The following is a 144,179-nucleotide window of genomic DNA, read 5'->3' as shown; positions in this document are numbered from 1 at the left end:
CTCTCGCTGCCGCGATGCGGAAGTCGACTGCATACTCAGCGGCGCTCCTGCGCCCCTGTCGGATTGACAGTAGCACATTTGACGCAGTTTCGCCTCGGTAGGGATGATCAGACACCTGTCTGAACTCATGAATAAACCCAGTGTATGTCACTAGGAGCCGTGAATTCTGTTCCCAAAGCGCTGTAGCCCAGGCGCGTGCCTCGCCTTGAAGCAAATTTATAACATAAGCCACCCGGCTCTGGTCTGACGCGTACATCACGGGGCGTTGTGCAAAGACGAGCGAGCACTGCATTAAGAAGTCCGCGCACGTCTCGACACAACCCCCGTACGGTTCCGGTGGGCTAATGTATGCTTCAGGGGATGGGGGGGGGTCCGTTGAACAACCACTGGGAGGTCTCTGTTCTGTGACAGGTCCGCAGGAGGAGGAGCTGCAGCCGCGCCCTGTCCGCGCGCATCCACCTGAGCGGTGAGAGCCTCCATCCTACGATTGAGCAGTATATTCTGCTCGGTCACTAAATCCAGCCGAGCAGTGAGGGTGGTTAGAATCTGCTGCAAGTCACCCAACACGCCTTCTGCTGGAGCCTGCACACCTTGCATCTCCATTGGTTGTTCAACCGGTGGTACGTGCCCCTCGGAATCCATGACGTGGCCGAGTTATCCTGTTGGGGAAAGTGAAATGCACGGACCCACACCAGGGGGCATAAATGAACGGCCAATAGAGAATCCAATAAATACAATTTATTACTGCGAATGTGCACAACAGGTCAAAATATGCTTTTTAGTCTGTCAATATCAGTCTACCAAAAGGTGACGCGTGGGCAGGCCCGAGGATAGGAGATGCCTAACCAGAGAAGAGCCGGGACCCACGATGTTCCACCGCCAACGGAGACCTGCAACACACCGGAGCCGCCAAGCCCTGAGTCCACAGGTGGCCACCGCTTCCAGCTGTCAGATCCGGTACTGCTGGCAGGAAAAGAGACAGGTTACGCGGTGGGTGTGTGTGGGTGTCGTTTTTCCCCACTCGCGACACACCCGCCGAGGATCAAACTCTGGTTATTGGCGACTCTGTTTTGAGAAATGTGAAGTTAGCGACACCAGCAACCATAGTCAATTGTCTTCCGGGGGCCAGAGCAGGCGACATTGAAGGAAATTTGAAACTGCTGGCTAAGGCTAAGCGTAAATTTGGTAAGATTGTAATTCACGTCGGCAGTAATGACACCCGGTTACGCCAATCGGAGGTCACTAAAATTAACATTAAATCGGTGTGTAACTTTGCAAAAACAATGTCGGACTCTGTAGTTTTCTCTGGGCCCCTCCCCAATCGGACCGGGAGTGACATGTTTAGCCGCATGTTCTCCTTGAATTGCTGTCTGTCTGAGTGGTGTCCAAAAAATGAGGTGGGCTTCATAGATAATTGGCAAAGCTTCTGGGGAAAACCTGGTCTTGTTAGGAGAGACGGCATCCATCCCACTTTGGATGGAGCAGCTCTCATTTCTAGAAATCTGGCCAATTTTCTTAAATCCTCCAAACCGTGACTATCCAGGGTTGGGACCAGGAAGCAGAGTTGTAGTCTTACACACCTCTCTGCAGCTTCTCTCCCCTTGCCATCCCCTCATTACCCCATCCCCGTAGAGACGGTGCCTGCTCCCAGACTACCAATAACCAGCAAAAATCTATTTAAGCATAAAAATTCAAAAAGAAAAAATAATATAGCACCTTCAACTGCACCACAGACTAAAACAGTTAAATGTGGTCTATTAAACATTAGGTCTCTCTCTTCTAAGTCCCTGTTGGTAAATGATATAATAATTGATCAACATATTGATTTATTCTGCCTAACAGAAACCTGGTTACAGCAGGATGAATATGTTAGTTTAAATGAGTCAACACCTCCGAGTCACACTAACTGTCAGAATGCTCGTAGCACGGGCCGTGGCGGAGGATTAGCAGCAATCTTCCATTCCAGCTTATTAATTAATCAAAAACCCAGACAGAGCTTTAATTCATTTGAAAGCTTGTCTCTTAGTCTTGTCCATCCAAATTGGAAGTCCCAAAACCAGTTTTATTTGTTATTATCTATCGTCCACCTGGTCGTTACTGTGAGTTTCTCTGTGAATTTCAGACCTTTTGTCTGACTTAGTGCTTAGCTCAGATAAGATAATTATAGTGGGCGATTTTAACATCCACACAGATGCTGAGAATGACAGCCTCAACACTGCGTTTAATCTATTATTAGACTCTATTGGCTTTGCTCAAAAAGTAAATGAGTCCACCCACCACTTTAATCATATCTTAGATCTTGTTCTGACTTATGGTATGGAAATAGAAGACTTAACAGTATTCCCTGAAAACTCCCTTCTGTCTGATCATTTCTTAATAACATTTACATTTACTCTGATGGACTACCCAGCAGTAGGGAATAAGTTTCATTACACTAGAAGTCTTTCAGAAAGCGCTGTAACTAGGTTTAAGGATATGATTCCTTCTTTATGTTCTCTAATGCCATATAACAACACAGTGCAGAGTAGCTACCTAAACTCTGTAAGGGAGATAGAGTATCTCGTCAATAGTTTTACATCCTCATTGAAGACAACTTTGGATGCTGTAGCTCCTCTGAAAAAGAGAGCTTTAATCAGAAGTGTCTGACTCCGTGGTATAACTCACAAACTCGTAGCTTAAAGCAGATAACCCGTAAGTTGGAGAGGAAATGGCGTCTCACTAATTTAGAAGATCTTCACTTAGCCTGGAAAAAGAGTCTGTTGCTCTATAAAAAAGCCCTCCGTAAAGCTAGGACATCTTTCTACTCATCACTAATTGAAGAAAATAAGAACAACCCCAGGTTTCTTTTCAGCACTGTAGCCAGGCTGACAAAGAGTCAGAGCTCTATTGAGCTGAGTATTCCATTAACTTTAACTAGTAATGACTTCATGACTTTCTTTGCTAACAAAATTTTAACTATTAGAGAAAAAATTACTCATAACCATCCCAAAGACGTATCGTTATCTTTGGCTGCTTTCAGTGATGCCGGTATTTGGTTAGACTCTTTCTCTCCGATTGTTCTGTCTGAGTTATTTTCATTAGTTACTTCATCCAAACCATCAACATGTTTATTAGACCCCATTCCTACCAGGCTGCTCAAGGAAGCCCTACCATTATTTAATGCTTCGATCTTAAATATGATCAATCTATCTTTGTTAGTTGGCTATGTACCACAGGCTTTTAAGGTGGCAGTAATTAAACCATTACTTAAAAAGCCATCACTTGACCCAGCTATCTTAGCTAATTATAGGCCAATCTCCAACCTTCCTTTTCTCTCAAAAATTCTTGAAAGGGTAGTTGTAAAACAGCTAACTGATCATCTGCAGAGGAATGGTCTATTTGAAGAGTTTCAGTCAGGTTTTAGAATTCATCATAGTACAGAAACAGCATTAGTGAAGGTTACAAATGATCTTCTTATGGCCTCGGACAGTGGACTCATCTCTGTGCTTGTTCTGTTAGACCTCAGTGCTGCTTTTGATACTGTTGACCATAAAATTTTATTACAGAGATTAGAGCATGCCATAGGTATTAAAGGCACTGCGCTGCGGTGGTTTGAATCATATTTGTCTAATAGATTACAATGTGTTCATGTAACTGGGGAATCTTCTTCACAGACTAAAGTTAATTATGGAGTTCCACAAGGTTCTGTGCTAGGACCAATTTTATTCACTTTATATATGCTTCCCTTAGGCAGTATTATTAGACGGTATTGCTTAAATTTTCATTGTTACGCAGATGATACCCAGCTTTATCTATCCATGAAGCCAGAGGACACACACCAATTAGCTAAACTGCAGGATTGTCTTACAGACATAAAGACATGGATGACCTCTAATTTCCTGCTTTTAAACTCAGATAAAACTGAAGTTATTGTACTTGGCCCCACAAATCTTAGAAACATGGTGTCTAACCAGATCCTTACTCTGGATGGCATTACCCTGACCTCTAGTAATACTGTGAGAAATCTTGGAGTCATTTTTGATCAGGATATGTCATTCAAAGTGCATATTAAACAAATATGTAGGACTGCTTTTTTTGCATTTACGCAATATCTCTAAAATTAGAAAGGTCTTGTCTCAGAGTGATGCTGAAAAACTAATTCATGCATTTATTTCCTCTAGGCTGGACTATTGTAATTCATTATTATCAGGTTGTCCTAAAAGTTCCCTAAAAAGCCTTCAGTTAATTCAAAATGCTGCAGCTAGAGTACTGACGGGGACTGGAAGGAGAGAGCATATCTCACCCATATTGGCCTCTCTTCATTGGCTTCCTGTTAATTCTAGAATAGAATTTAAAATTCTTCTTCTTACTTATAAGGTTTTGAATAATCAGGTCCCATCTTATCTTAGGGACCTCGTAGTACCATATCACCCCAATAGAGCGCTTCGCTCTCAGACTGCAGGCTTACTTGTAGTTCCTAGGGTTGTAAGAGTAGAATGGGAGGCAGAGCCTTCAGCTTTCAGGCTCCTCTCCTGTGGAACCAGCTCCCAATTCAGATCAGGGAGACAGACACCCTCTCTACTTTTAAGATTAGGCTTAAAACTTTCCTTTTTGCTAAAGCTTATAGTTAGGGCTGGATCAGGTGACCCTGAACCATCCCTTAGTTATGCTGCTATAGACGTAGACTGCTGGGGGGTTCCCATGATGCACTGTTTCTTTCTCTTTTTGCTCTGTATGCACCACTCTGCATTTAATCATTAGTGATCGATCTCTGCTCCCCTCCACAGCATGTCTTTTTCCTGGTTCTCTCCCTCAGCCCCAACCAGTCCCAGCAGAAGACTGCCCCTCCCTGAGCCTGGTTCTGCTGGAGGTTTCTTCCTGTTAAAAGGGAGTTTTTCCTTCCCACTGTAGCCAAGTGCTTGCTCACAGGGGGTCGTTTTGACCGTTGGGGTTTTACATAATTATTGTATGGCCTTGCCTTACAATATAAAGCGCCTTGGGGCAACTGTTTGTTGTGATTTGGCGCTATATAAAAAAAATTGATTGATTGATTGATTGATTACCCTGATCTCTAGTAATACTGTGAGAAATCTTGGAGTCATTTTTGATCAGGATATGTCATTCAATGCGCATATTAAACAAATATGTAGGACTGCTTTTTTGCATTTGCGCAATATCTCTAAAATTAGAAAGGTCTTGTCTCAGAGTGATGCTGAAAAACTAATTCATGCATTTATTTCCTCTAGGCTGGACTATTGTAATTCATTATTATCAGGTTGTCCTAAAAGTTCCCTGAAAAGCCTTCAGTTACTTCAAAATGCTGCAGCTAGAGTACTGACAGGGACTAGAAGGAGAGAGCATATCTCACCCATATTGGCCTCTCTTCATTGGCTTCCTGTTAATTCTAGAATACAATTTAAAATTCTTCTTCTTACTTATAAGGTTTTGAATAATCAGGTCCCATCTTATCTTAGGGATCTCATAGTACCATATCACCCCAATAGAACGCTTCGCTCTCAGACTGCAGGCTTACTTATAGTTCCTAGGGTTTGTAAGAGTAGAATGGGAGGCAGAGCCTTCAGCTTTCAGGCTCCTCTCTTCTGGAACCAGCTCCCAATTCAGATCAGGGAGACAGACACCCTCTCCACTCTGCATTTAACTCTGCTCCCCTCCACAGCATGTCTTTTTCCTGATTCTCTCCCTCAGCCCCAATCAGTCCCAGCAGAAGACTGCCCCTCCCTGAGCCTGGTTCTGCTGGAGGTTTCTTCCTGTTAAAAGGGAGTTTTTCCTTCCCACTGTCGCCAAGTGCTTGCTCACAGGGGGTCGTTTTGACCGTTGGGGGTTTTCCGTAATTATTGCATAGCCTTGCCTTACAATATAAAGCGCCTTGGGGCAGCTGTTTGTTGTGATTTGGCGCTATATAAATAAAATTGATTTTGATTTGATTTGATATCGTAGTCAGTAGGTTTGACACTGAAATGGTCTTTTGGCTTTATCAATCATTAATTAAAACAGTGTCAAAATCCTGCTGCAATATCAATGATGAGTGAAATTGTCATCTTATTTAAGGTTGTGCTCATGGTTGCTTAATTTGTTAGGTGCTGTTAATGCACAATAAGCGGCTCGTATATATATATATATATATATATATATACGAGGTCTGTTAGAAAAGTATCCAACCTTTTTACTTTTTCAAAAACCTAATGGATTTGAATCACGTGTGCTTGCATGAGCCAACCTTGAACCTTCGTGCGCATGCTTGATTTTTTTCACGCCTGTCGGTTGCGTCATTTGCTTGTAAGCAGCCTTTGTGTGAGGATATGTGCTTTGCGCTCGGTGGATTTTCATTTCAAGGAAAATGGCGGAACAACTGGAGCAGCATGACTGCATCAAATTTTGCCACAAACTGGGCAATAGCCAGGTGGAAACCATTTGGATTATTCAGATGGCTTTCGGTGATGATCCTCTGGGCATCACACAGATTAAGGAGCGGTACAACCGGTTTAAAGACGGCCGCACAACAGTGGAGGGTGTGCCGCGCTCTGATCGGCATCAACACGCTGAAATGACCGGATCATTTCCAAAGTGAACGCTGTGGTGATGTGGGACCGTCGTGTGATTATCCGAGAAATTGCAGAAGAGGTGGACATCAGCACTTTTTCGGCACATTCCACTGTGAAAGAAGATTTTGCCATGAAAAGAGTGGCGGTGAAATTCATCGGCACGAAGCTGATGGCGCAGCAACAGCGCCTCCGTGTTTAAGTCTCACAGGACATGTTGTAATATGCCCAGCTCGTCAACCATTCAGAAGATTCAGACGACTTTCGGTGGCTTTTCAGTCGTGTGACTATCCGAGAAATTGTGAACAAGCTGGACATGTCAGGGCATGTTACAACATGTTCTGTGAGGGTTCATCATGGAGGCGCTGTTGCTGTGCCATCAGCTTCGTGCCGATGAATTTCGCCGCCACTCTTTTCATGGCAAAATCTTCTTTCACAGTGGAATGTGCCAAAAAAGTGCTAATGTCCACCTCTTCCGCAGTTTCTCTGACAAATCTGTCTAAATCTGTTAGTGAGCATGTCTTCTCTACTGAGATAAACTATCCCACCTCACAGGTGTGGCATATCAAGATGCTGAATAGACAGCATGATGATTGCGCAGGTGTGCCTTAGGCTGGCCACAATAGAAGGCCACTCTGAAATGTGATCAGGTTGTATTTACACTTGATGATTAGCTACAGCTAACACTGTGATAATTGATTAATCAGGTTATTTTCTCCATTACTTGTGAGGTCCATAAAATAAGAAAAAAACAAACCAAAACTGTTTTACAAGGCCCAAAAGATGACTCTTTCAAATGTCTTGTTTTGTGCACAACCCAAGATATTCTGTTTATTGACAGATAGGAGTAAAGCAGCTGGCAAAATAAACCAGAAAACATTCACATTTAAGAAGGTGGCAAGGTGGAAGACAGGGTGAGGGGAGTGGAGAGACACGGGGGGAGGGGGAGTAATAGGGATGGAGGGAGGGAGACATGCGTCGTGTGAAGATGAGTTAAATTTCTGTCAATTTCTGTCCGTGTGTGTGTGTCAAGTCTGATGTTGATAGGCAACAGCAGGCTGGGGGGAGCCGAATTCCTTCACCAAGGCCGTAGATCCTTCTGGGGGAAGAGCAGGAAATTTGGCCTTCAGGAGCCAATAAGGCTGCCATGTTGATGTTTGGCAGAGAGATACAGAATTCCATTTACTGCACCTCTGACCATCTAGAGTCCAAATTTATGAAGAATATTCTCCGGTCCTCAGCAGTACATTCCTTTGCAATGCAGCAATTTGCTCTGAAATAGTATCCATTTTGCCTTTGAATTCAATAGTTCACGCAGTCTGAGATTACACAGCATTGCCCAACTCATTAATCCTGACAGACTGATGAGGGCACGAAATTCTGGAAGCAGCCATGTTACTAATATTCCTGTGGGTCAGGGCAGCGCACAAACCAATCAGCACCAAACCTCCCACCATGAAAGCGAAAAGGAATGAATCCTCAACGTCTTTCACAGAGAATGGAGCCACATGTCACACTCCATTGTCTCAGGCGTCGAGAGCGTAGCCCGCTAGGAAGGTTCCATCAGGGCATGCAGCGTCCCCCAACCCTGATCAACTTTTAAATAAAAAAGGTGTCAATAGCGTTGAGAGACCAGCTGATCAATTCCATAGTTAATCCAAATCTTAATTTGAAGAATTCACAGTCTGGTGAAGCTGGGACTTTGAAGGTCAGAGCAGAGATAGAGAGCAGAAAGGAATAGAGGAGAGGGGAGGAATGCAACCGTCCTTGCCGGAGTCCCAAGCTGTAGACCATAATGCAATGTTGCCATTGCATGGTCTGGGGCTCGTCACTGTGTTGGTTTTGCAGTCTGAGCAACTTTTGCTGTGGTCATCCAGATGCTTGTAGTTCTGGTTCAACTTTTTTCAATAGTGTTAAAGTATGTGTTTAATTCTGTGGGTATCTGGGTGATGACATATACGAGGTCTGTCCGTAAAGTATCGTACCTTTTTATTTTTTTCAAAAACTATATGGATTTCATTCATATGTTTTTACGTCAGACATGCTTGAACCCTCGTGCGCATGCATGAGTTTTTCCACGCCTGTCGGTGACGTCATTCGCCTGTGAGCACGCCTTGTGGAAGGAGTGGTCCCGCCCCCTCGTCGGATTTTCATTGTCTGGAAATGGCGGAATGAAAAGGACTTTTTTTCCATCAGAATTTTTTCAGAAGCTGTTAGAGACTGGCACCTGGAAACCATTCAAAAAATTTATCTGGCTTTCAGTGAAAATTTTACGGGCTTCACAGAGAATAAGGACTTTAACTACAGGTTTAAGGACCCCTTTAAAGGACGGTCGGTGCGCCGCGCTGCGAGCTGCGACGACGCGGCACAAACCACTGGATCATTTCTGAGCTGATGGCTCTGTGGATACGAGACCGTCGTGTGCTCTTTCTCTGGTTATCACAAGACCTGGACATCAGCCATTTTCCGGCAGATTTCACTTTTAACAAGAGATTTTGTCATGGAAAGCTGCGCGGAGGCTTCGCGCGTCACGACCGATTCGCTGATGAAGCGAGACAAAGGAACACCTCTGTTTCGGCGTGTTAGAGGACAAGTTGGGACATGTCCAGCTCTCCACAAGTTCTTTTATACTCACTCGACTGGTAAGCACTGAAAGCCAAGATAGACATGTCCCAACTTGTCCTCTAACACGCCGAAACGGAGGTGTTCCTTTGTCTCGCTTCATCAGCGAATCGGTCGTGACGCGCGAAGCCTCCGCGCAGCTTTCCATGACAAAATCTCTTGTTAAAAGTGAAATCTGCCGGAAAATGGCTGATGTCCAGGTCTTGTGATAACCAGAGAAAGAGCACACGACGGTCTCGTATCCACAGAGCCATCAGCTCAGAAATGATCCAGTGGTTTGTGCCGCGTCGTCGCAGCTCGCAGCGCGGCGCACCGACCGTCCTTTAAAGGGGTCCTTAAACCTGTAGTTAAAGTCCTTATTCTCTGTGAAGCCCGTAAAATTTTCACTGAAAGCCAGATAAATTTTTTGAATGGTTTCCAGGTGCCAGTCTCTAACAGCTTCTGAAAAAATTCTGATGGAAAAAAAGTCCTTTTCAATCCGCCATTTCCAGACAATGAAAATCCGACGAGGGGGCGGGACCACTCCTTCCACAAGGCGTGCTCACAGGCGAATGACGTCACCGACAGGCGTGGAAAAACTCACGCATGTGCACGAGGGTTCAAGCATGTCTGACGTAAAAACATATGAATGAAATCCATATAGTTTTTGAAAAAAATAAAAAGGTACGATACTTTACGGACAGACCTCGTGTATATATATATATATATATATATATATATATATATATATATATATATATATATATATATATATATATATATAGTGTGGTGCCGAAAAACAGACTTCAACTTTTTCAAGGCGCTTCTTCATTTGTTCGTTCCTTTAGAGGAAAAAATAAATTGGGTGAAATTTCATGAGATTTGAAAATGACTAACCAATCTCGTCTGGCCCTTGTTTTTTCTGAGTGACATTTTGAGTTATGGAATGGATACATTAGTGGCCGATTTTGTTACACCTGGCTCAGGTCGCATTTTTGAGGCATTCAACGTCAACATAGACTTCCTCATCAAGGACCCCTCAGAGTGGGAGGATGACCCGTCATTCTAGTCGTCACCGCAGGTCCTGGATAATGATTTTGCTGAGCGAGGAGTTGCACTTATCCAGGATTACAATCAGATCCTAATGAAGGATGAATAGCAGCGCCAATACCTGCTGCAAGTTCAGTGGCATCGATGTTAGTTCCCAGAGGTGACGAAAATTGGAACCAAACACCACTCCCCATGACTGTTTGTTTTCAGCAAATAGGTGGACAGGGACATGTAATACTTTTTTCTCTCTCTCCTGTAAGGTCAGTTAAAGGAGAAAGGATTGTTCTTTCAATTTGTATTTAATTTGTGAACAGGTACATTACTATTGCTAGTTTACGCAAATATGCTCAACTATTGCAATTTCCACCCCCACGGGTCATGCAGCAGTTGTTACAGTCAAAATAAAATTTTGCACAAAACATTCACTCACTCACTCATCTTCAACCGCTTAGTCCAGTTAAGGGTTGCAGGGAGCTGGAGCCTATCCCAGCAGTCATAGAGTGTGAGGCGGGGGACACCCTGGACAGGACACCAGTCTGTCGCACAAAACATTTTGTCATCAAAATGAACAATTTTGTCAGGAAGCACCTTAAGAAAGTCATTTTTATTTTTGACATACTGTAGAGGACCACCCTAATATATATATATACATACAAACACACACACAGCGGGTAAAATAAGTATTGAACACATCACCATTTTTCCTCATTAAATATATTTTTAAAGGTTCTATTGACATGAAATTTTCACCAGATGTCTGTAAAATATCTGTCACATCTTGATTTAGCCAGTGTATTCCGAGCATATTAAAAATGCTGGCATACGCTGGCTTATGTCTAATAAGTTATGGGTAAGTTTTGTATAAGTTAAGTGCACGTTGAAGCACGCTGATATACGTCATAGCACGGCGAGGTGGTCGAAAAAGTTTGGGCATGCACAAAATTCCTGATGTATGCCAGCCTATAGCTCATATGTCTCGCATATAGTGGACATAAATTGTAGGTAAGTTATGCACACGCCCACACGCATTACTTGTAACAATCAGCGCTTCAAATAGTGACATGATGGCAAGTTTGACTTTGTGGTCAGCCTAGTCATCACACAGGATCTGGGTATGGGTTTTGACTGAACCCAGCCCCTCGTGATGCCCAGGCTGTTCACAAATGCCAAACTTGTGGATTACAGAGCGGAGAGGTATGGCAGGGTTTGAGGCATGACACATGAAAGACCGGATGAATCCGCAGTGAAGCTGGCAGCTGCAGCTTCACTGCGGCTGGATTGAGGACTTTAGTGATGGTGAAGGGTCCTAGTTAGTTTTTGGGATTCCACTTGCAGGGGGATGTCCTTTGTAGATAGCCAAACCGCCTGCCCGGGCTGATACGTAGGGGCTGGGGCACACCGGCGGTCTGAGTGGGCCTTAGCCCTCAAAACCGAGGAACTGCTGTAGTTTCCTACGGTTTGTTAGTTGGCGCCAATCTCTCACCGCCGCAACCTTGGCCAGATCAGGGGCGACGGAGTTGGAGGAGATAATAAACCCCAGGAAGGACAAAGAAGTACGGTGGAACTCGCACTTCTCGCCCTTCACAAACAGCCGGTTCTCCAACAACTGCTGCAGGACCTGACGTACATGCGTAACATGAGTCTCGGGATCTGGGGAAAAGATGAGTATATCGTCTAGATATACGAAGACAAAACGATGCAGGAAGTCCCGCAAGATGTCATTAACCAAAGCCTGGAACATCACGGGCGCATTGGTGAGGTCGAACGGCATGACCAGGTACTCAAAGTGACCTAACGGGGTGTTAAATGCTGTCTTCCACTCATCTCCCTTCCGGATCCCAACCAGGTGGTACGCATTCCTAAGATCCAGTTTTGTGAAAATTTGGGCTCCATGCAGAGGCGTGAACACTGAATCCAACAGAGGCAAAGGGTATCGATTGCGAACCGTGATCTCGTTCAGCCCTCTGTAATCAATGCATGGACGGAGTCCGCCGTCTTTCTTGCCCACAAAAAAGAAACCTGCACCCATCGGGGAGGTGGAGTTACGGATCAGCCCGGCAGCTAATGAGTCCCGGATGTAGGTCTCCATTGATTCTCGCTCAGGACGTGAGAGGTTGTACAGCCTCCTGGACGGGTACTCAACGCCCGGGATGAAATCAATGGCACAATCGTACGGTCAGTGCGGGGGAAGAGTGAGTGCCAGATCTTTGCTGAAGATGTCAGCAAGAGCATGGTACTCCTCCGGCACTGCCGTCAGATTGGGGGGAATCTTGACCTCCTCACTAGCCGTCACACCAGGCGGAACTGAGGATCCGAGACATTCCCGGTGGCAGGTTTCGCTCCACTGAGCCACAACCCCAGACGGCCAGTCAATCCGGGGATTGTGCTTTATCATCCAAGGATAACCCAAAATCACACGGGAGGTAGAAGGTGTTACATAAAACACAATCTCCTCCCTGTGATTACCAGACACCACCAATGTCACTGGCTGTGTCTGGTGTGTGATTAGTGGATGAAGGGTGCCATCTAGTGCCCCTACCTTCAAAGGTGAAGGTAGAGCCACTAGAGGGAGCCCGACCTCCATTGCCCATCTGCTGTCCAGCAGATTCCCTTCCGAGCCCGTGTCTACCAGTGCTGGGGCGTGAAGGGTCAGATCCCCACTCAGGATCGTAACTGGGATGCGTGCTGATTTACGGGGTTTCCCCACATGCGTGTTATGGCCCACCCTTAGCCCAGTTTCTAAGGGTGGGCGTTGTCGTTTAACCGCTTGGGGCAGTTCCTCTGTAGATGCTCACTCGAGCCACAGAAAAAACACTCCCCGCGGGCCAGCCTCCGTTGTCTGTTATTTGCTTTAACTTTGGCCCTGCTCGTGTCCATATCTTCGTCAGCAGGGGGAGCTGTTGCCACACGGGAGTCACGGGCTGTGGGGCATGGGGAAGGCGGCACACTTTCGGACCCGGAAGGAAGAGGGACGGCTTGTGCCCGGCCACGCCCCCCGCCCTGCTCCTGACAGTGTTCCTCTAATCGGTTATCTAATCGTATAACCAGATCAACAAGCCCATCGAAATCCCGCAGTTCGTCCTTAGCCAGTAGATGCTCCTTCAGGACCGGAGACAGTCCATTTACGAAGGCGGCGCGAAGCGCAACGTTGTCCCAGCCGGACCTCGCTGCCGCGATGCGGAAGTCGACTGCGTACTCCGCTGCACTCCGACGCCCCTGTCTGATTGACAGCAGCAAGTTTGATGCAGATTCGCCTCTATGGGGGTGATCAAAAACCTGTTTGAACTCCCTCACAAACCCAGTGTACGTCGTTAGGAGCCGTGAATTCTGCTCCCAGAGCGCCGTAGCCCAGGCGCGTGCCTCTCCTCAAAGCAAATTTATTACGTAAGCCACCCGGCTGGCGTCTGACTTGTACATTACGGGACGCTGTGAAAAGACGAGCGAGCACTGCATTAAGAAGTCCGCGCATGTCTCGACACAGCCTCCGTACGGCTCCGGAGGGCTTATGTAAGCTTCAGGGGATGGTGGGGGGGGACGTTGAACGACCAGCGGAATGTCTGTTTCAGGCCTCCGGTCAGCAGGAGGAGGTGCTGCAGCAGCGCCCTGAGCATGTGCTTCCACCTGGGCGGTGAGAGCCTCTAGCCTCCGATTGAGAATAACACTTTGCTCGGTGACTAAGTCTAACCGAGCAGTGAAAGTGGTTAGGATTTGCTGCAGCTCACCTAACACGCCTCCTGCTGACGCCTGTTCACCTCGCTCTTCCATTGGCTGTTCAAGCGATGGTTGACGCCCCTCGGGATCCATGACGCTGGCCAAGAAATCCTGTTGGAAAAGTGTAGTGACACGGACCCACAACAGGGGGCGTTAATGAACGGACAATGGATAAGCCAAAAAGTAACAATTTAATGTTGTGAATTGCACAACAGAATACAGACAATAACAATAGAGGAGTTCAGTCAATCATATACAAGGTGACGTGTGGGCAGGCTCGAGGATAGAAGACGTCTGTCCAGAGAAGAGCCGGATCCCACACGGCTTCCACCGCCAGCGGATCTGAAGAACACCGGAGCCGCCAAGTCCCGAGTCCCAGGTGGCCACCGTCTCCAGCTGTCAGACCAGGTACTGCTGGCAGGAACAGAAACAATTAATGGTGGGTGTGTGAAGACACTCCCAGTAATCTTTCCTTGATCAGTTCCTCTGGGAGGGAGAACCTCCACCTCCAGAAACAGATTCACCCGTGCAGCTCCTGTCAGTCACTTCCCTGGAAGGAGTGAGAGGCGAAGACGTTGCGCTCACACTATCCGCCAATCCAGCTTCAGACTGTAGCCACAGGAAAATGGCTGCACACAGAACAATATTCAGTCTCAGAAACATCACAGCAGAGAAGGTTACCTTGAGTGGTAGCTGATTTCTCGGCGAGGAGGTGGAGTTGCAGTCCGGCCTTTATGGTGATGAGTTGGATGAGTGACAGCTGGTGCTGATAAGTGACAGCTGTCACTCCCAGCGGCTCTGATGCCCTCTCGTGCTTGAAGCCCACACTCCAAGCAGGGCGCCATCTGGTGGTGGTGGGCCAGCAGTACCTCCTCTTCAGCGGCCCACACAACACCAGTGACAATATGGTCAAATTAATATATATATCAATCAGTCAATCAATTTTTTTATATAGCGCCAAATCACAAGAAACAGTTGCCCCAAGGCGCTTTATATTGTAAGGCAAGGCCATACAATAATTATGTAAAACCCCAACGATCAAAACGACCCCCTGTGAGCAAGCACTTGGCTACAGTGGGAAGGAAAAACTCCCTTTTAACAGGAAGAAACCTCCAGCAGAACCAGGCTCAGGGAGGGGCAGTCTTCTGCTGGGACTGGTTGGGGCTGAGGGAGAGAACCAGGAAAAAGACATGCTGTGGAGGGGAGCAGAGATCGATCACTAATGATTAAATGCAGAGTGGTGCATACAGAGCAAAAAGAGAAAGAAACAGTGCATCATGGGAACCCCCCAGCAGTCTACGTCTATAGCAGCATAACTAAGGGATGGTTCAGGGCCACCTGATCCAGCCCTAACTATAAGCTTTAGCAAAAAGGAAAGTTTTAAGCCTAATCTTAAAAGTAGAGAGGGTGTCTGTCTCCCTGATCTGAATTGGGAGCTGGTTCCACAGGAGAGGAGCCTGAAAGCTGAAGGCTCTGCCTCCCATTCTACTCTTACAAACCCTAGGAACTACAAGTAAGCCTGCAGTCTGAGAGCGAAGCGCTCTATTGGGGTGATATGGTACTACGAGGTCCCTAAGATAAGATCAATCAATCAATCAATCAATTTTTTTATATAGCGCCAAATCACAACAAACAGTTGCCCCAAGGCGCTTTATATTGTAAGGCAAGGCCATACAATAATTATGTAAAACCCCAACGGTCAAAATGACCCCCTGTGAGCAAGCACTTGGCTACAGTGGAAGGAAAAACTCCCTTTTAACAGGAAGAAACCTCCAGCAGAACCAGGCTCAGGGAGGGGCAGTCTTCTGCTGGGACTGGTTGGGGCTGAGGGAGAGAACCAGGAAAAAGACATGCTGTGGAGGGGAGCAGAGATCGATCACTAATGATTAAATGCAGAGTGGTGCATACAGAGCAAAAAGAGAAAGAAACAGTGCATCATGGGAACCCCCCAGCAGTCTACGTCTATAGCAGCATAACTAAGGGATGGTTCAGGGTCACCTGATCCAGCCCTAACTATAAGCTTTAGCAAAAAGGAAAGTTTTAAGCCTAATCTTAAAAGTAGAGAGGGTGTCTGTCTCCCTGATCTGAATTGGGAGCTGGTTCCACAGGAGAGGAGCCTGAAAGCTGAAGGCTCTGCCTCCCATTCTACTCGTACAAACCCTAGGAACTACAAGTAAGCCTGCAGTCTGAGAGCGAAGCGCTCTATTGGGGTGATATGGTACTATGAGGTCCCTAAGATAAGATGGGACCTGATTATTCAAAACCTTAGAAGTAAGAAGAAGAATTTTAAATTCTATTCTAGAATTAACAGGAAGCCAATGAAGAGAGGCCAATATGGGTGAGATATGCTCTCTCCTTCTAGTCCCCGTCAGTACTCTAGCTGCAGCATTTTGAATTAACTGAAGGCTTTTAGGGAACTTTTAGGACAACCTGATATAATGAATTACAATAGTCCAGCCTAGAGGAAATAAATGCATGAATTAGTTTTTCAGCATCACTCTGAGACAAGACCTTTCTGATTTTAGAGATATTGCGTAAATGCAAAAAAGCAGTCCTACATATTTGTTTAATATGCACTTTGAATGACATATCCTGATCAAAAATGACTCCAAGATTTCTCACAGTATTACTAGAGGTCAGGGTAATGCCATCCAGAGTAAGGATCTGGTTAGACACCATGTTTCTAAGATTTGTGGGGCCAAGTACAATAACTTCAGTTTTATCTGAGTTTAAAAGCAGGAAATTAGAGGTCATCCATGTCTTTATGTCTGTAAGACAATCCTGCAGTTTAGCTAATTGGTGTGGGTCCTCTGGCTTCATGGATAGATAAGCTGGGTATCATCTGCGTAACAATGAAAATTTAAGCAATACCGTCTAATAATACTACCTAAGGGAAGCATGTATAAAGTGAATAAAATTGGTCCTAGCACAGAACCTTGTGGAACTCCATAATTAACTTTAGTCTGTGAAGAAGATTCCCCATTTACATGAACAAATTGTAATCTATTAGACAAATATGATTCAAACCACCGCAGCGCAGTGCCTTTAATACCTATGGCATGCTCTAATCTCTGTAATAAAATTTTATGGTCAACAGTATCAAAAGCAGCACTGAGGTCTAACAGAACAAGCACAGAGATGAGTCCACTGTCCGAGGCCATAAGAAGATCATTTTTAACCTTCACTAATGCTGTTTCTGTACTATGATGAATTCTAAAACCTGACTGAAACTCTTCAAATAGACCATTCCTCTGCAGATGATCAGTTAGCTGTTTTACAACTACCCTTTCAAGAATTTTTGAGAGAAAAGGAAGGTTGGAGATTGGCCTATAATTAGCTAAGATAGCTGGGTCAAGTGATGGCTTTTTAAGTAATGGTTTAATTACTGCCACCTTAAAAGCCTGTGGTACATAGCCAACTAACAAAGATAGATTGATCATATTTAAGATCGAACCATTAAATAATGGTAGGGCTTCCTTGAGCAACCTGGTAGGAATGGGGTCTAATAGACATGTTGATGGTTTGGATGAAGTAACTAATGAAAATAACTCAGACAGAACAATCGGAGAGAAAGAGTCTAACCAAATACCGGCATCACTGAAAGCAGCCAAAGATAACGATACGTCTTGGGATGGTTATGAGTAATTTTTTCTCTAATAGTTAAAATTTTGTTAGCAAAGAAAGTCATGAAGTCATTACTAGTTAAAGTTAATGGAAATACTCAGCTCAATAGAGCTCTGACTCTTTGTCAGCCTGGCTACAGTGCTGAAAAGAAACCTGGGGTTGTTCTATTTTCTTCAATTAGTGATGAGTAGAAAGATGTCCTAGCTTTACGGAGGGCTTTTTTATAGAGCAACAGACTCTTTTTCCAGGCTAAGTGAAGATCTTCTAAATTAGTGAGACGCCATTTCCTCTCCAACTTACGGGTTATCTGCTTTAAGCTACGAGTTTGTGAGTTATACCACGGAGTCAGGCACTTCTGATTTAAAGCTCTCTTTTCAGAGGAGCTACAGCATCCAAAGTTGTCTTCATGAGGATGTAAAACTATTGACGAGATACTCTATCTCACTTACAGAGTTTAGGTAGCTACTCTGCACTGTGTTGGTATATGGCATTAGAGAACATAAAGAAGGAATCATATCCTTAAACCTAGTTACAGCGTTTTCTGAAAGACTTCTAGTGTAATGAAACTTATTCCCCACTGCTGGGTAGTCCATCAGAGTAAATGTAAATGTTATTAAGAAATGATCAGACAGAAGGGAGTTTTCAGGGAATACTGTTAAGTCTTCTATTTCCATACCATAAGTCAGAACAAGATCTAAGATATGATTAAAGTGGTGGGTGGACTCATTTACTTTTTGAGCAAAGCCAATAGAGTCTAATAATAGATTAAATGCAGTGTTGAGGCTGTCATTCTAAGCATCTGTGTGGATGTTAAAATCGCCCACTATAATTATCTTATCTGAGCTAAACACTAAGTCAGACAAAAGGTCTGAAAATTCACAGAGAAACTCACAGTAACGACCAGGTGGACGATAGATAATAACAAATAAAACTGGTTTTTGGGACTTCCAATTTGGATGGACAAGACTAAGAGTCAAGCTTTCAAATGAATTAAAGCTCTGTCTGGGTTTTTGATTAATTAATAAGCTGGAATGGAATCCTAATCCTCCGCCCCGGCCCGTGCTACGAGCATTCTGACAGTTAGTGTCACTCGGGGGTGTTGACTCATTTAAACTAACATATTCATCCTGCTGTAACCAGGTTTCTGTAAGGCAGAATAAATCAATATGTTGATCAATTATTATATCATTTACCAACAGGGACTTAGAAGAGAGAGACCTAATGTTTAATAGACCACATTTAACTGTTTTAGTCTGTGGTGCAGTGAAGGTGCTATATTATTTTTTCTTTTTGAATTTTTATGCTTAAATAGATTTTGCTGGTTATTGGTAGTCTGGGAGCAGGCACCGTCTCTACGGGGATGGGGTAATGAGGGGATGGCAGGGGGAGAGAAGCTGCAGAGAGGTGTGTAAGACTACAACTCTGCTTCCTGGTCCCAACCCTGATAGTCATGGTTTGGAGGATTTAAGAAAATTGGCCAGATTTCTAGAAATGAGAGCTGCTCCATCCAAAGTGGGATGGATGCCGTCTCTCCTAACAAGACCAGGTTTTCCCCAAAAGCTTTGCCAATTATCTATGAAGCCCACCTCATTTTTTGGACACCACTCAGACAGCCAGCAATTCAAGGAGAACATGCGGCTAAACATGTCACTCCCGGTCTGATTGGGGAGGGGCCCAGAGAAAACTACAGAGTCCGACATTGTTTTTGCAAAGTTACACACCGATTTAATGTTAATTTTAGTGACCTCCGATTGGCGTAACCGGGTGTCATTACTGCCGACGTGAATTACAATCTTACCAAATTTACGCTTAGCCTTAGCCAGCAGTTTCAAATTTCCCTCAGTCTCGCCTGCTCTGGCCCCCGGAAGACAATTGACTATGGTTGCTGGTGTCGCTAACTTCACATTTCTCAAAACAGAGTCGCCAATAACCAGAGTTTGATCCTCGGCGGGTGTGTCGTCGAGTGGGGAAAAACGGTTAGAAATGTGAACGGGTTGGCGGTGTACACGGGGCTTCTGTTTAGGACTACGCTTCCTCCTCACAGTCACCCAGTCGGCCTGCTTTCCCGGCTGCTCGGGATCTGCCAGGGGGTAACTAACGGCGGCTAAGCTACCTTGGTCCGCACCGACTACAGGGGCCTGGCTAGCTGTAGAATTTTCCACGGTGCGGAGCCGAGTCTCCAATTCGCCCAGCCTGGCCTCCAAAGCTATGAATAAGGTACACTTATTACAAGTACCGTTACTGCTAAAGGAGGCCGAGGAATAACTAAACATTTCACACCCAGAGCAGAAAAGTGCGGGAGAGACAGGAGAAGCCGCCATGCTAAACCGGCTAAGAGCTAGTAGCTACGCTAAGCTAGCGGATTCCTAAAAACACGCAAAGTGAATAATGTGTAAATAATTTAGAGGTGATTCAGCAGAAGGAGTGCTTTAGTTAAGGCACGTAAAGATTACACTGGGAAACAAATCGTAATCTAGATAACTAGATCAATCTAACTGTGCAGATTAAACAGCTAATAGATACAGAAAAACACCGCTGTGGTCCGGAACAAGAAGTGATACAATACCGCAGTGAGAGCCAACCACCATATATATATATATATATATATATATATATATATATTTTTTTTTTTTTTTTTTTTTTTACTTCATGACTTTGATTTTCTTTAAAAAAAAAAAAAATCAAATAAATACTTTTCTGCCCTGACACAAAACAAAATGACTGTTTCAAAATATCTGGGAAACATCTGTCAAATATTGTCCTAAAACATTCTGTTGTAAAACATCTCAATGAAGCATTCTGAAAACATTTTGTTAAGATGTTTCATCAAATGTTTTCAAAATATATTTTGTAGACAAAATCTTTCTAAAACCAAAGTAAAACATTTTGGATATGTTTTGTGGTTCCTGGGTATCCAACTGACCGTGTCGCTCTACTACATGATATAAATTAAATCTAAAATATAAAAACCATACTAACAGATTTCACAATTTTTGGCAGCCTTTAATATAACATTTCGAACATTGATCTGCAGTCTGCACCAAAAAGAAGACACTGTGTGCTGTGCTAAATGGGTCCTCGTGACACCACCAATTGATTTGTGCCCTCTGGTGTTGAAACAAAAGAAAACACGAGTGAGTGACCTAGGATTGTTGTGTTTTCACTCATAAATAGGGAACATGGTGGCTTAGTTTTTTGCGCTCTTACCTCACAGTCCATCTCCTGCAGACAGGTGAAATGTGGGCATCCCCTTGGCCTTGTGCAACTACTGGGGACTTCATTCACTTGGTGGAATTGGTGGTGACAAAGAAACCTGAAACCCTCTTTGTCCTTTCTGGATTCAGGTTGACACCTATGATATGCATGTGATCCTCCTGGACTGAGTCTCTCTAAGTCCAGGAGGTTCATTTGAAATCATTCCAGCTGTTTTCCCCCGATATCTAAAAAAGAGGAACATGCACCTCATTTTTACAACAACATATCCTGTGCATGAAAGTGAGCATCAATAGACTTGTTATTTAAAAAATAGTGTCCAAAGACAAAAACCTGCAAGCCCAAACTAATGCAAATACAAAAGTTTTGTTCGACATTGCAGAAGCAAAACAATAGATAATTTTTGGAACCCTTGCTGAGGGTTCCAATTATATTTTTGTTGAGCTCAACAAAAATATAAACGCAACACTTTTGGTTTTGCTCCCATTTTGTATGAGATGAACTCAAAGATCTAAAACTTTTTCCACATACACAATATCACCATTTCCCTCAAATATTGTTCACAAACCAGTCTAAATCTGTGATAGTGAGCACTTCTCCTTTGCTGAGATAATCCATCCCACCTCACAGGTGTGCCATATCAAGATGCTGATTAGACACTTTCATTAGTGCACAGGTGTGCCTTAGACTGCCCACAATAAAAGGCCACTCTGAAAGGTGCAGTTTTATCACACAGCACAATGCCACAGATGTCGCAAGATTTGAGGGAGCGTGCAATTGGCATGCTGACAGTAGGAATGTCAACCAGAGCTGTTGCTCGTGTATTGAATCTTCATTTGTCTACCATAAGCCGTCTCCAAAGGCGTTTCAGAGAATTTGGCAGTACATCCAACCAGCCTCACAACCGCAGACCACGTGTAACCACACCAGCCCAGGACCTCCACATCCAGCATGTTCACCTCCAAGATCGTCTGAGACCAGCCACTCGGACAGCTGCTGAAACAATCGGTTTGCATAACCAAAGAATTTCTGCACAAACGGTCAGAAACCGTCTCAGGGAAGCTTATCTGCATGCTCGTCGTCCTCATCGGGGTCTCGACCTGACTCCAGTTCGTCATCGTAACCGACTTGAGTGGGCAAATGCTCACATTCGCTGGCGTTTGGCATGTTGGAGAGGTGTTCTATTCACGGATGAATCCCGGTTCACACTGTTCAGGGCAGATGGCAGACAGCGTGTGTGGCGTCGTGTGGGTGAGCGGTTATCTGATGTCAATGTTGTGGATCGAGTGACCCATGGTGGCGGTGGGGTTATGGTATGGGCAGGCGTCTGTTATGGACGAAGAACACAGGTGCATTTTATTGATGGCATTTTGAATGCACAGAGATGCCGTGACGAGATCCTGAAGCCCATTGTTGTGCCATCCAAGAACATCACCTCATGTTGCAGCAGGATAATGCACGGCCCCATGTTGCAAGGATCTGTACACAATTCTTGGAAGCTGAAAATGTCCCAGTTCTTGCATGGCCGGCATACTCACCGGACATGTCACCCATTGAGCATGTTTGGGATGCTCTGGACCGGCGTATACGACAGCGTGTACCAGTTCCTGCCAATATCCACCAACTTCGCACAGCCATTGAAGAGGAGAGAGAATACTGAGAGACCTTATGTCAAAAAGTGATTAATGGCCCTGTCAGCCAATCAGAATCGACTACGTCACTAAGCCCTGCCCCTAATCCCGCCCCTTATGATGTCACAGCCAATCAGAATCGATTACGTCACTATGTCCCGCCCCTAAGCCCCGCCCCTCCCCTTTTCTGTTTTTTAATTCTTAAATTAAAGAAGGGTTAAAAATAACCGTCTCTCGGCTGCAACGGCTGTCTTTGCAGCAAGACGGTCATATACCACGCATAGAGCTCCTCACGGAAACATGGACCCCACGGCTGTAATACCTGTTGCAGACGCTAGCTGTGTGTTTCGGAGGTGTGTGTGTGTGTGTGTGTGTGTGTGTGTGTGTGTGTGTGTGTGTGTGTGTGTGTGTGTGTGTGTGTGACCTGCGGAGCGGGGGTGTCACGCCGGATGGTCTTTTATAACATAGTAGAGAAGCTTGAATCTTTGGTTGAAACTTGAATGTTTTATTACATCCGATTTCCTGATGACGGGGTCGTTCGCTGGGCTTGTTTGAAGACGGAAAAGCAAAGTCCCTTCTCAGTCACGCCAGATGCAGTTTCTTTTAAGATATTACCTGATCGATCAGGGGTTGCAGGACACCCGCTGATCGGAGATGCCGCCCTGAGGTGATGAAGCCGGAAAAAAACAAAGTTCCTTCTCACTCACGCCAGATGCAGTTTCTTTTAAGATATTACCCGATCGATCAGGGGCTGCGGGACACCCGCTGATCGTAGATGCCGCCCCGAGGTGATGAAGCCGGAAAAAAACAAAGTTTCTTCTCAGTCACGTCCGTGGGAAGGAGTCACCGCTCATTTCCACTACAACCGGTGAAGAGTGAAGGCGCCTGGACCCCGCGATGGGTATAAAATAGAATTAATTTGCGGAAAAAAAAAAAAATCCTGAAAAACCATGTTGTTTAATTAAGTTTTCTTGTCTTCGAGCAGAGTGCGAAAACCGCATCAGCTTTCAGGGTAAGTGATTTAAGTAATCTTTTTTGATAGAAATGACTGTTTTTAAATGATGCACGCCGTCTGAAACTGTGTCTTTTTTAGACAAAACCACGCAGACGGTCCAGAGTGCGTTCGGACCCGGCCTCGGTAATATATTTGAAATATTACAGAATATCTGCTTGCGAGGGTGCTGCTTTTTATTTATTTATTTATGTTAATTCTAGAAATCAAGTCAGAGCCCCCTGAAGAAGTTCGAAGGCTGGAAGCCCCGACTTCATCACACAGATGTAAGTACACCGACCGAAATTAAATCACGGTTAAAACTCTGGAATAACCTGATTTTTTCTGTCACAGCCCGTGGAGAAGCGGGTCAGCGGAAGAGAACCGTAAAACGATCCACGGATTTACACGGTAAAGAGTCGGAGTTTATGTATTTATTTATTTTAAATATTAATAACTAACGATTTTCTCTTTTTCAGCACGCGGTGGAGGGAGACCGTCTATTTTCCACTGAGACGCAAGGATTTTGAAGAGGTATATTAATTGATTTGAAGAGGTATATTAATTGATTTTCTTGAGGTAGATTCATCCTGGTACGGCTTTTAAAAGATGGAAGGAGAGAATTCAGGTCGGGAAAATAACTTCGGACGTGTATTGGATTTAAATGCTTCAATAATCGACTCAGCGGGGAGCGCTCCTGGAACAGATGGTCCATTACCCGAGGCGTTAAATTCACCGCCTCGAAATAACATCGAGTCCGGAGAGAGACTTTTAAGCTGTGTTCGTTTAACACCGCTAAATGACAACAATTTGGCGGCTGAACGAGAATCGGAAGAAATTAACCCCTACATCATTTCTGCGATTAACGCTATAAATTCGACGGTCCAGTCTGATACTGAAGAGCCCCCTGACCCCCCGCACACCCCGCCTCCAGACGAGTCCGGTCCCGTGGCATTGAACCAGGTGCGTCTGACTCCTCTAAATAACGCCGTAAACCTCCTTGCGTGTGAAGTTAATCCTCACGTCCAATCCGCGGTGGATGAATTAAATCAAATGCCTAACGACGCGCGCGTTTTTTCACCTTTAAGAAGTCCCTCCCCGCACAATGCGCACGGAGAAGAGATTTTAAACAGAGCTCGTTTAACCCCGATAAACGCGGCAATCTCTGTTTTGATGGAAGGCGGGGATGATGCACGACCAGGGTCCAGCCGACACTCTCCCATGACGGGCAGTGGGGCTGCTAACGTCATCAGGAGACCTGCTTTTAACAATATCGAAATCAGGCAGCCTCTAAATTTCCAGCGCGTTGACGAAATTCCCGACTACGCGGAATTTTATCGTAACGTCGTAGGGACTCTTCAGAACTCGGTCGAAAAGGCTTTAACACACGCCAGGGCCGGGGACTTTATCCAAATGGAGATTCGTGGGGACTCAGTCTACAACGAGGCCGCTTTGATCAGCTCATATAACGATGCGGGCGATGTGACAGGCTTCGAGAATCTGCTAGAACGATTGATACAATCGAATTCCAACGTTTTATCTGACGAGTCTCTGGAATTAGTGGTCCAAGTCATCCGCAACCAGAACGGCGCGGGGAAGCGCAGAATAGATGACCTCCTCCATCACGAGGTTCTGAGGAAAAAATCCAAATGCCTTAATATTGTGTATAATCCTGACAACAGTTTATGTTTCGCGATAAACCTTGTTCAGTTATTGAATCCTCATCTGACTACGCACGAGGCGGTGCAGCGCGGGCTGGCATTACAAATTAGCGTCGGATTATCGGCTGCTACGCCGGTATCTTTAGAGCAGGTGGGAAAATTTGAAAACGTTCTGGGTTGTAAAATTGTGGTGTTTTTCAGAGCTGAAGGGGAGAGAAAGCTGACAAAATTCCAGACAGGAATACCGGCGCTGCAGAAAACTCTTTTCGTTTTTCTGTTTAATAATCATTTTTACGGAATCACCGATTTAAAGAGATTTTTGGGTGTGAAATATGTATGTGAGTTTTGCTTTGAGGGGTACAATAACCCCGCCTCCCATAATTGTCCGTCATATTGTAAAATTTGTGAATCCACGCAGTGTTACGAGAAAAATAACCCTGTATTCTGCAGCGAATGTAACAAGAAGTGTCACTCGCCCGCCTGTTACAGCCTGCATAAACAGCCGAAGTATCGTCCTTCCGCTGGTAAGTTCGTTAATGTGTGTGATAACAGAAAAAAATGCTCTCGATGTAAACGCGAGTATTACATAGCGTTTTCTAAAAACAGCGCTCCGCACGTGTGTAAGCAGAAGAGGTGTCATATATGCGGCGAGGCTCTCCAGGAGCTGAGCGAGGGTCACCTCTGCTATATGACGCCGCTCAAAGCTGAAGAGACGCATTCAGAGAAATATGTTTTTTATGACTTTGAAACGTATGTCGATAATAACGGGGAACACGTACCGTTTTACGCCAGCGCTGTAACAAAGACAGGTGATTTTTGGAGTGCATGGGGGACAGACTGCGTAGCCCGCTTCTTTAAACATTTTAGAACGAGTAAATTCAAGGAATACGTGTTCATCGCTCACAACTCAAAAGGTTTTGACGGCTATTTGCTTCTAAAGTATTTAGTCCAGCAGGGCGTAACCCCCGCTGTGATTATGACCGGGAGTAAACTATTACTCATGACAGACGCCGCCTTTAAACAGAAATATATAGATTCGTTATCTTTCCTTACAGTGCGCTTATCTCAGATGCCTAAAGCCCTGGGAATCCGGCTGAAAGACGAAATCGTCCGCAAAGGTTACTTTCCGCACCTGTTCAGTTCAGAAAAAAATCTGAACTATGTCGGGCCGTACCCTGACTCTGCGGCTTACGGGGTCGCAAATATGTCAGAGGAAGAAAGAGAGGAATTTAACGCGTGGTACGTGTGCAAAAAAAACGCAATTTTCGATTTTAAAGCCGAGGCCGTTATGTATTGTGATAACGATACAAAAATTCTGGCTGCAGCCTGCTCCAAATTTATGTCTGAATTCATCGCTGAAACACGCGTGGATCCTTTTACCTGCGTTACAATCGCCTCGGCGTGTATGAAAGTCTTCCAAACTAACTTTCTTGCTCCAAAAACGCTGGCGATCCCCTCCGCCGACAATTATAGAACAAAGCATAAAAAATATTCGGACGTGGCCGTGCAGTGGTTACAATGGGTTGCTGAGACGCAAAACATTATCATCGATCACGCTCTAAACAGGGGCGAGAAAAAAATAGGAGGTTATTATGTTGATGGGTATGCTCAGATTGACGGGCGGATAAAAGTGTGGGAGTTTCTCGGGTGTTTTTACCACGGGTGTGCAACGTGTTTTACACAGCACGAAATAAACCCTCTCACAAACACCTCATTTGGAGAGCTCCACGCAGCGTGTCAGAAAAAAATAGCCTTTCTGCGGGCTATGCCAGGCGTCACCCTCAGCGTAATTTGGGAACATCAGTGGCTTGAAATGAGGCTGAGGGATGAGAGCGTTCGGCGTTTCCTCGCCCGCAGGGGGTTACCGCCGCCCCTCGAACCTTGCGACGCTTTATACGGCGGTCGGACTTGCGCGTCCCATCTGAGGTACACGGCTAAGCAAGATGAGAGGGTCTATTACGTCGACGTGACCTCGCTGTATCCTTACGTTAACGTAAATTTCACATATCCCACGGGGCATCCGGAAATTATCTAGAGAAATTTTTTATTTCGGGCTCATCAAAGCCGTCGTGTATCCACCCCGGGGGCTAAAATTCCCCGTCCTCCCACACAGAACTCCTCACGGTAAACTGGTGTTTACTCTGTGTTGCACCTGCGCTGATGAAAATAATCAAGCTGGAGCGTGCACACACAGTCAGCAGCAGAGAGCTCTGTCTGGGACTTGGACGACCCCGGAATTCCACAAAGCTCTGGATACAGGCTATGTTGTAGCTAAGATTTTTGAAGTCTGGCATTTTGAGGAAAAAAGTGATAAAATCTTTGAGGGGTACATAAATACCTTCTTAAAACACAAGCAGGAAGCCTCTGGTTTCCCTCCCGAATTTGATAAAGACCCCGAGAGCAGAGAAAAATATATCACGGACTACTGGCTGAATCAGAAGATTCGTTTAGACCCAGAAAAAATCAGTCACAATCCGGCAAAACAACAGATGGCTAAGATCTGCCTCAACTCCTCCTGGGGGAAATTCGCCCAGAGGTCAAATCTGACGCAGACCGCGCTCGTTAAAAACGCAGACGATCTGTTCAGGTATCTGAAGAGTACGAGGTCACATATCTAACATTCCTCAGCCGTCAGGCGGCTATGGTTCAGTGGAGGTACGGCCCGCGGTACATCAGCCGACCGGGTAAAGCCGTCAATATTTTCATTGCAGCGTTTACAACGGCGTACGCGCGTTTGACCTTGTACGGTTTTATGGAGGCTGTGGCAAATCCTGACAGGATTCTGTATTATGATACTGATAGCCTGATTTACGTTTGTAGGTGGGGTGAAACCCCGCTGCCTACCGGTAATTATCTGGGGCAGCTCACCGACGAGTTGAACGGCGACGTCATCACAGAGTTTGCAGCAGCAGGGCCTAAAAGTTACGCATATAAAACTGTACGAGGTAAAATGGTCATGCGTGTGAAGGGGATCACTCAAACCCACGAGAGCTGTCAGAAAATAAACTTTGACAGCGTCAAAGATCTGGTCGAGGGTTATATAAAAGACCCCGCCCTCGCTGCATCTATCAAAACACCGCAGCAGGGAATTAAACGTCATAAAAGCAGTTTCAGTTTGACAAACGTGTCATTTCAAAAATCCTTCAGGGTGGTGTATGACAAGCGGCGTCTTTTAAAGGACGGGGAAACCGAACCGTTCGGATTTTGAAACATGTCTCACTCGGGAAATACGGTGGAGACTGACCCCAGACTTCAGCCCCCATTCTCCTGTCTCATCGTTGGACCGAGTGGTTCGGGAAAGACTGTGTTTGTGAAAACATTGCTGGAAAATTGTAGCCACGCTATGAGATATGTGCCTGACAACATTGTATGGCTGTATACGTCTGAACAACCTCTGTATTCTGAACTGAAGAATAAAATATTAAATTTGTAAGAGGAACTCCCTGACTCATTTCTGGACGACAGCCTTTTCCCTGAAGGTCAGAGCCATCTGGTTATTTTGGACGATCTCATCTTTCAAGCAACGGATCATCCTGAAGTTGTAAGAATTTTCACCCAGTACAGACATCACCGGAATATGCGTTGAGGGCTGGGGTGTTTGGCTGGCTTGGTTTTTGTTTTCTGTTTCTCCCACCAGGTGGTATGCATTCAGGACTGAGTGGCTGAGCATCAGGACCTCACCCTGAACACCTGAGGCTTGTTATCACGTGCAGGTCATCAGGACTCACAGCTGTGGTGTATTTTGTCATAATCAGAGATTGCTGCATTTAAACCTTGAATGCACAGTGTGTGATTGCCAGAGACTCGACCTTGTGAGCAGACGTGTGAGATCGACGTCAGGAGAACAATCTCACCATCACGGACGCAGAGACCGCTCCAGGTTTGACGCCACAGTCTGTGAAGGAGGATTGGGTGAGGTCTCACGCTCTTCAGCACACTTCCTGAGGTAATTTGGTTTTGGTGACTTTTATGAAGTAATGACAGTGGATTTGGTGTCCCTCACACCTTGTGTTATTGAGCTGTCACGTTATGCTAATTGTCTAATCAGCTTCTGCTGCAGTGGAGATTTGAACTGAGTTGTTCCGTGCCTGCAGGGTGAGAAGCTGATATATAGATTTAAGCCAGGAAGTGTTTGCTGATTGCGTGCACCTTTGAGTTGTGTCTCTCTGTGTGGAGTTGGACTCACCTCATGTTTTCTTTCTTCACAGACTCGGTTTGTCGCGGCCACCTGGGGGGTGTCGGCGGGGTCCCTGGGTCTGAACTGCTGTGGCTCCGGACCGTTTGCGCTGCTGATAGCGCGCCAAGTTTTCACCTCACCAGACCGCGGACTGTTTAGTTGTTTAGCACTGTATCACTCACTGTTATGTTTATTAAATTCTGTTATCTTTTGAACCGTGCTCTGCTTATTTCATGCTTGGTCCTTCAAACGCTGGGTCGGTTCTCCGCCCGCGTCCGACACATAACAATATGAGCGTCATCATGATCACACAGAACGTGTTTCATAAAGGGAAATACAGTCGAACCATCAGTTTGAATTGTAATTATATGGTGCTGTTTAAAAACCCCAGAGACAAGTTACAGATGAACATTCTGGCTCAGCAAATGTTTCCCGGCAGAAAACAATTTTTTTTGGAGTCTCTTGATGATGCTACGAGCGTACTTTACAGGTATTTATTACTGGATTGCACGCAGGAGCAGGGGCGTAGGTTTGCATATGGACCATAGGGACAAGTCACAACCAATATTTTGGGATGGCAAAATAGTCCCTACCAATATTTAGCGTTTTTTTTATATAACAAAATCATTCACTATTTTTTTGCTAACTTGATACTATAATTTTAGTCGTCACGTTTTGTGTTTTCGACGTGCCAGAGTGACAGGGTTACCCATGTTGCAATTTCATTGGCTCACGTTCTTCTCACATGGACGTAAACAAAGCGCATCTCGTGGCAGGCAGTGCTTCATTTGTAAAGTGGGAGGTCCAGGAGCACAGAGGATGGGTGGCTCCGGTGCAGTGTTGCCAGATGTACGATAATTATATTTGTACGATAGTTTTGCCCTCTTTATGATGTACGATCAATAATGGGAAAAAATCCAATATGTACGATAATTTCAGTTGGTTGCCCAAACACGCATCTCTCTCTGACACCCAAGAATAATTTTGCAGGCGTTGCACTCAGGCGGCATCAAAGACACAACACACACAGGGCTGCTGCTGGCTTTGGCCGCCCGGGACAAAGTCATTTGAAAGCCCGCCCCCTCTCTATACAAAGTAATGAGTTCCCATCCAATCTCTGCCGTGACAGGAAGATTCCCCAACCATCTTTTTTTTTTTCGAAACTTTATTTCAACAAATGCAATAACAAACGAACAAAACACAAGAGCAAAGAGATATACAAGAAGAATAAAAAAAGTTCAAGTTCTTTATGGAGGTGTCAACATTTTTTCTGTGTTCAACAAAATCTGCACAAGTGGCCATGGCATCGAATGACGACAGCGACCTCGAGGTTGAATTCGATTCTTTCTAGTCTGGTAATTAACACGTTTGTGTCCCTTCACAGAAAAAAAAATTTTCTAGTCTGGTAGTGCATTTGCTTGTGCATTTGCGTTCTTTTTGTGCCATAGTTTCCCCATTACTATAATTACTGTTTAAAAATGTGACAAAATTCTTTGTAAATTAAAAAAAAAACACGCTAAAATAGCTACGTTGTATGCATTTTGTTTGTGTACGATAATTTCTCCCAAAATACGATAATTTTGAGGTTTTGGTACGATAGTTTCATATTTCATATCTGGCAACACTGCTCCAGTGCAGAAAAACAAGAAGGGCGGGGGGAGGGGTTGCGAACAATGCTGTGCGCCACACTTAAAATAAACTGCACAGTGCACAGTGCACACCCACACAAACACGCACACACACACCTTGTGAAGGTGTGTGTGTGTGTGTTTATACATCTTAGTGTTGGTGTCATTTGTGAATCACAAATGACACTAACACCCTGCCTTTTCCTCAAAAATTACTACATTTATGTTTGCTGTCTGTCTCTGTACTTTTCTGTCACTTTTGTGCTCTTTTTCATACTTTCCCTCATTTCAAAAGTCACCGAACGCACTTTACAGTAATATATGCAACATACAGCATACTATTTATTGGAAAGCATGGGTTCTTGGCTTGCTGTCAGTGTTGAAATTTTACGTTTACCGTAATACACCATATATCATTGGAAAGCCCCTTTTTTTTTCTTTTTTTTTTGGCAAATTAGGTTGCCAGATGCCTACAACTGCATTATTGAAGAGAATAGATTATACATCTTGGTTGCAAAAACTTTTTTTTTTTTTTTTTTTGTTAGCTCCACAAGTATTTTTTTTTTTGTTGTCTTGTTCTCTCAGGTGTAGGCCTATAGAATAGATTCGTGATTTTGGATGCAATTTTGTTATTTAAGCTATTTGTTTGTTTGCCTACACACTTAATAATGTAAATAAAGTGTTAAATTATTCAGCATTATGTCGCCATATGTTATGTATTATGCTGTACTTGTGCGTCTAATGGTATGAGTGGGTTAGGGGGTGGTGGTGGTGGGCAGGGGGGCCGGGGGGGGGGGGGGGGTGGTATTGTCCCTACCAAAGCTGAGACCAAACCTATGCCCTTGCGCAGGAGTGTCCAGATCAGTTCAGACTGAGATCGGGATTACTCCCGCACGAGTGGCCCACAGTTTATTTACAGAAAAATAAACGGATATGAGCTCTCTTTTAAAAAGGAACGCCCCCGCTCTTAAAGCGCTAATCAGAGCCGGGGCGAGGGAGCGTCACCACAGCCTGAAGACCTGCAGGCCGGAGCTTCTGAAAACTTTATCCGAGATCGCTTTGAATATATTAAAGGGGAATATCGCCTTGAGCGACTCTCAATTCCGTGCCTTGAAAAAACGAAAAAGAGTTTTACGTCTTCTGGCCGATAGAAAAAACAGTTACAAAAGGAAGCGGGGAGCGCTGATTCAGACGGGCGGCTTTCTCCTGCCTCTGCTCGCCGCGGCCCTGCCCGTTATAACGAGTCTAATAGTACCCAGAGGATAATGGCGTTGAAAGCGGCGCAAAAGATGTTTTTACCGACTCCTCAACAGATGCTTCAACTCGGACATTCCGTTCCGCCGAGCGGAAATAACATCAGACAAACGGCGGAAAATGATTTAGACTCGCGAATGCGGGCCGTGCTGGAGGAACGTACTCACTCCCCTTATGAAAAAATTAAAAAGTATGAGGCTCTGCTGCAGCGCTATTTAACCCTGATCAAACAGGGGGAACTCGAATCACGCGTTTCACCCCCGCAAGAGACTCGCGTCGCTAAGCAACCTGAGGAGGAGGTGGTGGAGGAGGAGGAGGAGCTGGATGAGACTGTCACAGAGGTCCTGAAGAATATCCCCTCCAGAGAGTGTAGAAATGCTGAATATATTATGAGGAAATTGTCGATGGGTGATACGCGCTGGAGTCCGTCGGGGGAATTTATTTACAAGGGGAAAGTCGTGAGGGGGTCTTATGCCATAGATCTTATGAAACATGTCGGATCCTCGTTCAAGAAATCGAGCCCCCCTACAGGCTGGGTGAAGTTCCTCAATATTTTACAGGAGCGGAACATCCCGGTGGCGTGCGTATCAAACCCGCAAGCCCGCGAGCAGTTTCAGAAGCTTAAAAAAGGACGGAGCAGCTCGCCGGATGAATCCCTTCTTTTAACCGATTCGCCGGCCAGGAAGAAACTTAAGAAAAAAAAGACTTCCAACGCTGGGAAGGTTTCTCACCATAAAAGGAGGGTGTCGAATTAAAAACTGACTGGATATTATGATCAAGATTTTTTTAAAATACATCGCAGTCAGACACGTTTTTGTATATTGTTTCTAATAAAACACCGACTGAAACTCATCTCCGGCCTTCATCACTTTTATTCGGCATATGGTTTAAAAAACAACTTTCAACACTTCTCTACTTAATAACAACTATGCAAAAAACGAACAACATTAAAGGTATGATTGGGAGTGCATTTTCTACACATCTGGAACATTTTTCACAAAAAAAAAAACCATAAAAAAATCAATGATCAAAGCTTCTTTCTACGCTTAATAACGGGGGTTTAAAGGCTGCAAACGCGATAAAACTTTAAAGGTATGGGAGGCCGCTCTTACATATCCATCCCGTTTTCAGGCGAAAAAACACACATAAAAAAAAATCAAAGGTCAAAGGTCAATGTTTCTTTCTACGCTTAATAACGGGGTTTAAATTATGCAAACGCGATAAAACTTTAAAGGTGTGATCGGGAGGCCGCTCTTACATATCCATCCCGTTTTCAGGCGAAAAAACACACATAAAAAAAAATCAAAGGTCAAAGGTCAATGTTTCTTTCTACGCTTAATAACGGGGTTTAAATTATGCAAACGCGATAAAACTTTAAAGGTGTGATCGGGAGACCGCTCTCACACATCCATCCCGTTTTCAGGCGAAAAAACACACATAAAAAAAATCAAAGGTCAAAGGTCAACGTTTCTTTCTACGCTTAATAACGGGGGTTTAAATTATGCAAACGCGATAAAACTTTAAAGGTGTGATCGGGAGACCGCTCTCACACCTCCATCCTGTTTTCAGGCGAAAAAACACACATAAAAAAAATCAAAGGTCAAAGGTCAACGTTTCTTTCTACGCTTAATAACGGGGGTTTAAATTATGCAAACGCGATAAAACTTTAAAGGTATGATCGGGAGACTGCTCTCACACGTCCATCCCGTTTTCAGGCGAAAAAACACATAAAAAAAATCAAAGGTCAACGTTTCTTTCTACGCTTAATAACGGGGGTTTAAATTATGCAAACGCGATAAAACTTTAAAGGTATGATCGGGAGACCGCTCTCACACATCCATCCCGTTTTCAGGCGAAAAAAACATTAAAAAAATCAAAGGTCAAAGGTCAACGCATCTTTGTACGCTTAATAACGGGGGTTTAAAGCGTGCAAACGCGATAAAACTTTAAAGGTATGATCGGAAGAGCGTTCTAAGACGGGGGTTACATTTTCACACGGAAAAACATAAAATAATAGGAACGCCTTTTAACACAAGCCGTGACAATATTTAAACTCATGCAAAGGCCCTGCTAGCTGGTTACAGGAGGTATTGCAGCTTTTCTTAAGGCAATAACGATATCTTTTCACAAAATCAGAAACCAAATCATCGTTCGCGATAGTATTTTCGCTGTATAAAGACATATAAAGACATCCTGGTACGACTTCCCAGTGGCTCTGTTATACAGATAATACACGCAGTGTTGTCCACATACGTCCGATAACTCGTGCTGAAGCTGTTTGTTGTGATACAGAATGTTTTTACATCTGGGAGATTCTCCAGATATCGCAGGATGCTTTTAGGGTAGTATTCAAAGTCCGGGCTGAGGCCGAACGAGTCAAAAAATGTGGCTCGACCATTTTTTTCAACGGTGAGCGGTAACCAGTGTTCCCCCGGTAAATGTCTAGGGTGGGTGTTTACAATGAAATATACGGGAGGGTCCGGCTTGATCCGGAATAACTCGTCAGACGCAAAAACACCGGCGAACAGGTCTCCTATTAAGCCCCTCATAACAGCGTCCAATTCCAGGCTGTTCATCAGTAAAAATCCACAAGGACCTGTCGCTTGGAATTAATCTCCAGGAGAGAATCGTAACACGCGTACACTATCAGCGTGGTGCTATGCGGAGTCGCGACTCTGAATCTCATCTCAAGTCGCAGGGTCCCTGTGGAGACGGGGCTCAGAGCGCCGCTGTCCTCCTCTGGGTTTAAATTGAAGACGTACAGCGCATAGCCGAGCGCAAAATCCTCCCGGTCTATACAGAGAGGCAGGTCCTTGAGGTGTCGCCCGGTTGCCGTGTAGAGATTGTAAAACTCCCTGACAGAGAGTCCGTTGTTAAATTCAGGCTGGAAAGCTTTAGCCGGCAGCTGTCTCCCGTTTTGACTGAGTGCGAGGTACTCCAGGTCATAGTGTGCAAATTCAAACGGGGACAGATCTCTTCTCCCTCTGAATGCGTTGTGATTCACCATACCCAGAACCACATATTTGGGCATGGTTCCTAAAAACAGGTTCTCCTGGTTGCATATCCTGGAATGGCTGGGGATCACGTAAGTCTTAACGTTGATTCGTGATAACGGGTACACGGCGTTCCCTTTCATGAGAGCTGCGGAGTGACCCAATCTCACTGCAGGGGATACAGTGACTTTCTTAACGAATAGGGACGCGGCCAGAATTTTCAGCTTGAAAGTGGAGGCCACCAGCCCCATCAGGCAGAAAGCATCGCTGGCTCGAATTAATTTAACTCTTAGATCAACGTTATTCAGAAGAAGTCTCTCGCAGAAAAATATGTCCGCGTGCAGCGGGCCCTGAACTTGAAATTCACGCGATTTGGCACTAAAGCGCGCTCTGCTCACGAGGCCTTTATTCGGGCCCGTGTCCTCCACAGCGGTCGAATTGTGCTGACCCGGGGTGTCCTTGTAAAACAAACCGCCCGTGAACTGTGATTTCAATGAAGCGGGCGAAAAGTTCAGCAGCGTCTCAATCATCGCCCTGTACGGGTGCGTCGCGCTGGACTGGGAAATCAGCCGGTCACCCAGAGTCACGTCGACTTGCGAGAAAATCGTATTGAGAGGGTAATTTATTACGCCCACGCGGGCGTCATTAGCCAGGTCAGTCCCGTCGGCGTTTGTAATTTTCAATCGCAGATAAAGCAGCGTATTATTGAGGTCTAAATACCTCTCACCGTCTCCGGAGATAAAAAACTCGATAGGGCCCATGTCCGTCAGGGCTGATAACGGGCTGACTTCAACGTATTGGCATTGCTCGATGGACAGCTGGGTCCTGGGGACGGCGAATAAATCCAATTCGCTCATGGTGCATTTGGGGGAATTATTTCGCAAAAGAGACATTGTTTAAGAGAAAATATCCCCGGACAACCGCCTCTTCTTATGCTTCCTTCGAACTGTTCTGCTTTTTCCGGGGGTCTTTTGCTTTTTAACCGTTTTGACCCGTTTCCCCGGGGGGCGTTTCCGGGGCCTTCTTGAGAGCACCATGATCCCCGCTGCTGCTCGGGTTCCTGACTCCGTCCGGCCCGCTCAACAACGCGGCTCACTACGTCGGAAGCGATGCTTCGAGCGGCGTTTTTCAGGTGAGGTTTGGCGATCGTGTATCCTTGTTTAATCAGCGGCGACACAAATTTGAACAGTTTCGAAAATATGATCCCGAGCCCGCGCTCGTACATAACAGGAGCGCCGTGGAAGCCGTGAAGGCCGTTCCCGACTTGATTTTCATAGTAAGGCACAAATCTATAAATGTCGGCTTTGTGCGCTGCCCCGGCCATTTTTTTTTTTTTATCCCGCCGGTTTAAAATGTAATGTCACAACCACTTTACCGTATCTGAAATCCACCGGTCGATCTTGATCGCTTTTGATTTCGATGCATATCATCTCAATATGTCTTTTGGAGACCGGGATGTAATAAGCGGGGTTGAATTTCTTTGTAATTATTTCCCCGAAATGACCTCCAATTTCGAACGCTCGGAGGAGAGGAGCAAAAGCGTCGCCCACCGCCTGAGGCTATACAACGTCTGTATAACAGAACAGGTGATATTGCCTTGCCTCTACTGGTGGTTGGCTCTCACTGCGGTATTGTATCACTTCCTGTTCCGGAGCACAGCGGTGTTTTTCTGTATCTGTTAGCTGTTTAATCTGCGCAGTTAGATTGATCTAGTTATCTAGATTACGATTTGTTTCCCAGTGTAATCTTTACGTGCCTTAACTAAAGCACTCCTTCTGCTGAATCACCTCTAAATTATTTACACATTATTCACTTTGCGTGTTTTTAGGAATCCGCTAGCTTAGCGTAGCTACTAGCTCTTAGCCGATTTAGCATGGCGGCTTCTCCTGTCTCTCCCGCACTTTTCTGCTCTGGGTGTGAAATGTTTAGTTATTCCTCGGCCTCCTTTAGCAGTAATGGTACTTGTAATAAGTGTAGCTTATTCGTAGCTTTGGAGGCCAGGCTGGGCGAATTGGAGACTCAGCTCCGCACCGTGGAAAATTCTACAGCTAGCCAGGCCCCTGTAGTCGGTGCGGACCAAGGTAGCTTAGCCGCCGTTAGTTACCCCCTGGCAGATCCCGAGCAGCCGGGAAAGCAGGCCGACTGGGTGACTGTGAGGAGGAAGCGTAGCCCTAAACAGAAGCCCCGTGTACACCGCCAACCCGTTCACATTTCCAACCATTTTTCCCCACTCGACGACACACCCGCCGAGGATCAAACTCTGGTTATTGGCGACTCTGTTTTGAGAAATGTGAAGTTAGCGACACCAGCAACCATAGTCAATTGTCTTCCGGGGGCCAGAGCAGGCGACATTGAAGGAAATTTGAAACTGCTGGCTAAGGCTAAGTGTAAATTTGGTAAGATTGTAATTCACGTCGGCAGTAATGACACCCGGTTACGCCAATCGGAGGTCACTAAAATTAACATTAAATCGGTGTGTAACTTTGCAAAAACAATGTCGGACTCTGTAGTTTTCTCTGGGCCCCTCCCCAATCGGACCGGGAGTGACATGTTTAGCCGCATGTTCTCCTTGAATTGCTGGCTGTCTGAGTGGTGTCCAAAAAATGAGGTGGGCTTCATAGATAATTGGCAAAGCTTCTGGGGAAAACCTGGTCTTGTTAGGAGAGACGGCATCCATCCCACTTTGGATGGAGCAGCTCTCATTTCTAGAAATCTGGCCAATTTTCTTAAATCCTCCAAACCGTGACTATCCAGGGTTGGGACCAGGAAGCAGAGTTGTAGTCTTACACACCTCTCTGCAGCTTCTCTCCCCCTGCCATCCCCTCATTACCCCATCCCCGTAGAGACGGTGCCTGCTCCCAGACCACCAATAACCAGCAAAAATCTATTTAAGCATAAAAATTCAAAAAGAAAAAATAATATAGCACCTTCAACTGCACCACAGACTAAAACAGTTAAATGTGGTCTATTAAACATTAGGTCTCTCTCTTCTAAGTCCCTGTTGGTAAATGACATAATAATTAATCAACATATTGATTTATTCTGCCTAACAGAAACCTGGTTACAGCAGGATGAATATGTTAGTTTAAATGAGTCAACACCCCCGAGTCACACTAACTGTCAGAATGCTCGTAGCACGGGCCGGGGCGGAGGATTAGCAGCAATCTTCCATCCCAGCTTATTAATTAATCAAAAACCCAGACAGAGCTTTAATTCATTTGAAAGCTTGTCTCTTAGTCTTGTCCATCCAAATTGGAAGTCCCAAAAACCAGTTTTATTTGTTATTATCTATCGTCCACCTGGTCGTTACTGTGAGTTTCTCTGTGAATTTTCAGACCTTTTGTCTGACTTAGTGCTTAGCTCAGATAAGATAATTATAGTGGGCGATTTTAACATCCACACAGATGCTGAGAATGACAGCCTCAACACTGCATTTAATCTATTATTAGACTCTATTGGCTTTGCTCAAAAAGTAAATGAGTCCACCCACCACTTTAATCATATCTTAGATCTTGTTCTGACTTATGGTATGGAAATAGAAGACTTAACAGTATTCCCTGAAAACTCCCTTCTGTCTGATCATTTCTTAATAACATTTACATTTACTCTGATGGACTACCCAGCAGTGGGGAATAAGTTTCATTACACTAGAAGTCTTTCAGAAAGCGCTGTAACTAGGTTTAAGGATATGATTCCTTCTTTATGTTCTCTAATGCCATATACCAACACAGTGCAGAGTAGCTACCTAAACTCTGTAAGGGAGATAGAGTATCTCGTCAATAGTTTTACATCCTCTTTGAAGACAACTTTGGATGCTGTAGCTCCTCTGAAAAAGAGAGCTTTAAATCAGAAGTGTCTGACTCCATGGTATAACTCACAAACTCGTAGCTTAAAGCAGATAACCCGTAAGTTGGAGAGGAAATGGCGTCTCACTAATTTAGAAGATCTTCACTTAGCCTGGAAAAAGAGTCTGTTGCTCTATAAAAAAGCCCTCCATAAAGCTAGGACATCTTTCTACTCATCACTAATTGAAGAAAATAAGAACAACCCCAGGTTTCTTTTCAGCACTGTAGCCAGGCTGACAAAGAGTCAGAGCTCTATTGAGCTGAGTATTCCATTAACTTTAACTAGTAATGACTTCATGACTTTCTTTGCTAACAAAATTTTAACTATTAGAGAAAAAATTACTCATAACCATCCCAAAGACGTATCGTTATCTTTAGCTGCTTTCAGTGATGCCGGTATTTGGTTAGACTCTTTCTCTCCGATTGTTCTGTCTGAGTTATTTTCATTAGTTACTTCATCCAAACCATCAACATGTTTATTAGACCCCATTCCTACTAGGCTGCTCAAGGAAGCCCTACCATTATTTAATGCTTCGATCTTAAATATGATCAATCTATCTTTGTTAGTTGGCTATGTACCACAGGCTTTTAAGGTGGCAGTAATTAAACCATTACTTAAAAAGCCATCACTTGACCCAGCTATCTTAGCTAATTATAGGCCAATCTAAAACCTTCCTTTTCTCTCAAAAATTCTTGAAAGGGTAGTTGTAAAACAGCTAACTGATCATCTGCAGAGGAATGGTCTATTTGAAGAGTTTCAGTCAGGTTTTAGAATTCATCATAGTATAGAAACAGCATTAGTGAAGGTTACAAATGATCTTCTTATGGCCTCGGACAGTGGACTCATCTCTGTGCTTGTTCTGTTAGACCTCAGTGCTGCTTTTGATACTGTTGACCATAAAATTTTATTACAGAGATTAGAGCATGCCATAGGTATTAAAGGCACTGCGCTGCGGTGGTTTGAATCATATTTGTCTAATAGATTACAATTTGTTCATGTAAATGGGGAATCTTCTTCACAGACTAAAGTTAATTATGGAGTTCCACAAGGTTCTGTGCTAGGACCAATTTTATTCACTTTATACATGCTTCCCTTAGGCAGTATTATTAGACGGTATTGCTTAAATTTTCATTGTTACGCAGATGATACCCAGCTTTATCTATCCATGAAGCCAGAGGACACACACCAATTAGCTAAACTGCAGGATTGTCTTACAGACATAAAGACATGGATGACCTCTAATTTCCTGCTTTTAAACTCAGATAAAACTGAAGTTATTGTACTTGGCCCCACAAATCTTAGAAACATGGTGTCTAACCAGATCCTTACTCTGGATGGCATTACCCTGACCTCTAGTAATACTGTGAGAAATCTTGGAGTCATTTTTGATCAGGATATGTCATTCAAAGCGCATATTAAACAAATATGTAGGACTGCTTTTTTGCATTTACGCAATATCTCTAAAATCAGAAAGGTCTTGTCTCAGAGTGATGCTGAAAAACTAATTCATGCATTTATTTCCTCTAGGCTGGACTATTGTAATTCATTATTATCAGGTTGTCCTAAAAGTTCCCTAAAAAGCCTTCAGTTAATTCAAAATGCTGCAGCTAGAGTACTGACGGGGACTAGAAGGAGAGAGCATATCTCACCCATATTGGCCTCTCTTCATTGGCTTCCTGTTAATTCTAGAATAGAATTTAAAATTCTTCTTCTTACTTATAAGGTTTTGAATAATCAGGTCCCATCTTATCTTAGGGACCTCGTAGTACCATATCACCCCAATAGAGCGCTTCGCTCTCAGACTGCAGGCTTACTTGTAGTTCCTAGGGTTTGTAAGAGTAGAATGGGAGGCAGAGCCTTCAGCTTTCAGGCTCCTCTCCTGTGGAACCAGCTCCCAATTCAGATCAGGGAGACAGACACCCTCTCTACTTTTAAGATTAGGCTTAAAACTTTCCTTTTTGCTAAAGCTTATAGTTAGGGCTGGATCAGGTGACCCTGAACCATCCCTTAGTTATGCTGCTATAGACGTAGACTGCTGGGGGGTTCCCATGATGCACTGAGTGTTTCTTTCTCTTTTTGCTCTGTATGCACCACTCTGCATTTAATCATTAGTGATCGATCTCTGCTCCCCTCCACAGCATGTCTTTTTCCTGGTTCTCTCCCTCAGCCCCAACCAGTCCCAGCAGAAGACTGCCCCTCCCTGAGCCTGGTTCTGCTGGAGGTTTCTTCCTGTTAAAAGGGAGTTTTTCCTTCCCACTGTAGCCAAGTGCTTGCTCACAGGGGGTCGTTTTGACCGTTGGGGTTTTACATAATTATTGTATGGCCTTGCCTTACAATATAAAGCGCCTTGGGGCAACTGTTTGTTGTGATTTGGCGCTATATAAAAAAAATTGATTGATTGATTGATTGATTTTTATATGTTTTAGCGACCATAAATATTAGTCTTTTGTTTTAAATAGGCGCTCTTGGAAACGTTAAATTGAACTCTTATTCAGCACCGCGGAGAGCGCTCACAGAACAGCCTCGACCTTTTAATAAGGCCGTGTTAAAACCCCGCATTAATTCATACGAGAACCTTTTTTCCACCAAAACCTCGTTTGTATGACTCTGTCTTGCAATATGAAGCACCTTTGGGCAATTGTTTTGTTGTGGTTTTGGCGCTATATAAATTTGATTTGTAAAACATTTCACCCTTTTTTTCAACAATATTATTGGAAAGAACACTGACCGTCTGAGTTTTACAATGTATGCTTTATTACATTCATTAAAGTCACACACAGAGAAAAAACAATTGTTCATGTTTATTAAACACAACATACGTGGAGGAAAAAAGTATACGTTCATGTTTATTAAACACAACATACATGAAGGAAAAAGTATACGTTCACGTACAAAACTGGAAAACTCTCAGTAATACATCTCCCCCGCATTTACGGTTTATTTCAGTATTCAGCTGTAAAAGTGTAGGAACAATCTCCTCTCTGGGCAGTCCCATCTGTTTCACCCGGCACGCCATCACATCCACAAACAGAGTGTATAATGTAAGCAGGTGCAGCGGATTACACCGTGTAAAATCGTCGGTGGTCAAAACAGAGATTTTCAGTAATACGTTGTACAGAGATTTTTCAGATGAATGGAGAGCAGCGTTGTAGATATTGTCGTGGCTCGTCTTTAGTCTTCTCAGGATGTCGTCTTTTAGATAACACAAACTAATTGCAAGTGATATGCTAGAAAAGGACACAACACTTTAGAATAATTCAGCCTTAAGCAAGATAAAATGCACAGAGTTTTTAAGTTTATTTAAGCCTTCGACACAGAGCTTAGACAAACTGAGTCCTCTAGAGAGACTGAACATATGACAACCGCGCTCATCTATTTATTGGAGACCCGCGGGCATCGCTCCTCCTTCGACTTTTTTATTTATTTCATTCCCAAGACATGGTTTTCTATTGGAAGCGTCCTCTAGTGAACCCTAAGCAGGTGTTAGGCCATTATTTCAATGTGACAAACGCTCCCATTAAAACGTGAAGGATTTACAACTGATTTTTTTAAAAGACCTTCAGCCACAGGTGCAGCTGGCCTGAGGCCCCCCCGCACGTGGCCTCAGTCACACGTGCAGCTGGCCTGAGGCCCCTGCACGTGGCCTGCGGGAAAGCACCTAAAAGGCCTTGGAAAGCCCCTGACAGACTGAATGACTAATAGAGCCCTTTTTTTGGGGGTTGAACACCTGCTAGTTCAACCAGAGGACATACAGTTCGGATCAGGACACTTGATAGTTCATCACAGTTCAAATATGGACCTAAAAATTCTTCTACAGTCCCTCCTCTGGGACTCGTAAGAGTCCCATTACATCAACTATACTCTTGGGTTGTTTACTGACAAGACATCTTCATTTGTGCATTGCAATAAAAAAGAAAAACACATCACTCGACTTACTGATAACTCTGGTGCGGATATGAATATCAGTGATACTTCACACGGTAAATATATTGACGTGCAGGTGAACCTACATACTAAGGCACAAGGTGATCAATTAGCTGGATTATATCAACGCAAGGTGACATTCAAACATTGAGTTTTGGTGTAATTCAAGGCACTTAAAATGGCCACATAAAACAAGTTACAGCAACCTCTTAATCATGGCAAAGTAAAGACTTTACATTGACATCAGTGCAACCAATCATCTTCTGGCATCTATTGTCTCACTCAACCAGAGGCTCCAACCCATTATACTTGGTTCTACATATTATTTTGTTAAAGAGTCACACATTTATTACTTAAATGCATCAAATAACCCCTACGTTACCACTATTTAGTCAACCAATCAAGAAACTATTCTAAGGTTAGCGCAGCTATGTCTAGTTAAATGGTAAACACAATAAATGGTTTCCCTTCATGTCCGTCCTTAAGTCATTTACCTTAGTCAATCATATAATGGTTTTCATTATAGGCCATTTCTAAACATTCTCCACTTTGTTTTTCTTCTTTTTCAGCTTGTTTTCTAATGCCCTTTTTGGCCAGACGCCAAATTTAGGCGATGCATGTCTCTTGAGGCATGCTATAATTTAAGAAAAAGGGGTCCCTATGGTGCATCTTTACTACTAAATCTCCAAACACGCCGTGTAAGGGTCCCCTTTTTATAACTTTGCAATGTGATATCTATGTGTATGCATTTAGCTTTATCTGTGTTACGCAGATGATGGTAAGGACAGACATTTACCCGACCTTCGTTACTAACATATATCCTTCTTTGTTTTTTTTGTTTTTTTTATTTACACTCAGATTTCTGAAACCAGTCCGTAATTCAAACTCAAGAACCAAGGTCATCGTCCGTTTTCAGTGCCATTACGTCAGTCCGCGCTCCTCAGCATTTACTCAGCATCTGAAGTTTTGGGAGAAGTTGGGGAATATGGGGAGGTTGGCCTTTCAGGGGTAGTGGGGGAAGGATCAGGAATTCTGGCTTTCAGACAGTCGTGCAGTTCTCTGATGGATCTTTCCAGCTCCTTGTGCTGCTTGGCCAGGTTGTACAGGGCCCCCAGAGAATTCTTGCCCACATTCAGGGTGGTGGTGGCCAGCCCTAGCTGTTCCCTTTCCATATGCTCCATCATGCTGGCTAGCATGTCCATACTAGACTGAAGACCACACAGTTGAGTATGGAGGCCCTCCTGAGCACAAGAGATGTTGGCATTGTCACGGTGTATCCTTAACAGGTATGCAGCTGTCTGACTCAGTTGTGGCATGATTTCCTCAAATAGCTCATGGGGAATGTGATTTGTGAGGGGCAGGAGCTGCTCCAAGGTTTTTGGAACAGACTCTTGTGGAAGACGAAGCTCTCGAACCAAGATTGCCATGTCCAGTGGGGTGACCATGACCAGATTAAGGTTGTGCAGTCCAGGGGACAGGAAGTACAAGGGGGAAGGCATTTCGTGTGTGGGGGGAGTATTGTTGATGTCGCTCAGGCAAGTGGTTGGGACACTCTGGGCATTTAGCAGCCTGTACAAAGCTCCCCTCTGTCCTGGTCGGTGAGTTCGGCTAAGGTCTACCCCAGCTGATCCTCCTCCAGAGGCACTGGGCTGATCGGAATATCTCTCCTGCCTTGGGGGTGGAAAGCTGGGGACAGGTCCTAGCAGTGAATTGGGTCTAGGATGCACTCGGGCGGTTGCTGCATATGGCCGACCTTGGCTGCCTCCCCTGGAGGGTATCGTTGCCACTGGCACATGTGACTGTCTCCATGGCATCTGCGGAAGGGGTGTGTTCCTGAGTCCAAAGGGTCCTTCATATGATGGTGGAGTCCTCGGGCCGACTCTTGCTGCAGGCAGATTCTGTGAAGCCGTCATCGCCAGGTGCTGGAACGATGAAGATCCTTCTGTTGCCAACTGGTTTAGCTGCTGGATGGAAGGCGGCTGTGGCGACCAATCATGTCTCGACCATCCCTCCTGTATATCCTCTTCTCCAAACAGTTCTGAGAGTCCAATCAGACTTGATAGAGGCAGATCAGGCATAGGTCCCTGATCAGGGGAGTCTGGTCTCTCAGCCATACTCCTGTGTCCTAGTAATATACATATACGTTCATTATTACAGCTCCATGTCATTCTTTCAGATATTGTCTATCCTATCCCTCATTTTTGTGGGTGCATGTGTGTGAATGTAAATGTGCGTGCATGTCTTCTTCCTCGTCTACAATATCACCAAGCACGGTCCATCCCAGTCCTCCCTATCTGGGGTATACGCCACAATATTAGGGAGCTGGGGGCTGTCGGGGAGGATAATTGGTATTTCATCCATTTCCATATATTCTGGTTCTCTGTCTGTTTCGTTTGTGCTTTCTTCTAGGGCTCGGATGGCTAACAGTGGGAGCTGTCCTACTGTGGATGAAATCAATTTATTGACCAGAAATTTTATCAAGGGAATACCACAACATATTACCAGCAAGACCGCCACCCGTTAGTGCCAAGACTACACCTATCTGGTATAACCAGTCTTTCCATGATATCCACCCTCTCCTTAGAGTCCCAAACAGTGAAAATAGTGGGCCAATATTCATTCCATTCCCTACAATGTATCCAGAATCGTCAGTTTCATTTCTCCCTCCTATGGAGTTACTTAACAGTTCCTGTTGCATCTCTTCAAGTGTGATTAAGAGCTCTGTCAAATTTCCGTCTTCCCCTGTACGCATGGGAATAGCTGTGCAACATTCGGTGGCTTTGATCATAATACAAACTCCTTGTTCATCAGCCATCATCATCTCGATAGCTAATCTATTTTGCATTGTCATTAGCGAGGTGGCGTGCAGTTGTTCGGTTAAGGCTCCTACTGCTGCCAATGTCCAGTTCAGGTATCTTTGCTGATTATACCACAAGTAATTAATCCACTGCACCTCCTGGAACCTAGAACGGATTTTTGGAGTAACCCCGAACAGAGCCAATGCCCATCCCCATTTATCCGCGTCTTCATCTGCTTTAACTCTGCTACTGTCTATGGCTTCTAACTGTCGGGGTATCCCTTCTGGTATCCCGTTTCTTACTGTGATGTTGTAGTCTGTTTTAAACGTCATTATTCCTCTTTTCTTACGAAGTTTCTGTGGCATGGGTTGTATTGAATTTGGCATTTCAATTACTGTTATAGCTCCTGTGAGCATCACAGGAGCACAAAGGCCTTTCCAATTAGGGGACAGCGATGACAGGAGTTTCCTTCTTTGTCCGCATATCCAAAAGATGTCAGCTAAGGGTACCGTTCCCTTAGCTAAATTTGGAGTAGATACCCATGAAGCATGGGTGAGATTCAGTCCAATTACAGACCCCCCTGTGGCCGGTACTATTTGTTCACACTGTATGCCTGCTGCTGGCAGGGTGTGACAGACGGTAATGTTCCATGCTGTTTTGGCCGGTTTGTATTCTTGCTGCTTTTGCATACACTGTATGTGGTGTTTTGGCTGGGTCGTCCCTACCTGCCAATCGCTTATGTATTGTGCTACTAAGCCTTTAGCTATACAGAATGGGTGTATCATCCCTTTCTCTATTTTAATCATAGGTGGAACGGTTCCTTCTGTACTTAGAGGCACTGGACAAAGTTTACTGTCGGCAGCATATTTTTCATCACCTACTGCCATTTTCATAACAAATTGTGTATAGCATTCTGCTTGGTCTGAGTTATGTTGGGGACTCCTATAACAGTTGTTGATATCAGGTAGGGGTTTAGCCTGAGGTATCACACCTTTCCGGTGACAGGCTATGCAAGGCTTTTCACTGATCTGCCTAGCCGAAAATTTCAACCATTGGTAAAATAGATTTGTCTTCAACCCTTGTGTACGGGCTAGGTCTGTACTGGGATCCCATCTCCCTAAGTGACTGCTTGTTTCTAGGCTTCTAATTGTCCTCTTTTTCCTTGGTTTGATTTTTACCCATTTTGTGGCTTCATGTACTGTAACAGTTACGTCTTGCTTGGTTTCCCTGCATCCTCTTTTATCACAAATTACCTCTATGTTGAGTGTTCCCTCCTCTTCACATTTGATGCTAATGGCTTCGCCTAATATGTAATCCCCCAGCTTTCCCTGTATTCCTATGTTCTTGTAGGCTTTTGATTTAATGTATACCAAATTATATGTTTTTCCTGTGTTTAGAATGCCTTGTTTAGCTGCTATTGCGGCCATGGCCACGGCACAGTCCGTTGTATGTTTTGGATGTCTATTTTCTCCCATACTGACCACCAGTAGTATTGTCAATCCCTTGAACAATTCCTTAATCATTGCTCTGATGACTGTTGAGATGTGCTACTAGCTGTGCTACTGAGTGAGCCGTCACTAGATGAGCTGTCACTAGGGATGTGTGGTGTATCTGTGCTTTGTCTGGGTTGTACTTCCTGTGGTTCTTCTGTCGGTAAATCTACTGAGTTGCTGTCCGAGTCTGATGTCTCCTGTGGCCTGTCTATCTGTCGGTCTGTATTTCTGTCTGTTGGCCTGCGTCTCCAGTTGTTTCTGAGTCTGCATCTGAGTCTGTCGCTGCTCTATCTGGCAGGGATCCACTACTCTCTGAAGCTGTGCGTCGTCTTTGTTCAATCAGTCTCTGTGAGCGCCTTGGCCGGTGTTCGCCTGGCTGCAGGGAGGCGTGGCCTTCCCTCGGTGCTTCTTCTGGCTGCAGGGAGGCGTGGCCGTCCCTCGGTGCTGCTGTAGGGTCTCTGGCTTCTCTTGCTTCCCCCCTTGGCCCGGCGGCTCTGCCAAGACGAGCTTGCCGAGGCCGCAGGGGCGCTGGGCCACCAACCCTACAGCAGTGGTTTAAATGAAACCAAGTGTCCTTACCGTCTACTTTGACTGCTGTACGTGAGGCAAGAATAACTTTAAAAGGACCTTCTCGGCGGGGCCTGTCCCACTTCTTTTTGAACACTTTGACGTAAACCAGATCACCAGGCTGGATGCTCTGATTTTCGAGTGGAATCTCTGCTTCTCTGTCTTCTGTAGCACCTTTGACCTGCAAAAAGATAGTTTTGTGTATTTGGGTTAACTGTCTCAGATAATTATGCCATTCGTCTTGTAGCTGCTCCAGCGATGGTCCTTCGTAGGGTCCTCTCAGGTATGGAATAGGCATCGGCCGACCTGTAAGAGCTTCAAATGGTGTCAAATGGGTTAGTCGGTTAGTTTGTGAGCGCATTGACAATAAAGCAAGCGGCAACGCATCCAGCCAGGTTAGTTTGCCATTGCTGTCTGCTATGATTTTTGCTAGTTTGTTCTTTAAAATGCCATTAGCCCGTTCCACCGCCCCATTTGATTGGGGGTGATAAACACACCCAAATTTCTGTTTGATACCCAATTGTTTGAATGTTTCTTGTGTAACCTTGGCTACAAAAGCCCTACCGTTGTCAGATGAGATAGTATCTGGAATGCCAAATCTTGGAAAGACATCTCGGCACAAGAATTTGGCTACCGTTTTATGGTCTTGATTTGCAGAGGCTACTGCCTCAATCCATCGGCTGAATCTGCATATCACTACCAAAACATATCTCATTCATTTAACTCGATTTTCAGCTCCCATGTCTATGAAATCCATCATAAGATGTCTGAATGGCCCATCAGGGACCGGAATGTGGGCTAAAGGGGCTGTGAATGATTTCCGGACATTGTACTGTGCACATACCTCACACTCATTCAACAAACGGTCCACTGTTGCTGCCATATATGGTGACCACCAGACAGCTTTTAGTTTGTTCATAATTTGGACTCGCGAACAATGATCAGGTCCGTGGGCCCAAATGATTGCATGTCGTAATAAATTGGTGGGTAACACAAAATGTCCATGACTACTGCGCCACAGCTTGTCCGCTGGCCCCTGACTGCGTGTCTCAATAGCGCCTCGTTTAACCCACATTCGTTTTTCTTCTCCACTGGCCCTACTTTGAGCCACTATCAGTGCGTCAAGTGAAACCAGTGGGGCACAATCTTGGATGGTTAGCAGGGGAAACATATTTTCTCCTTGTGCTCCTTTGCGAGCTGCATCATCTGCTAGGTTGTTACCTTGAGCTATGATGTTATTATTCTTTTGATGACCTGCACATTTAATGATGGCTACCTCAGACGGTAATTGGAGAGCTTGTAACAGTTGGGAAATCGCTTCTCCATGAGTGACAGGGGTGCCATCTGCTCTCAGGAATCCCCTTTGTTTCCAAATGTTTGCATGTACATGACATACGCCATAAGCGTAGGCTGAGTCTGTGTAGATATTAACACGTTGATCTTTAGCTATCTGGCAAGCCATAGTTAAGGCTTTGATTTCTGCCAGTTGGGCTGAACAAGGCTGATCAATTCCTTGGGACTCCAGTAATTCAAAGGTTTCGCCATCCGTGTTTAGTTTAACAATCCCCATACCCGCATGCAATCCCGCTGCATCCCGAAAGCATGAGCCGTCCACGAACAGGGTTAGATCTGCATCTATGGCGTGATTATACAAATGTTCTCTGGCTCTCAAAAATTTCTCTGTCTCTGCCACACAGTTATGTGGAGTACCATCTAACGGTGTGGTCAATTTGGTGGCGGGATTCACCGTGTGACAACGTTGTATTGTTATTTCTGGAGCGGACAACACAACTTCATATCCAGTGCGTCTAGCTTGTGTTAAGACAAAACGTTGACTGGTTAGCAGGGCATGTAACTGATGCGACGTGTACAACGTTACTGCATGTCCCATGATTATGGATGATGCTTTTTGAAATGCAAAGGCAGCTGCTGCTAGACCCTGATAGCATGGTGGCAATCCTGTTTCAATGTTGTCAAGCTTTGTACTATAATAGGCCAATGGTTGTTTTCCTTCATTTGTTTCCTGCATTAGTACAGCACAAGCATAACCAGCTTTTTCAGTAACATACAAATGGAAAGGTTTCCCATAATCTGGGTTACCTAATGCGGGAGCAGATTGCATGTCTGTTTTTAGGGCCTCAAAAGCTCCCGTTGCCTCATCTGTCCAGACGAGGAGAGCTGCATTGCTTGTTTGCCCCACTGCTCTAATCATGGCACGCAAAGGTACAGTTTTTATAGCATAATCACAAATCCACGGCCGACTGTACCCTGCCATCCCAAGGAATGAAAGCATCTGTCCCACTGTTTGGGGTTTGGGAGCCTTGATTATAGCCTCCACTTGGCTTGGGGCTATACATCGCGTGGTCCCACACAACTGTCTTCCCAAGTATTCTACTTGTTGTTTGCAGAACTGCAATTTGTCCTTACTTACTTTATGACCTCCATCTGCCAATGCATGCAATACAATTAATGAATCTTTTTCACACTGTTCTTGAGTCTCTGATGCAATAAGGAGATCATCCATATATTGCACCAATGTACTGGGTATATCAAGGTGTTGTAAATCTTCAGCCAGGACTTTGTTAAAGATGGCTGGGGACAGGTTCAGTCCCTGAGGTAGCCGTGTATACGTTAGCTGTTGTCCCAGAAATGTGAATGCAAACAAATGTTGTGAGTCTGGGTGCACAGGCACACTGAAATAGGCTGAACACAGATCGATTACTGTGTACCATTTTGCTCCAGCAGGGATGCTTGATAGTATAGTATGCGGATCAATCAATCAATCAACTTTTTTCTTCTATAGCGCCAAATCACAACAAACAGTTGCCCCAAGGCGCTCCATATTGTAAGGCAAGGCCATACAATAATTATGAAAAACCCCAATGGTCAAAACGACCCCCTATGAGCAAGCACTTGGCAACAGTGGGAAGGAAAAACTCCCTTTTAACAGGAAGAAACCTCCAGCAGAACCAGGCTCAGGGAGGGGCAGTCTTCTGCTGAGACTGGTTGGGGCTGAGGGAAAAAACCAGGAAAAAGACATGCCGTGAAGGGGGGCAGAGATCGATCACTAATGATTATTTGCAGAGTGATGCATACGGAGCAAAAAGAGAAAGAAACAGTGCATCATGGGAACCCCCCCACAATCTACGTCTAAAGCAGCATAACCAAGGGATGGTCCAGGGTCACCCGATCCAGCCCTAACTATAAGCCTTAGCGAAAAGGAAAGTTTTAAGCCTAATCTTAAAAGTAGAGAGGGTATCTGTCTCCCTGATCTGAATTGGGAGCTGGTTCCACAGGAGAGGAGCCTGAAAGCTGAAGGCTCTGCCTCCCATTCTACTCTTACAAACCCTAGGAACTACAAGTAAGCCCGCAGTCTGAGAGCGAAGCGCTCTAATGGGGTAATATGGTACTACGAGGTCCCTAAGATAAGATGGGACCTGATTATTCAAAACCTTATAAGTAAGAAGAAGAATTTTAAATTCTATTCTAGAATTAACAGGAAGCCAATGAAGAGAGGCCAACACGGGTGAGATATGCTCTCTCCTGCTAGTCCCCGTCAGTACTCTAGCTGCAGCATTCTGAACCAACTGAAGGCTTTTTAGGGAACTTTTAGGACAACCTGATAATAATGAATTACAATAGTCCAGCCTAGAGGAAATAAATGCATGAATTAGTTTTTCAGCATCACTCTGAGACAAGACCTTTCTGATTTTAGAGATATTGCGTAAATGCAAAAAGGCAGTCCTACATATTTGTTTAATATGCGCTTTGAATGACATATCCTGATCAAAAATGACTCCAAGATTTCTCACAGTATTACTAGAGATCAGGGAAATGCCATCCAGAGTAACGATCTGGTTAGACACCATGCTTCTAAGATTTGTGGGGCCAAGTACAATAACTTCAGTTTTATCTGAGTTTAAAAGCAGGAAATTAGAGGTCATCCATGTCTTTATGTCTGTAAGACAATCCTGCAGTTTAGCTAATTGGTGTGTATCCTCTGGCTTCATGGATAGATAAAGCTGGGTATCATCTGCGTAACAATGAAAATTTAAGCAATACCGTCTAATAATACTGCCTAAGGGAAGCATGTATAAAGTGAATAAAATTGGTCCTAGCACAGAACCTTGTGGAACTCCATAATTAACTTTAGTCTGTGAAAAAGATTCCCCATTTACATGAACAAACTGTAATCTATTAGACAAATATGATTCAAACCACCGCAGCGCAGTGCCTTTAATACCTATGACATGCTCTAATCTCTGTAATAAAATTTTATGGTCAACAGTATCAAAAGCAGCACTGAGGTCCAACAGAACAAGCACAGAGATAAGTCCACTGTCCGAAGCCATAAGAAGATCATTTGTAACCTTCACTAATGCTGTTTCTGTACTATGATGAATTCTAAAACCTGACTGAAACTCTTCAAATAGACCATTCCTCTGCAGGTGATCAGTTAACTGTTTTACAACTACCCTCTCAAGAATCTTTGAGAGAAAAGGAAGGTTGGAAATTGGCCTATAATTAGCTAAGATAGCTGGGTCAAGTGATGGCTTTTTAAGTAATGGTTTAATTACTGCCACCTTAAAGGCCTGTGGTACATAACCAACTAACAAAGATAGATTGATCATATTTAAGATTGAAGCATTAAATAATGGTAGGACTTCCTTGAGCAGCCTGGCAGGAATGGGGTCCAATAAACATGCCGATGGTTTGGACGAAGCAACCAATGAAAATAACTCAGACAGAACAACCGGAGAGAAAGAGTCTAACCAAATACCGGCATCACTGAAAGCAGCCAAAGATAACGATACATCTTTGGGATGGTTATGAATAATTTTTTCTCTAATAGTCAAATTTTGTTAGCAAAGAAAGTCATGAAGTCATTACTAGTTAAAGTTAATGGAATACTCAGCTCAATAGAGCTCTGACTCTTTGTCAGCCTAGCTACAGTGCTGAAAAGAAGCCTGAGGTTATTCTTATTTTCTTCAATTAGTGATGAGTAGAAAGATGTCCTAGCTTTACGGAGGGCTTTTTTATAGAGCAACAAACTCTTTTTCCAGGCTAAGTGAAGATCTTCTAAGTTAGTGAGATGCCATTTCCTCTCCAACTTACGGGTTATCTGCTTTAAGCTACGAGTTTGTGAGTTATACCATGGAGTCAGACACTTCTGATTTAAAGCTCTCTTTTTCAGAGGAGCTACAGCATCCAAAGTTGTCTTCAAAGAGGATGTAAAACTATTGACGAGATACTCTATCTCCCTTACAGAGTTTAGGTAGCTACTCTGCTCTGTGTTGGTATATGACATTAGAGAACATAACGAAGGAATCATATCCTTAAACCTAGTTACAGCGCTTTCTGAAAGACTTCTAGTGTAATGAAACTTATTCCCCACTGCAGGGTAGTCCATCAGGGTAAATGTAAATGTTATTAAAAAATGATCAGACAGAAGGGAGTTTTCAGGGAATACTGTTAAATCTTCTATTTCCATACCATAAGTCAGAACAAGATCTAAGATATGATTAAAGTGGTGGGTGGACTCATTTACTTTTTGAGCAAAGCCGATGGAGTCTAATAATAGATTAAATGCAGTGTTGAGGCTGTCATTCTCAGCATCTGTGTGGATATTAAAATCGCCCACTATAATTATCTTATCTGAGCTAAGCACTAAGTCAGACAAAAGGTCTGAAAATTCACAGAGAAACTCACAGTAACGACCAGGTGGACGATAGATAATAACAAATAAAACTGGTTTTTGGGACTTCCAATTTGGATGGACAAGACTAAGAGACAAGCTTTCAAATGAATTAAAGCTCTGTCTAGGTTTTTGATTAATTAATAAACTGGAATGGAAGATTGCTGCTAATCCTCCGCCACGGCCCGTGCTACGAGCATTCTGACAGTTAGTGTGACTCGGGGGTGTTGACTCATTTAAACTAACATATTCATCCTGCTGTAACCAGGTTTCTGTTAGGCAGAATAAATCAATACGTTGATCAATTATTATATCATTTACCAACAGGGACTTAGAAGAGAGAGACCTAATGTTTAATAGACCACATTTAACTGTTTTAGTCTGTGGTGCAGTTGAAGGTGCTATATTATTTTTTCTTTTTGAATTTTTATGCTTAAATAGATTTTTGCTGGTTATTGGTGGTCTGGGAGCAGGCACCGTCTCTACGGGGATGGGGTAATGAGGGGATGGCAGGGGGAGAGAAGCTGCAGAGAGGTGTATAAGACCACAGCTCTGCCTCCTGGTCCCAACGCTGGACAGTCACAGTTTGGAGGATCCAAGAAAATTGGCCAGATTTCTAGAAATGAGAACTGCTCCATCTAAAGTGGGATGGATGCCGTCTCTCCTAACAAGACCAGGTTTTCCCCAGAAGCTTTGCCAATTATCAATGAAGCCCACCTCATTTTTTGGACACCACTCAGACAGCCAGCAATTCAAGGAGAACATGCGGCTAAACATGTCACTCCCGGTCCGATTGGGGAGGGGCCCAGAGAAAACAACAGAGTCCGACATTGTTTTTGCAAAGTTACACACCGATTTAATGTTAATTTTAGTGACCTCCGATTGGCGTAACCGAGTGTCATTACTGCCGACGTGAATTACAATCTTACCAAATTTACGCTTAGGCTTAGCCAGCAATTTCAAATGTCCTTCGATGTCGCCTGCTCTGGCCCCCGGAAGACAATTGACAATGGTTGCTGGTGTCGCTAACTTCACATTTCTCAAAACAGAGTCGCCAATAACCAGAGTTTGATCCTCGGCGAGTGTATCGTCGAGTGGGGAAAAACAGTTAGAGATGTGAACGGGTTGACGGTGTACACGGGGCTTCTGTTTAGTGCTACGTTTCCTCCTCACAGTCACCCAGTCAGCCTGCTTTCCCGACTGCCCGGGATCTGCCAGGGGGGAACTAGCGGCGGCTAAGCTACCTTGGTCCGCACCGACTACAGGGGCCAGGCTAGCTGTAGAATTTTCCACGGTGCGGAGCCGAGTCTCCAATTCACCCAGCCTGGCCTCCAAAGCTACGAATAAGCTACACTTATTACAAGTACCGTTACTGCTAAAGGAGGCCGAGGAATAACTAAACATTTCACACCCAGAGCAGAAAAGTGCGGGAGAGACAGGAGAAGCCGCCATGCTAAATCGGCTAAGAGCTAGTAGCTATGCCACCTAGCGGATTCCTAAAAACACACAAAGTGAATAATGTGTAAATAATTTAAAGGTGATTCAGCAGAAGGAGTGCCCCAATCAAGGCACCAAACAGGCCATGAAGCAGCACAGGCAACGCACGACAACAGTGCTAAAAGAGAAAAATAAAAAAAAATAAAAAACGAAAGCGTTAGCAAGCTAGTTAGCTTGCCAACGCTGATGAAAGTTAGCAGATAAAAGTGGTCCGTCGCGATGTTTCGACCGTTAGAGGTCTTCCTTAGGCGTTGGAGCACAGTAAAAAAGTTAAAAAAAAAAAAAAAGTAAAAAGGTAAAAAAGTAAAAAAGTCTTGAAAAAGACTGTTAATTCAAGTCCAAAGCAGCAGGTAGCAGTCTCAGTGTAAACAGTCCCAACTACAGAAACTCCTTTCAGGCCTTACGTTCGGCACAGAAACAACGGCTGAGAGAATTACCTGAGTGGTAAACTGATATCTCGGATCAGGTACTATAGGTGCATCCATTTCTATAATTGCATTGATAGGACGCAGATCATGTACCAGCCGATACTCTTTGGTATTGTTTTTAGGGATAGGGTAGATAGGAGTATTGCATGGGCTTGCAGTTTTTATTAAAACTCCAGCTGCCATTAGTCCCTTAATTACTGGTTTTATGCCTTCAATAGCCTGAGGTTTTAATGGATACTGCCTTTGGTGAGGCAGTTTTGCTCCCAGTTTTACTTTTATTTTTACTGGTAAGGCTGTTTTTACTAGTCCTACATCTGTTTTGCTTTTGGACCACACCACTGGTGGTATTTGCTCTAACAATTTCTCTTGTTGGGCCGATAACACCATCTGTCCCTCTGGTCTAGGATTGAGCTCCACTTTTTGAGCTATAGCCTCATCATTTACTTTTAAATTAATTCGTATAAACTGCTGGTCTTTTGACAGATGTACTTGTGGACTTTCCATGTTTTGCCATTCTTCAACTTCTGAGGCCATCTTTACCATTGGACCTAGGTCATGGGATTCGTACTTTTCAGAGACTAAAAGGGTCACATGAGGCGTGGCATTCGGCACTTGATACCATTGTTGTTCAGCTTATTTTGGGGGCCTAAATAAATTTCTGTGGTGGTTATGTGAAACAGCCGTTGATTCATCAATGCATCCCAGCAGCATGCATAGTCAGTCTGTTCTTGTTTGGCATTGAACATCAGGGTGACATGTAAAGGTAAACTAGGTGTATATACTGCTGCATAGTGTTGTTCTGCCCAGGGCTTCCATTTTTCCCATTCCAGTTGGAGATTTGAATTTTCTGGTTGTAACTTCAGCCAGTATACCATGGGTTGCACTGGTCGGACCTTGTTTTCCATGTCCATAAGCACCATAATGTTAGCGAGTGCTTCGTCAGGAAAGTGTATTTGCAGTCCTTGATGGGTACACACTATCTGGGTTTGTAGCTTACATAAAATGTCTCTTCCCAGCAAATTCACAGGTGTATTTTGTGAGTATAACAGGGGTGCTTCAATTGTTTTTCCTGCAATCATTACAGGAAGTGGGTGTGTAAAAGGTATTATTTGAGTTTTCCCAGAGAAGCTGATGGTCTTAATTACAGACCCAGAGAGGGGGAGATGAGCGCCCATTTTCCCTATGCAAGAGTATGTTGCCCCTGTATCCACCATGAAAGGGAAATCTCTGTTTTGTATATTAACGGTGACGGTTGGCTCTTCCTTAGGTATCATCGAAATAGCAAATGCCACCATTTCCCCCTCTGTCTTCTCTAGGCCTCCCTATTGCCAATAGGCAGAGGGTCCAACCCAAGGTCGGGCCGGACAATTTCTCATTCGATGTCCAGGTTGTCCACAGCTCCAACACTCATTAGAGGGTTGATCCCCTATTGGGGGTGTTGGTCCCATAGGCGGTCCCGCTTGACTGTTCCTGGGAGCTGAGTTCTGGAATCTGCTTCCAAATGAAGGTTGGCGAGATCCTCTTCGCCACCCTCCTCTTTGACCTGGAAAGTTCCATGACTCTCCTCTCCACCCATGACTGTAGGTGGGTCCATTTCCGGGTGTGCCAGTGCTATGGTAGTGATAGTGATGCTCCACTGGTGCCGAGACTTCTCCTGCAGCAGTGCTCCCTGCTGCTCCCTGGGGGCTCTGTGTGGCTGTTACCACAGGTGCCTGTATGGTGGCAGCAGTGTTTGCCGTAGGGCCTAGGCTTGCCGGCTCAGAAGGAACAGGGGTCATCACTGGTGCCTGGGTCTTTGTTTTTTCTTTCTTGACTTTGGTTAGCTCTCCCAACTGCATCTGCACCAATTTTTTCGTCAGGGATTTTGCTGCATCTTCTTCTTTTTGTTTTTCTTTCTTGTAGATTTCAAGATGGTGACAAATATGCTCAGAGTATAAAGCCCAATTCAGTTTTGATAGTCCCACGACTCCATCTAGGGCTTTCTGAACCTCATCTGGTAGAGCCTTTTTTACAGTTATTTTAAACAGGATTTCAGTTGCTGGAGAATGGTTCCATGCATTTCCTGTTTCCTCCGCCCATCTTTTCTGGAATCGGTGCAGGAACTTCTTTGGGCACTCTTCAGGTGTCCACTCCTCATCATCCAATTTAGAGGGATCCAAGACCTCAGGGTACTTTCTTCTCAGTCCTTCCCACATGGAGTTTCTATAGCGATTAAAGGGGACTTCATCATGTTGATTAGTGCCCATCATTTGTGTTAGTCCAACCTTTCCTGCTAATTCTTCAGTGTCATGTTTTCCCATGACATGCATTAGCAAGGCTTTTATGTCACCTAAAGACAAGGTTACCCCTGCAGTGCCTTCTTCTAAGGCAGTTATCCATCTCCCAGCTCCTTGGGTGATGTCTGGCAGCCTGTTGGCCAGCCCCACCATGTCTGTCCAGCTCCATGGGGTATACACATGATGACCATTTCTAACCACCAATGGGCATATGAGGTCTTCGTCCTCCTCTTCTTCTGTGGGGGCTCCATACTGTCTTCCAGATCGAGTGCGACTGACTGGTTCCAGGCAGTCCATCCAGTTGGTTATATTCTGTTCTAAAGCCGCTATGTCTTTGGCTACACATTGTTGTCTTTGCCTGAGTCGGGCCTCTTTTGCACTCTCAATGATGATCTCACCAGAAATCTTTCGGGTGGGTGGCTCTATAATGTGATTCCCTTGATTGGGCGTCGATTGTTGTAATATTCTTCTTTCCTCGGCGTCCCTATGTCTTTGTATTCTTTCCTTCACTAGCCGAAGCTGCTCAGCTAGTTCTTCATTATCTCTTCTGGCCAGATCCAGTGTGTCACAGAAGCTCTTGTGCCACTCTTCGGAGCCTCTATAGCCTGTGAAGGTCCAGTCGGCTGACTTATGGTGGGAGGGGACGGTTTTCAGTGGACCTCGATGTGCAGGCGGAGCCTTCAGGTCTCTCTCTTTATCCTCGTCTGCCTCCGTGTCACTGTTATTTGTGGCCCCCCCTGCTGGTCATGGTGAGCGACCACCTACTTTCGGACTTGGAGACCTTGTATGATCCATTTGACAGACTGAAGACCTGTCTCCTTGTGGCTCTCGAGCTTTTAGTGTCAGTGTGAATTTGCCCTCCACATCCATGCCTTGGTCCTCTTCACGAGTTCCTAATACAAATTGTCCAGCTGTCTTTCCCATATCATGACGTTTATATGGGGGTGGCTCTGCTTCCCAGCTCGGTGCACTGGCTTTAGTGTCTTTGGATCTTTCCTCTGTCATTTTTTCTCTTTTCTGCTGTAGCCTCTGTGCTTCCTGCTTGAACAAGGCCAAAACTTCTTTTTCTTCAGTGCGTTTTTCGTTGTTATTTACGTTCTTCTGCTGATCTTTAATTTCTTTTTTCTGTATTTCTACCGCAACTGCTTCACACATCACCGGATCAAATGATCCCACCAAAGGCCATTGCCTGCCCCCATGTGACCTTTTGTGCCACTTTCTCATACATTGGTTGGCCTTAGTGCGTTTTCCTGGATATTTTCTTAGTACTAAGTCTAGCGGGGTACTTTCCCGACCTTGACCTTGAGAGTTACCCATGTAACCCTGACAAACGCTATGTGAGGTGTTTCTGTGGTGTTCTGGTAGTCCCTCAGGGGCTGTCCTGATCCAGACCAATAACTTGCTGGCTGTAACACCTGTTTTGTATTTTAAACCCTTAAAAGGATTAAATTTCCAACTGTTATGCCCGTCTTCTTTTTCTTTAACTAAACACGAAAATTTACCTGTTTCCCACCGAACCTTCCTTGGGACCACAGTCAGAGTCAACCTAGGAAACAGTTCTTCACCTGGATCGGTTGGCAGTGTTGTTAAATGATTTAATGGTATGCTAATTTCTTTATTAGGATCAGCACAAAGCAGCTCCAGCCACGGGGTTAAACCCTGATGCCACAGACGTCTTATCAGCAGCTCCCAATTAATTAGAGGGAATTGTTCTTTCTTTTGCTTCAGATTGATTACCTTAGTAATCTGCCATAATTTCTGATTGATCTCTTGTTCGTCCTGCCAATGTTCTGCTCCTACACTGTCAAAATAGGTCCTTTCCAGCCAAAAATGTGTCCTGATTCCCTGGGTTTCGATGTCTCCATCAGTCAAGTAATGTTCTGGGAGTATTATTTCATCATCACTTAAGTCTCCCATCAAAGACTGTCCCAAGCATTGATCAGTCTGTCAGCTTTTTCACTATAATCTAAGCTTTAACTCTTTTGATTTATAACCAATTTTATTTCTTTACTCCTCTTACAACCCTAACACTTCCTAATGTCTTTGCTCCCGACTTTCTATTTTCCTTCTAATTTTTTAACTTTCTGCTTCTCGTCTTTTTCTGCTATGTTTGTTTATTAGTTTTCTTTCTTTGAAATAATATCTACCTTCTCTGTATTTACATAGCAGTCTCTTCTCCTGTCTTTTTCTTCACTGTCTCTGTTTCACACTTTCCTCTCTGCCTGTCATGCACCTCCCAAGTCCTTCTGTTGGGTCTAAACACCTCCTCCTCGTACCCTTTCACATTAATCTTGTATGTCAGCCAGCCTGCAAGCCCTCACAGCTTTGCCTGCAACTCCCCGCTCTCCCACACACCAATCTTCAAAAGCTTTATACACAAAAATTATTAAAAACAACTTTCTATATATCTCTATCTAGACTTCTGCCACTCTTTACTCCGCGGCTTTAAACAACCTTTTTATTCACTTAACACCAATGTGTTCTGTTTAAGTATGTATCTCTTCTTCACGTTAGACAGCTTCTCCAGCGCTGCCAGCAACTCATATATTACTTTTTTTTTTTTTTTCTTAACAAGCTACTCTTTGAGCGTACAATATTTCATTTACTTCTACGCCTTACCGCGCCTCGCGTGCGTATCCTGTGCTTACTATATTATTTTCACAAGCTCCTTTCTGAGCATACAATATTTCATTTATTTCTATGCCTTACCGCGCCTCGCGTGCGTATCCTGTGCCTTTCTGCACTTTCTTCTACTTTTTTTTTCACTTACTGAGCTCCTCGTGAGCTTAATGTGCCTTTGCACTGAAAATATTCTCTTTTTCTTTTCTTATAAAAACTCATATTACTGTGTACTTAATTACTTATTCTTCTCCCACGCCCCACAAGCGTGTATTTGGTGTCTTACTGCACTATTTTCTGCTTCATTAATTCTCATGTATTCTGCACTAACTCTTCATTCATTTTTTTTCATTTTTTTATAGTTTTTCTCTTTTCTTAAAAAATGACGTCCTTTATTGAGCTCTTTTACTTACTGTCAGCTGTTCTACTTTGCACTTTTCTCTTTAAATCTCTTTATCACGTACGGTATTTCTACTGCGCCCCCTCAGGCGCTTATCTTGTGCTTCCTCTGCACGTATTCTCTGTTAAACTCTTTTTCTCACTTATTTCACTTCAGTCTCTGTTAAACTCTTTAAATAACCTTGTATTACCTTGTATCTATTTGTCAGTATACTCCCCTAAATTAACCCCTACAGCGCATGCTATCAGCCGGCACGTTAGTAACGAATTTCAACACCAATTATTCTCCAAGCATCCAGGTTAATTCTCCATGCACTCTTTTCCGCACCAGAGTTCATGAACATTCCTGACCTTTCACTCACACAGACATTCTTTTTCCCGGGAACACACACACCTTCTGAGCATTTTATCTACAAGGCCTGATAATTTTCAATCTTATCTTTTTTTAGTCTCTTATCAATTTTCTTAGTCCAGGTTCTTTTGGGTAAGAGGCAATTAAAAAATATCACCTGTCAACTTGGGCGGAAATCTTGACTCACTCCTCCAGATCGTGCAGAAGTTATAAAAGGTTTCTGCTTACCTTTTAGTCGTGATCACTGTTATTTACGGTCTGGAGGGATGAGCTGGACTGCCCCAGGCTGCCGGAATGCCCCTGGACCCTCCTGAAGCTGGCTCGCCAAGTTCTGTCATGGCTCGTCTTTAGTCTTCTCAGGATGTCGTCTTTTAGATAACACAAACTAATTGCAAGTGATATGCTAGAAAAGGACACAACACTTTAGAATAATTCAGCCTTAAGCAAGATAAAATGCACAGAGTTTTTAAGTTTATTTAAGCCTTCGACACAGAGCTTAGACAAACTGAGTCCTCTAGAGAGACTGAACATATGACAACCGCGCTCATCTATTTATTGGAGACCCGCGGGCATCGCTCCTCCTTCGACTTTTTTATTTATTTCATTCCCAAGACATGGTTTTCTATTGGAAGCGTCCTCTAGTGAACCCTAAGCAGGTGTTAGGCCATTATTTCAATGTGACAAACGCTCCCATTAAAACGTGAAGGATTTACAACTGATTTTTTTAAAAGACCTTCAGCCACAGGTGCAGCTGGCCTGAGGCCCCCCCGCACGTGGCCTCAGTCACACGTGCAGCTGGCCTGAGGCCCCTGCACGTGGCCTGCGGGAAAGCACCTAAAAGGCCTTGGAAAGCCCCTGACAGACTGAATGACTAATAGAGCCCTTTTTTTTGGGTTGAACACCTGCTAGTTCAACCAGAGGACATACAGTTCGGATCAGGACACTTGATAGTTCATCACAGTTCAAATATGGACCTAAAAATTCTTCTACAATATGTTCTGTCCAGACTCCGGGCCCGGGGCGACGTCTGATAACGTCGAAGACCCTCTCCATAACGCATGAAGGCGGGGTGTCTGGGGTCTCCAGCCTGCGAATGACTGCCCGCTCCAGCTTATACGAGAGTCCACGTATAATATAAACTTCCCGCAAGCTTTGAAAGAGACTCATCACACAATTACCCATGACTGTAAACAATATAATGATATTAAAAAAAAAAATGCAGGTTTTTTTTCTTCAGTCGTCTGGGTTATAGACGGCTACCATCCCCTCCAGGTCGAGATCTGCGTCTTCACCGAAACATGTGTACAGTTCGTTGATCTTTGCTTCAAAATTATCAGTGTATTTCAGCTCAGCGAGGATGTTTTCTACCGCCCCCTGGATCCTCGCCGCCGATGGGTTGAGGAAGCGCTGGGCTAGGAGTTTTACCACAGCCGGAATGAAGGTCGGTCTCCAGAGTCTCACCATTAATCTCTCAAAATGCCCGGTAAAGAAATATTCATTTAACGGGTCCAGGCACTCGTGCTGGCGCTGGCTGGGGTGATCGATCTCACACCCGTAACAGAGTTTTTGTCTGTAACTTTTGATCACAGCCAAAAGTAAGTGGGCCACGCCGACTTTCACCATTTTCAGGAATTCCTCTGACAGGAACCCGTCTGGCCGGTCTGATGCGTAAGATGCGGCGTATTTCTCAGCCCGCTCGAGGTCTTGTACCTCCCCCGGACTTGCGGCCTCCGTGACAGCGGGAAGAGAGCCCATGCCTCCCGGGCTGGAAAGCGCGTGAGAAGGATGGATCTCGCCCCAGACCGGTTCGAGCTGAACTCCCCACGGGCTCTCGTACCCGCCGCGGGTCCGTGAAGGCTTCTGGCGCCGGTCCTGGTTCATGACCGGCTCGGCGGATCTCGTCCAGGCCTGCCCCGGGGATGGCGGGTCTCTTCCACAGGCGAGCGCGCAGTCACAAGCGATGTCATCGGCCGGTGCGATGGGGGAGGTTGAGGAGCTCATGCTGGTTCGTCGTCCGATGCTTAAATGAAATGTGGTCCCCTGGTTTTTTTATAGAAATCCCTGTGCATGCGGGGGAGGAGCTACGGCAGAGTTTTTTTTTTTTTTTTAAGTAAAAAGAGGGGCCAAGTTTTTTCGGACTTCGATCACGTCCCTCCAGGCCAGACACCTTGTAAAAAGGCCCGTAATCCTGTCGTTGCAGGTGTTGAACAACTCGTGCCAGCTCTCAGCCGCGGCTGTGACGGATCTGACGCGGCCGCTGGCACTAACTCGCTCCAATTTAATTTCACCCTCAGAGTCAGTGTCAGGAGGTCCCCGCTGAAATATCACCCTATAGCGCGGCCCCTGGGTGCTGAGCCAGGTGAGTTGGAAGCGAGTTTTCCTCTTTTCCGGCGTCCGATCTCCTGGAGGCTCAGGGTTGACCGTGTCGCGAATCATCGACCCTGCAGCCGCGGAGAACACTCCCCAGTCGGCGGAAGTAAGCGCCACCCGCGGGGTTCCTCGAGTGGCAGTCTCACCCTCAGCCAGAGTGAAGAAACTTACTTGGGCAAAATACGGATCGAACGTGTAAGTTAAACGTTCGGGCCCCTCCAGGCCGTACGTCAAATCTTCCTCCGGTATCGGCTGAGTCAAGCGGCTGACGTACATCCTCGCTTTTTTTGGAGCGAGCGAGCGAGCCCTCTGTCATCATGGTGATGTTGACGGGCGTCTCACAGATGTAGCGGAGGATTGGAGTTCGTCTCGCCATGGTGAATGCTGTATGTCACTCTGTCATTGAAAAGGGGATTTTTAAACCCCGTCTTCGCCCGCGGGGCATAATTCAACGCCTCGGATGAATAAAAACACCATCTGGCGTGACTGAGAAGGAACTTTGTTTTTTTCCGGCTTCATCACCTCGGGGCGGCATCTCCGATCAGCGGGTGTCCCGCAACCCCTGATCAATCGGGTAATATCTTAAAAGAAACTGCATCTGGCGTGACTGAGAAGGGACTTTGTTTTTCCGTCTTCAAACAAGCCCAGCGAATGACCCCGTCATCAGGAAATCGGATGTAATAAAACATTCAAGCTTCAACCAAAGATTCAAGCTTCTCTACTATGTTATAAAAGACCATCCGGCGTGACACCCCCGCTGCGCAGGTCACACACACACACACACACACACACACACACACCTCCGAAACACACAGCTAGCGTCTGCAACAGGTATTACAGCCGTGGGGTCATGTTTCCGTGAGGAGCTCTATGCGTGGGTATTTGACCGTCTTGCTGCAAAGACAGCCGTTGCAGCCGAGAGACGGTTATTTTTAACCCTTCTTTAATTTAAGAATTAAAAAACAGAAAAGGAGACGCATTAATTTAAGAATTAAAAAATATTAAAGGCGTATTAAAATATTCGTGTTTAATCACTAAATTGAAGAAAACCTCCCATAATTATGCATAAGATACGGTATTTTTTATTCCTTCTTTAATTGAGGCATTAAAAACCATAAAAGGACGCGCTTTAATTTAAGAATTAAAAATATTAAAGGGGTATTAAATAATAGACACTGATTTATGTTTAATTATTTCAGAATTAGTTAATTCTTTAATACATTAAAAAGATCTAGGTATTTTTTAATCGTTCTTTAATTCATGAAATAAAATGACATTAAAATATTAGACCCGGGTGGGAGGGGAGGTAGGGCTTGGAGGCGGCGCTTGGGGCGGGGTTAGGGGAGGAGCTTGGGGGTGGGGCTAGGGGAGGTAGGGGAGGAGATTGGGGGTGGGGCTAGGGGAGGAGCCAGGGGCGGGACTAGGGGAGGAGCCAGGGCGGGGCTTGGAGGCGGGACTAGGGGAGGGCTTAGGGGCGGAACTTATGGGTGGGACATAGTGACATAATCGATTCTGATTGGCTGTGACATCATATGGGGCGGGATTGGGGCGGGGCTTAGTGACAGTCGATTCTGATTGGCTGACAGGGCCATTAATCACTTTTTGACATAAGGTCTCTCAGTATTCTCTCTAAGAGGAGTGGACTAACATTCCACAGGCCACAATTGACAACCTGATCAACTCTATGCGAAGATGTCTTGCACTGCATGAGGCAAATGGTGGTCACAGCAGATACTTACTGATATCCCCCCCCCCAATAAAACAAAACTGCACCTTTCAGAGTGGCCTTTTATTGTGGACAGTCTAAGGCACACCTGTGCACTAATCATGGTGTCTAATCAGCATCTTGATATGGCACACCTGTGAAGTGGGATGGATTATCTCAGCAAAGGAGAAGTGCTCACGATCACAGATTTAGACTGGTTTGTGAACAATATTTGAGGGAAATGGTGATATTGTGTATGTGGAAAAAGTTTTAGATCTTTGAGTTCATCTCATACACAATGGGAGCAAAACCAAAAGTGTTGCGTTTATATTTTTGTTGAGTGTATGTACAGCGAGAACAGTAAAGGTCCAAGGATTGATCCTTGTGGGACACTGACTGGATTGTTAAGAAAAGGAGATTTAAAACCATTTACAGCGACACATTGTAGTCTTTTTGTTAGATAAGATTTGAACCATTGTATTGATTCAGATGAGAAGTTGAAATATGTAAGTTTTTTCAGAAGTATTTGGTGGTCTACTGTGTCGAATGCCTTTCAAAGGTCAAGGAATACAGCACCCACATATGAGTTTTTATCCAGCATATACTTAACCTTTTCTAAAAACACACAGTTTGCTGACTCAGTGGAGTGATGGGGATGGAAGCCAAATTGCATTGGATGAAGTAGATAAGGTCCTCTATTCAGATGTTGGATTAATAATTTGGAGACCCATTTTTCAGTTATTTTAGAAATCACAGGAAGAATGCTGATTGGCCGGTAATTAACCACCGATGTCTTATCCCCGGATTTAAAGATGGGTATTACTGTGGCTAATTTCTAGGATGATGGTACTTCCTTTAAGATAATTGACTGATTAACAAGAATAATGACTGGTTTTATCAGTGCATTAGAATATGTTTTTAGGAAGTTTGTGTCTAAATCAGATATATCCTTGGCCTTTGAACATTTCAAAGCAGAAATAATGTTCTTTACCTCTGATTCAGTAATCTGCTCTAGTCTAAAAACAGGATGATCATTTAAAATGGATCTTGGCAAAACATTAGAGGGGACAAAAAGCTTTGTTTGAATCTTTCACACTGTTTAGGAAGTATTCATTAAACATTTGGGCCAATACTGTAGGGTCATTAACCAGGATATCATTATTTTTCAGTTCAAGTACAGTGTGCCCCTGCTTGTTATCTTTCCCTAGCAATTTAATAGTTGCCAAACTTTTCTGCCATTCCCTTTAGCCCCTTCAATGGTATTTATAAAAAACTAGCCTTAGCCCTTCTTAATAGTTGTATTACCTTGTTACAAGTAAGAGTAAATCTCTGTCTGTCAACAGACAGTCTCTTTTTTTCATCAAAGTCCTACAGTTGGAGTCTAACCATGGGAGATGACGTGTTTTTTGCTGTCTTTTGCCCCCTTCTGCAAAAGGCAGATTTTATCTCAGAAATCCTATTAAGAAACATCAGTTATCCTCTGCATTTTTTGAGGAGAGGATTTCTTGCCAATCTGCCTTTTTAATTTCATCCTCAAAACAATGTTGCATGTTTTTTGGGATGTAATCATAGGGACAGGTAACATTATTAGAGATGTACAGAGAACGATTTTTGCTTAGTATCCTGGAGAACATAATTAGGTTATGGTCTGAAAGACCAGTTAATATGTTATAAATTTTGTTGTTTCTATTTGTTTTGTTTGTAAATAAAAGATTAATTCTAATTTGTGAAGTGTTTGACACTCTAGTAGGTTTTTCAATGAATTATATAAAATTGTGAATATCCATAATTTGTTTGAGGTTCTTCCTATTTTGTCATCTCAATTTATGATGAAGTCACCTACAATTATTATCTCTCTTAGAGTCATGTGAGTTTAGTAAGAGTTTTAACTGGTCATAGAAGTCTACCTTAGCAGAAGGTGGGCGATAGAGGCAAATCAGAGAAGGACATTTCTTTAGAAAGAGTGATTTCAGTACCGACACACTCAAAATTAAAAGTGTAAGACCAAGTAATCTCCTTGCATGTAAGGTTATTCTTTACATAAATACCCCTCCTCCTAGCGGTCTCGGAGCTGCTGGGCTGGTCACTGTGGGCGCGACCCCACTGAGAACCGCAGATCCCATTTGCCTCCCGGCTGCTGGTGGTGTCACCGTTAGCTTCCCAGCTAACGCTGATGGTGCCTCCGTCTGGCCCTGGGCCGACGCTGGTGGCGCCCCCACTACCCTGCCGGAAGACGCTAGTGGTGCACAGCCAACATATCAAAGGAGTGGCTTCAGGACAACTCTGTGAATGTCCTTGAGTGGCCTAGCCAAAGCCCAGACCTGAATCCGACTGACCATCTCTGTGGCGAGATCTGAAAATAGCTGTGCACCGATGTTCCCCATCCAACCTGATGGAGCTTGAGAGGTGCTGCAAAGAGGAATGGGCAAAACTGCCCAAAGATACATGCAACAAAGTTGTAGCATCATATTCAAGAAGACTTGAGGCTGTAATTCCTGCCAAAGATGCATCAACAAAGTATTAACCAAAGGCTGTGAATATTTATGTTCATGTAATTCCTTAATTTTCTTTCTAATTTGTAATAAATTTGCAAATATATATATAAAAAAAATGTTGTCATTATGGGGTGTTGTGAGAAGAATTTTCAGGGTAAAAAAAAAAAGATTACATTTTGGAACAAGGCTGTAACATTACAGGATGTAATCCTAACCCTAACCCTTCATATGTACATATGAGCGGGTCCTCTTATGGAAACCGCCATGTTGCGACCCAATATTGCTACAATAGTGAGTCCAGCATTTCCCAATTCTGGTCCCCAAAATGCTGCACATTTTTTACTTGGCCCTGATCTATACAGACCAGATCAGCTTGGTCAGATGTGTTCAGCCAATCAACAGCTGGAAACAATGTGTCCTCATAGCAGAGACAAATAGAAAATATGCAGTAACTGCAATACTCCAAAACGGGCCCAGCAGAACTGGGAGACTGAAGAAAAAGGAGTCAGCGTTTGTTCCACTGTACATCACCTACTGGTTGCTAATCAGGGTAACAGATTTGAGAATCCATTTTTCTAAAATGAAGGATGACACATATTACAAGGCAAGGGCACGTGAAATGCCATCGAAGGATAACCAAATCATGTCTCGTGAGTGCATAATGTAATGTGCGACCTCACCACTTGGTGACACTAAATCCTACATATACTGCAGCATTAATAAAGCCATGGTCTCAAATTCACATTTCCAGAGAGCCACTTAGTCTATTGTGCTCTCCGTCCAGGACCAGTGAAACAACTGGCAGCAAGGCACTCAAACTAGAAAGTTTTTGACAATGTGTTTGGATTCTGCTCAACACTTAATGCTATCGGACAGCTGGCGGCACTTCAGCTGATCCAGGTTAAGGGGGAAATGCTTGGAATGTGGGACAGTGGGTCTGAATAAGAGCTTATAAAAATCAAAACATCCAGTTTTTTAAATATTACATTTTTAATTGTGCACACTTTGTCTGGTTTCCACTATTAATATGGTTTAAGAAAAGTATGTCAGTGAACCCTTGGGAAATACAGAAGAGAGATGTGGTGACCTAAAGGTTGGAGATGCAGACTTGTGCCCAGTTCATCGGCTCAGTTCCCTTACTGGGGGAAAAGTTTGAGCAATGTACAGTAGTGTTCAGAATAATAGTAGTGTTATGTGACTAAAAAGATTAATCCAGGTTTTGAGTATATTTTTCTTATTGTTACATGGGAAACAAGGTACCAGTAGATTCAGTAGATTCTCACAAATCCAACAAGACCAAGCATTCATGATATGCACACTCTTAAGGCTATGAAATTGTAGAAAAGGGGGTGTTCACAATAATAGTAGCATCTGCTGTTGACGCTACAAACTCAACACTATTATGTTCAAACTGCTTTTTTAGCAATCCTGTGAATCACTAGTGTTTAGTTGTATAACCAGTTTTTCATGATTTCTTCATATCTGCGAGGCATTCATTTTGGTTTGGAACCAAGATTTTGCTTACTAGTGTGCTTGGGGTCATTGTCTTGTTGAAACACCCATTTCAAGGGCATGTCCTCGTCGGCATAAGGCAACATGACCTCTTCAAGTATTTTTGACATATCCAAACTGATCCATGATACCTGGTATGCGATATATAGGCCCAACACCATAGTAGGAGAAACATGCCCATATCATGATGCTTGCACCACCATGCTTCACTGTCTTCACTGTGAACTGTGGCTTGAATTCAGAGTTTGGGGGTCATCTCACAAACTGTCTAAGAAATATACTCAAAACCTGGATTAATCTTTTGAGTCACATAGCACTATTATTCTGAACACTGTGTGTGTGTACACACACACATACACAAATTAAGGAACACCCACTCCCTTAAAAAAGGGTACTAGACTCAATGCCACTGATGGTAAACCCTTCAGGTTTTTATTTCATCTTATTGCAAGTTATTAAATCACCGCTCACCATCTCATTAAAACTATTGGTTTTTAAAAAAAGAAACAAAACTTTGCTTTCAAGTTTCATCTTTCAGCTCACTCAGTTCTTTGATCATCTCCTCAGAAGTGTCCCACACCCAGCTGTCATTTATTCCCCCCATCCACATTTAAACTAATACTTATAGACATTTGACATGGAGCAGATTCTGAGCACTTACTCAACTTTTAAATACATGAAAATCCCAAAAGCCATCAGAATCAGCAACTGTTCAGGAAGACAGTGACAACATTGCGTCCACTAAGTGTGAGTAAATACAATGTGAACTTGATCCTTGTGAGTGTGGTGAGATTATGATCACTAAGCCCGGTCTGAGTTCTGGTTCAGATGTGCGCGTGTGTGAGACTAGGAACATTGTGTAACCATGAGACACCACTGCCTGGACTGTGCCAGTTGAAGACATCTCCGCAGCACAGACTGATTGAGATGCTAAACCCTCTCCAAACAGATCACTGCTGGAGTCCAAGGCCACATGTATACTGGTATTTTTGAGAACTGGGATTTTCCACCTTCTATTTTTAGTTAATTTGTTTTTTAGAATTCCTGTCCACACAAGCAGTTTTACAAAAATGTCTCTCCGTCCACATGAAAACACAAAACATAGTGAAGCGCTATGCCAAAGCAAACAGGTGGCGATGAAACTGGAATGGTATAGCCATGTCTGAAAGAACCCCCCGCCCACAAAGAAAAAAACTTTCTAAAAATCGTCACCTTGGAAGGAGTTGTGCCAAAACTCAGTTTTCAGTGACCCAACGTGTGTGGACAAAAGGCCAAAACAATCTGTTTTCCAAAATACCCCTGTGCATGTGGACAGGGCCAACGTTCACATTCCTGTGGTTGACTGATCGGACACAAAATCCATTAAACCTAGTTATATAGTTGTGCTCAAATGTTTACATACTCTGCAGTTTGATTTTTTTTTTTTTGGTCATTTTTCAGGGAATATGAATAACAACCTTTTTCAGTAATGGTTAGTGGTTGGGTCAAACAACTGTTTACTTTTTTTAAATAATGACAACAAACTACCCAAATTACCCTGATCAAAAGTTTACATACCCTTGTTCTTAATACAGTGTATTTCCCCCTTCAACATCAATGACAGTTTGGAGTCTTTTGTGGTAGTTGTGGATGACCACATAAACCTGTAACTTCTTCTGGGTTGTCTAGATGGCTTTCCTCACTTCTTCCTGCAGTCAGTTCTTGAGAACTTTTGATCAGGGTCATTTGAGTAGTTTCTGTGGTCATTAGGGGCCCCTTCACACAGTGCAAATATGTACAACTCAGGGCGACTCATGGCGGTAGAGCTCGTATGAGCGCACCACAAAACATCGCGCTGGTGGGGAGGTGTGCACAATGTCGGTGTGACAGTTTGTGCATGCTACCATGTCTTTTGAGCAGGAACGCAGCTGCTAGCACTGTGTTGCATGGGACGAGTGCACCACATCATGCCGCTGATGTGGTAGAAAATAAAATAAAAAGCAGCTGTAATTAGTGAATATCACTGGGTTAATATAAATAATACATAAAAGGGGATGCAATATAGAACCCCGCGGTAATATAAAAAGAAAAAAATGCCACAGGATTCAAACCCGCACGCTCCGATTATCAGACAGAAACTTTACCACTGCAATGGTATAAGACAATCACTGTCTTATAAAAGTAGCGTGAAATGGCTGAAATCAACAAGCAGTGTCTGAAAGCGGCGTATTTGTCCTACTGTTTGCTTGTCCTGGTCTTCCGGTGTGCCGCTCACAGCCTGACACTTATGTCCTGTCAGACATGACATTCACATCGCCTGCTGCGTGTCCAAACGGACTGATGGTCCGTTTCTCCTCCCATCGCAAAAGTGATATTTTTATGTATTTCCACACAAGCATAGACATGCATGTCCATCAAAACACGGGACGTGTGCTGCAGCTGTGATGTCCAGAACCGGAGATGTCTCAACCGCTATGGGCAGGCAGACACGCCCCCTGTCCTGTCAGTGCACAAACCAAGATGTCACTCTGATCAGATGAGCGATGCCTTGCCTGCAGGGGAGGGGGGTGAACCACACGCATGGGGTGGGGGTTGTGCGCGAAGCACACGCACACGTGTTGCGGGGGGAGCAGACACTCTGGCACGCCACATGTGCACTCGGCAACTTTACAGTCATTGGGCACTTAGACAAATTTCACATCCACCTCAGTGATCATCTGCTGTTTTTGTGATGATAGTACGAATGGCCACAGATTACCTAAGTGCCATGTGACCGGTGTTACATGTTCGTGTGTCAGTTGAAATTTGGCCGACACCTGCCGCGAGAGGGTTCGATGGGCTCGCACAGCGCACTCTGTCTTTCAGCCACTGGTGTACGCAAGTAGTGGTAGCAACAGGTGTACAAGGCATTTGAGGCAGCTATGATTCTACACATTTCGCATACGATTCCTGCTTGATGCTCAATTTATGCGCATATTGACCAAATTCGCACCATGTGTGAAGGGGCCCTATGATTTATAAAGAGTTAACAGTTGTTTGACAATATATGGCTTCACCCAACCACTAACCATGAGTGGAAAAAGTTTGTGTGATCATTCATTCTCTGAAAAATAGCAAAAAAAAGAGGCAAAGTCTGCAGGAAGGAAAATGTTTGAGCACAACTGTAAGTGAAGGACTTCTCTGGTCCAACAGAAAATGAGTATTTTTCTTCCCTGCAAACACACAAGTCATGAACAGACTTTGTGCTTTACATCATCTTTGTGACATGACGATGAGCACAGTTTAGTTTTATACAAATCGACACTAACCACAAAGTGTTGGATGACACTGAATGAGATCAGTGTGTGAGGAATGAAGGCTGGTACGCCGTTTTGAAGAGTCCAACTGGATCTTTTCCATTAAATTTTCCTGTACCAAATGTGCATGTATTGGGGTGGTGGGAGCACACTGAAAACCTGGGTGTCATCTCAAAACAATCACAACGCAGTCAGACACACATTGTATTTGTAAATGAAATGCACACATAAATACAAACATGATCCCAGACGTGAGGAAAGGCTGGTCCTTCAAACAGACAGGCTCGTACGCTGGTGGAAGAAACAGCATGCACAGAAAACCAGACAATGTGAGGAGCAGAGGACAGTTTTTTTTTTTTTCTTTTTAAACATGTGTGCCTGTCTTTCATATTTGTGAAGTAAGTATAGTCCATGGAAGCCATTGCTTTAAAGGTTTCTCTTAGGTTTGCTTTGTGTTTTGGGGCGTCCTTCCTTCGGTGCAGATTGGTTCTTCGTCTGCAGGCTCCTCCTCTTCACAGCACCTGGCAGCCACCCCTCTTCTTGCGCTTGCGGACCTGTAGTGCTGCTCTTGTGGCCATTTCGAACACCTCTCGCACACCGTCCTTAGTTTTGGCTGAACATTCAAGGTAGCCAAAGGCACCGATGCGGTTGGCCATGTCCCGGCCCTCCTCAGGTTTCACAGGCTCCTGGAGATTTAACATGGACATGGTGTGCTACAGTTACACAGTCGGTGCAGACGATAAACAAGGAGACCCAGACAGATCTGAACAGTGGCATGTCCAGACTGATTTGACCTGAGTAGCACTACAAAGGCACAGATTATTGGCAGAAATGCACAAACTATGACTATACACACTCAAAAGAGCATGTACAACACATTAGTTTTTTTTTTTTTTTTTTTTTTTTTTTTAAGTGACATGATACCCAACCCAGATCCCCAAAATTACTTTTGCACCACTACATAAACACATGACAAGTTTCTCATGAAGGAGTTCAATCAATGACTACGTTTACATGCAGCCAATAACCCTTTCATAACCGGAATATTAGCAATAACATGGTTGCGTACGGCCATGTAAACACTCGCAAAAACTCGAATATGTTCATATTCTGGTTTTTAAAAACCAGAATAAGACCCCTGGCTTACTCTTTTTCTAACCCGAATATCAGGTCATATAAACGCGCATTGGGATATCCCCATAGAAAGGGACATTATTTTGTGTTCTGCGCGTGTCCTATCCGCAAGGAATCTTGGTCTTTTGAGTACGGCAACTACTTGAATGCGGAGCACGCAACCCACTGGACACCACAAAAGCAGAGGTAAACAGCGCATTGTGTTCTGCGTCCTTATCAGGCAGGTCGGTCGCGGCACCGGTCGGTATCACCGCAATTGCTCTCACTGCCTCCGATGCACTTACTGAGTCTGCGGGCTCGGTAAACACCGCAGTGGGCCACTCACACCACCCCCTTCTCTGCTGTGCGGAGCTGCGCCAACTCTGGCAACAGGTCCAGAGACTATGCTCGCTGTTTTGATGGGGAGCGCTCCGGCAGCCCGCAAGGATAGATTTCTTGCGGAAAAATCCACAGCGCTGCAGGGTCTCAGTATACCGCAGCCCCAAGAGCTCCATGGCTATGACTTGGATTCTTTGCGGGTCCTGCATCCGTACCCCCGGAGGCAGTGAGCGAAGGGAGAGCACGCGCATTGTGTTCTGCGTGTGTCTGTTTATAATCTTCTTGCCCAGAAGAAAAAAAAAGTGTGCTTACACAGGAGAGAAAAGAGAAAATGTTAATGCCCATTTGAGAAAAAGTGTATAAAGTGTGTAGTGAGGGGTTTTACAGCCTTAAAACATCTATAATAATTGTAAAAACTAATGCTGACTACTTCAAGGATTTCGCCTATTGCGGTTATTTTTAGAACGTAACTCCCGCGATAAATGAGGGACCACTGTACTTCATTAGTATCTTGAAAGACATGAATATAATGTCTTTTACTGACGGTAGAAAGTACCGAGATAGCGACATTTACAAGAAGGTGGCCGAAAAGTTACGCGAAGCAGGATTTGCAGGAACGCCAGACTAAATCAAGCACCGGTGGAAGACGTGCATCGCTGTTTAGATGGGGATATTCCAAATGATACCAATGACCATGTATACAGGAGTAACTGTCTGCTTAAGCATGTAAACGGGTTATTCCTAATGATTCAGAAACCGGAATATTGACCGTATCCTGAATATTAACGGCATGTAAACGTAGCCAATGTTCCGCCTCTGACGGCGGACAGCAAGCCATCATCTACAACAATAGGGTGACCAATCAGATTCCAGAGGTAGCCTGTACTACCCCTGGACCCACCCGTGGGTCTGCAATAACTTCATAGTGCTGTCACAAAGGATACAAACCTGTTTCATCTTGGCCAGCTCCCTGCGTGTGTGTTCATCGTTCCTCAGGTCCTTCTTGTTACCCACAAGAATGATCGGGACATTGGGACAAAAATGCTTCACTTCAGGTGTCCATTTCTCTGGAATGTTTTCTACAAAAACAGGAGGAAAAGTCACAGCATAAATTTCACTTTCCTTTCAAGGAGAATTTTCCCCTGTGCCCACAGTGACATCAAGAGGTCACTACCCACTGACTAGTACACTGTCATGCCTGCACGCTGAAGCGGAGCCGCTTTCTCTGAGAGATCTCACAACTGAACAAGAAACAACTCAACACACGTCCATAGATGCCTGAAAGAACACACTGATCGATCACAATGATGTCTGGACACAGCATTGACTAATTTAAACTGACCCTTTTTTTTTTTTTTTTTTTTTTTAAACAAAGATTCCTACAATGTATAGTTATTCAAAGTGTTGTTTCCACCAAACAGTTTATGTTTCATTTAGTCCAATTCTGGCTGTCATAAAAACATGATGAAATTAGGCTCTCAATGTTGAGAAAAAAAAAAAGGGAAAAACATTCCTTGGATTTACTCCTATACTTGATTTGGCCTGTGTCCAACCATCCACCAAGTTCCATTGGGGGGGGGGGGGGGGCTAATTTGATCTGCAACTTGTCAAAAAATCCTGTGGACAAAAAATGGTGGCATGAGAGTGCAAACAGACACCATCAGATGGTGGTTTCTTAGGTGATTTGGGAGTGAAGAAGAAGAAGAAATTGAGGTTAAGGATCAGATTGTGGAGACTGAAGGAGGGAGCCTGTTGTGTGAAATTCAGGGAGAAGGTGAGACGCACTGGATGGAGGTGAAGTGGTTTTAGTAGAAGGAAGATCTGCTGGAAAGGACGAAGAGGTTGGCAAAAAAGAACTGACAGCCAGAGAGATTAAGGAAATACAAGGACACGTGAGGTAAAGTGAAAAGTGATTTAACATTGGTTAAGGAAAGCACATACGGTGCATCTAGAAAGTATTCACAGCGCTTCACTTTTTCCACATTTTGTTATGTTACAGCCTTATTCCAAAATGGATAAAATACATGTTTTTCCTCAAAATTCCACACACAACACCCCATAATGACAATGTGAAAAAATTGACATTTGTGCAAATTTATTAAGAATTAATTAATTTAAGAAATCACATGTAAATAAGTATTCAGCCTTTTGTTGACTGTCGTTGGCATCGCTTAACCTTCGCGCAGCCTCGTTCCTGCAGCTGGCACTACTTCAGGATTTTTAAACTGCTGAAAAATTTGAACGAATGGCAACGAAAACCTCAATTCGTCTGTGTCTCGTTTTGTTGTCATTCTTGATGTTTTTAACCGTTTGTGTTTTTGTAACGTTACTGTTTAATTTGACTTCGTTGGAGCAGCTGAACATTTTCACACAGCGCAGAAGCCGGTTTGTGAGCGCTGAGGCTGCTGCTGTGTTCATGTACCATTGGAAATTACAGGACAAACTCAGCCTGCTTGCTTGGATTTTTTTTTATCTGTGTGTGTTTGGGGGGGGGTGCAGCTTCAACGGGCTCAGGCAGCTTACATAAGCCAGAATTAATCTTTTGTGTGGATATAATTAATTATTTTGCCACAAGCAACTGTTAAATTTGAAACAACAAAAAAGTTGTGTAATTTCCGACGGTACTTAAATGCAGCATCAGCAGCAGCAGGAGCTGCTGCGTGTGCATATTATTTTGTATTAAATATAACAATATGAGTGTGGGAATAATAACCCAGTCCTTCTGTACATGCGGCAACAGGCAGATGAATCAAAATGATTATATAAAAAGCTGTTCTGTAAGGAAGAATTCACGTTGTGGATCAGTGATCAGGTGGTGGAATTATCGCACGTGAGTCAATGCACGCGTTCACATGCACTGATTAATTTACTGCTCTGATATATTCAATCATTACACATTTATTCTTCCTTTTGACAGTTTTCTGTTATAAATCAATATATATGGCTTAACGTAATACAGTGATACAGTAGTGACCACGGCACACTTTTTTTTTCTTTTTTCTTTTTTTTTTTAAATTGGAGGAAGAAGTAGCGCGCAGCGTGTCGACAGACAGTGTGGATTCTGATAATAATGGAGATGATCCCTCTTTTGTTCTGGACGAGGAGCAGGTGGTCCACCAATGTGTGCACAGATCTCCACAGATTATGTTTGCAGTTTCTCCAGGACCCAGCGCCGAGTCCTGGAAACACAGATGCAGACATACACTGCTCCAGGTGTGGCTCCAGGTGTGTTTCGTTAAAGCATCGAGATCATGAGCCTTTCCCTTCGTTCAGGAATCGTCGTGTGCCGTGTGACTGAGCCATAAGGAATGAGCAAGACATTGTACAGACTGGCCAAAACAGAAGAACCAAGCAGGAAAGAATGTACAGGAGAATTGGGTAATAAAGGATGAAGATGGCAATGCATTAACAAGCGATGAGACTGTGTTGAAAAGGTGGAGAGTGTACTATGAGGAGCTGATTAATGAAGAAAATGAGACTGAGAAGGCTGGATTATGTGGAGAGAGTAAATTAGGAAGTATAACGGTTTAGCAAGGATAAAGGGAGGACCGTCTACTAAGAAGATAGAGTGCATGACATTCCAGCAAAGGCATGGAAATGTTTAAGAGATAGTTTAATTTTTAACCAGATTGTTTAATAAAATCCTGGAAAGTGACAGGATGCCTGAGGAGTAGTGAAGAGTGTACTGCTTCAGATTTTTAAGAAAAAGGGTGATGTGCAGATCTGCAGTAATGAAAGAGGCATAAAGCTCACCAGCCACTGCATGAAGTTATGGGAAAGAGTAGTAGAAGCTAAGCTTGGAAAACAGGTGAAGATTTGCAAGCAACAATACAGCTTCATACAGAGAAAGAGAACCACAGATGCAATGTTTGCTTTTACAGTGCTGATGGAGAAGAATAGAAGAGACCAGAAAGAATTGTGCTAACAGTTGACAGCTCTAGAAAAAAAAAAAAAAGCTTATGCCAGGGTGCCAAGAGAAGACTTGTGGTATTTTATGAGGAAGTCTGGAGTATGCAGCTTAGCAGCAGGAATGACTGTTTAATTCAAGGAGACGGTGGGATGAAAAAAAAAGAAAAAAGAAAGCAATGGTTACCGTTTCGGCACTCTGGCAAAACAATCTCCTTCAGGATTAATAAAGTCCTCCTTACTCTTACCTGCTGTTGCAACCTCCAGAGGGAGCAGTCAAAATAAATCTGACCAAAACAGCCATGCTACATTAATGCAAGTGCAAAAAAAAAATAAATAAATAAATTAGGGTATCTTGAAAAAGATTTTTTTTTTTGTCAAGTATTTCAGAGAGCAAAAATTTCATATTCTAGTTTCAAAACACAGAAACTAAAATGTTAATTTTTTTATTTTAATAATCATATGGCCGAAGCACTGCTTTGCACAGCGAAACTCACTCTTGTGGTAGATGAAGGCACAAACAGGAAATAGCATAAAGTAATCCGGAAATGGTACAAAAAAAAAATCTGCCCAGTGGAGAAGAAACCACAAACTGGACAACATTGTCGTAAAAAGCCACAAACCGAGGGTTGACGAAGCCACAAAGTGGAAATGACATGGTGAGATGCTGAAGAGCTTCGCTCATTCATGTCCGTGACACACACACACACATACATACATATGCATACAACCCCTGGCAATAATTATGGAATCACCGGCCTCGGAGGATGTTCATTCAGTTGTTTAATTTTGTAGAAAAAAAAGCAGATCACAGACATGACACAAAACTAAAGTCATTTCAAATGTCAACTTTCTGGCTTTAAGAAACACTATAAGAAATCAAGAAAAAAAGATTGTGGCAGTCAGTAATGGTTACTTTTTTAGACCAAGCAGAGGGAAAAAAAATATGGACTCACTCAATTCTGAGGAATAACTTACTAATAATAATAACTTGTAAATTTTCATCCCCAAAACTAACACCTGCATCAAATCCGATCTGCTCGTTAGTCTGCATCTAAAAAGGAGTGATCACACCTTGGAGAGCTGTTGCACCAAGTGGACTGACATGAATCATGGCTCCAACACAAGAGATGTCAATTGAAACAAAGGAGAGGATTATCAAACTCTTAAAAGAGGGTAAATCATCACGCAATGTTGCAAAAGATGTTGGTTGTTCACAGTCAGCTGTGTCTAAACTCTGGACCAAATACAAACAACATGGGAAGGTTGTTAAAGGCAAACATACTGGTAGACCAAGGAAGACATCAAAGCGTCAAGACAGAAAACTTAAAGCAGTATGTCTCAAAATCGAAAATGCACAACAAAACAAATGAGGAATGAATGGGAGGAAACTGGAGTCAACGTCTGTGACCGAACTGTAAGAAACCGCCTAAAGGAAATGGTATTTACATACAGAAAAGCTAAACGAAAGCCATCATTAACACCTAAACAGAAAAAAAACAAGGTTACAATGGGCTAAGGAAAAGAAATCCTGGACTGTGGATGAAAGTCATATTCAGTGATAAATCTCGAATCTGCATTGGGCAAGGTGATGATGCTGGAACTTTTGTTTGGTGCCGTTCCAATGAGATTTATAAAGATGACTGCCTGAAGAGAACATGTAAATTTCCACAGGTCATTGATGATATGGGGCTGCATGTCAGGTAAAGGCACTGGGGAGATGGCTGTCATTACATCATCAATAAATGCACAAGTTTACGTTGATATTTTGGACACTTTCTTATCCCATCAATTGAAAGGATGTTTGGGGATGATGAAATCATTTTTCAAGATGATAATGCATCTTGCCATAGAGCAAAAACTGTGAAAACATTCCTTTCAAAAAGACACATAGGGTCAATGTCATGGCCTGCAAATAGTCCGGATCTTAATCCAATTGAAAATCTTTGGTGGAAGTTGAAGAAAATGGTCCATGACCAGGCTCCAACCTGCAAAGCTGATCTGGCAACAGCAATCAGAGAAAGTTGGAGCCAGATTTGTCACTCACTAAGTCCATGCCTCAGAGACTGCAAGCTGTTATAAAAGCCAGAGGTGGTGCAACAAAATACTAGTGATGTGTTGGAGCATTCTTTTGTTTTTCATGATTCCATAATTTTTTCCTCAGAATTGAGTGATTCCATATTTTTTCCCTCTGCTTGGTCTAAAAAAAGTAACCGTTACTGACTGCCACAATTTTTTTCCCTGATTTCTTATAGTGTTTCTTAAAGCCAGAAAGTTGCCATTTGAAATGACTTTAGTTTTGTGTCATGTCTGTGATCTGCTTTTTTTGTACAAAATTAAACAACTGAATGAACATCCTCCGAGGCCGGTGATTCCATAATTTTTGCCAGGGGTTGTATAAAATGCATATCTCAAAACATTAGAATATTTTACTTCAAATCACTTTTACGCAGTATGAACACCTTGAATCTCTCAAATCTGGTTCAGTACACACAACCACAATCATGAGGAAGACACTCACGGACATTGTCCACAGGGAGCTTAAGCCACAGAAGGTCACTGCTGAAAGCTCTGGATTTCTGGATCAAAGCATAGCCATGTAAAGTTGACTGGCGGGGAAAGTGTGGTCGGAAAAGATGCACAAGCAACAGTGATGACTGCAGCCTTGAGAAGACTGTCAAGCAACCCAGTCGTCTACCAGGAGGTTCTATCCCACTTCATGCTTCCATCTGCTGACAAACCTTATGGAGATGCTGATTTTGGTTTCCAGCAGGACTTGGCACCCGACAACAGTGCCATGGTGCTACTGCACTTGAGTGTCCCCACAGACAATCTCTCATAGATTCTCGATGGGGTATTGTCAAGAGGAAGATTAGAGACATTAGATCAGACCTGAAGGCTGCTATCAACACAAGTGGACTTAAAGAACACCTCAGCAGTGCCAGAAGCTGCTCACCTTCACGCCATACCTCATAGACACAGGAATTCATTCATACAGCCAAATACTAAGTGCATAAATGAAAACATACTTTTCAGAAAATAGACATTTCTGTATTATCAATTGATTATTTTTAAACTGACCTGCTGATGTATTTTAATAACTTCTATTTTGTATTTTTCTTTGTAGCTGTAGGCCATAACCAAAATGACAAACTTTTTAGTTCCTATCTACTGAAACTAGGGCATGTAAAATGTTCACTCTCTGAAATACCTGCCAAAAACAAAAAAACAAAAAAAAAAAACACCTCACAATATTCAATTTTTTTTTAGATGCACTTGTACATACCTATTATTGGTTAATTAACAGTACTTTTCCCCCCACTGTAAACAATTCTCGTTTCTTTTTTTCATATGTTTACAGTACCACCTGTTGCAAGTTTAGAACATTCAGATAAAAGTCCGCAGCGCATCAGTTTATAATTCCGATTAAATGCAGTGCTACTTGCAGTTTATGACTGTCTATCTTAAAAATCGGTCTCTTACTGTGCAGCTGGAAAAAGAAAATAAATAAATAAAATAAAAAAGACCAGCTGCTACAATGTGAACAAAACCTAGAATCACATTTCCCCATGTTTACATAGTCTAAAATGTGAATAAACTTGCTTTTTCACTTGTTTATGACATTTCAGGAACAATGTGGCTGAAAAATGGGAAGGCACATCTTTTCAGGCTTACCTAAACTGTCAGGACTATCTATGGAGAAACACATGAGGATCACATCTGTGTCGGGGTAAGAAAGAGGTCTCAATCTGTCATAGTCTTCCTGACCTGCTGTGTCCCATAGCGCCAATTCCACCTGAGAAGGGGGGGGGAGACAATGCAAGATTTTGATTTGTGTGAAATATCACATGACAACAAAGTCAGTCAAAAACAAGATATAATAAAGTCAAAGGCTTACTGACAGTTTTAGCTTTTCCGTATAAAAAATGATTAAAATAAAAAAAGTTAAAAAAAAAGGCAGGTCAGCATTTTAGTCCTTTTTGCAAGAACCAGGCCCATCTATATAATAATAGACATGTAGCCTCTGCGTGTGTGCATGGCTTCGATCACAGAGAAACTGCGGAGAGCTGACATTTCCTGTTTGGTATGCTTATGTATTTTGGGGCAATATTGCCAAAACTGAATGCTGATGGAACGAATATTTTTGGAAAAGTTAGCGATACTAGCTAACAACAGTGAACAATGGATGTTGTGCTGCAATACACCATGGGAGTTCAAGGTTTTAAATATTACTGTGATTCACGTTAGATTGCGACTCTTACCGTTTTATTGTTTTGTAATTCAATTGCTTTGGTCACTTTAGTAAAGTGTCATGTTGCTGTTACCATGAGTGAGAACTGTAGCTTTTGTCTTTCAACACCATCTCTGTGAGTGCGTAAAAATAAAAGCGCCTGCTTACGGCAGAATACAGAAGAGACAAAAAGCTCTGCGTGTATGCATATGTGCATGCATGCGTGCGTATAACTTCGATCACGGACAAACTGGGGAGAGCTAACATTTTCCGTTTGGTATGCTTATGTATTTTGGGTCAAGGATGAACGCTGCCAAACAGAACATTGATAGGACTAATATTTTTGGAGAAACTACAGATAGTGGCTATCATTGAGCAAAGAACGTTGATAATTACATTCTGGACTCACGCCATTCTAGCACAGGACAGTAAATCATCTATATATTAAAAGCGTTCATGATTTTATTTAGCATGATCAACACAAGTACATAATATAACTGTAAATACATTAAAAATATATGTATGACACAAAAGTGAAAACACTTATTTCCATTGTGGTCCATTTAAAAATCAAATGACAAAATAGAATAATAAAATAATAGTGTGTATATGATAAGAAGAACCTGAACCTATTATCCATTGGGATGTTTCACCACACAACAAGCCATATTATTCCAGCTGTTTGTTATATGCCAAACAGACACAGCAACAACACAATAGCGACTGGCTCTGTTACGGCTGGAGGGTATGAGAGAACCCATTTCTTTTCTGTCCTAAATGAGCGATCACATCTCTATTTCACCTTAGTATTTCTTCTGTGTTTCCTGTTGCTTAATGTTGACAAATTATACCTTATTTGTAGTCTTTCTGTTGCCTGCTTCTGTTTTTTTTCCCTCTGAGGTGTGACTCCTCCTTCAGAGGTAGGAGTGGGTGTCTTCTTCTGCAGATCTCCCCTCCTGGACACCAGCATGGACTCCCAAAATTTCCTGTATATTTGTCTACTGTGTCAGTAGCACGGCCAAAGCAGAGTGTCACCTCTTTGGGTCTGGTCCGCTTGAGGTTTCTTCCTCAATATCAGAGGGAGTTTTTCCCTTATCATTGTTGCTTGTGTGCTTGTTCTAGTGGCTAGTAAGGTAAGACCTTACTTATGCGATGCACCTTGAGGCAGCTTTGTTGTGATTTAGCACACTGTAAATGAAACAAATGAAAGTATTTCCAACTACTTTTTCCTCTATTTTAATTTGTTTTATTGCCTGTTGCAATAGTTATTTTTAATTTATTTGTTTACAATTGGCGGTAAGTTGGTGACTATTTTTTTAATTATGTATTATGTATGGATTAAAACATATTAAAAATAAGTTAGGAAAAAAAAAATTCACCCCTGTACAGTTTTAATGGAGGCGGAAACCAACTATAGAGACCAAAACCCTTTTTTTGGACCAGGCTGTAGACATGTTTATTTCTGCTCTAAATTTGAACATTTTAAAATGGGCTTCTAGGGACATGTGCACTGTTTTGGTGCCAGCCTTGAGTGGCCAGTCAAGAAACTGCACTTCTGGGTTGGGGTCAAAATACGGATTTGAGTGTTGCCACTTAAAGCAAGAGAGAAACGAGGGTAAGTAATAAATTTAGATTAATCACAAAGCTTGTAATCAATTAGAATAATTTTTTAAATTGCCTGACAGCACTTGTATATAAATAAATAATTTGTCTGTCCCCATGTGATACTTACACATGTCTACAGTTTTAATCCTACCTACCTACACCAAAATTGGTATACGCATAGCTTGGGTCTTATTGCACATTTAACAATTTTAATTTTCGTTATTCTGTACTGTGGCAGTCTGCCGTGCGTATATTTAGCTCAATGGTCAGCCCATAAATGGGGAAGGAGATGGTGCGCAAACCGGTGTGACAAACATGTCCCCATTACTAGAATTAGGGAATAAAGCTCACGATTAGGGGGTTACAATTTCTTAAAGCATATTTTTGCAAGCAGGGGGGGTCACCCCTTTGAGTCTGGTCTGCTTGAGGCTTCTTCCTCAAATCATCTGAGGGAGTTTTTCCTTACCACCGTCACCTGTGTGCTTGCATTGGGGGTTGGTAAGGTTATACCTTACTTGTGTGAAGCACCTTGAGGCAGCTTTGTTGTGATTTGGCTTTATATAAATGAAAATAATTAGAAATTTTGTGGACAAGGTGATTTTATCTGTGCAAACCAGGATCACATGAAAGTCAATTTCAGTAATAAGCCTTCACAATTTTATTCTCATCGTACAGCCTAAAAGAAAGACTATTTTTTTACCAAGATGGCGCTGGTGATGCAGCTGCCTGTTACTTCAGCTCTCCCTCTCTTTTCCTACTTTCGCTATTTTTAATACTGCTTATTTGTCTTTATTTGCAGTGGGTGGTACCCTGTGCAAGTATGCACATGGGAAACCCACTTTTGTCACTCTTGTGATTATTTACATGCTGCTTTCTGCACTTTTTGAGGCAGCGCGGGGAAATCCCTTTGTTTCCAGCTCCGGAAGTCCCATTGTTTATAGCCGGGATCAGCTGCTTGGACTACGAGGCTCAATGTACAGTGGGCCGGGTCCCTGCTATGCTGCGCACCTGGACATACCTGCAGACATACAGAAGAAAAGGAGAGGCTGCAGAGGTGGACGGACAAAGCGGAGAAGGACTTATATTCCGTCTGTGGTCATGGGGAATGTAAGGTCTCTCCGCAACAAGACCGAGGAGCTAGCAGCACTAACCCGTTTCCAGAGGCTGTATAAGGGCTGCAGTCTCATGTGCTTCATAGAGACGTAGTTGGATCAACATGCACCGGACTCAGTCATTAACATGGATGGCTTCACACTCATCCACGCGGACAGGACGCTGGCGGAGAGCGGAAAAAAGAAAGGAGGGGGGCTTGCCGTTTATGTGAAAGAGACTCGACTCATATTCACGTCAAAGACCAGATCTGCTACTCGGACGTGGAGCTACTCGCGGTGAGCATGAGGCCGTACTATCTCCCACAGGAGTTTGGAAGAGTGATTACGCTCTGCGCGTATATTCCTCCCTCAGCAGATGCCGCCGCTGCCCGTGAGTGGATTCACAGTACAGTCACGTGGCTGCAGACGCAACAACCCCGCGCCCTCCTCCTCATCACCAGGGACTTTAACTACACCTCCCTCTCCGCTACCCTCCCCACGTTCACCCATTATGTCACGTGTAAAACCAGGGACAATAGAATACTGGACCTCTTTTACGCCAATGTGGAGGATGCTTACATCTCCACCCCCTCCCCCCGCTGGGACGCTCTGATCACAATCTTGTCTATCTGCTCCCCCAATACACACCCAGGGTGAAAAGAGAACCAATACACAAAAGCTCAGTGAAACTCTAGACTGAAGAGGCCACTGAGAGGCTGAGACTGTTTCAGAACCATAGACTGGAGCATGTTTCAAAACTCTTATGGTGAAGACATCAAGGGCCTGACCCAGTGTGTCACTGACTACATGAAATTCTGTGTGGAGAGCACTGTGCCCACCCGGAGGGTACGGTGCTTTCCCAACAACCACCCCTGGGTGACCCCCAAGCTGAAGGTCCTGATGAACCAGAAGAAGAGGGCTTTCAACTCGGGAGACAGAGGAGCAGCGTAGAGTCCAACAGGAACTCCGGTGGAAGATCTGGGCAGCCAAGAAGGAGTATGGAAGGAAGATGGAGGAGCAGCTGGCCCGGAACAACGTCAGAGACATGTGGAGATGCCTCAAGACCGCCTCCGTATTTGGGCAGGGTGCCAGCAGGACTGCAGATGGAGATTCTCGGTTCGCAGATGAGCTAAACAGGTACTTTAACCATTTTGGCTCCTCCAGGAGTACCGGTCGGTCATCACAGACTTCGTGGACTGGTGTAAGCACAACCACTTGTGTCTAAACACCAGTAAGACGAAGGAGATGGTGATCGACTTCAGGAGGAAACCCTCACCCCACCCACCGGTGAACATCCAGGGGGAGGACATAGAGACTGTGGACAGTTTCAAATACCTGGGTGTTCACCTCAAGAACAAACTGGACTGGACTCACAACACCGACGCCCTGTACAAAAAAGGCCAGAGTCGCCTCCACCTCCTGAAGAGACCGAGATCCTTTGGAGTGAACAGGCCTCTGCTTAAGACGTTCTACGACTCTGTTGTAGCCTCTGCTCTCCTCTATGCTGTCGTCTGCTTGGCCCCGGGCAGCACAGAGCAGGAGAGAAAGAGACTGAACAAGCTGGTCAGGAAGTCCAGCTCTGTCCTGGGCTGTCCCCGGGACTCTCTGGAGGAGGTAGCTGAGAGGAGGGTGTTAACCAAGTTCGAATCCATCATGAACAACTCCTCTTACCCTCTGCACCGGACTGTAGTGGAGCTGACCAGCTCGTTCAGTGACAGGCTGAGGCACCCTCAGTGCAAGAAGGAACGATACCGCAGGTCGTCCCTCCCTGCTGCTGTCAGGCTGTACAATAACACTGTGAAATAACCACATGCAATAATACATCCACAAATCACGTGCAGTAACAGCTCGTTTACAAATCCCTGCACTAATGTCACCTTACCACACCTAAACTCCATTTCACATATTGTAAAGATGCTCCTATCTCCTTTTCAGTCCCAATCACACACATATACACACACACACATTCTATTTTTACCTCATTTCCCATGTCTCATACTGTTACAAGATTTATTATTGCTTATCCTTGCACACGCTGTTTGATGAACATTTTCCTCTACTTGCACCCACTTGTGTGTTTTTAAGAGCTGATGTAACGTGAATTTATCCTCTGTGAGATCAATTAAGTTTATCTTTATACAAGTCCACATAGTATTTTTTTCCTGCGTGACAGCAGCTCTCTCAATTATCCTAAATGAGAATACAGTGTATGCAGTCACATGCAGTTTAGTGTTTACATTGTTATTCTATTTCTCGTTAAAGTATTCTTAAGTTCCAATAAGAAACCCTCTGGCTCCTTCAGGTGGCAGACATTATACGCCAACTGACAACATTATGAAATTTTATATCATGATAAATATCACTATCAAACAATATGGAGATATCACCCAAGCCTCATTCTTGGTGAGAGAGGGGTAGGTAAAAAAAAAAAAAAAAAAAAAATCAGAGCAAGAGGCACACAAGGGGCATGCCCTTTACTTGCCATCTACTGCTGTGGACATCTATGTCATGTAAAACTCGTCTACAAATTTCTGGGAGGGATAGATATGAACGTCTTCAATTCGGGTCAGAGTATATCAGTGCTAGTAAATCTTTTATGATGAAATACCCGACCAACTCATCAATCACGTTAATGTCAACATTAACAAATATTTATATAAAAAAGTCCTGTGTCAGACTGGCGTCCTGTCTAGGGTGTACCCCGCCTCGCGCTCTATGACTGCTGAGATAGGCTCCAGCCCCCTAGGACCCTTAACTGGACTAAGTGGTTGAAGGTGAGTGTGTGTGTGTGTGTGTGTGTGTATATATATCAAATCAATTTTATTTATATAGCGCCAAATCACAACAAACAGTTGCTCCAAGGCGCTTTATATTGCAAGGCAAAGCCATACAATAATTACGGAAAAACCCCAACGGCCAAAACGACCTCCTGTGAGCATGCACTTGGCGACAGTGGGAAGGAAAAACTCCCTTTTAACAGGAAGAAACCTCCAGCAGAACCAGGCTCAGGGAGGGGCAGTCTTCTGCTGGGACTGGTTGGGGCTGAGGGAGAGAATCAGGAAAAAGACATGCTGTGGAGGGGAGCAGAGATCAATCACTAATGATTAAATGCAGAGTGGTGCATACAGAGCAAAAAGAGAAAGAAACAGTGCATCATGGGAACCCCCCAGCAGTCTAAGTCTATAGCAGCATAACTAAGGGATGGTTCAGGGTCACCTGATCCAGCCCTAACTATAAGCTTTAGCAAAAAGGAAAGTTTTAAGCCTAATCTTCAAAGTAGTGGTCTGTCTCCCTGATCCGAATTGGGAGCTGGTTCCAGAGGAGAGGAGCCTGAAAGCTGAAGGCTCTGCCTCCCATTCTACTCTTAAAAACCCCAGGAACTACAAGTAAGCCTGCAGTCTGAGAGCGAAGCGCTCTATTGGGGTGATATGGTACTATGAGGTCCCTAAGATAAGATGGGGCCTGATTATTCAAAACCTTATAAGAAGAATTTTAAATTCTATTCTAGAATTAACAGGAAGCCAATGAAGAGAAGCCAATATGGGTGAAATATGCTCTCTCCTTCTAGTCCCTGTCAGTACTCTAGCTGCAGCATTTTGAATTAACTGAAGGCTTTTCAGGGAACTTTTAGGACAACCTGATAATAATGAATTACAGTAGTTCAGCCTAGAGGAAATAAATGCATGAATTAGTTTTTCAGCATCACTCTGAGACAAGACCTAATTTTAGAGATATTGTGCAAATGCAAAAAAGCAGTCCTACATTTTTGTTTAATATGCGCATTGAATGACATATCCTGATCAAAAATGACTCCAAGATTTCTCACAGTATTACTAGAGGTCAGGGTAATGCCATCCAGAGTAGGGATCTGGTTAGACACCATGTTTCTAAGATTTGTGGGGCCAAGTACAATAACTTCAGTTTTATCTGAGTTTAAAAGCAGGAAATTAGAGGTCATCCATGTCTTTATGTCTATAAAACTAATATATATATATATATATATATATATATATATATATATATATATATATATATATATATATATATATATATATATATATATATGCTGTGCATCAATGATTTTTTAGCACACAGGAGCATCAATACCAGTTACGTGCACCCCTGATTACACAAATACAATAAACAAGCAACATGCATGTACGTTTATCATTTTTCTTGTTTTTTTCAATTTGTGGGAAATCAAGCAGAATCTCCTTTTTCAGACAATGTTTTTCCAAATCTCTTCAGCTTATGAAGATGTAGGAAATGGCTTCCACTGGTATTTGAAAAAAGGTAAAGTGAGGAGCTTCTCCTGGGGGCGAGGTGAGGCCCTCTCTCCTCCCACCTCCACCCGCACCTTAGCACCACCATGTTCTAAATTTCTGGGGAGTTCTGATAGTGGTACATCTGTATCACACAGTAAGATGCATCATTTAAACAGAATGATCAATTATGGAAGATGCCACACCATAATTATTTTCCTTCATGAACATTTTCATAAGGTATTGTGTGAAGTTTCATTGAAATCCACCATATGCTTCAGAGGTGTTACACAATTCATGAATACTGGATTTATAACAACTTAAATTCATGAGTCAACTCATAAGGACATGGAGACTGACTGCAGACTGCGGTCCACTGGCGACCTCTCTGCGGTGCTGGTAAGGTCGCCAGTGGACCTCAGTCTGCAGTTCATCTCCACCTGAAAGACACTAACCACACGTTTGAGGACAAGGAAGTTAAAATCTTAGCCAGAGAGAAGAAATGGTTTGAGAGAGGTGTCAAGGAAACATTCTTTGTAAAACAGTTGAAACCCAGCCTTAATCGGGGAGCGGGTCTCAGACACGCTTTGTCCCCTGTTTACAATGGGGTACTCGGGTCAAAGCAGTTTCAGTCTTTTGTTCATGGTAATGAGTCATTCACGTCATCAGGAGAGTCGTCAAGGGAGCCATCAGGGGAGGCTTCCATCCCATCATTAGGAGAGTGCTAACTAGAGCACAATAGGTGCTAATTAGAGCTATTGTTTAGTCACTAGCAGTCGGCCTCTCGGTAGGAGGGGTCTGGTTAGGTTAAAAACTCCAGCTTTTGTTGGCTTCTGGTTTATTCTTCTCTACAAGAGCCAAGACAGAAGTCAGACTACCAGAGCAAGAATTTTAGCTGAGGAAGCTTCTGTGATTTGAAGCAAAATGTCCTCACGTCAAGCAACCCAGTTCAGTGGAAGATTCAAGCTTCTCTATTATTTCTCTACGTTGATTGCAGATTGCAGCAGGTCTGCCATCTGCTTGAAGCAACAAAGCAGCGCTTCGACCTGCTGTTGCTGGTTTTCTGTTTCGCTGGTATTCAGAAGTGGGAAGTCCACTGGCGTGAGCACCAGCCAATGCGTAAACTAAAGATGTCCATCAGGTAAAGGAAATAAGAGTAATAATAACAAGAATAATATCCTCTGTTTTGTGGGATTAAGTGCACGGCTCCAAAGAGCTGCACAGATTTTGGTCGGAATTAATACCTTCAGAGCAAATTGCCATTTTAAATCAAATGACACCTCTTTCCAAACGTTATAATACAAACAATAAACCACAACTGACCAAACCCGGGTTTTTTTCCCCCCCAAAATGAGACATCCTGCATTTTTTATTTATTACATCCTGACGTGCAGCACAGCCAGCTGAGCTCAGTTCAGGGTCTATGGGGTTACATTTGTGTCAATATCTGACAGGAAATACTTTGGAAAAAACTGCAGTTTTTGTTTATTTCTATTTATGTCCAGAGATCTAAGATGCACCATGCACATCAAGGATCCAGTGATCATGTACAGATTGTATTGATTTTTATTTATGTTCAGAGATCAAGGATCCAGTGACCAATTTCATATTTATTTACGTTCGGACTCAATGTTATTGTTGACATGTTGACATAAAAAAAAAAAACCTGTAATGCCTACTTTTAGTACACAGAAAATTCACAAGAGATACTGTTTTGGGAATCGACAAAGAAATGGATCAATAAGCAGAATCAATATTTACAATCTTATCAATGCCCATCCCTAATCATATTGCATCGTGAGGAACTGAATCGCAATCAAATACATATCAAATTGCATCAAATTGGGAGCAGGAGTGAATCATATCGTCATGTATTGTATCGCTGGCGCTGTATTGAGGGGCGCATTGAATCGTTGTCAGTGATGAGATTCATATACCTACTGCGTAGCTGACCTACTCCAAATAAGGCTTAGTAAACATCCGATCTCAGCAGGAGCTGTGGCACATGCTACAATGTACAATCATAGCATCGTGTCAGATTATACACAGCAGCCCAAAGTGCCATTTTGTAGATAAATCTTCAAGCTGTTGCAAAGTCTCAGCTAAATGGCCGTGGAATCAGAACAAATTCCTGACTTTTCCTACAAATGCTGATAACTGGATAAAAATACCCCTGTTTTTGGTGCAGCCTCATCCTGCCTAAGGGTGGTTACAGTATGTTAGCAGCCCATCTGGACTTTCTTAAACATGTCACACTACTTAAGTCTTGCCAGGTTTTTCTTGTTGGCAGACAAAATACTACACTGACAAGACAGGGTGGCAACACTGCCTGTTGAGAGGTTTAGTATGAGCATGTCATTTTGTGTGATTTATGTAGAATTACTACATCTTCTGACAGAGTGATCAAACTCAACTGTTGTCCACATACTACCTGCTGCTTTGGAAACCTCACAATAACATGTAGTGCCTTTCGTCCAAGCCCACAGTCTCCTTTTAGGCTTTGTCGATACAAGACTGATTAATGTCACTCACATCTTAGTTGTGCACGTTTGTTGTGTTGTAGCCTGAAGCAGTAAAGAAAACACCCTGGTTGACACAGTTACTTTACAGTAATAAAGTGGGAGCCGGCTTAAGCTTAACAGTGAAAATTCATTTATTAAAAACAAGCAACACGCTCTGACAGGCTCTGATGAAGACCACCTGGAAGAAGAAAAAGTTGTAGATCCTGAACTGGCTGCTTGAAGTTTGCTCCAAAATAGAGCAGGTTCCCATTCAAATCCATGTTAAAATGCACAACTTTAGAGCAGAAATAAACATGTTCACAGCATAGTACAAAAGAAAAAGGTCTCTAGAGATAGTACCCCCACTTAATTTTTTTTTCAGTTGCTGAGCTGATCACCTGTGACTCTTCAATGTTGATAGCTCAGAGGCTGCTCGATGTGGCCGCAAGCTGTTGTAAAGGCCATGTATGAACGTTTGATCTTTTTATTACAAATACCTGCCACAATATGGCTTGTTGTGTGATGAAATGTCCTAATGGATCATCTAAAACGTTTGTGCCGTAATATTCTTATTTAATGTTTTATGCTCACTGTGCTGGCACTTTTAGCAGCATTCAGTACCCTCTTAGGTCCCGCTAATGCACCATTAATAAAGTAAGCGACTCCTCAATTTTAATGTCCACACCAAGGCAAGTAGTTGTGAGAATCATCGCAGTCCCCAAAAATATGATTTAATAAACACCCGAAATGAGGTTAGCATGTCAACCTTGCTGGTTCAGACTCAAGATAGGGGTATGTTCAGGCTTTTTTTGTCTCACACACACTGAGAAACTCACTCCACTTCTTTATGAGGGGTTGACCGATTATCGCCACAGATATTCAGTATTTTTGCAGTTATCAGTATCAGCCATTTTTAAACGCCGATCTGCCAATATGACAAACCAGTGCCACTGCAGGACTCTGTGCTGAGTTTCAGTTCAAACTTGTAAAAAGGAAAAAAAAAAAAAATCCTTCATTAAATAATCCAGAAGTGACAGTGTTCATAACGGGTGTTACCTTTAGAAAAGGGTTTGTGTTTCCTCAGAGGAGGAGAAGAAAACATGGCATATCTTTTAGGGATGGGACGATATGCTTTCCCCCCCGATTCGACTCTCACGATACTTCGGGTGCCGAGTCTATTTAAATTGCGATTTTTACGATTGCCGATTTTTGCGATTCTTAGTTTAGCTTTCTTAATACTAGCGAAAAAGTTGTATAATGATGTCTACAAATTATATCAGGAGGCATATTTCCCCAAAAAATACACATCACATGTGAATCTGTTAACATTTATTTAGCAGCTTATTTAACTGTTCTGCTCAGTCAGTGCTGCAATAAAACAAATTTCACGTCAGACAGAGCACCTGAAAACTCAAACGTGAGTCCAACTTAACTTGAATTTGAAAAGTGCTCTTTTAAAACTCTAGACGTCAAAAGTAGTAAATAAAATGTGTAATACACAAACAAAAATAGTTACTTTAGCAGCTTATTTAACTGCTCAGCCAGTGCTGTAAAAAATAAAATAAAATAAAAATTCACAAAGAGAGCACCTGAACCTGAGCACCTGAAAATTCAAATGTGAGCCTTTAACTTTACTAAACTTGAAATGCAAATTTGAGGCACTGCTGTTTCAGAGAAATACTTTCTGGAAGGTATCACGTACCTCGGCTCCAGCGTGTGTAGCATGTTCCTAAAACCCTTATTTTCCACAACACTATAAGGTCACAGGTCTTTGAAAATAAAGTCCGCATTTTGCTTTTTCAGAACTGCTGGGTAGATTGGAAAATGCTGCTTTCAGTGTTTGCGGGCTTGATGCTGCAGGACGTTTGGCTGGAAGCTCTGCATTTACTTCAGGATTTTGCCTTGCTAGGTTTGTTGTATTTCTGCAGTACACAACGTATGCATTACAGATTTTACAAATAACTTTCAACATGTCCAGTTCTGCTTTTCCCTTCAAAGCAAAAAAAATCCAAAATGTGCCCACACTTTAGATTTAAAATGTGATGGTGGGGATTTTATCCTCGTGCCATGTAGTGAGTTGTCCGCCATTCTCCGCTTTCAATTTAAGTTTTTTTTCCCCACCGCGGACGGATGTGACGTCACATTGCCAGAGTTGAAGAAAAGCATTTCACCCTCTGCTGGAGAAAAGCGGTAACTTTCACAAACCCGGCTGATAAACGTAGTCTAAAATGAAGCATTCAAATTTTGAAAAATCGGTCACTGTAAAACAAAAAAATTGCGATACTTATGTGAATCGATTTTTTTCTCCCACCCCTAATATCTCTGAAGCCAAGGAACGAGAGGGGAAAGGAGGGAGAGGAGAAGAGGGGGTTCACTCATTTTCCACATTAAAACAAGTTAGTTTTCACAGAACTGTTATTAGCATGTGATCCTTGTGTGAACAGCAAACTTTAGCTCTTAACGCTTCATAAAGCAGTGGATTAACTTGACGATCCATCTCATCTGACAGTCTCACTTTGGAAAACAAAAAGTGCATGAAAAATTATGATTCGGTCAGTTTTTCACTTAGGTTTTATCCTTCTTTTAAAGGTTTGACATTGAAATCAATCCAGGTTCAGCTCTCATAGGTGTGATTGGTAAAGGACACACACACACACACACACACAAAAAAATCATCAAGAAAATATACAGCACACCTACCATGATGCTGGGGACACACTGATATTATTTAAAGACATTTAATAAAATACAGTGCAAGCAGTGCACATTGAATTGACTGTCAGCTATCAGTGGTATTGGCACAAGTTTATCCAGGAGTTAGCAAGACCTCATTGATGACATTCTTTTGGAAATTACGGATATGGCAAGGAAAGGGGTTGATGTGGGTTCCAGCACATAAGTATCCCAACAAATGAGAAGGTGGATTGGTTGGTCAAAAAAAGCTGTGACAACAACAACAACAACAAAAAAAAAAAATCAATATCAATCTTTCCTAAGCAGAGGGCAAGTGTATTATCTGGAGGGAAATTAACTTACAATGGCAAAAATGCTGGGAGCAGGAGACTAAGGGTAGGCATTTATTTTCAAGAGCTACGAGAGTGACAGATTCAGTAAATAGTTGTAGAAGAACCCGGTGGAAAAAAAAGGATGAAGTACTCTCTTCCTCAGAAAGCATCAGGACGGACTGTGTTTGGAATGTCGACATCCGGAGACCATGCAGCATGTCCTCATGTATTGTAATAAATATTACAGAGGGTGTGTTTAAATATATCTTAACGAGCAATTTTGGACTGAGTGTGTCTGCTCGGATCACACCAACTGAAAAAAAGCTCTTCCCAGAAGGGTAGGGTGGTGTTTGTCACTCGTTTCTTTTATTTGCTCCTACTTTTGTAGTTATGACTCAGACCGTGTGCACTGACCTGCCCCCCCGCCCCCCCCCCAAAAAATGAAATACATCCTGATAAACATTTAAAGAAAGTTTTGTATTCAGAGTTTGCCATTCTAATTTTTTTTTTTAACTGCAAGGAAATATTGTTTCAAGTACTGGTATCTGCCTCCAAACCTTATCAATAATCAGTATCAGGCTCTTAAACAGCCTTCAGTCTACCCCTGCTTTTTATCCATTTATGGGTTCGTCGTGACACAGCCAGTCAGCACTGCCAACATGGCGACACCCAAATACGAGCTTCATATCTATTCTTCTTCGTCTAAAAAATAAAAAAAAACCTTCAGGTGACGTCACACAGCATCTGTCCAGGATATACAGAGTGTATGATTAAAAATAATTTCCTGACCAGACTATTCTTATTTCATAGTCGAGTCTCTTTGTTACAGTCAGCTCTATCTTACAGAGTCAAAACATATGCTGGGTGATTCTGAATTTCTACACTTCAGGAAACAGGAATAGGAAGCAGGACATGAGTCATTTAAGGAGAGAGGGGTCGTAGTGCTGAACAGAGTTACTGCTGACCCATTTCCTGTTGTTGAGTTGCAAACATGGTGCTATACAAAAAAAGAGGTTTTCTTATAATACCCACAGATCACGTGTCTGTAAGCCATCACTGATAGGTTTTCAATACTGTAGTAACTCTTCAAGTTTTCTGAGTTAATCTGGCAGTTGTAAAGAATGTCATTATCATGTAAGCAGAAACTGAAAATACAAAGTACCTGTTTGCCATCAACTTCAATGTCCGCAATGTAGTTCTCAAACACAGTTGGCACGTAGACTTCTGGGAACTGATCCTTACTGAAGACGATGAGTAGACATGTCTTCCCACACGCCCCATCTCCCACGATCACCAACTTCTTCCTGATGGCTGCCATCTACACACAAAACAGTTCGATCAGGGCTTTAATCTTAGGCTTAAAAAAAAATAACACAGAGGAGGCTTACTGCATTCCTGGGAAACAATTTAAAGCAGAAGACTAAGAGCAAAAAAGAGGCAATCTGAGCCTGCTGTGGAGCCGCACCCTTTTCCTTTTCGTGTGCCATGTCCTGTGTGAGAGGTAAAAAACAAGGTCAGACAGAGGGTTTGGTGCTGGCCTAAAGAGGCAGTGGGAGTGAAGCACACCAAAGGAGCAGCACCTGCTTTGGAGGTAGTGCTCCACATACTGCTGCACACACGACTTTACATGAGACAGTCAAGTGATTTACAGCTCTCACTGGTTCTGGTTAACACCTCTGCACTGCGCAATATTTTTCCATTTTCGTTCCTTACATCCCTGAAAGGTGCATGTCAGTGTGTGAATCACAGCTTGTTTGAGAGAGATATGACCTCACAAACACATCACAAGTGTGCACACAGATCGATAGTCTCTCACAATCTGACAAAAATGGAGGAGGTAGGTGAAGAAACGTACTGGCTGCCTGCCAACAATGACCAGATCTCAAACTACCAACATAAACCTCTGCATGGTGTCCCCCTTAGAACACGTTCAATAAAATGCAGTGAAGTGCATTAAGCAATTATTTTTCCACACACATTTATCAACAATTCTAAATTAAATTACAGTAATCTATCCCAGATGGTTAAGCAAGAAATTTGTAAGTATGACTGGGTAATGTGCAATGACAGTACACAAAACATATCTTGTATAAATAAAAAAGCATTTTTTTCCTGTTTTAGAATAAAAAAAAAGTTCTGAGTGGCACACTGGGTACTTGGACAATTTGATAGCTTGTATTTACTAATGATAATAAAGATCGCAAGTAACACTGTGATAACTGATTAATCAAATTAATTTCTTGATTAGGTGCTAGGATCATAAATAAGGAAAGAAAAAAAAAAGTGAAGTATTTCAATGCGTGCTTTCCAGAGCCCAAGATGACCCCTTCAAATGTCTTGTTCTGTCCACAACCCAAAGATATTCCGTTTACTGCTAGATAAAAGTAATGCAGCTAGCTTGGGGTTGACTTGGGGTTGCCACAGGTAACCTGCATGTTTATTTGGCACAATATTTACAACAGATTCCCTTCACTGCCCGACATGACATAGTACACACTGCTGGACAATATTCCAAAACAACAAACAGCCCATTCTTAAGTGGTCACCTGTCTTTACAAAATTCATAATTTACACTGCATTCATCCTTTTAGGGAATAGGGTGGTGGCCAAGCAGTTCAGTGTGCTTGATTCCCGTGCAGAAGGTTCCCAGTTCAAGACAATTCCTTCCCATTCTCCATGTAATGTATAGCTGCGTCAAGAATGGCATTTGGGGTAAAACTTGTGTTAGATCGACCTTGGATCTGCTGTGGTGACCTCAAGCAAAATGAGGGACAAGCGAAAGGGATTTACTTTACTACTTTATCCCCTTTGGGAAATTTACAGTCAGATATAAAGTCTTACCAAAATAAAATTAATGCAACAGCTTTTTTCATTCAAATAAAAAGGAATGTAGTACATAAAACTGCTTATTAATCTGGACTTTAATAATTTAGCCTTAATACATTACACGCTCCTTACAAAGCCTTGAAACACACTATGGAAATTGTCACATTTATGTAATCAATAACACTGACATGTTGCCCCAGCCCTAAAAGAATGTCTTGGGTGAAAAACTGTCAAACTTTTTTTGTTTTGTTTTGTTTTTTTAATAAACAGAATGTGCTTTGTTATTTAAATAAACAGAATGTCCTTTGCAGTGTACAACAGAATCTTGTGATAACTGAATAATTATTTTGAAATAAAGCCGTGGAACCTTTGTCCCCTACAAAGGACAAAAATGCATTGCTGGGTCTCAAGAGGCTGTGTGTGTGTGAGACACGAACCCTAAAATGGCATGCAGGTTCCTGCACTGGAACCAGGTGTCTTAGATGCAATGTCTCAAGGGATTTTTGCAGTTATTGCTTAAAAATAAAGTCACCTTAAAAATAAAAGTGTATCTCACACTATATGTAAATTAGGAAATTAATCTGCAGTTCATATGCGTGTTGAACAGGGGGGGAGGAGAATGCGTATGGATGAGCTATAATCAATTACACCACTACTTGTTGGATAGACATTTTGGTTTCCTGTTTTGGATGAGTTACAAAAGCCCAGATGACAGTTCTTGCCAATAAAAAAAAAAAAAAAAAAAAAAAAAAAAATTCTTTGAAACGTGATTTCTAAGCAATTGACCCAAAATTACTGATCCTTTCAGAAGTGAAACTTTCCCCCTATGAGAACTCGGAGCAAAGTCCAGCTGCACGTACACACACTTTTGATTGAGAACTAACGTGCACCCCTACATTTTTCACAACTGTAACCATGAGAACAAAAAGAAATTGTTCTGTTTGCTTTTCCCTCCCACACATTAAACAAGGCCAGCATGTTGCCATTTTGTCTCCAGAGAAAGCCACCTGTTCTGTGTGAAGGCTGCTGCACCTCCATACATCATCCTGTCACTGCCAGAGGAAGACACACACACGTGACTGGTAGTTACTGTGCAGCTCCAGAAAATTAGGCTAGTGTTGCATATTTTGTTTCATGATAAAATAATGCAGCTATGAGAAGATTATAGCTCTCTCAGCATGTGGTTTAGCTAATGTGACAGTGGTGGCACATAGACAGAATGCACGCATACCCGCTGTGACAATACAAGGACAGGACACGGCAATACAAGGACTTCTCCCTTTAACTAGTGAGCCAATCCTTGTGCACGTTTTGCAGCACTTAAAATTTAACATGAAGATTTACTGATAACACAGTATACCGTTAATCAAATAAACATTCCAAAGAAGCTTTCAATGTGCATTTTTAAAATCATCTTTTAAGAAGGTTCTCATATGTGTAAGCATCCTTCTGGTGATTTCATTGTTTTCTGTGCTGGGTTTGTCCACCTGGCCAGGTTGTGTACAAGTCAAACAGTAAATGCCGTTATCCTATAACTCAAGTTAAAACGGTAAATAATGAGGACAACATGATAAGTTAAACTTTATGTGCCACAGCAAAAAACAAACAACAACAACAACAACAAAAAACAAACAAACAAACACACAAACAAATCCAAGGTGGATCTGCATGTTCAACTGGCACAGGTTTTACGCCGGATGCCCTTCCTGACGCAACTCCACATTACATGGAGAAATGTGGCAGGGGTGGGATTTGAACCTAGAACCTTCTGCATTGAAACCAAGCACATTAACCACTTGGCTACCACCCCTGCAGGCAACTTTATTTCACTAAACTTTACTTAATTCAAATTTAGTTCATAATTACAAACATCTCCAATTGATCTTACATGTACTTTGTCTGCCACTTGCTAAACACTGGACATATGTACCCACCGATGCCTGTCTCTTCTCAGCTCTTTTTTTGTCTCAAATCCAGAGCAGGGTATCTGTCAGTACAGGATCTTAAGCGCATATTTGTCTAAGCTTGCACAGGGCACACTGCAAAGTAAACTGATTATTATTTTTAAATATCACACATCTATTTGACTTGGTGCACCACTGTAGAAGTAAAACTAGAACACAGACTAGGAATGACTAAACAAGATGAATGAAAAATTGCTGACCATTTTTGTCATTACAAATGCATTCATCAACGCAATCAAGGGGCAGCGCGGTGGTGTAGTGGTTAGCACTGTTCCCTCACTGCAAGAAGGTCCTGGGATTGCTTCCCCCACCCCCCGGACTTGTGTACAGTTTGCACTTTCTCCCAGTGTTCGTGTGGTTTCCATCTGGGTGCTTCGGCTTCCTCCTACTTTCAAAGTCCTGCATGTTAAGTGATCTGGAAACTGTAGGTGTGTGAGAGCACATACAATGCATCCGGAAAGTATTCACAGCACTTCATCTTTTCTACATTTGATGTTACAGCATTATTCAAAAATGGAGTAAATTCATATTTTCCCCTGAAATTTGTACTCATAACACCCCAAATGACACCATGTAAAGTTTTTTTTTTAATTTTTAGAAATTTATTAAAAATAGAAACTAAGAATTCAAATGTACAAAATCAAATTGGCAGTATTCACACCCTTTGCTCAATACTTTGTTGAGGCACCTCTGGCAAGAATTACAGCCTCAAGTCTTCTTAAATATGATGTCACAAACTTAGTGTCCCCAACTTTGGGCAGTTTGTCGATTCCTTTTTGCATCACCTCTCAAGGTCCATCAGACTGGATGGGAAGTGTCAGTGCTAGGGATGGGACCGATCCGATACAAACGTAAATCATGTATCAGAAAATACTGATCCAACCCGTGACATTTTCCAATACCGGAGAAGAGCCACTGTGAATCCTCTCAACTGCTGTTTGCTCTCTGCTTGTTTACTGCCGACCAGGAGGAGGAGGGGGGAGGTTTTCTGAAGCTAAGCTGTTTGAGAGAGATCTCTTCCACAGCGTTCTAGCTACGGGAAGCGGCAAAATCTCTGCCCGGCTCTCGACTTCAAATTGTCTGTTCATTGAGCATGGACTTTCCAAAAAAATTAACTGAATGAAATGTTGCTGACAATGTGTGCTAAAAAGTTAGCCACTTCACTGTCCCAAGGCTGTAAAACGCTATGAAAAGCCAGCTCAGCGTGCAGCCGATGAGGAGAAGCCAAACAGATATTCTGGCCGCTGAAAGGGAAAAAGTCTCCATTAAAATCCTGCGCGAGCGTCGCTGATATTTATTTTATAGTTGACAGGCTTTGTGTTTCCCAAAAGTTTGACATTTGCCCAGCACGAAAACAGTGATAGAGAAAAAGAGAGATGGAGGGACAGAGAAACAGACAGAAGGGGAGAGAGAGCTGTCTTTTCTATTCTATCTATTCTTCCACCAAAACATTAAATCTAGGCTTTCATCTTAGATACACCTTCTGGCAAATTGTAGCTCAACTTTCAGGTCTCCTTTTTAAGAAAATCCTCATATAAAAACAACAACAGTAGTAACAATATTAAAGCAAGCAGAGCTCTGGTATCAGATCGGAAAAGTATCTGTATTGGCAGATATCCAAATTCAGGCATCGGAATCGGAAGTGAGAAATTGTGGATCGGTGCATTTCTAGATCTCTCCAGAGATGTTAATTGGATTCAGATCTGGGCTCTGGCTGTGCCACTCAAGGACATTCACAGAGTTGTCCTGAAGCCATTCCTTTGATATCTTGGCTGTGTGCTTAGGCTCATTGTCCTGCTGAAAGATGAACTGTCGCCCCAGTCTGAGATCAAAAGTGCTCTGGAGCAGGTTTTCATCCAGGAAGTCTCTGAACATTGCTGCATTCATCCTTCCCTCAATCCATACTAGTCTTCCCGTTCTTGTCACTGAAAAACATTCCCACAGCATGATGCTGCCACCACCATGCTTCACTGTAGGGAAGGTGAATGGTTTCCTCCCAATATGATGACTGCCATTCACACCAAGGAGTTCAATCACTGTCACTCAGCCATTTTCAGATCTCTCCACAGATTGTCAAACGGAATTGGGCCTGGGCTCTGGCTGGGCCATTCAAGCCACTCCTTTGATATCTTGGCTGTGTGCTTAGTGTCCCCCACAGCATGATGTGGCCACCACCTTGCTTAGGGGAGGTGGATGGTCTAGTGGTTAAGCGCTGGGCTTGAGAACAGAGGATCCTCGGTTCAAATCCTAACCTGACCGGAAAATCACTAAGAGCCCTTGGGCAAGGTCCTTAATCCCATAGTTACTCCCGGTGTATAGTGAGCACCTTGTATTGCAGCACCCTGACATTGGGGTGAATGTGAGGCATTATTTGTGAAACCGCTTTGAGCGTCTGATGCAGATAGAAAAGCGCTATATAAATGCAGTCCATTTATTTACCATTCACTTCTCATAGTTAGAGTCCTTCAGGTGCCTTTTGGCAAACTCCAAGTTGACTGCCATGTGCCTTTGATGAAGGATTGGCTTCTGTCTGGCCACTCTATAATACAGGCGTGATTGGTGTATTGCTGGAGAGATGGTTGTCCTTCTGGAAGGCGCTCTTCACTCCACAGAGGAATGCTGGAGCTCTGAAAGTGGCCATCAGGTTGCTGGTCACTTCCCTGACTAAAGCCCTTCTCCCCCGATCACTCAGTTTAGCAGTGTGGCTAGCTCTAGATAGAGTCCTGGTGGATCTGAAGTTCTTCCATTTATGGATGATGAAGGCCACTGTGCTCACTGGAACCTTCAAAGCAGCAGAAATGTTTCTATACGCTTCCCCAGATTTGCACCTCGAGACAATCCTGTTTCAGACGTCCACAGACAATTCCTTTCTGATTGGATGATCAGTGCAAACAGGATGCACCAGAGCTCAATTTTGAGCTTAATGGTAAAGCCTATGAGTATTTACGTACGTGTGATTTCTTTAAAAATTAATTAGCACCCCCCCACAAATTGTTTTTCTACATTTCGTCATTATAGGGTATTGCGTATAGAACTTAGATGAAAACAATGAATTTCATCCATTTTGGAATAAGGCTGCAACATAAAATGTGGAAAGAGTGAAGCGCTGTGAAAACTTTCCAGATGCACCGTAGCTGTGTTTGCCTATATGTGACCCTGTGATGGACTACCATCCTGTCCAGGGTGTACAACTCCTCTCGCCCTGTGACTGGTGGGATAGGCTCCAGTCCCCCATGATGCTGAATTGGATTAGATGGGTACAGAAAACGAATGAAAGAATGCAATCAATTTCTTTTTTCTACTGTGATATTTACATTGATTCCAGCATCACAAGTTATATTTTAATGCAATATACAAGAAAATGACAATGTGCCAAAGCAATCATTTTTGCCATTATAAAACTTCTGCAGATGGTTCAACAAAAAGGGAAGAAAGTGATGAGTGATATGAGAAAACTTAATTTGTGTAGGAGAAAAGCCCGTGTGTGCAGGTAAAAAAACAAAACAAACAAACAAAAACAGCTTAAGTTGTTCGTCAGCCTCATTTAGCCAAAAAGTGATCATGGTGACTAATGTTCACAGTAAAGATTAAATCTAACATTTTGTATTGTGGAGAGATGACTGCCTGTTACAGTAGACCTTAAAGTTTTGTACAGTTTTCAGGTAACAGTCAACTGAAATCACCCAAAGTCACTATTATGTACAGTTTGGGGCCAGAGTTCCAGGGCACGACTTGTGTACCAAGTGTACCTCGATGGTTTGTCCTCTACTACAACTTAAAATAAAAATCAGTCAGATAGACATGTAAAACTAGGACACTAAAGAGTAACGCTGAGTGAACATTTTAGTTGTTAATTACTTGCACTATAATTTTTTTGTGAAAGAAAAAAAATAAATGTCTTAAAAATGGATCTTTACTTTAAAAGGGTTTTGGGGGGGGTGTCACAACAAAAAATCTGTTCAAAGTTAGGTGGGATCAAAATAGGCCAGAAGTCAATTTTACACAAATGCTGAGCAACAACACTGCGACTGCCAATCTGAGTAAATAGGCAGTGTAATGTCAGTCGGTTGTTTGAACAAACAAAATAATCCAAAATGGCGGAATACGCATCGAAACAGTATAAAATCTATCATAATCTGTATAAATGTAATATGCTTCTCAGATATTTTTTTAATAGTTGGTGAGAAGAAAACACCAATCCAATATTTTCTGCAACCAAATAACACCTTTGAAGTGACTTACAAGACATCTTATGAAGATGTAGCGTGCGCGCCCGGAAGCACCCATCAAATGACAAAGTCAACTGCTTGTTGCAGTCATTTGTAGCTCATGTGAACATGGGGTGGCTTGCACCCATGATTTTCTGAGAGTAAAACAGACTTGTGGTACATTTATTGTACTTTAAATCTTGCAGAAGCTCTCTGACACTACTCACTCCAATGACACTTCCAAGCGAGAGGAAACAAAGACTGATTTAGTGAATCTGGTTTCATTTATCATAAAAATCCATCAATCAAACCATGCCCCAGGATCATCACTAAAATGTTGATACCTGACCAGAATTAGTTCTAAATGGGCCTGAAAACTTACTTGCCACATCAGGCAAGTCAGTGAAATTGTGCACTGTAGTCCAACAGCACCATCCACTCACCACTGTGAAGCTGGTAATCATTACTGTCGAGCCCTGATGTGATAATGTATGGTTTGTGCTGTCAGGTCCCAAGTATTTGGGTAATGATTATGTTTCTAATTTTGTTTCTGCACTCCACCACCATAGAGCCGAAATGATACGATCAAGAAGTTCTTAACTTTTAGCTTTAATTCAAGGAAATTAACAAAAATCTAACAACATCCATGTCAAAATTAGTCACTTTTACAGTCCAACCTTTTTCAGAGAAATGACTGATTGGACAAAGTGATTCTTAATATACAACCCTTGGCAAAAATTATGGAATCACTGGCCTCAGAGGATGTTCATTCAGTTTAATTTTGTAGAAAAAAAAGCAGATCACAGACATGACACAAAACTAAAGTCATTTCAAATCGCAACTTTCTGGCTTTAAGAAACACTAAGAAATCAGGAAAAAAAATTGTGGCAGTCAGTAACGGTTACTTTTTTAGACCATGCAGAGGGAAAACAATATGGACTCACTCAATTCTGAGGAATAAATTATGGAATCACCCTGTAAATTTTCATCCCCAAAACTAACACCTGCATCAAATCAGATCTGCTTGTTAGTGTGCATCTAAAAAGGAGTGATCACACCTTGGAGAGCTGTTGCACCAAGTGGACTGACATGAATCATGGCTCCAACACGAGAGATGTCAATTGAAACAAAGGAGAGGATTATCAAACTCTTAAAAGAGGGTAAATCATCACGCAATGTTGCAAAAGATGTTGGTTGTTCACAGTCAGCTAAGTCTAAACTCTGGGCCAAATACAAACAACATGGGAAGGTTGTTAAAGGCAAACATACTGGTAGACCAAGGAAGACATCAAAGCGTCAAGACAGAAAACTTAAAGCAATATGTCTCAAAAATCGAAAATGCACAACAAAACAAATGAGGAACGAATGGGAGGAAGCTGGAGTCAACGTCTGTGACCGAACTATAAGAAACCACCTAAGAAAATGGGATTTACATACAGAAAAGCTAAATGAAAGCCATCATTAACACCTAAACAGAAAAAAACAAGGTTACAATGGGCTAAGGAAAAGCCATCGTGGACTGTGGATGACTGGAAGAAAGTCATATTCAGTGATGAATCTCGAATCTGCATTGGGCAAGGTGATGATGCTGGAGCTTTTGTTTGGTGCCATTCCAATGAGATTTATAAAGATGACTGCCTGAAGAGAACATGTAAATTTCCACACTTCCACATTTCCACACACACTGATGATATGGGGCTGCATGTCAGGTAAAGGCACTGGAGAGATGGCTGTCATTACATCATCAATAAATGCACAAGTTTACGTTGATATTTTGGACACTTTTCTTATCCCATCAATTGAAAGGATGTTTGGGGATGATGAAATCATTTTTCAAGATGATAATGCATCTTGCCATAGAGCAAAAACTGTGAAAACATTTCTTGCAAAAAGACACATAGGGTCAATGTCATGGCCTGCAAATAGCCCGGATCTTAATCCAGTTGAAAATCTTTGGTGAAAGTTGAAGAAAATGGTCCATGACAAGGCTCCAACCTGCAAAGCTGATTTGGCAACAGCAATCAGAGAAAGTTGGAGCCAGATTGATGAAGAGTACTGTTTGTCACTCATTAAGTCCATGCCTCAGAGACTGCAAGCTGTTATAAAAGCCAGAGGTGGTGCAACAAAATACTAGTGATGTGTTGGAGTGTTCTTTTGTTTTTCATGATTCCATAATTTTTTCCTCAGAATTGAGTGATTCCATATTTTTTTTTCCCCTCTGCTTGGTCTAAAAAAGTAACCGTTACTGACTGCCACAATTTTTTTCCCTGATTTCTTATAGTGTTTCTTAAAGCCAGAAAGTTGCTATTTGAAATGACTTTAGTTTTGTGTCATGTCTGTGATCTGTTTTTTTTCTACAAAATTAAACAACTGAATGAACATCCTCCGAGGCCGGTGATTCCATAATTTTTGCCAGGGGTTGTACATTTTTATAGTCAGTTTTCTTTTGAAAAGTCCAGAGGTATATGCTGGTGTTGTGTATTGGGGCATCCACAACACCACAGAACCACCCTGGTCCTGGATGGCAAGTGAATGTAAATTTAGACATTATTCAGCACCCCCCCCCCCCCACACACACACACAGGTGTACATATTTTAACAAATACGTGACTTGCAAAAACTCAGCAGTTGAAAAAGAATCGCATGTTAGACTAATTTACAGTGCATCCGGAAAGTATTAACAGCGCTTCACTTTTTTACACATTTTGTTATGTTACAGCCTTATTCCAAAATAGAGCAAATTCAATTTTTCCCCTCAAAATTCTACTCAACACCCCATAATGACAACATGAATAGTTTTTTCTTTTTTTTTTTTTGCAAACCTATTAAGAGCCTTAGTCTGTAACTGTGGAATGGTTTATAGAAGGGGGTGATATACCATGTTTCAGTAGGCCACTGAAGTTTTTTTGTTTTTAAAATAGGGGAAGATATATTGTTCAAACCGACAAAATTTTTTTTTTTTTTATCCAAAGATCCCTTCGGGTGAAAATTACGGCCCTTTTTAGGGTAGGGGTTAAAGGGGCCAAAACAGTGACATAGTCAAAATGTGGATTTTGACCATTGAATATCTTTCTGCGCCCCCAGTAAGCCTCATTGATCTTATGGTATATGATGGATGGAGTTCTCCCATTTAGCATTATATTTTTCAAGGCTAACTGAGGGCGCCACCTATAGGTGGTGCTTCAAGTCACAACTTTTGGCATTTTGGGCTACATTTGGGACCCTCCAAGGGCCTGCGCCCTGAATAAGCTTTGCTCATTTATGCATATTTGGATACACTAGGACAAGTTCTTTCCAAATTTGCATAAATGGCAGTGGCTTAGTTAGGGCACTTTTGCATAGCTGGTGCTCTTTATGTTAAGAATGCGATATTTGCCGATTTTCATTTGGCCATATCTCTGTGCGCCCCCTCTGGATTTCAGTGAAACTTGTTTTATTATGTTCCTCTGTATCTCTGCTATCTGCAATTCATGATAAAGCTATCAAGAAGGCGTTTTGCCTCATTAACGCTCCTTGTGGGTGGGTGTATATATATATATATATATATATATATATATATATATATATATATATACACACACATATATATATATATATATATATATATATATATATACACACACATATACATATATATATATATATATATATATATATATATATATACACACACATATATATATACACACACATATATATATATATATATATATATATATATATATATATATATATACACACACATATATATATACACACACATATATATATATATATATATATATATATATATATATATATATATACACACACATATATATATATATATATATATATATATATATATATACACACATATATATACACACACACACATTTATACATTTTAACAACCTGAAAGCCACCAGAGCAGCTAGAACCAAACTGAACCCTGAGCCAAACCACATCTGATCCTTGAGACTAAATGCTGCAAAGTGAAATTTTTTTCAAATGGATTTGTGTTTATTTATGCACGGCACTGATCTGTCAGCATGTGATGGCTCACCAAGTGCACACAGTTAGTGGCTGTATTAAGAGTTTTCTGCCTACTGGTGTAGCACCGCCCGGCGCGTGATGTCATCGCAATTCCTTCTATTGTGTTGTGTGTATGTTGTCACCATCAATTTTCACAGAACAATTTGTGACATTTGTGAGACTCAAGTGAATGATGATAAAAATGTGATAGAATGTCATATCACTGCAATGCTCTGGCATGCCATACACAACCGGTATTGTAATTGGGGGAAAAAAACAAAAAACAAAACGAGCCATAACTCACACGCAGCATGTGCTGACCTGTTCGGATTATAATTAACCCTCTGGAGTCAGAGGGCATTTTTTGGACAGTTCACTCGGCTGGCATAAATGTTTTATTATTGCTGTTAACAGCTCTCCCTGCATCCCACAATCACGTTTTATGTCTCTTTTTTTCAGGACAACCTGTGCTATCAGAATATATGTTTGTTGTGTTTTATAAGTGTAATAAAGGTTTCTGACCAAAAATAGGCAAGGAAAAAATAAAACGAAAAATAATTTTCCACACACATTTATTCAAAACAGACAGCAAACTATAATAAACTGTTTTGACACTTTATAAAGGTAATTTGAGGTCTTGTGTGAAAGTCTGTACAACAAAAAGGTTCAAACAATAAACAAATGCACATTTTGAATATATACAAAATGGTCTATGCGTTGTTATTTTGATATGGTAAACAGTGCTTTACACAGAGAAAGCAACAGAGTTATCCAGTAACATTCACATGCAAACTAGTGGAGCAATCCTGATAGTTACACACTCTTTGTTTGAGCAGGTGAGATTGTCATGAGACGCTTTCCGTCTGCTCCTGCTTTCACATTCACTATGCGTAATGGCGCAGGGTGCATTGGTATATATAGTATGTACTCATGGGAGCACCCAGGGGGGCTATTCAAACAGGCCAACCAGCAACATATCACTCCTAAAAACGATCTTTGGCTTTTCACATGAGGTAAATCTGCCCTATGATTGGATTTTGGAAAACCACGTGACGGTGAACCAATTCCGACTGGACACTCACATTGTGCACGTCATCACAAAGCTTCTATGAGGAGTACAAAGATGGCCCAAGGCTGGCTCGAAAGTCCACGGAGTTAACTTTTCAGCAAAAAAAAGTAAGTTTCCATCTCATATCATTCAAAAGTTATTTATAATTTAGTAAAGCTTGGTCTTAGCCGTCGTATACGACGGCATCAGCCCCAGAGGGTTAAAGTGCAACTTAGCCAGCCGCGACTATGTAGTAAGTAGTGTGACGCTTGCTGCGTGACCCAAGTACCACGTAAACTGCGAAAATAAAAACTCCAGTAAGCGAGTCGTGGTGTAATATATAAGGCTGACCATGCATGTGTGTGTTCCTGCACATACGTTTTCAACCTAATGCTGCGTTCACACCGGGCGCGATCAGACGCTATAAATTCGCGGGGGTCGCATGGCGACGGACGCTCCTCCTTCGCCCGGTGTGTCATCAAATAGGAGGAGCTTCCATTCCGCTCGCCGGCTCCGGTTGTCAGTCAAGTTAACATGACGGACCTTGATCACACGGAGCGAGTTGTTGTGGAAAGCTGACAAACGTCACGAGATGTTACCAATTCAGGGAGTATCATTATTTATTGCAGGAGCTGCGTCTGGATGACGGTCGCTTTCAGTGGTCCTTCCGTCTCTGCGGGACCCAGTTTGAGGACCTCCTGTCCCGTTCACGCGCGCACATGTAAACAATTAAGAAAAAAAAAACAGAAAACTCCGCTGCTTACTGTGGGGCTGCTCCTTGCTCTTTCCCAAAAAACTCTGTCATAATTGTGTTTAGAAACCAGTCACCATTTGTTTTATTATACATCTGTGTAGTTAATAAGTGAAATAATCTCCATGGACGATTCGCTCGCGCGCGCGCACGTAACATAAAAATAAAAATAAACTCCGCTCCTGCAGGGCCGTTGCTCGCTCCAAAAACTCTGTCATAATTGTGAAATAAAGGACAAAAGAGACATAAGTCCTGCTCACAGGCTGCTACCAGATACAGGACATGTTCACATCTTCAGTCAAACTGCAGACATCTCCACGTCACTACATATTCAGTCCCTGATTGTCATCACGGAGTGACGAGACGAAAAAGTTCAGATTTTTCAACTTGGGGAGGAGGGCAACGCGACGTGATGCGACGCAATATCGCGCCACAAACGCGCCAATCGCTTCACTCGTGTCGCTTCATTCACGTCCATCGCGTCGCGCTGCGTGACTTGGCGCCAAAATGCATCATTCCATAGGGATTATATGGCAACCTGTCGCTGCTGTCTCTCACATCGCGCCCGGTGTGAACGCAGCACAAGGGCCCCAGTGACCTCCCCCTTGATGCCCCCAGTCACCATACCAAGTTTGGCATTGATTGATTAATTACTGTGACATGCACAGCTTTGCAGGTCATTATCTAATACAAGGTCTGTGAGAAAACTATCCGACCTTTTTATTTTTTTCAAAAACTATATGGATTTGAATCATGTGCGCTTGCCTCAGACAAGCTTGAACCTTTGTGCGCATGCGTGAGTTTTTTCACGCCTGTCGGTTGCATCATTCGCCTGTGTGCAGGCTTTGAGTGAGCACTGGTCCACCCCCCTCGTCGGATTTTTATTGTTTAGGAATGGCGGAGCGACTGCTGCTTTGTTCCATGAAAATTTTTTTCAGAAACTCTGCAAGACAGCCAGATGGAAACCATTTGGAAGATTCAGATGGCTTTCGGTGAAGATTCTATAGGTATCACACAGATTAAGGACCATTAAAACTGGATTAAAAATGGCCCACGGCGGCGGAGGGTGCACCGCGCCCCGAGCGGCCATCGACAGGCTGGAACGAGCAGATCACTTCCAAATTTAAGGCTCTGTTGATGCAGGACGTCGTGTAACTAGCAGAGAAGTTTCAGAAGAGGTCGGGATTAGCACTTTATCGGCACATTCCACTGTTAAAGGGGATTTTGTAATGAAAGACGTGCGGACGGATTCGCGCGATGCAGCCGCTCATGGCGCGGGACAAACAACACCTCCGTGTTGGAAACCATTCCTAAGATTCAGACGGCTTTCGGTGGCTTTTCAGTCGAGTGAATATCCGAGAAATTGTTTAACAGCTGGGCATGTTCCAACTTGTTCTGTGAGACTTCCAACATGGAGGTGTTGTTTGTCCCGTGCCATGAGCGGCTGCGAATCCGTCCACACATCTTTCATTACAAAATCTCTCCGCCGCCGTGGGCCATTTTTAATCCAGTTTTAATGGTCCTTAATCTGTGTGATACCTATAGAATCTTCACCGAAAGCCATCTGAATCTTCCAAATGGTTTCCATCTGGCTGTCTGGCAGAGTTCCTGAAAAAATTTTCATGGAACAAAGCGGCAGTCGCTCCGCCATTCCTAAACAATAAAAATCCGACGAGGGGGTTGGACCAGTGCTCACTCAAAGCCTGCCCACAGGCGAATGACGCAACCGACAGGCGTGAAAAAACTCACGCATGCGCGCGAAGGTTCAAGCTTGTCTGATGCAAGTGCACATGATTCAAATCCATATAGTTTTTGAAAAAAATAAAAAGGTCGGATACTTTTCTAACAGACCTCGTATATAAGGCTGACCGTGTGGGTGGCTGTGTGCATTTGCGCACGTATGCCTTCAAACTAAGGGGCCCCAGTGCCCTCCTCCTTTGTGCCCCCAGTCACCATAGCAAGTTTGGTGTCGATTGCTTAATTACTGTGGCTATGCACAGCGCACACACGCAATAAGCTTTATATATTTTATAGCTTTATAAATTAGATTACAGGACAGAACAGTACTATAAGCTATGGCTACATAAACACACCATTACCAAGTACTGAAAGTCACTCATCTTCAGACAGTTCTGGATCCGTCTTTAGGGTGTTTCTGTAAATATGAGGTATCCTTTGGTCTAACACGTGTGTATATAAATATTTTTAACAAATGAATCATTTAGCATTTTCAATGGAGTGGTTGCAAAATATTCTTATTTGTGTTGTTAAATGTTCAAGAAAAAAAAATTATTTTTACACATTTGATGCTGGAATATCACAAGTGAAAGTCAAATCAAAAGCCGGTGTGGGTCATGGTCAGTCATTACTTTCACTGCATGTGCATATTCAGGAAAGGATGAATTTTAATAGAAAATAGCAGTACCAAAATTGGTACATGCCTCCTTAGTACTGTGCCACCTGCTGAGCCATGAGCCTTCTTATTGCATGAAATGTTGCTGTGATAATATGGTGCATGTAATTTACTTACAAAAAAACTTTGGATTTGCTCCCAAGGTCACTGTTCAGGAAAGGACAAATTTTTTTTCAAGTTTTCCTGTGAAAATTTCCCGTTATTCCTGGTCCCCTGCTTCGAGTATGAAGTACTTCAGTTCCAGTATCTTTGCTTTCATCAAATCTCTCCCTACATTCAAACAACATTTCACAGTATCCAGTGTCAGATCAGCATTTGCTGTTTCCCAGTCATGCAGAAACATCTGCATGCAGATGCACGTCTACAAGCTCTCAGGTGAAACATCCTGTCTTTCCCTCCCACCCACACACACACCCACAAACACACTTCCTGTTTGGCTCTTGGGATTTATGAAATCAGGAAATCTGTCAAAGGACTTTGATCCATATCGGAATGTTAATCATTTCTTCCTGTTTAGTAGCAGCATTTTGATGTCTCATGTAATTGTACCTTTAACTGGGGGGAAGCGATTGTCTAGTTTAAGCAGTGGGCTTGAGACCAGAGGATCCTCGGTTCAAACCCCAGTCTGGCAGGACAATCAGTACGGACCCTTTAGCAAGTTCCCTAATCCCCAAGTTGCTCCCAGTGTGTATCGAGCACCTTGCATGGCAGCACCCTGACAGTGTGCGAGTGTGTCTGTGTGAATGGGTGAATGCGAGGCATCACTGTAAAGCGCTTTGAGCTTCTGATATAGATGGAAAAGAGCTATATAAAAGCATTTGATTTACCATTACGAACAGAGTAGACAAATGAAAGAAACTACGATGCTGACTTCATCCAGGGTGTGCACATATGTGGCTGTTTAGCTTTCAGGAAGAACGCACCACCCTAAGGATATGGAACATTAGGTCCCTGATGGTGACACCACACCAACACAGGATGAGAGTAAAGAACCGGATAAAGGACAGTAAGAATAGAAGTGTGAAAGATGGATAAAAGACAGAGTTAAAAGGATCAGATGCTGAGAAAGTGTAGGGAAGAAAGGTACAGCAGAATCAGCCACTTCATCTAATCCTACTTGTGCAAGGACTAAACGCTTAAATTCTCTTACTAAAGGCTTAATTATAAATCCTGATTAGCTGCTTCCATGTTGTTCCATGACTACAGCATCAGCTTATTTGTTTCATACCGCTTAAGTACATTTCTGCATAATAGCTGCCCACTGTGCTGAAACACCCGTGTTCTAGTTTTGCTCTCCCTTTCTTAGCCCAGTTTGCCTGAACTTCTGCCTGTTTTAACTTCAGCAAAGTCTCAGGTGAATGAAGTGATAATTCTGTGTGATTTTTCCATCTTTCGTCCTCTGGAGTCAGCTGGGCACTATGATAAATTCTGATGGAGAGTCATTGCGGCTATGTCCTATTTTGGGCTACAGCGAGGTTCTCTCGACTTCAGCCACTTCTGGGTCCATGTTTCTAAAATTTGCATAGCACAAACTGGGGCCTAAAAGTGGAGACAACTTGCAAGGTATCTGAAAAACAAAAATGATGAGAGAATATACAGAAGGTCTGACCACTACAAGGTGGAAATTTGCGACACAGATTGCGAAGAAGTGTAATTAACTTAGATAAACTAAAGGGCATTGCACAGTTCACTTTTCTCCCAATCATGTCCAAATATAACAGCCAACAATGCCATAACAAACCACATCAGTGGTGTTTAAGTGTAGGCTGCAATAATACAGCTTAAGAAAAGATTAGCATTCCTGGTACCATGAATTACATTAATCCAATTCATTACAGCAAATTCATGGTGCTGCAATTATGCTTTACAAATGCAGTACTGCTGCTCCGACTGCCATTTTGCCCCACATAAGGACATTATATGCATTTTGATGGATTTTCCTCTGCAATATTATGGCTGTGTGGTGCACTTTACTGAGCATGTCCAACATGTAGGCACCTCATTGCTGAAAAGCCCATTAAGTGGTGCAGGGCAAAGCAAGCTTAGGAAACACTTGGGTGTTGCAGGCAGATGATGACATTCTAGCAATAAAAGACTCCAGGTCTGACTGCGAGTTGACCAGTCAAGACCCAAAAACAGCTCTGTGAGGTGCTAGATGAATTGGCATCAGTGCTTGCTTCCAGACTAATAAATGACAATGACACTGAATAATGACTTGGCTCAACTATAAACCTTTCTTAATGTGAACATACACTGAACCTGTTCAAGTCACACTGTTGGATGATTGTCAACACAGATAATATTCAGACATCTTTGAGTCCAGGACATACCTGCAGGAAAACTACATTTACACATAAGTCACTCAATTATAGCAGTCTTGTTAGTGTATTTCTCCTGGACATGTTTTGAGTGATATATTTGAGTACACATGATGCAAGCAAAAGTATTACATTATTATTAAAAATAACTACAATACAGAAATGTCCAGAATAGTGTATGAAACATCTGCAGTTTATTTTTTATTTTTTGCATTCACTCAAAAAACTATCAGACAGGATCTGACACAGCTAAGAGGAGTGGCTACCATCGGGTGACTCAGCACATGTGAATATGCCATGAATTATGAAGCTGTATGAATCAAATGTTATGCACAATATGATCTCAAAATATAGGCGTTTATTTGTCCGTAACTTCTGCCACATCTTAACAGTCAGTGCAGAAGCACTGTATTAACCCTCTGAGTTGTCTTACGCATCAAAGTTACATGACTGAATTAAGCAGCCACAACATCCAATCTGCCACAGTCTGAGTCTCTGAATGTGTGTTCAAAGTGTGGACTTCAAACTATATACCAGTTTTTAAATTCTGTTGAGAAGCCTAGCATAATGTGAATTATTAATCATTTTTTACGGTATGCTTTTTCCTGAATATTATGGTCTTTTTTTGGTGCACGTTTTTGTAGAAACGTGCAGCAAACGGGGCTCTCATTTTCTTGTTCAGATCCATCTAGCTGCAGGAGAAGCAGGGGGAATAACAAAACAAAAAAAAAAAAAACATGACATCCTCTTTATCACTGGCAGAAAAATGCACAACTTAATCAAAATCACCAACCCACATGGGTTGGTTGCCGAAGAGATTCTGGTCATAAAAAAGCCTCCAAAGGCAGTGTGGAGCGCGTTTCCCGCAGCACATGCACGAACGGGGATTTGTCTTCCTCTTTTTCTCCTCTCCAGCCGGAGCAACTACAAGGAAAAAAGACCCCACAAATTTCGCTTTTATCAAGGATAGAGTGCATTCAGAGTCCGTGAGTGCTATTACAATACAAATGTGTAATATTCACAAAGCTACAAAAACCAACATTATGTGACCATTTGGTGCAGACTAGGGCTGCAGCTATCGATTATTTTAGTAATCAAGTATTCTGTCAATTAATCAAGTAATCAGAAGTACTTTTGCGTTCAACCGTCCAGGGCTCTTCCTAAGCAATGGCACAATGTCGCTGCGCCATCACACAGATTGTTAAATTTAGTGTATCCCTTTCTGTTGTCCTGGGTAATCTTTTTTTTTTTTTCACATCTTTACAAGTTTTGGATCTTTCCCGGCGTCAGGAGCTCAGCCAAAGTCTTGACATTTTGCTGAAATGGCGATGGGATGTGGCTGTTTTTTGTTTTGCCCAACTTGTACAATTTAACCTCTCTTTTTTTTGGTGGACTGTTCCCTGCATGATTTTTTTGTTAAATCCCTTTCTCTGCGATTCAGCAGATGCATTTTAGCTGGAGCTTGAACATGTAAGCCTCACAGTCACTTTTTTTTTATTATTATTTTATTTAAGTTACCATGTTTGTGAAGTCAATCAATCAATTTTTTTTGCTGAGAGGATCTTTCAGAAACTGTTAGTGTGGCTGGGGACGGAGGTTTGACTCGCCTGGTGTGAGAGGCGTGCTGACAGACCCCCACACTGAGCAGAGAGAGACAGCAGCCGGCCGCTGGGCGAATAGCCACTCCCCACATAGAGCAGAGAGCAGGCAGCAGACGAAAGTGTGTGTTTTTTTTTTTTAAATGGACAAACACACTGCCTCGCTTTAAATGCATAGTAAGCTATTTCAGATTATCAGATTATGTATTTATTTTAGAAAATCCTCTTGGACCCCAGAGGCTTAAGTTACAATCTCTATTCTGCAAGAATTATTTTCCTTAATGAAAACCTTGATATAGTGTGCTACCATTGTGTGGTCTCATTGAAATCAACCAAATGATTTCGGCTACAAGGAGTTGTGCCACCAAGATTTTTGTTTGCATAGGGGTACACAGATGACTGAAATTTCAGACCTGAAATCTTGCTTGTCAGTTTTTCCACTCCGCACCATACCGTACCACACTCTACCAAGTTGGCATACTTGTATTAGAGCAGTCGTGTGGCTTTTTCCAGAGAGTCGTTAGACCTGTTAATGGTGTCTAACTGGTATTTCCTTCTGCTCTAGTTGACGAAGAGGGAAGCCCCGTTTTTTTCTTAAAGGACATGTGCACATTTTTAAAAGTCCCAGTTAGTAACACAACCTCAAATTATTTATGACTGTCTCTCTGGGCACATGCACTCATAATTAGTGCTCTCTGATGTTTATTATTCCTCTCCCTGAGCAAGTTAACAGGTCCATTTCCGGAAAACATCTCACTTGGCAATTCTCGACACGTGATGTACTTATTAGCAAAACATCTGATGGCTGACAGACAGAGTGAAACAAATGCGGTTATGGCCGATAACGAAGCTTCGGAGCTTTTATTTGAAAGTGATGGCTCGGATTTACATAGGAGACGACACACTTCACCCCGAAACTCTTAACTTTTTCAGAGTATGTCGAATTTTGGAACCTAAAGTGTCGTGACGCTGCCATTTGTGTCATGTTGCCATGTACATGCAGATGGACTGTCTCCATCACAAACTGCCTGGACATGCAGATGTATGTCTCATATTGGAAAAACTCAGACAACGCTATTTTCACGAGATGGACTTTCTAACGTACCACAATCATGACAGAATTTGAGTGAAGGCAGAGCTAGAATCGGACAATATACGCGCGGGTGCGTGCGATCAGAACCTGAGGACAAGTGGACCTACACATTATTCTCTGGCCAGCTATCTGCACCTGAGGACTAGTGGAACTTAAAAATCAATCAAAGTGAGGACAAGTGAACCCTTTCCTTGGTAATCCCGGTGGATCATCAGATGGTCACTAATAGCCTAAATCCTTAGTTTTGGTTTCGGTGCAACATCAGGGAATCATATAGAGCACCTTTAACAAATGCTCTTAAAGGGGAACCTGATGTAAAAGAATCAAAGTTTTGCTCAAAACCGAGGCTTAGCCTAATTCTTTTTTCTCTCCCTCTCTACTATTAAATATGGGTGGGAATAGATTTTTAGATGCACACATAATTCTGAATGGATTCACATAAATGAAAATTTTGCTGACCTTGCAAGGCCCAGTAATTTTTAAATTTAAGTTTTATGCAATTCATAAACTCAATGAGACCTATTTATCAGTCTGATTTCCTGCTCATTTTAGTCATAAAAAGCATATTTTCCCATATTAATGAGATGATGGGCCTACAATACACAGTTACATTGATTATGATACATATTATCAAGTCATGAAACCACATATTTTCATTGGAGGATGACTGTTCTGTCTCTACACTTACCCAAAATTTTTACTTTTATAACAACTGATAGTGTCTTAACGTGAATAAAAGTAACAACTAAAGGTGCACCTACTATTCATTAATAGGCACCAATATCTTTCAGTTCTCAACAATATTGATTTGGGTTGAAATTCATTCTTATTCATTTACATACATGGGAAAAGGAATAAAGATTTTTCCACCTGGTACCAATATCAGCATTACAGGGATACTTACAATTAACATGCAGTGCAAAACAACTAATGTTTTTCACATCAGTGTTTGACTTCTACAAACAAGTTAAATGTTTGTCATTTTTTCAACATGAATATTTCACATCCATGTGCCAGCAGAGCCATAAATTAAAGTGGATATGACATGTAAACAATTAGATAAAACTGATATAAATATCAAAAATATACATACAGTAAGTTGAAAGTGGTTTTAATCATTATCACTGAGAAATAAAGTTTGTACAGCTTCTCAAAAGTGTGTTTCTTGGAAAGCGCGCTGGCAGCGTTCCATCAGCGGTCACGTGATGCCGTGACGTCACAGCATGTAGAGTCCCGTCTTTGTCTGTTAGAATGACAACAGGAACAGACAGACCTCAACATGGACAGTGACGAGATCGAGAACTTTTCTGGCTCCTCTTCAAGTGTGGATTATTTCTGTGAGAAAATCAAGACTGACTCGGATCCTGAGGATGTTGCAGCAGTGATTAGACCCTACAGATTGCAGCCGTATCTTTCGACGAACATTCAAACCAAGAGCACTCTGGCAGCAAAAATAATGCCAACGGTGCTTATGGGGGAGCCGAAGCAGAGGCAAGAGACGTGTCAATTCCAATGGATTTTGAAAGGCTGCAGAATACGGAATGGTAAGGGAGGCTTTGATTTTGTTGCTGCTATTTATAACACTATAATTATAACATTTTTGATTCTAGCGTCTGTTTACTGCCTTTGTTATTTTTACGGACCCGCGATAGTGTAGCTACTACTTGGGGACCACTGTCATTACCTTCGGGTTTTTGCCGTTTGAGTGCCAGGCATTGCATTCATCCGTGTTTAGTTACATTATTTTCACAAAAGAATAGAAAATAAATGGCGAAAGTTTCGAATAAGATCGCCGAGAACAACAGTGAACATGCCGCCGTGTTGACTATGTATTGCTCTGATATTTTTACAAATTCCTTGACCATTTCAAGATTATTGTGAACATATTATTTGGGGTTGACATTTTAGGTGTTCCTGTGAGCGGTGCAAGAACATGGACACGGTAGAGGAAAGTGTCGGGAGCAAATCCGGATGTGCGAGCGGAGGGAGCGGCAGCCTGACATTTCGTGCATCACACAACACCGGGGCTTTCGATCAATCTGCATGGACATGAAAAGGCTAAAACCTTTCGCCCTTGTGTTTGTGCAATATGCTGCGACACACTGGTCAGGCATAGCGACAAACAAGTCCCTGAGAGCTGTGTTTAATCAAAGTATCTGAGAATTGAGTCCCTGTCTCTCGCATGACAGGCAGGGTACTTACAACTATACCGAAGAACTAACAACACACACTGAGTCACAGGACATGAATTATGGCGGCTGCCATAACAATATGCAATATTGCATGCCAATGAGTAAACTCATAACTGCTGTAAACTGTGCACAGCTGTGTGCTAGGGTGCAAAGCAAATTTTGAAATGTTCAAAACTTCTGACACGCATTCATTTTGTTCCACTTGCATGAACTAATCTTGAACATTGCTCAACTGAAAATACTGTCACTGCGCGCAGGACATCTGATTGAGATGTTATGTTTATAATAAACATAACTTTACAAATACATTATCTAACTCATAAGAAGGAATGAAAATGCAACTGTTTTACTAATCCATTACTATATATATATATATATATATATATATATATATATATATATATATACACACACACACACACACACACATATACACACACATACAAATAATTACCTTTGAGACAAGATTCCAAATTCATTCTCCACCACATGATGTACACAGACAACCTATAGCTGTAGATAATTTCTCTATGATTCTGGGAGCAATGCAAGAACGGTTTCATCAGCCAAACTCAAAGAAAATGTGTCATTGGCTATGAAACATTTGATTATTTTATACAGCATGGCGTCCAGCAAGACAAAGTGGGACACTCTGGCACGATGAATTGTGTGGCAGTGTGGGGATCAAATTTGTGCAAGTATCAAGGTGCCATTACAGCTGCCATAACTGCAACCACTTTTTTTTTTAAAGCAATGTCTATACAACGTCTATTAATGTCAGGGAAGCCATAAATATGAAAATAATTAAGGATCTCGGGGTTAGGAACCTTTATCAAAAAAACATGTAGGTTCCTTCATTCATTTAGTTCTAAATTTTCCAGCCTCCTAAGTTTACTGTATTGTTTGTTCTGTTTAAGAGAAAAAAAAAATAAAAAATAAAAATCCACCCTTCCTCGACACTTTTTTTCCTGAAGTGAAGAATGATAAATTCATGTTTTTTTTATTATTACTTTTAATGGGGCCCATCTATTTAAAAGTGGACTTACACTAACACCACAATTTATACAGGCATTTAAATAAAATTGATATTAGCAGTATTAAGCACATAAATGTAATCCATATTGCAATACGTATCCAGTATCACGTGTTTAGTGATACATATTGCATCAACTTTTGAGAAACAATGCAAAGCCCCAATGGTTTCCTTCCCAAACACAGCAGTGCCCAAACAATAAAAACAAGTAAGACTTGATCCACAACATGGAGAATCAGGTCATCCAAATGTGGGTATTTATTAACTGTGTGGCTATACGCCCAACCGTTGAGTCAATAAAGTAAATACGCAAGCATATACGCCCAACCACAACCGACCAATAAGCATGCTTGTAAGTTCACTTCCGGTTTCAACGCGGGAGGGAAAAAAGGTGGATATTTTCTCGCCGGCTACGGGACGGTTTGCAGCCCGTGGAGGAGCTGTGATCTAAAGTGGTTCTGTTTGGCTCATCACACCCAGGGAACAGCGTCAAACTAACACTATCTTACAGCCAACACCAGCATTTTGTTCATTAAAACTGTTTTGTCGTCGTTAACAGGCTTCCGTTCAAAATGCTTATGAAGTTTGTCTGTTTTCATCCATTGCGGTGTTTTCACAGTAACTAAAGACGGCATTAAATGTGTCAAACATACGCCACAATAGAGCCTTAAAGTGTAAAAAAAAAAAAAAAAAAAAAAAAAAAAAAAAAAAAAAAAAAAAAAGTAGTTTAGATGCACAAAATGTCAAAATACACGATCATGGTTGGGCAAATTAAGATAAGACATTATATTCATCTGCCCAACGGTTGGGCGTATAGCCTTATGCCATTTATTAAAGTGAGTGTTACTATGATGTACCTTTGCAAACTGTGTCAAACACTCAACTTCTCCATGGACCAGGGAAGTACAAGGTGTGTCATCCCAAGTTGGTCCAAAGAGCAGAAACAGGCTAAGGTTGACCCCACTATTACTACCCCTCATATAAACCACTTGCTAGACTGGGATGTTCTAATGGATTTGCTACCAGTAGTACTAGTTTGCCTGGGAAACATTAGGTTAACACTTCCAGTAGTGGCCATTACTTGTGCAAAGGGCTTGATCAGCAGTCAGCTGTTCAGCCACAATGACATCATACACTCTCCTGCAGCCACACGAAAACAAACACTTCACCTGAACAACACCAGCGCACACGCCCCAAAGATGCAAGAGCCTCTGAACGCATCACTCTGAACTACATGCCAGTCTGCAACATCCAGACGTGTGTACAGCGGATCAGATGGGAGCGGTCACGTTGACGCACTGCACGAGTTATGCACAAACGCTGGTAAAGCTTTGGGGAACATGCCAAGACGAAACGCGGGGGAAACAACACGAGGAACTGCGCTACGGGAGCCGAGAAACGAGAGCAGGGTGTGGTGACTCACAAAGGAATGTCCTCCAGATAAACCCCGTATGTGGACACACAGGAACCGCTACAGTTCCACACAAAAATATTAAGGAGGTGAGCTATCTCGAAGCGTCACAGAAAACTCAATACATTCGTGTTTCTTTTATTTATTTTTTTTTAAGAGATACACGCCGCATTATGGCTGAACAGGTCTACAAACAAAATAGGAGTCAAACTTTTCACCACACCCACAAATGCGTCAGTCTGCCAACGAAGCTTCAGCGCAAATCGCCGAAAAACATTATTGAGATAGTTCGGTTTATACGGCTGGGAAACGCAGGTGATATCACCAATAGTGATTATTTGGACAATAAACACGCGTGTCCCCACATTTACGACACTTTTGCTTTGCTTTTAGTGAAGCAAAGGGCGAAACATTTACCAGCAGGAAACTTCGAAACAAGTAACAGGTTCCAACTCGCCGAGGTACGGATATGTGAGAGCTAAACACCGGGAAAACACGCAGTACCGCTCACCTAACATGCCCTTAATAAGCCAAACGACTCCTATACGTCTGAAATTTGCCAGAGAAATTTAAGAAAACAGTTCCTCACCTTTTCCGGCGTGTGCTTTCAAATAACAAGAACGTCCGTTTGTCGTCGCCCTTCCCTTGAAGCAGCTGAGGAAGACCCTCCCATGATGCTGCATTCAAGTCCCCTCGGAAACCTCCGTGTTTTCGCACTGATGTATGATGTATTGTAGAACAACAAATTAAAGTTATTAAAATACTGGAGAAACATTCACATTGTTCCAAGGTGTTTTGGGGAACGTTACAAAAACGCCACCAAAAACTTAAAGGGTAAGTTCACTTGTTTGCAACCTCAGTGGTTATCATTAAAAACACTACTGACAGTGTTCATTTGTAAGTGGTGTGATTAAAGAGGACTGAGTTCATAACTTTTTTGTGTTTTAAACTTTTTTTATGTATGAACAAAATATCTGAATGGTCCAGGCCTAGCGAGGGAGTTGTGCGGTTTCTGTATTTTCTGGAATATAAGTCACACGAGAGGAATAGTTGCATTTGTTCAAAATGTGCCATTCATTCATTCATTCATTCAAACATGATGCTGCTGCTTTGTGTGACAAGAAGCTAAATTTATTGAAATGACAGATTATTTATTTATTTATAACCCAAACACCGAGCAGAAGCTAATGGGCTGATAATATTATTGTAATAAGCAAAGAACTCATCAGTAACCTGCTTGCACATTTACCTCACTAAATGTAATTATACATTTTAAAGCTCTGACACATTTTTCAAAACATAATAGTTAGCCTTACTTTAGCCTGGCTGTCCTGCTTATTACTGTTCTGGCTGTCCTGCACAGCCCAAACAAGTGGACTTTTGTGTAGTGTGAAGGTTATTCAATTCAAGATTCAAGAGTTTTATTGTCATATGTACAGCAGAAACAGGCAGTTACACTATACAATGAAATTCTTACTTTGCTATTCCTCCATTCACCAATATAATCTTAAAAAAAGAAAGAGAGAGAAAGGAAAAGGCGAAATGTTTAAAATAAAAAACACTTAAGTTATTGTGCAAATTGTGCAAATATGTGGAGCAGCGATTCAGAGAGTGCAAATCACGAGTAACAGATGTGGACAGTAGTATTCAGAACAAATATAAATAAACCTAAACAGTATTTTAATAGCAGCAGTATGGTGTATTTAAGGTGCAATCTAGTGTAAACAGGCAAAAGTTAAAAAACAGTTTAGGGTGGGAGGAGAGAGGAGGTAGTGTATGATGTGTTTATAAACCTGATGGCCTGTGAATAGAAACTGTTTGTTAGTCTTGTGGTCCTGGACTTCACACTCCTGTAACGTCTGCCTGAAGGTAGGAGTGTAAAGAGGTTGTGCTGGGGGTGAGTGCTGTCCTTGATTATATTCTGGGCCCTCCTGATGACTCTGGTGTGATAAATGTCCTGTAGTGAGGGAAAGGCTGCTCCTGAGATGGACTGAGCAGTCTTGATCACACGCTGGAGAGCCTTTCTGTCCTGAGCAGTGCAGTTTCCATACCAGACTGTGATGGCACTGGTGAGAACACTCTCAATCATACTCCTGTAGAAGGTACTAAGAATTTTGGCTGGCATGCCAAATTTCCTTAGTCTTCTCAGAAAGTATAATCGCTGCTGGGACTTCCTAATGGTCTCTGTGTTGTGAGACCAGGTGAGATCCTCACTGATATGGATGTCAAGGAATTTGAAAGTTCTCACACTCTCCACCTCCGTTTCACCTATATACAGGGGTGTGTGCAGCACCTACTTCTTCCTTTTATTAAATGCAGACAAGACCAAAGAAATGATTGTTGTCATGACACAAGGCCACAAGCTCAGCCACCTCCTTCCTGTATGCTGTCTCTTCCACGCCAGTGATCAGACCAATGACTGTAGTATCGTCGGCAAACTTGATGATACTGGTGTTATTCTGAGAGGTCACACAGTCATGTGTGAAGAGTGTGTACAGGAGGGGACTCAGCACACAGCCCTGGGGGACCCCAGTGTTCACTGTTCTTGTGCTGGATGTACGACTGCCGATTCTGACTGACTGGGGTCTATTCGTAAGGAAGTTCAACACCCAGTTGCAAATGGCAGGTGTCAGTCCAAGGACAAGGAGCTTCTCTATAAATTTGTATGGTATGACAGTGTTGAATGCTGAGCTGTAGTCGATAAACAGCATTCTGACATACGTATCCTTTCCCTCCAGGTGAGTGAGGGCTGTGTGAAGGGCAGTATTGACTGCTGAAGGGCAGTATTGACTGCGTCATCTGTGGAGCGGTTCCGACAGTACGCAAACTGAAGAGGCTCTATGGTATTAGAAATGGTCTCCTGGATATGAGTCATGACTGTCCTCTCAAAGCACTTCATCACAATTGGGGTGAGTGCCACAGGGCGGTAGTCATTTAGGCAAGTCACAGCACTTTTCTTTGGAATGGGCACGATGGTGGTACTCTTGAAACATGATGGCACAAAAGCTTGTGCAAGTGACAGGTTGAATATATCCACGAACACATCAGTCAGTTCTGATGAGCAGACACTGAGTGCACGCCCTGGGATGTTATCTGGGCCAGCTGCTCTCCCTGGGTTTATTCTCCTCACGTTCCTGCGCACATCTGCTGGTGTGACAATGAGCGGTGCATTCTGTGTACGCTCCTTGGCCACCACCTCTTCCAGTTGATCATGGTTGAGGGCTTCAAAGCGAGCATAGAACTCATTCAGCTCATCAGGTAGTGAAGAGTGGCTGGTTGTGGCTGACCTGCTCGTCTGTTGATAGTTGGTGATGTGCTGCAGTCCTTGCCACATGCGCCGGGAGTCTATGCTGGTGTAGTAGCCCTCCAGTTTTTGTCTGTACTGTCTCTTTGCCTCACTGATAGATCTGCGCAGGTCATATCTGGACCTTTTGTAGTCTTCAGTGTTGCCAGAGAGAAATGCAGTATGGCGAGCACGTAGCATGGCCCGAACCTCACCATTTAACCAGGGTTTCTGGTTGGGGTATTTTGTGCAGCGCCTTGTGGGGACAATGGTCTCAATGCAACTGCTGATGTAACATGTTACCCCAGAAGCATAGTCCTCTAAATCAACAGAGCCATCCTCTCTCACAGCAGCAGTTCTAAACACATCCCACTCGGTACTATCAAAGCAGTCCTGAAGCACTAAGTCAGTTTTTTCATTCCACACTTTAATATCTTTACTTACTGGAGGTGTTTGCTTGAGGAGTTGTCTGTATGCTGGATAGAGGAACACAGAAATGTGGTCGGACTGCCCAAAGTGCGGCCGAGACACCGCTCTGTAGGCCGCCCTCATGTTGCTGTAGACTTGGTCGAGTATGTTGTTCTCCCTCGCCGGGAAGCTCACGTGCTGATGATACTTGGGAAGGACAGTCCTCAGGTTGCAATGGTTAAAGTCACCGGCAACAATGAACACGGCGTCCGGGTGCGCAGTCTCTTGTTTACTGATGATGTCATGCAGCAACCCCAATGCCGTAGCCGAGTTTGCGCATGGCGGGATGTAAATAGACAAAATAAACACCGCGCTAAACTCTTTCGGCAGATAGAATGGTCTGCATTTCACCATCAGAAAGTCTAAGTCCGCTGAACAGTGTTTTCCAACAGTCTTTATGTCTGAACTCCACATGTTGTTCACATAGATGCACACGCCGCCACCTTTGTGCTTCCCTGACGCAACCGTGTGGTCACCACGGTGAACGGAGTGTGTTTCTAGTTGGATCGCTGAATCCGGTGTGCTGTCTGATAACCAGGTTTCTGTGAAAATAAGAGCACAGCACTCTCTGATCTCACGCTGAGTTGTTATTCTTGTTCTCAGCTCATCCAGCTTGTTTTCAAGAGACTGAACATTAGCTAGCAACAGGCTAGGTAGTGGTGGTCGCATAGCCCTAGCCTTTAGCCTAGCATGTAGCCCACCTCTCTTGCCCCGTTTCCATCGCTTCGTTCGTCGGCTTTGCCTCTCACTGGTATCCAGTGCTGCTGGGCCTTGCCGGTCGGTGCTGGTAAAATGCGAGCGTAAGAGAAAGCTAAAGTCTGAAAGGCTAAAGGTAAGTTCATGGTGAGCTTTACCGATCTCCAAAAGTAACTCTCTACTGTAGCTAATTGTTCCATATGTACACTGTATATTTAAAATAAATACTAAAACTAAGAGAAAGAAAAAAAAGCGTTGGTTGCAGGAGGAGCACGCAAACACGTTCGCCACGGCGGACGCCATATCACATATTACTCCCTCTCTTTAGTCAAAAGCTTGGTCTTTCAGCTTGAGATCATGATTTATTAATTTCACCCATTCTCAAAGACCCAGGATGTTCTTCTCATTCAGATTTTCTTCTTGTTTTACAGCAGTTGTCATCCAGTTTAATGGTGCAATACACCTGACTTCTACTCCAGAATCTTAATCAAGAACACTAATGTGAATCACTAATCACTAATGTCTGAAACAGTACCTCTTTCAGATCATTATACAAGATCACCTTATGTAACTCACTACACAATATAAGTCACAGGACCAGCAAAATCAGTAAATAAATAAATACATAAATGGTGATTTATAGTTCACAAATTATGGTAATGAGAATATTACACAATTATGTAATATTCTGTGAACTGTCCTTCAGGAGCAATCATGTGATGTGTGGAATCTGGAACAATGTTCAAAACATGGCTGTTTTAAAGAATTCAAAATGTTTTGCCATCACTAAAATACAAGAAGAACCAAAATATCTGCCGCAATTCCCAGCCACATGCCCTATATATTTTTAAATTCTGCTTTTACTTTCCCATTCTGTTATATATTTCAGCTTGAATTATGATGTTTTCCTTTTCAAGTGGACTCTGGAACAATATTCAAAACACAGGTATTTCAAAGATTTCAAAGCAGTGTCTCAAGTTAGCCATTAATAGTTTATAGTAAAAACAGAATGTTTAGCGCCATCCCCAGCCATATGTTCTATCCATTCTTTTGACTTTTGGGGGGTGGGTTCCCATTGTGTTGTGTATTTACTTAGTCTTGAATTTGTCCATGTACTAGCCATCATTTTCCCCATGGTTGCTGCCTGTGCTCCACTTGTTTGCTAACAATAAAATAAGGGATGGAACAAACACATCTATGGAATATTTTATAATATTTTATAAACAAAATTGCTTTTGGGATATATTTGGTGCATCAAAATTCACCATGACCTAATCAGTTCATCTTTGTTATGTACTCTTTTTAATTTGGTCAGTTACAAGATGATATCATGTATTGTTTATGCATTATTGTTGACACAGACTGGCTGGGATGGACTAACTAATTCACCCACTCATCCACATTTTTGCTGTAAACTTGCTTAGATCACAAGTAATATATGAGAAATCACAATACTATGACTGTGTTGACACCACAGCCCACATGATTTTGAACAAAGAGTTGTAAAACTCCACGTCACCCCTTGATAAGCAGGAGGAAAGGGGTGGGGGGTGTCTGGCAGGGAGTCAAGCCTCACATCCTCCCCCAGGACCCAGGCAGTGACATCACCAAAAGACATAAAAAGCCTTCACCCTGAGGAAGTTGCACTTTTCTGGCTCTTCATTCAGTCTATTAGTGCTGCAGAAGGGGATCTTCAAACGAGGCATGCATGTAATTGGTACTCAGGTGCTCAGAAAACACGGAGGGAAGTGCTTTTCCTACAATGTCGTCATAGCTTTCCTCCTGAGAAGTACTTCCCTCTGTGTTTTCTGCTGAGCATCATTTATGTAGCACATGTGAGCACCTGAGCACCAGTTATGTGCATGTCTGCTTCAAAAGCTCTGGCAAGTCAATAAAAATGCTTTATTTATTTATTCATTTATTTTTATTTCTCTCAAATAGACACAATGTGTAGTAGACATGAAAACCTAGGTATTAAAAACAACATATAGTATTGGTTACAAAAAAGAAATACTGCTATTGCTAATAATATGCCAATCAGACCTATAATATATATAATTTATTAATTTATATAGCGCCAAATCACGACTAATCGCCTCAAGGCACTTCACAAACATCATTTAAAAGCAGAATAAAATGAAATAAGATTAAAACACAATAAAGAAATAACCATGAAAAGGTAAAAGAAGTGAAATAAATAAAAGGAATAAAAAAGACACACAATCATATAAAATACTAATGATAAAACAGGGAGAACAAATGTGTCTTCAGCCTGGCTTTAAAAGTCTCCACAGAGTCTGACTGTCGTATATCTGCACAGGCAGATCATTCCACAGAGCTGGGGCGCGGTGAGAGAAAGATCTGTAACCCGCTGACTTTTTCTTCACCCTCAGGACACACAATAGTCCTGCACCCTGTGAACACAGAGCCCTAGCCGGCACATAGGACTCAACCAGGCCGGCCAGATAAGGGGGCGCCAGTCCGTGAACAATTTTATAGGCCAATAGTAATACTTTAAAATCCGATCTCAAAGAGACCGGAAGCCAGTGAAGGGATGCCCCTACCTGTGCACCACAACTGCATAAATGAAGTCCAGTTATCAGAAGATGCAAGAGCCTGTTATCACTGTAAAATGTATGTGGTTTGACTTAATTTAGAGCTCTACACTAAAAAAAAAAAGACTCATTGGATGAACTCAATTCAATTACATGCAGGATTTCCATCTAATAAATATATGTAGCTCCAACTAAAAAAAAAAAAAAAAGACACATCTATGCAAGATAATTTAATTTAATTTAGTTAGGGCTACATATATTTATTAGATGGAAATCCAATGCAATGTGTCAGTTTTTTGAGTGTATGACAGGTTCCTCATTGATTCCTTATGTATCTATATATCAAAGGCCCAGTGGCCTCTGTGTACATATGCATGCGTGTGTGCAACTTCGATCAGGGAAAAACTGTGGAGAGCTGACATTTGCCATTTGGTATGTTTATGTATTTTGGGTCAAGGATGAATGCTGTGAAAATGGAAAGTTAATAGGACTAATATTTTTGGAAAAATTAGGGATATTAGGTAACAACACTAAACAATGGATGTTGATATCACCATTAGTCAGGCCCTGTAACCAGAAATATCTCATCCTTTCCAGTTGTAAAACATGACATCAACTAAATGTGCCAAATAATTAAAACAATAATTCACAAAATATTCTCTTTTTAATTTCCTGCACTTTGACTTAAAATCATCACAGAGACTTTGCATAATTTATTACCACCCTTGAAAAATGTCAGCTGCCTATTTTATGACCACTACCCAATCTAGAACCCGTGGATCCCTGCGGGCAACATGCTAGTTTTCTTTAAAGCTGTTAAGGATGCCTTTTGCACAGCATAGTCGTAAAAGGTGAGTAGAACACTCAGGGGTCTGATTGATAACAATGTTCTAGTATGACTGTTTGGTTAAAAAAAAAAAACTTTCCCTTGAACTTAAATCTGTCATTCAAAATCCTCAGTTTTTGGCATAATTTTCTGACGGTGTGTGGCAAAATGAGTCAAATACAAGAGAAGTCAATGTGTTACTCAACTGTTACATGTGCCTGCAAAAGTAAGTTACTACTCTTTTCCCTGCTTTTTTGTGAGTAATTATCTTCTACTGCTGGTAATAATCCACATATTCTCAGGGTTAGACATGCCAGAGTTTGGGAAACGCTCACACATTATGCTGATGTCAGACATTCCCGAAATTTATTATGCAGATGATATTATGATCTTGACTTGCACTACTGTTGTATATTTAAAATAAACAGTGTTTCAGGTTCATAAGTGGCTTCACCTTAAAAGTAGTCATTTGGCAGTGACTCGTATTTTCCAGGAAACAAATTAAAATGACAGACATGTGCCATGTATGGACACATTAAAAGTGGAGCGGAACGTATGAAAACAAAACTGGTAAGTAAAAAGTGAAGACAAGCATCACACAATGGCAAGTGGGAGCTTTTTTGTCCCCTTGTATTTTGTACACTATGGAAGATCAGGTCTGGCAGCATGTGCTGGTACTGCAAATTGCCACATCTGTCATACAGATTTGTCTTGGGTTCTGGATGGCAAACTCCAAGGCAAACAACTGGTCTATACTCACCTCTTGAAAGTAACAACAGGCTGTCTGTCACAGCTACACTGAAAAAAGAACCAACTTAAATAAGCATTACAATTGGTAAAACCTGAATGAATTAAGTTGTTTGAACTTAAGTTTGTAACTTACAAACTTAAAATCAAACAGCTTAATTCACTGAGTTAATTTTATGATGATTATTTTATTTTTATTTAATTAATATTTTAGCTTGTTAATTTATTTCCATTGCTTCCTGCATTTCAGCTGTGCCAGTTTAACATATGGGGGGAAAATAATGTTCCTCAACACAGTAGTCAGAATTTATACAATTGTTGCACCGTTATCATTTTACCAGTGTGAAGAATGAAAACGACTGAATGGAAAAAGACCTTTATAAATTCTTGTGTTGAATGCTTTTCCAACAACTGTATTTTCCGATTGTCTTCAAATGCAGCACCGTGTCTTGCTGTTTGAGAGGACTCAGGCTGAATGCTATTGGCTGAAGTGAATTAAAGCGTTAGAAACTGCCGTCCCCTTCAACGGTTAGACAATAATGACATCATTATTGGGGGGAACGTGCGCGTGCGGAACTCGGGGGTGGGGGATGTCGAAAATTTAACATTAGGAGAACAATACTTTTTACTATATATATATATATATATATATATAATTTCTGTAGCACTTATGAAAACAAAGTTAAAAGTATTTCACAAAATAATAATAATTATTATAATTATTATTGGCAGCATGGTGGATTAGTGGTTAGCACTGTTGCCTCACAGCAAGAAGGTCATGGGATCGATTCCCACGTGTGGCCTTTCTGTGTGGAGTTTGCATGTTCTCCCTGTGTTTGCGTGGTTTCCTCCGGGTGCTCCTCCCACATTTAAAGACATGCAGTTTAGGTGAACTGGAAACTTTATAATTGTCCCGGGCCTCATGTACAAAGTATGCTTATCCACAGACTCCACGTCCACATGCAAATGTATCAAAAGTGATGTGAGCATGGAAATGTGCGGTGCATCACGCAAAAATCCAGGCTGGCGTACGTGCTTTTCCACAGCTATTGTTCCACTGTGGACATGTAAAGGTGATGCTGGGAACCGTTACTAGTATGAAAACAAGAAGTCATCTGAGTGGTGTGCACATCAGAGACACACTGATGAATATTTAACACACCTATACATGTTTGCAATTATATGGATGGATATGAACGCACGTGCAAAGTGATGCGTCAAATGGCACTAACAGTGGCTGCGTTAGCGTTGTTAGAGCACCTTGCAAATGGTATTATCCGAGATGGGCGTGTATTCAGGGAACACGGCGATTTACTTCCAACTGAGGATAATTGGCTTTGAAACTGATTTCGATTACCAAGGCCACTGTGACTGGAGTTGCGCACAGAACTGCAGCCAGCCCAGAGCGCAATACGATGTGGACCCAGGTAGGGTTGCAACAAACGATTATTTGGATCATCGATGAATCTGATGGGATTTCGGCACGATTAATCGATTAATCGGATTAGCGTGGAATTTTTAAAAAATGTGCCAGGGAAACAATTTTTCTCTCCTTCCATCACTTTATTTAACAACAGAACATTATTTGATAACTTAAAATACTTGAAAATCAACAAATCGTCAAATGTCCCTTGGCTGTTGAAATATAAAATAATAATGAATAAAACAGTTTATAATAAAGAACAAAAATAATTATTTCAAATGACATTGCTTTATCAAAGTGCTGAGTTGCCATAAAACAACATTGAATCATATAAATGTTATAAAATATATGGTGAAAAAAGAGGTATTTTTGTTGCTGTAAATGAGCAATTAGCATAACCAGTTAACCATAAAACCTAAATCAAAAACTGTAGCCAGACTCATTATATGTGCAACATTCTCTGTATAACTTGTAAACTATGCGGTCATTTCACAGTGACACGTGACTCATGTCTCTTTCTCTAAATTGTATTGTAGCATTATTAGTTATTATTAATATTATTATTGTTGCTATTATTATTAATATATAAATAAAAATAAATTAAAAATATTATAATTTGTAATACATTTGACTGTTTTACGACAACAAATGCTGAGCCATTAATTATTATACAGAAAACAAATGCACAAACATGCTGAAATGCCAGCAGCTTAATGCTAACTTTAACATTGAAAATGCCATAGACATGCTAACGTGTTAGCATGTCTATGGCATGTCTCTCCTGTGGAACCAGCTCCCAATTCAGATCAGGGAGACAGATACCCTCTCTACTTTTAAGATTAGGCTTAAAACTTTCCTTTTCGCTAAGGCTTATAGTTAGGGCTGGATCGGGTGACCCTGGACCATCCCTTGGTTATGTTGCTTTAGACGTAGACTGTGTTTCATAATTATTGTATGGCCTTGCCTTGCAATGTGGAGCGCCTTGGGGCAACTGTTTGTTGTGATTTGGCGCTATACAAGAAAAAAGTTGATTGATTGATTGATTAGCATAAAATACATCTATCAACTGTTTCAGAAGACCATAACAGGTCAGTTTAACATTAAAAAGGTAAATATTCCTCACAGACTCTTTAGGGTTTTAGTGGGGAAAAATTAAGATAAAGCGAAATAAAACAAATGAAACCAACAAAGCAGCAGCTCGAAGCACTCCTTCACTGGTTCAAGATTCGAAGCAAAGCTCGGTTGATTATATGGAAGAAACAAAACATTTGTGGTAAAACAGTTATTTAGCAATTAATCAATGACTAAATTAGTTGACAACTATTTTAATCATCGATTTTAATCGATTAACTTGATTAGTTGTTTCAGCTCTAGACCCAGGGTTGTGCGCACACACATGCTGATGATGCTGGGCGTCCTGGCATCAAGGGCATTCCAGCGTGAGCTGGGTGATCAGTCAGGATTGAGCCAGTCAACTTTGCACTGAGCCATGCCAGCTATTTGGAATGCAGTCATCTGAAAGTCATCCAGGTACATTCCGTCATTACAGCACATTTTGCAGTGAGAGCCGATTTCCTGAATGTAATCAGAGCTATTAACTGCACACATTTTGCTATAAATGGTGCCATCACATGATGAATTTGTTTCTGTCAATAGGAAACATTTTCATTCCATCAGTGTTCAAATCATATGTGATGTCCAAATTTGCATCAGGCAGCTGGCACGGAGAGCCATTGGGGGGGGGGCTGCTTGTGTTAAAATAGTTTATTTGTGTAATCGTTCTGAACGAAAACCAGCGCAGGCACATTTGGGCATATGTGCATTCAAATATGCTTATTATTGTTGATATCCTTTTAAATTTTTGCTCGATGGTGAGCTGCAGAGCTTCTTCACAGGCTTCCTGTGTTCAGTATTTGTCAATAAACGAGTGTGTAATTGTGAATGTCACACTGTCAGCAGAGGCCCACCTCACCTTTTTGACGTCAGTGTACGTGCGCTGTTTTGCATGTCAGCCTCACACGCACACGCTCGGTAGCTCCCACAAACATTTTTCCAGTTTCATGATTAATCTGTTTAACAGCGTACTGAAAAAACGGTCGCTGCGTGTCTCCACGGAATTTGCAGTCATCTATAGTATAATTTCCTTCCTGTGTTCATGTTGTCTGATGTGAAGTCATGGGGAATCCCTGCTCCAAGGGGCCATTTACATGAAATTGCATATTTAAATGAGCACAGCCAGGGAGGAGTTTGGTTCAATGCTCAATCCACGTTCAGTGGGGTGTACAAGCGGAACGTGTGTGGATTCATGGCTATGCACACTTTGATATATATGAATATTTTCGTGCTTACGCCAGATTAAGGGTTTTGGCGTACGCCAACTTTTAGTAGAAAGTCCACGTTACTCTGTACATGAGGCCCCAGGTCTCCCTTGCAAAAGAGGTCTTGATCTCAATGGGACTAACCTGGTTAAGTAAATAAACAAACAAATGTATATATATATATATACACAAACACGCATACAGTTCTATGTAAATGTTTGGGCACCCCTAATGATTTCCATTATTTTCCTTTATAAATCATTGGTTGTTTGGATCAGCAATTTCACTTAAATTTGTATATATAGCAGACAATCACAGAGATATTTGAGAAGTGAAATTAAGTTTATAGGATTTACAGAACATGTGCAATAATTCTTTAAACAAAATTAGGCAGCTGCATAAATTTGGGCACCCCAACAGAAAAAAATACATCAATATTTAGTAGATCCTCCTTTTGCAGAAATAACAGGCTCTAAATGCTTCCTATAGCTTCCAGTGAGATTCTGGATTCTGGTTGAAGGTATTTTGGACCATTCTTTCCAAAACATCTCAGGTTTGTTGGTTTCTGAGCATGGACAGCCCACTTAAAACCACATCACAGATTTTCAATAATATTCAGGTCTGGGGACTGAGATGGCCATTCCAAAATGTTGTACTTGTTCCTCTGCATGAATGCCTTAGTAGATTTTGAGCACTGTTTAGGGTTGTTGTCTTGTTTAAAGATCCAGCCCCGGTGCAACTTCAACTTTGTCACTGATTCATGAACATTGTTTTCAAGAATCTGCTGATATTGACTGGAATCCATGTGACCCTCAGCTTGAACAAGATTCACAGTACCTCCACTGGCCACACAGCATGATGGAACCACTCCAGATTTTACTGTAGATAGCAAGCGTTTTCTTGGAAGGCTGTGTTCTTTTTCAGCCATGCGTACCACCCCTTGTTATGTCCAAATAACTACATTTTAGTTTCATCAGTCCACTGCACCTTATTCCAAAATGAAGCTGGCTTGTCCAAATGTGCTTTAGCATACCTCAAGTGACTGTTTGTGGCGTGTACGCAGAAAAGGCTTCCTCTGCATTACAGGATCATACAGCATCTCTTTGTGCAAAGTGTGCTGTATAGTTGAATGATGCACAGAGACACTGTCTGCAGCAAGATCATGTTGTAGGTCTTTGGAGCAGGTCTGTGTGTTGACCATGACTGTTCTCACCATCCTTCGCTTCAGCTTATCTGAAAAATGACAAGGGTGCCCAAATTTATGCACCTGCCTAATTTTGTTTAAATAATTATTGCACACTTTCTGTAAATACTAGAAACTTCATTTCACTTCTCAAATATCAGTGTGTTCATCTGCTATATGATATATTTAAATGAAATTTCTGATCCAGACAACCAATGATTTATAAAGGAAAATCATGAAACTTATCAGGGATGCCCAAACCTTTGAATACAACTGTATTTATTCCTTGTGCAAATGCATTTCCACTGTGTGTCTTCCAACTCAAAAGAACGTTTAGTTACCAACAGCAGACATATTAAAAACATGAACTCAAAACTCATATCAGTGCAACATTCTTTTATGACGAATCAAGAAGTTCCATTTTGCCCAAACAAAAGCAGTTTGCAGCAAACGTCTGTGCCTGCTTATTTTTTCCTTTTCATATCAGAACAATGACCATGCTGTTGAAAAGACAGAACCATAGACTTCCATATCTTCCACTTCTCTGTGTGATGGTGTTTTGTGATTAACTTGTACAGTTCTCTGCAGTTTCCATGGTAATATCCACATACTGTAGTTTCAGATGACACCGTTCAGTTCCACAGAATACTGATGCTATTTCTGTATGCTGTCTGGCAGGGAGAGCCAGTGGCTGATGTGGGCTGACTGGGAAAAGATAAGTGTTTGAAGTAGAACACTGCTGTTAAAGGAGAACACGGCTTTGCACATAGACATCTATAAACACGCAGCTGCTGGTTCAAAAGGCATCAGGTTGTTCGTATTGCCCAAAATCCCAGGAACCAGTCCCTGAGCGGGCTTTACAACATGTACACCATTTGTCCTGAAAGAAGGAGAAACCATAGTTAAGAATAATAGAGGATGGATCCCTCAGGACAGACAGATGTGGAGAAGGCACACTGAGACCATGAGCTGAAATAGTGGATGATGCAAAAGAACACACACACACACAAAATAATAATAAAAATGCAGTGACCATGGTCAGAGAATTAATTGTTTGGAAAAAAACACTGTAAATACTGGCTGTGGATGCTGTCTTTTTTGTGTGTGTGTTAGCAGGGGGCAATGATATTGTCATCATTTTAGAGCTTAATATTGCTCAATACTCTGCTGAAGCAAGTTGAAGTAATGAAAACATCAGGGGCCTCATGTAGAAAGCGTGTGTACAAACAAAAGTGTGGCGTACGTCCGACTCAACGCAAACATTTAGATGTATGACTGTGGAAATGTGCGGTGCGTCACGCAAAAATCCTGGCTGGCGTATGTACATTTCTACAACTATTGGTCTTCTACTGCCACATAGAGGTGATGCTGCAACATGTCAATTGTGTGAAAACAAGATGTCATCAGAATGATGTGCACACAAGAAACACACTTACGACCAATTAACACACCCACGTGTTTGCAGTTATATGGGTGGATATAAAAGCATGTGCAAAGTGATGCATAAAATGGCATGAAAAATGGCTGCGTTAGCGTTGTTAGAGGACCTTACTAGCCGATTGGTCAGGAGTGCACCTGTTAACTTTGAGCTGAGCCATGCCAGCTGTGTGGAACACAATCATCTGAATTTCACCCAGGTACATCACATTCCAACATTAAAGCGCAATTTACAACAAGAGCCGGTTTCCCTAATGTAATCTGAGCTATTTACTGCACACATAAAGGCACCATCACATGATGAATTTCATTCCATCAATGTTCAAATCATATGCGATGCGCAAATGCATTGGGTTGGGTTGGGAACAGGCTAGAGGCTGGCACAGTGCGCGAGTGGTGGCTGCTTGCGATGTAAATTGTTTATTCATGTAATTGTTCTGAATGAAAACCAGCGGACGTACATTTAGGCATGTGTGCATTCAAATATGTTTTTTGTTATTAATATTAAATTGAGGGTGACACCAAAAAATGTGCATAAATATTCACTAAAAATGATGAAATGTTGATATTTTAAAAATCCCCAACAATAAAAGTCAATAAGCATGCAGGTGAAGCCTGTTTCACCCCTCAGCCATGGCCATATTGTTGCTCCATAATCATAAGAATGGCACCTGGTGATTCAAGTCCAAATCGATTGTAAACACAGCAGAGGATGAGCTGTTTATGGACAATTTTTTTTTTCTAGTGTGGAGCTTTTTTTTGTTAAAGTCCAGTCTGAACGTGTGTCTGAAGAAACTGTGGGGAACACAGCCTTATGGGTTTTGAGCCTTATTTAGATGACAATGAGGGACAACAAACCTTGGAGGAAAACCATTCAGTCTGGCTACAGCGACAATATTGGAAGAGTTCAGAACACAGAATGGTGATTAGAAAATAAATAAATATGGGAACACCTATGGTCATGAGTGCTGGGTCATGACCGAAAGAACTAGATCACGGGTACAAACAGTCGAAATGGGCTTCCTCAGGAGGGTGGCTGGTGTCTCCCTTAGAGATAGGGTGAGAAGTTCGGTCATCCGTGGGGAGCTCGGAGTAGAGTCGTTGCTTCTTTGCGTTAAAAGGAGCCAGCTGAGGTGGTTCGTTCATCTGGTAAGGATGCCTCCTGGGCGCCTCCCAAGGGAGGTATTCCAGGCACGTCCATCTGGGAGGAGACCCCGGGGAAGACCCAGGACTAGGTAGAGAGATTATATCTCCACACTGGCCTGGGAACGCCTCGGGATCACCCAGTCAGAGGTGGTCATGTGAACCTGGAAAGGGAAGTCTGGGGTCCCCTGCTGGAGCTATTGCCCCCATGACCCGAACCCGGAAAAGCGGTTGAAGATGAGTGAGTGAGTGAGTAAATAAACATTGCAGGCAATTTTGGCATGCAGGTGATACTTTTTTTACCAGCTCTTTGAATACAGTTAATGTACTGTATGTTAGTAACATACAGAGCCCTGGAAGTGTCATTGCAAAATGTTTTGCATGTGGAGAGAATTTGCACATGATTTACTATATTGTGCCCTTATTTTACTATACTGTGTACACTTTTTATTATCTTGTGCATTCATTTTACTATATTATGTGCACATTTTATTATATTGTGTGTGCGTTTTATTATGTTGTGCGCTCATTTTACTATATTGTGGACTCATTTGATTATATTGTGTGCATGTTATTAAAATATTAAAACCATTCACACAAGGAATGGTTTATGTATGTAGTCTTACCTGTCTGTTTCAGTGAGATCATTGTCTGAAAATAATTTAAGTCGCTGTCTTGGCTGAAGAAAAGTGCACAATGGTTCGAGTCTCTGCTGTACTGATCCACAACTGGCATGGTCAACTGCAGGTGTAACCCGTTCATTGTGTCTGCAGTTGATGGATCAAGTCTCTCCTGTTTGCGTGGAGAAGCCGCAGACACCGTGCATGCGAGCGCGCTCATCAATAAAAGTGCTCCACCTGCTAATCAAAAGGATTCTGTTGGCAAAAATTAACCATTCTGGCACATATAAAAAACGTACAACACTGACCCGAACCACTCTTTGGAAACGGGGCTGTCAGTAGCCTGTAAAAATCCATAAATTAATCCAGAAATGAATGGGACAATGTTTCCGGTGCTGATGACACGTCCTGCTTCTTCTCCATTGTCGGGAGTCACCGGGAAGTTCCTGGTTTTTAGTGGCACACAGTTCAAAATCCAAACATTTCTCTCTTCACTAACTGCACACCAGGAAAGGATACATTTCAAACTGTTGTTTTAGTCTTAAATGCTCAAAAAAAAAAAAAAAAAATAATTTACATACGTACCTACACCTACACTTTCATGTGTTTTCTTTCTCTTAATGATGAAATTACAGCTGCAGACTCTTAACAGGCCCCTGATTGTCTCCCTGTGTTTAGTATTTGCCAATAAACTCGTGTAAAATTGTGAATGCTACACACTGTCAGCTCACTTTCTCACTTTTTAACCTCAATGTGTGTGCATTGCATTTACAGTCCCCCCGACACACACACACACACACACACACACACACACACACACACACACACACACACACACACACACACACACACACACACACACACACACACACACACACATACACACTCCCACTAGCATTTTTATAGTTTCATTATTGTGTTTAACAATACATATCAAATAAACTATCCGTGCGTGACTCCACATTTCCAGTCATCTAGCTCACACACTCTTCTTTTCTGTGTTCATGTTGTCTGATGTGACAAAGTGGGGATCCCAGCTTAAAGAGTGTATTTACAGGGTGGAGTTGGTGCCTGTACATGTGCGATCATGTGATGTAATTTTGGATGCTAATGGTTTTAGCATTTGTTGCAGCCATCGGTAGTGTAATGATGTTAAATGGTTACTAGATGATTTCTGAGGAAATAAGCGGGTCATAATTTTTAATGGCCACACCAAAGCAAAACCATGACAAGAACTGCTGCTCAGCCCCCAAAATACAATTTAATAAACACCCAAACTGAAGTTAGCATGTTAGCTTGTCAATGTTTGGGCTTCATTTGTTCTGCCCAGGCCATGTTCTCATCTGCACTCCACCTATTTACCCATATATGGAGTGCACACATACACGTTAGGTGATTTATATATAGGATACACTGCAAAGTGCAGTACATTGTATACAAGTTTTACTTATTATAGCAGATACAGTATCATATTTACCTTGTACAGATAATAACTGCATAATTACACTTATAAAGTCACTTAAAACATGGACCATAAGAAGCTTTACACTACTGAACCCCAACTGTTTAAAAGCAATCCTCCTGCAAAATCTTTATTTCTCAGGACTTGCGTCTTCTTTTTTTTTTTTTAATGTTTATGATTCTATATGTTGTTGTTGTTGTTGTTGTTTTAAATGTCTCTGCAGCTGAGTGGAGCACAAGTGAAACTTCCCTAACCCTGTTTACATAGAATCTGGCAGTGCCTGTATCCTGCCTGTACTTTGGCAAAAAAGACTCCAGACATTACTCTTTCGAAAATACCCACAGGCCACTCAAATGTTCAAAATGACAGCCATTTTTCAAGATGGCTGTCGAGTTTGGTGTGGAAATTATGCTTTTAGTGATAAATGTGAACTGCCTTGCTCGATATTGATGATCCTTGCATCAAATCATACCACAAACAATTCATTTTTTTGGAACTCCCTAAGCCATTCCTTAACTCAAGCAACATTACTTCAGCATGTTGCCTACCCATATGTCAAACTACCTGTCTGTGTCTTGAACAAGACACTTCATCTGCATCATGGCAGTGTTTGGAGCAGGGAAAGTGGGGAGTGGTTTATGGGGGGGCATGTGGGGGTTGTGGGTTGCTGCTGCTGCATGCATACATACAGTAGTGTTCAGAATAATAGTAGTGCTATGTGACTAAAAACATTAATCCAGTTTTTGAGTATAGTTCTTATTGTTACATGGGAAACAAGGTACCAGTAGATTCAGTAGATTCTCACAAATCCAACAAGACCAAGTATTCATGATATGCACACTCTTAAGGCTATGAAATTGGGCTATTAGTAAAAAAAAAAAAAAAGTAGAAAAGGGGGTGTTCACAATCATAGTAGTGTGGCATTCAGTCAGTGAGTTCGTCAATTTTGTGGAACAAACAGGTGTGAATCAGGTGTCCCCTATTTAAGGATGAAGCCAGCACCTGTTGAACATGCTTTTCTCTTTGAAAGCCTGAGGAAAATGGGACGTTCAAGACATTGTTCAGAAGAACAGTGTCGTGTAGAACAGTGTAGCACTGTAGTGCGCAGTGCAGTGTTGATTAAAAAGTTGATTGGAGAGGGGAAAACATACACAGGTGCAAAAAATTATAGGCTGTTCATCTACAGTGATCTCCAATGCTTTAAATGGACAAAAAAAAAAAAAAAAACAGATGCGTGGAAGAAATGGAAAACAACCATCAAAATGGATAGAAGAATAACCAGCTCCAGGATGATCAAAGACAGTCTGGAGTTACCTGTAAGTGCTGTGACAGTTAGAAGATGCCTGTGTGAAGCTAATTTATTTGCAAGAATCCCCCGCAAAGTCCCTCTGTTAAATAAAAGATGTGCAGAAGAGGTTACAATTTGCCAAAGAACACATCAACTGGCCTAAAGAGAAATGGAGGAATATTTTGTTGTGTGGGCCGCTGAAGAGGAGGTACTGCTGGCCCACCACCACCAGATGGCGCCCTGCTTGAAGTGCGGGCTTCAAGCATGAGAGGGCGTCATAGCAACCGGGAGTGACAGCTGTCACTCGTTATCAGCACCAGCTGTCACTCATCCGCATCACTTCACCACCACCACCACTGCAACTCCACCTCCCTGCCGAGAAATCAGCTATCAGAAGAGATCATTTCTCTGCTAAACGTGAACCTGCATTATAGTCTGGACTCTTTTTGCAGCCGTATTCCTATGGTGTTCCTTATCCGTTGGATTGGCGTTAGGTGTGATCAGCGACGGCTTCGCTCCACACTCCATCCAGATAAGTGGTTAGACAGGAGCTGCATGAGTGTGTGATTGGAGGTGGAGGTGCTCCCTCCCTAAAGAATACAGACTGTGGGATTACTGAGTGTGCGAACTCACACTCATCAATAGTTTTTCTGTTCTCTGCCAGCAGTACCAGGTCTGACAGCTGGAGACGGTGACCACCTGGGGACCCAGGACTTGGCGGCTCCGGTGTTCTTCAGATCCGTTGGCGGTGAAGGCCGTGTGGGATCCGGCTCGGCTCAGGACAGATGTCTCCTATCCTCAAGCCTGCCCACACGTCACTCAAATCTGTAATTCGGTGGTATCTAAACTGTGATTGTCTGTATTTCGTTGTGCACTACAACATTAAATTGTTACTGTTTGGCTTATTCAGTGCCCATTCATTTAATGCCCCCTGTTGTGGGTCCATCTTCCTACACCTTCACAACAGGATTTCTCGGCCAGCGTCATGGATCCCGAGGGGCGTCAACCATCGCTTGAACAGCCAATGGAAGAGCGAGGTGCACAGGCGTCAGCAGGAGGCGTGTTAGGTGAGCTGCAGCAAATCTTAACCGCTTTCACTGCTCGGCTGGACTTAGTCACCGAGCAGAGTGTGATCCTCAATCGGAGGATGGAGGCTCTCACCGCCAAGGTGGAAGCGCAGGCCAAGGGCGCTGCTGCAGCACCTCCCCCTGCTGACCGGAGGCCTGAAACAGACATTCCGCTGGTCGTTCAACAAACCCCCCCACCGTCCCCTGAAGCATACATAAGCCCTCCGGAGCCGTACGGAGGTTGTGTCGAGACGTGCGCGGACTTCTTAATGCAGTACTCGCTCTTTTTTTCACAGCGTCCCATCATGTACGCATCAGACGCTAGCCGGGTGGCTTACGTAATAAATCTGCTTCGAGGAGAGGCACGCGCCTGGGCTACGGCGCTCTGGGAGCAGAATTCACGGCTCCTAACGACATACGCTGGGTTTGTGAGGGAGTTCAGACAGGTGTTCGACCACCCTCATAGAGGCGAGACCGCTTCAAGCGTGCTGCTGTCGATAAGACAGGGGTGTCGGAGCGCGGCGAAGTATGCAGTCGACTTCCGCATTGCGGCAGCGCGAGCCGGCTGGAATGCTGTTGCGCTCCGCGCCGCCTTTGTAAACGGACTGTCTCTGGTCCTTAAGGAGCACCTGGTGGCGAAGGACGAGCCGCGGGATTTAGACGGGCTTATCGACCTAGTTATACGGTTAGACAACCGATTAACAGAACACTGACGGGAGCGAGACGAAGGGCGTGGTCAGGCACAAGCCGTCCCTCTTCCTCCCAGGTCCGAAAGGGAGCTGTCTTCCCCATGCTCCACAGCCAGGGTACTCCACATGACGACAGCTCCCCCTGCTTGACATTGCTATGGAAATGAGCAGGGCCAAAAGGCGATCAGATCAGAGACAAAGGAGGCTGGTCCGTGGGGAGTGTTTTCACTGCAGCTCAACCGAGCACACACAGAAAAACTGCCCCAAATGGTCAAAACAGCAGTACTCGTCCTTAGAGACTGGGCTAAGGGTGGGTCATAATACCCACACGGGGATGCCCCGTAAATCTGCACGCATCCCAGTCACGATCCTGAGTGGGGATCCGACCCTTCACGCCACAGCACTGGTAGACACGGGGTCGGAAGGGAATCTGCTGGACAGCAGATGGGCAAAGGAAGTCGGGCTCCCTCTAGTGGCTCTACCTTCACCTTTGAAGGTACGGGCACTAGATGGCACCCTTCTTCCATTAATCACACACCAGACACAACCAGTGACATTGGTGGTGTCTGGTAATCACAGGGAGGAGATCGTGTTCTATGTAACACCTTCCACCTCCCGGGTGATTTTGGGTTACCCTTGGATGAGAAAACACAATCCCCGGATTGATTGGCTGTCTGGGGTTGTGGCTTAGTGGAGCGAAACCTGCCACCGGGAGTGTCTCGGATCCTCGGTTCCGCCTGGTGTGACAGCTAATGAGGAGGTTAAAGTCCCCCCCAATCTGATGGCAGTGCCAAGTGAGTACCACGATCTTGCTGACGTTTTTAGCAAAGATCTGGCGCTCACCCTTCCCCCGCACCGTCCGTACGATTGTGCAATTGATTTGATCCCGGGCGTTGAGTACCCGTCCAGTAGGCTGTACAACCTCTCACGTCCGGAGCGAGAATCAATGGAGACCTACATCCGGGACTCATTAGCTGCCGGGCTGATCCGGAACTCCACCTCCCCGATGGGTGCTGGTTTCTTTTTTGTGGGCAAGAAAGACGGCGGACTCCGTCCATGCATTGATTACAGGGGGCTGAACGAGATCACGGTTCGCAACCAATACCCTCTGCCCCTGTTAGATTCAGTGTTCACGCTCTTGCATGGAGCCCAAATATTCACGAAACTGGATCTTAGGAATGCGTACCACCTGGTTCGGCTCCGGAAGGGAGACGAATGGAAGACGGCGTTTAACACCCCGTTAGGTCACTTTGAGTACCTGGTCATGCCGTTCAGCCTCACTAATGCCCCCGCGACGTTCCAAGCTTTGGTAAATGACGTCTTGCGGGACTTCCTGCATCGGTTTGTCTTCGTATATCTGGACGATATACTCATCTTTTCCCCAGATCCTGAGACTCATGTTACGCATGTACGTCAGGTCCTGCAGCGGTTGTTGGAGAACCGGCTGTTTGTGAAGGGCGAGAAGTGCGAGTTCCACCGCACATCTTTGTCCTTCCTGGGGTTTATCATCTCCTCCAACTCCGTCACCCCTGATCCGGCCAAGGTAGCGGCGGTGAGACATTGGCCCCAACCTACAAACCGTAGGAAATTGCAGCAGTTCCTCGGTTTTGCTAATTTTTACCTGAGGTTCATCAAGGGCTATAGTCAGGTAGTTAGCCCCCTGACAGCCCTGACCTCCACTAAAGTCCCCTTCACTTGGTCGGATCGGTGCGAAGCCGCATTCAGGGA

At 42.8% G+C, this 144,179-nt stretch overlaps 1 protein-coding gene across 1 annotated transcript; it reads right to left on the bottom strand.

Annotated features, from left to right (window-relative positions):
• Positions 1-72,514: 72,514 nt before the first annotated feature.
• On the bottom strand, positions 72,515-121,938 carry LOC117512413 (rho-related GTP-binding protein RhoA-D-like). The gene is made up of 5 exons (XM_034172465.1): positions 121,836-121,938; positions 95,540-95,695; positions 81,358-81,478; positions 74,725-74,855; positions 72,515-73,010 (listed from the first exon to the last, which is right to left on the bottom strand). The coding sequence occupies exons 2-5, from the start codon at positions 95,693-95,695 to the stop codon at positions 72,837-72,839; spliced, it is 582 nt and encodes a 193-aa protein (XP_034028356.1). The 5' UTR covers positions 121,836-121,938; the 3' UTR covers positions 72,515-72,836.
• Positions 121,939-144,179: the final 22,241 nt, after the last annotated feature.

This window comes from Thalassophryne amazonica, chromosome 6 (genome assembly GCF_902500255.1).
Source record: "Thalassophryne amazonica chromosome 6, fThaAma1.1, whole genome shotgun sequence".
Taxonomy (NCBI): Eukaryota; Metazoa; Chordata; class Actinopteri; order Batrachoidiformes; family Batrachoididae; genus Thalassophryne; species Thalassophryne amazonica.
The sequence above is the reverse complement of the archived record's forward strand: the minus strand, read 5'-3'. Positions and strand labels throughout refer to the sequence as shown.

Bases quoted from the DNA above. Each gene is read 5' to 3' on its own strand.
- LOC117512413 (XM_034172465.1), bottom strand. From the start codon at position 95,695: ATGGCAGCCATCAGGAAGAAGTTGGTGATCGTGGGAGATGGGGCGTGT. The intron at 74,856-81,357 runs GTAAGCCTGAAA...CTGTTTTTGTAG, and splicing joins AGATAGTCCTGACAGTTTAG to AAAACATTCCAGAGAAATGG. The intron at 73,011-74,724 runs GTTTGTATCCTT...TTAAATCTCCAG, and splicing joins AGCTGGCCAAGATGAAACAG to GAGCCTGTGAAACCTGAGGA.